General features: G+C 35.6%; 2 protein-coding genes and 1 pseudogene across 9 annotated transcripts; 1 reads left to right on the top strand and 2 right to left on the bottom strand.

Moving 5' to 3' along the window:
- Positions 1-23145: 23145 nt before the first annotated feature.
- On the bottom strand, positions 23146-113480 carry STK31 (serine/threonine kinase 31). 2 transcript variants are annotated; one of them, XM_063100826.1, is made up of 23 exons: positions 113438-113480; positions 113298-113350; positions 104218-104316; positions 97593-97667; positions 95957-96115; positions 91710-92068; positions 90495-90669; positions 77554-77669; positions 75993-76152; positions 73481-73603; positions 67330-67509; positions 66735-66851; positions 65390-65509; positions 64121-64252; positions 52479-52580; positions 51113-51193; positions 47195-47320; positions 46201-46326; positions 45942-46028; positions 44649-44798; positions 40372-40494; positions 30312-30380; positions 23146-23373 (listed from the first exon to the last, which is right to left on the bottom strand). In XM_063100826.1, the coding sequence occupies exons 1-23, from the start codon at positions 113463-113465 to the stop codon at positions 23146-23148; spliced, it is 2988 nt and encodes a 995-aa protein (XP_062956896.1). In that variant the 5' UTR covers positions 113466-113480. The 2 variants fall into 2 exon arrangements, with proteins under 2 accessions (XP_062956896.1, XP_062956897.1); XM_063100827.1 differs by lacking the exon at positions 30312-30380 and having other exon boundaries at positions 113438-113477.
- Positions 60558-61881, top strand: LOC134380076 (nocturnin-like; annotated as a pseudogene).
- Positions 113481-122729: 9249 nt separating the features above from the next.
- Positions 122730-143421, bottom strand: FAM221A (family with sequence similarity 221 member A). 7 transcript variants are annotated; one of them, XM_063100264.1, is made up of 7 exons: positions 143300-143421; positions 140729-140902; positions 138353-138543; positions 136219-136425; positions 131688-131795; positions 128196-128278; positions 122730-123044 (listed from the first exon to the last, which is right to left on the bottom strand). In XM_063100264.1, the coding sequence occupies exons 1-7, from the start codon at positions 143362-143364 to the stop codon at positions 122985-122987; spliced, it is 888 nt and encodes a 295-aa protein (XP_062956334.1). In that variant the 5' UTR covers positions 143365-143421; the 3' UTR covers positions 122730-122984. The 7 variants fall into 7 exon arrangements, with proteins under 7 accessions (XP_062956334.1, XP_062956338.1, XP_062956339.1 ...); XM_063100262.1 differs by lacking the exon at positions 122730-123044 and adding an exon at positions 123687-123810; XM_063100263.1 differs by lacking the exon at positions 122730-123044 and adding an exon at positions 123687-123810 and having other exon boundaries at positions 128196-128275.
- Between the last annotated feature and the right edge of the window lie 758 nt (positions 143422-144179).

The following is a 144179-nucleotide window of genomic DNA, read 5'->3' as shown; positions in this document are numbered from 1 at the left end:
AAAAAGTCTAAGAAATTTGGCCTCTGCCAAGGTCACAGAAACTTTTCTATATTTTCTACCAGAAGTTTTAGAGTTTCACTTTTACTTTTAAGTCTATCATCCTTTGTAAGTTAATTTTGGTGTATGGCCTGAGATAACGGTTAAGGTTTATTTTTTTCCCAAATGAGATCCCATTGTTCCAGCACCATTTTTTGAAAAGACTATTTTCTTAATAGAGTTACATGGATGCCTCTACAAAACACAGTTGATCAAAATTTGTGAATCTATTTTCAGACTCCTCATCCTGTTCTGCTGATCTGCATGTTTGTTCTAATGCTAATATCAACTCTCATGATTACTGTATGTTTATAGTTGTCTTCAAAAAAAGTAAGTCCTCCAACTTTCACCTCTTTCAAAATTATTTTGACTATTCTTAGTCCTTTGCCTTTGCATGTAAATTTTAGATTCAGCTTGTTAATTTCCTCAAAAATCCATCTTGCAATTCTGGATAGAATTTAAATCAATGTGGAGATAATGGACACCTTAACAATATTGAGTCTTTGAATCCACAACCATGCACATCTCTTCATTTATTAGATTTTTTTTTTAATCTCTAGTCAGTGTTGTGTAGTATTCAGTGTATAGGTTTTGCACATATTTTTGTTAAATTTATTCTAAGGATTGTAAGTTTTTGGATGCTATTGTAAGTGGTATTGTTTGCTTTTATTTGAATTTCCTGTTGTTGACAGTATATAGAAATTCCATTGATTTTTACATACTGACCTTGGATCTTGAAACTTTATAGACTCATTTATTAGTTCTCAGAGCTTTTTCGTAGATGCCATCAGATTTTCTAGACAGACAATTACATTGTCTCTAATGAAAGAGTATTTTATTCCTTCTTTTCCAATGTTTATGCCTCTATATCTTTTTCTCGTCTTCTTGCACTGGCTAGAAGTGATGAAAATAGACATCCTTGTCTTATTCTCAATCTCAGGGGCAAAGTTTTTCACAATTAGGAATGACGGTTTTCATAAATGTACATAATCTGATTGAAGAAGAATTTCCTTTCTATTTCTAGTATGCTGAGTTATCATGAATGTTGAATTTGGTCAAAAGTTCTTTTTTTTTTTTTTTTTTTTTTGCATCTACTGAAATGATCATATAATTTTCTATTTTTAGTCTGTTAATGTGGTAAATAAAATTGATAGGTTTTTCAAGTGGTAAGCCAACCTAGAGTTCCTGTGATAATCTCCACTTGGTCATGATATGCTATCCTTTCTATGGATTGTTAGATTTGATTTTCTAATATCTTGCTAAAGGTTTTTTAATCTTTGCTCATGAGGGTTATTGATCTGTGGTTTTCTTTTCTTGTGATGTCTTTTTCTGGTTTGAGCACTAAGGTAATTTTGGGCTCATTAAATGCGTTGGGAAGAGTTTCCTTTTCCTCTATTTTCTGAAAGATTTTTGTGTAGGCTTGATATTATTTCTACAAATATTTGATAGAATTCCTCTTTAAAGCCATCTGGGCTGTTTTCTGTGGAAATGTTTTAAATTATGAATGCAGTTTGTTTAACTATATAGAGCTATTTAGGTTTTCTATTCCTTCTTGAGTTTTGGTAATTTGTGATTATCAAGGAATTTGACCATTTCACCATTTCATTTAGATGGTTAGATTTAGATTTACTGGCATAAAGTTGTTCATAATATAACCCCCTTAAACCTTTAATGTGGGTAGGGTTTGTAGTGATGTTCCCATTTTTAATTTCTAATATTGGTGACTTATGACTTCTCCTTGATCAACCTAGCTAAAGATTTATGAGCATTGATCTTGTCAAAGAACCAGCTTTGGGCTTCACTGAAACTTTTATATTGTGTTTTCTTTTCTATTTCATTAATTTATACTCTTTATTAAATCCTTTCTACTTCCTTTGGGGTTAACTTGTTCTTCTTTTCCTAGTTTCTTAATGTGGAATCTTAGATCACTGAATTTTGACCTTCCTTCTTTTCTAAGATAATCATCTAAAGCTGTAAATTTCCCTGTGAGCACTGCTTTAGCAGCAATCTGAAAATTTTGATGTTATGTTTTCTAATTTTCATTCAGTTAAAAATTCTTTCTAATTTCCCTTCCTTCACTTGTGGGTTATTTGAAAGTGTTCTAATTTCTTCAATATTAGGGGGTTTTCCAGATAGCTGTCTATCCTTTATAATTTTTGATTCCTAATTCAATTTCATAATGGTCAGAAAACATATTTTGTATAATTGTGATGTCAATTCTTTTAAATTTATTGAGACTTGTTCTAGGATCTATCCTGGTGAATGTTCTTGTGTCCTTGAACAGTATATTCTGTATTGGGGGGTACAATATTCTATAAATGTCAATTAGGTTAAGTTAGTTGATAGCATCGTTCAAGTTTTCTTTATACTTACAGTTCTAACTTTTCTATATCTCAGACAGGGGTGTTGAAATATCTGACTATTGTGGTGAATATGTCTTTTTGTCTTTTTCTCTATTCAGTTTGATCTGGTTTTGCTTTGTGTTTTTTGAACCTCTGTTATTAAGTACATACACATTTACAGTTGTTATTTGTTCTTGGTGAATAAACTCCATCATGATTGTGCTATGTTCCTTTTTATCCCTGGTAATATTCCTCATTCTAAAATCTGCATTTTCATACATTAAAATAGTCAACCCAGCTTTCTTTTGACAAGGGTTTGTACAGTATGTCTTTTTTTCATCCTTTTACTTTTAACCTATGCCTTCATACAGTGCATTTCCTATAAACAGTATATAGTTGGGTCTCATGGGTCTAATAATTTCCACCTTTTAATGGGAATGTTTACACCACTTACATTTAATGTAAAAAAGGTATGCATAACAATATCAATATGGTATATTTGAATTAACCACCTTGCTATTTAACTCTATAATCTCTTTTTTTTTTTTTTTTTTTTTTTGGTCCTGCCTGTTCTTTGTGTCTTTCTTTTGTATTTTTCTGCCCTTCTTTGGATTTTTTTTTCTTTTATGATTTCATTTTATCCCTACTATTGGCTTATTATCCAGCCTACCACCTACTTTTGTAAATAAAGCTTAAAGGCAACACAGCCACCCCTATCATTTACATATTGCGTATGACCGCTTTCGTGCTCTCTTCCCCTCACTCCTGCTGTCCCTCTTTCCTCTCAATCTCGGCTGTTTATTCTTTTTCATTAAGACAACAAATCTTACCAAGATAAAGTTACTTCCTACCTCTCCCACAGCACTTTGGGATCTTTTTCTCTGCTTGAGTATTTCCATCAAAAGTGTTTTTAATGTAGCTCTTTAAGTGTTAAGGCTTCTAAAACCTTGTATGCTTGAGAATATTTTTATTGTCATAACCTAGAAATAATTACTTGCATAGAAGCAATATTCTAGTTCCAAAATACTTTTAAAATATTACTCCATTTTCTCCTTGCCTTCGGTGTGACTGTTAAGACATCTGGAGTCAATTTGATTTTTGTTAATTTGTAGATGATTTGGTTTCCTTTCTCTGAAAGCTTTTAAATTTTTCCTTAATCTTGAATTTCTTAAATGTTCTATAATATGACTCAATGTGGGGTTTTCCTTCTCCTGATTGATACTCCATGAACTTTTCTGACCTGAGGTAATTTTTTTTAATTCTGAAAAATGTATTTCCATTAATTCCTCAACTTTTTCCTCCTGTCCATTTTTATCTTTCTGAAACTCCTATTATGGATACCACCATTTTCATCTTTTATATCTCAAGTTTTCCATCCCTCAATCTAACCCTATAACTTACTAATTCATTTTTCACCTGTATCATTTTATTACTGATCCCTTCTCTTGTGCTATTAAAACGATTTCACATTTTTTACACCTTTTACTTCCAGATACTTCATTTAGGAAGATGCAGCATTTAGGAGAAGGCCATCTTCCTTAATTATAATGTTTCTTTAACTTTCACTCTAAAAAGTAACTTTTACTCTTAAAAGTACTTTTAAATACTTTTCAAAACTTGAAAGGATTTGCCTTTGCTTTACACCATTTAAAACTTCCATAAGAGTTTACATTTATTAGCACATTACCATGTACTTTTAACATTATTATCATAATCCTTCCAATAGTCCTGAAAAGTAGATACTATTTTAACTCAATTTTACAGGTAAGAAGGTGAAAATCCAACAAGAAAAAATAAGAGAGAGAGAAAGTGGAAATCCAGATAGAAAAAGTGGATTGCACAGTACTGGAGGAGTTTGGCCTCAAACCCAAGTCCTGTAACCCCCAAGTCCAGTGCTCATTCAGATACGTGCATCTGAAACACTTACTACCTACCTTCTATGAAATTATTGGATTAGAATCCATTACAATTGATATTCTTTAAATTATTTGAATACTTTCAGACTTATTTTAATTGATACTTTTAAAGCCATTTTTAAAAGATTTATGCAGGCTTTATAATAATATGGAAAAACAGCTATGGTATGTATCATTTTAACCAGAAAAAATTAATTATATGTGCAATATTACAATAGCAGTTTATTTTAAAAGGCTGTGCATGAAGAAAAAAATAGAAGGGAAAACAGTAAAATGTGAGAAAAGATTTTTTTAAGTGACTGAAATGTAGTTTCTCGTCTCCTCTTATTTCTACTCTTCTGGGTTTTCAAATGTGTGTGTATAATTTTACTAACAAAAAAAATAAGCATTATGAAAAAAATGTATCTTTAAGCAACAAACAAAAAAGTCTAATGTATAATTTAATCCCTCACATTTATTAACTTTTAAAAAGCAATACATAAATAATAAAATGTTCCTTTGTCGATTCAGTCAGAATCCTAACATTGTCAAAAGTTCTACCCAGAAGTTGATTCTTACCTTCCAGGCTGCCATGGTATTCAAAGGCCCCAGCTTGTCAATTACTAGAGGCCAGTTGCCTCTTTGTCTCAGCACCAATTGGTCTTCTTCACTCCTTGCTGTGTAGGATTATCTTAAATATGCCACAGCTCACTAGGGTACCACAAACACTTCACAGGTGAGTCACTATACAAAGTTTATTTTTGCTACCAGTAGGGATATAAGGATACATACTGTTACAATAACAGATGTTAGACTTATGGATTATGTGAGAGATTAGTTCAGAGAAAATACAACTTGCTATAAATTACCTGTAAGACACATGATGCAGCATCTGGCAAGGAACAAAAAAAGTTTGTGATTTGCTAGTTCATATGGTAAATGAACGCTTCTGAGTATGCAGGAGAATTTAGAGAAATTTGTCTCAAATAGTAATAGTGAAAAATATGATGACCGTGGTATGTATTTTCTACTTCCCAAGACTTTTTTTTTTTAAATTATATTCATCTTCTAAATTCTTCAAACGGCCTGCCAAAACTTCTATTCTTCAAAAGTATATAACAAACACAAAATGTTTGGGAACACTAAAGTGATTAACACTTCTTTTTAATCTCACCACATGTAGTAATACCTCTAACAATTACAATATGTCCCTTTCTCTGAAATTCTCATAAAAAAAGAGTAAAGCAAAAACTATGCAGCATATCTACTGTGTCTGTTTCCCCACATATTGATATTTCCCTCAAATAGGTGTAAGAGTTAACTAGCTCATTGTAATATCTTACTCAAGCCAGAACTAGCAATTTTGTATTCCATATTAAAGTTACGTATTAGCTCTGCATAGATGGTCCCTAGCAATGGCTTTGGCCTGAAAAATTAGCTTCAATTACAAACTGTTTCTATTAAAGGAACCATATCTCTTACCACAGAACATTTTGATAAAAAATTAAACATGCACAGAAATCAAAATGTATTTCTTTACATATAGATTGAATCTTTCGAGAAAATGATCTTTACATTTGAAAATAAAAGCTTCTAATTTACCAGAGTCAAATGATAAATGGATTGATAGCTAAGATAAGAACATTTTATTTCCTGTACAGAAGCTATCCTTCCATTGCCACTTCAGGAAAATAGCAGAAATAATCTACATTTTAACCCTCTCAAGAATGTAAGGGCAGTGAACAGACTCAATGCAAAAACACCAGAGTTACACTTCATTTTGCACTCCTCTGCTAAGATAGAGAGCCTTAGGTAGGTTTGATGACCCCAAGATCGATTCACTTTTGCTGGGAGATACCACTTTAGGATTAACGGCACTTTGAAAGCCATTCTTGCCTCATTTGTTTTCACAGACATACCTGGCTTCAGCAACCATACTGAAGACTTTCTAAGACAAAGACTCATACCTCTTAGTGTCTTCAGATTCTATCCTGGTGTCCCACACACAATTTCAATTATGAAAAATGTGATCCTTGCCAGGAACCTAGTATCTCATGCCTTACTTTACTTCCTCCCATGTAAAAGAGGAATAATACTTGCACTTCATTGGGTTGTTGTGAAGATTAAGTGAGATAATGTAGGTGAAATGCCTGGCACCCACCCCACCTCATGCACTGTGGTAATTGATTCTACATAGTCTTTAATTATGAAACTAAATAACGTTACCATATTTTATAAATTTTAAACACTAAAGGAGGTGAGAATTTAAAGCAATAGATTATTCTGATAGCCAAACTATATTTTAAAATCAACTACTGTAAAGGGTTTTTGATTACCTTAAAGTTATTATGGCCATTCTGGCTCAGATTTTGCACTCTGAGTATGCTACTTTCATGTTATAACAAAGCACATCTATTCCCAACATGCAAAAATACAACAAATCAATTATGTCAAGCTCATTAATTAGTAATCCACTTTAAAATAATCTCTAAGCGTGACTTTGAGCACACTATGAAACACACAATAAAGTGATCTTTTAGTGGGAAGTAAAGTTTATTGTTTACTTTAAAGAGTAAGGAAAATTTTTACAACAGCCCAAAAGAAATCATGCAGTTTTTCCTACTAAAACAAATTGTCATCACACATTTACCTGCTATGGCTGATGCTTATGTGGTGGTTGAAAAGAATGTAGTGGAAATAAAATTTTGTGAATCATAAATCAGATTGCAGAAGATGATGCAAGCCATGACTCAGACGGGTACAATAATCATGATCAAAATTATGCTGGCATTTTTCATATGCAGTTTGTCATAGCAATTGTAACTTGCAGTTACCAGTTGATTGCCATAAAGGAGCTGATATCAGATAAAAATGAATCATGATATTCAAGGAAAAGAAAATAAATATCAAAACATTAATCTGCATAATATTTGGGGAAGCTACGAAAACGTGATGGCAATAACTTGTCTGTACCTTACTATGAACTTTTTCAAGAAATAACTTATGTTCCTAGAGTATCTGTTGTAACCATCTATTTAATTCTTTCAGCAGTAACTAATCAATCACCTTTCTCTAAATTAACTAATAATGGCAAAAGGTGGCGGGGGAATAGGGAAGATAGAAAGAGAGAAAGAGGAGAGAGGAGAGAGAGGAGGAGAGAGAATGTATGCAAGACAGATATGCAGTAGACATTACTTACCTTTCAAGGAAATGAAGGACAGAAAAGCCCTTCAAACTACCTTTAAAGTCCTAGCCCTTCGGGCTAGATTATGGTTCTTCCTTTTTTTTTTTTTTAGTTTATTTTTATTTTACTTTTTTATCGTAACATAGTTGATTGTACATATCTGTGGGGTACAGAGTTGAATATGAATACCTGTGTAAAATATGTGATGTTCAAATCAGGATAATTAGTATACTCAACATTATGCAATGTAATCATTTTTTGTGGGCCTTTACCAATTCCTTCCTTACCCCCTCCATCCCCTTCCCCTTTCCTACCTGTAGTAACCTCAGTTCTGTTCTTCATGTGGCTGTGAATGACACTATTTCATTCTTTTTTTATGGCTGAGTAGTATTCCATTGTGTATATATACCACATTTTCCTTATCCAGTCATCCAACAATGGACTTTTAGGTTGGTTCCAACTCCTGGCTATTGTAAATAGAGCTGCAATAAACATGTGAGTGCAGGTATCCCTTCAACACAATGATTTCCATTCCTTTGGGTACATACCCAGCAGTGGCACTGCTGGATCATACGGCAGTTCTATCTGTAGTTGTCTGAGGAAGTTCCATACTGTTTTCCATAATGGCTGCATCACTTTACAGCCCCACCAACAGTGTAAGAGGGTTCCTCTTTCTCTGCATCCTCACCAGCATGTGTTATTCTCTGTCTTTTTGATAACAGACAGTCTAACCGGGGTAAAATATCTCAGCGTGGTTTTGATTTGCATTTCTCTGATGCTAAGTGATGGCGAGCATTTTTTTCATGTGTCTTTTGGCAATTTGTATATTTTCCTTTGAGAAATGCCTACTCAGCTCCTATGCCCATTTTTTAATCAGATTTATTTGGTTTTTTACTGTTAAGTTGTTTGAGTTCCTTGTATACTCTGGATATTAATCCTTTGCCAGATGCATAGTTTGCAAGTATTTTCTCCCATTCTGTAGGTTGTCTTTTCACTCTGTTAATTATTTCTTTTGCTGTGCAAAAGCTTTTTACTTTGATATAATCCCACTTCTTTTTCCTTTTGTTGCCTGTGCTTTAGCAGTCATATTCATAAAGTCATTGCCCAGTCCTACTTCCTGAAGTGTTTCCCCTATGTTTTCTTTTAGGAGTTTTATAGTTTCAGGTCTTACATTTAAGCCTTTAATTCATTTGTACTTGAGTTTGGTGTATGGTGAAAGGTAAAGCTGTTGTTTCATTCCCCTGTATGTATATGGATGTCCAGTTTTCCCAGCACCATTTATTGAAGAGGCAGTCTTTTCCCCAATATACATACATGATGCCTTTGTCAAAGATCAGTTGGCTGTGAGTTTCTGGGCTGATTTCTGTGTTCTCTGTTCTATTCCACTGTTTTTATGCCAGTACCATGCTGTTTTGGTTACTACAGCTTTGCAGAATAATTTTAAGTCAGGTAGTGTTATGCTTCCAGCTTTATTTTTTTTGCTCAGGATTGCTTTGGCTATTCGGGGTCTTTTGTTGTTCCATATGAATATTAGGATTACTTTTTTTCTATTCTGTATGTCATTGGTATTTTGATGGGGATTGCATTGAATCTGTAGATTGCTTTGGGTAGTATGGACATTTTCACATAGTTAATTCTTCCAATCCAAGAGCATGGAATCTTTCCCTCTTTTTGTGTCCTCTCTAATTTCTTTCAATGGTGATTTGTAGTTCTCATTGTACAGATCTTCCACCTCCATTAAGTTTATTCCTAGGTATTTTATTTTTTTGGTGACTATTGTAAATGGCCTTGCTTTCTTGATTTCTTTTTCTGCTGGTTTGTTTTAAAGTATAAAAACACTACTGATTTCTGCTTGTTAATTTTGTATCCTGCAACTTTACTGAAATCATTTATCAAATCTAAGTTTTTTTGTAGAGTCTTTATGCTTTTCTATATATATGATCATGTCATCTGTAAACAGGGACAATTTGACTTCATGTTTTCCAATCTGGATGCACTTTATTTTTATGTCTTTCCTGATTGCTCTGTCTAGTACTTCCAATACTGTGTTAAATAGGAGTGGTGAGAGTGGGCATCCTTATCTTGTTCCCATTCATTCAGGTTGGTATTGGCAGTGGGTATGTCATATATGAGTTTTATAGTGTTTCCTTCCATACCTAATTTTCTGAGAGTCTTTATCATGAAGGGATGTTGAATTTTGACAAATGTTTTTTCTGCATCTATTGAAATAATATGGTTTTTGTCCTTGATTTTGTTGATGTGGTGTATCACATTTATTGACTTGTGTATATTGAACCTTCCTGCATCCCTGGGATGAATCCCACTTGATTATGGTGTATAATTTTTTTGATGTGTTGCTGTATTCTATTTGCTAACAATTTATTGAGGATTTTTGTGTCTATGTTCATCATAGATATCGGCAAATAGTTTTTTTATTGTTGTAAATTTGTCTGGCTTTGGTATTGGGGTGATGCTGGCCTCATAGAATGAGTTTGGGAGAACGGCCTCTGTTTCAATTTTTTGGAATAGTTTAAAGAGAATTGTTATTAATTCCTCTTTAAAGGTTTGATAGAATTCAGCAGTTAAGCTATCTGGTGCTGGGCTTTTCCTTCTTGGGAGATTTCTGATTATTGCTTCAATCTCATTGCTTGCTATTGGTCTATTCAGGTTTTCTATTTCTTCTTGGCTCAGTCTTAGTAGTTTGTGTTTGTCCAGAAATTTATCCGTTTCCTTCAGGTTTTCAAATTTGTTGGTCTATAGTTGTTTATAATACTCTCTAATGATTCTTTGCATTTCTGTAGTATCAGTTGTAATGTCTTCCTTGTCATTTCTGATTTTTATTTGAGTCTTCTCTCTTCTTTTTTTACTTAGCCTAGCTAATGATCTGTCTATTTTGTTCATCTTCTCAAAAAGCCAACTTTTTGTTCACTGATATTTTGTATCATTTTGTTTTGGTTTGGTTTGGTTTTGGTTTCTATTTCACTTAGTTCTGCTCTGATCTTAATTATTTCTTCCCATCTACTGATTTTGGGATTGGATTGTTCTTGTTTTTCTAGTTCTTTGAGGTGTAACCTTAGGTTGTTTATTTGAAATCTTTCTATTCTTTTGATGTAAGCATTTATTGCAATGAATTTCCCTCTTCCTCAAAACTACTTTTGCAGCATGCCACAGGTTTCAGTATTATATGTCTTTTTCTTCATTAGCTTGATGAAATTTTTGTTATTTTCTGTTTGATTCCTTCTTTGACCCATATGTCATTCAAGAGCATGTTGTTTAATTTCCATGTGTTTGTATACTTTCTACAGTTTCTCTTGTTAGGCATTTCTAGTTTTAATCCATTGTGGCCTGAGGAGATACTTGAAATTATTTCAATTTTTTAACTTATTGAGTCTTGATTTGTGACCTAACATGTGGTCTATCCTGTAGAATGTTCCACGCAGTGATGAGAAGAATATATGTTCTGTGGTTGTTGGATGAAATGTTCTGTAGATATCTTCAAAGTCAAATTGATCTAAAGTGTGGTTTAAATCCTGTTTCTCTACTGATTTGTTGCCTGGATGATCTGTCCAATGTTGAGAGAGAGTATTATCATATTTGGATCTATCTCTTTCCTTAAGTATAATAGTGTTTACTTTATATATCTGGGTGCTCTGATGTTGGGTGCATATATATTTATGACTGTTATGTCTTCTTGCTGGACAGATCCCTTTATCATTATGTAACGGCCTTCTTTGTCTCTTTCTGTAGTTTTTAAAGTCTCTTTTATCTGTTATAAAAATAGCTATTCCTGCTTATTTTTTATTTCTGTTTGCATGGTGTATCTTTTTCCATCACTTCACTCTTAGTCTGTGTGTGACTTTACAGGTGAGGTGAGTCTCTTATAGACAGCATATAGTTTGGTATAGCTTTTTAATTCAATCTGCCAGTCTGTGTCTTTAGAGTTGGAAATATTATCCATTTATATTTAGGGTTGTTATTGAAAGGTATTGTCTTACTTCTGTCATTTTGCCAATTTTCATCTGGATGTTTTAAATATCTTTTTTTTTTTTTTTCTTTCTTTCCCCTTCATTGATTCTCTTCAGGCTTTGTTGGTTTGGGGAGGTGATAAAACACATTTTCTTTCCCTTTCTTGTTTGTACTTTTGTTCTACCAGTGGGGTTTTTTCCTTTCTTGTGTATTCATGGTAGTGATTATTGTTTTTTGGATTCCAGATGCAGGACTACCTTGAGGATTTCTTGTAGGGCTGTTCATGTGATGGTGAACTCTCATAATTATTGTTTGCCTAGTAAATACACTATTTGTTCTTCATTTCTGAAGAAGAGCCTTGCTGGGTATAGTGTTCTTCACTGGCAGGTTTTTTTTTTTTTTCTTTTAGTGTTTTGAATACACCATCCCATTCTCTTCAGACCTGTAGAGTTTCTGTTGAGAAACCTGCTTTTAGTCTGATGGGAACTCCCTTTAGGTGACTTGACACTTTTCTATTGCCTTCTTTAGGATTCTCTCTTTATCTTTGAGTTTTGCCAGTTTGACTTTAATGTGCCTTGGAGAGGACCTTCTTGGATTGAATGTTTGGGTATCTTTGCACCTCCTGCATCTGAAGGTCCATGTCTCTCCCTATACCTGGGAAGTTTACTGCTATTATTTCATTGAATATGTCCTCAATGCCTTTTCCTTTCTCCTCTCCTTCAGGAATACCCATGATTTGGATTTGTGCACTTAAGGTTGCCTACTATCTCTCTTAGATTTTCCTCAATTTTTTTTTGTCTGCCTATTTCAAAGAAACTGTCTTCAAGCTCAGAATTTTTTTCTTCTGCTTGCTCCAGCCTGCTGCTTAAGCTCACAGTTGTGTTTTTCATTTTTGTTGAATGACTCCTTCAGTTCCATGAATTTTGCTACATTCTTTTTAAAATTATTAATCTCTTTGTAAATTTCCTCCTTCATATCCTTTTGTGGGCAGCAGCATTACTAATGACTGCAATTGTCTCCCTCACCTCTGCAGTGTCCACAGCAGCAGCAAGGTTAGCTTGTGGGGGCATCAGTGGCACCAGTGGCTTCAACTGCCTCCCTCACATCTGCAGTGTCTGCAGTGATAGCAGGGATACCTTGTGGTGGTGGCAGGGGTACTCACAGCTGCAACAGCCTCCATTGTGTCTGCAGTGTGTGTGGCAGCAACAGGGCTACCTTGTGGGGGGGTGCAGGGGTGCCAGCAGCTGCACCTGACTCCCTCGCATCCGTGGTGTCCTTGGCTTAGCAGGGTTACCTCGTTGCAGCTGCAATTGCCTCCCTCACATCTGCCATGTCCTTGGCAGTGTCCTTGGAAGCAGCAGGGTTACCTTGTGGGGGATGAAGGGGTGACGGTGGCTGCACCTGCCTTCCTTGCTTCTGCAGTATCCTTGGTGGTGTCTTTGGTGGCAGTGGGGTTACCTCGTGGGGGCAGCAGCAGCACTAGTGTCCTTGATGGCTGTGGGGTTACCTCATGGGCGTGGCAGCTGCACTGGTGGTTGCAGCTGTCTCCCTTGCATCTACTGTGTCCTTGGCAACAGCAAGGTGCTCATGGTGACGGCAATGGCAGCAGTGGTTACAGCTGCCTCCATCATGTCTGCAGAATCCGCAGCTGCAATGATGGGCAACCCACAGGACTGCTGCTCTGTAGGGAGCTTCTCTGTGATGGGTGATAGTTCTGGGACCAGACAATGGTTCCAGCGACTGCTACAGCAGTGGCAGTGGGCCCATATCAATCTTCTGCAGGAGGAGTGTGCCTTGGGCACCTCTAGTTTGCCATCTTCACAGAGATTGGTTCTTCATTCTCAATAAGAAGTATCATTTGAAAGATTACATGTAAAAGCAGAATACAATGATAAAACAAAAATAGTATGTTGATTTAATTCTTGAGCTAAGTAATTTTGTGATCTTTTTTGTCTAGTATTCCCCTTTCTATAAAATTGCAGTCCTCCCGAAAACAACTCTATTTGTTACAATATTCTCTCTTGATGAATCTTTCCACCATCCTATCAGATATTCAAAAGCATAGCACTAAATTCTTTGAGACATCTCCTTAACTTACACTGAAATTCTAAAATCTTTTACTCTGAATAGCTTCATTTTATAAAACTGCTATGTTTCATATACGGCTTATCAAATATTTTATTTTTAAAAATTTTTAAATTAAAAAATTCTTCCTCTTGGTTATTCCAATATACAGTTTTATTTGGCCATACTATCTGATTTTTGCCTTCATGATTTTATTTTCTGGTTGGTAGAAACAAAGTGACAGTCGGTGACTTCCTAACATAGAGATTCAGGATTCCTTCAAGGGGAAGAAAAAGTATTTTTGGCTAAAATGGATTTCAATATAGTTAGGCTCTACTTTTCTTTAAAAAGTTATATTCTTTTTCACAGCTAAAAGCAGAAAAATATTTTTATTTAGAAACTATTTCAAAATTATGAGTTATTTGAGGTTGATCTTATTTTATTTATTTATTTGATCCTATTATTTAAAAAAAAATTAAAATGGAGCAAGCACATTCTTAAGGAGTATATTTACCAATTGTTACAAAACAGCCTTCAGTAAGTTTAAAATCATTCTTTCCATTTATTCTTTCAACAAATAACTACTGGATGCCTAGCACTGTGCTAGGTACAGTCCCAAACCTTAATAAGTTTATGTTTAAAGAGATACAGATGTTAATCAAATAATTACTCTAAAGAAAAATTATAGTTGTGATGAGCTTTCACTGCACAAAAAAAAAAAGTCTGACTACTTCCATTTCCATGACTAACTTAAATTCTTCCTAAAATTATCATTTTAAACACCTGCTAACATGAACATATTTGCTGCATAACCCAAAACGTTTTACCTGGAGTCTGTGGAGTAAGAAAGTCATTTTCCAGGTTAGAGAAACTATGGCAGAGACTTTTTAAACAATAAAGAAAATATATAACCTAAATCAAATCTTTCAAATCCTTCAAGGAAGAAGTTTTAGATTCCATATCAAGGTTTAATTATTTTAGATCTTAATAAAGCATAAATTTACTGTGCCCTCCCTCACCCAAATAAACAAATAAACATGATTTCATTTAAAAGTTGCCTTTACTAAAATCTTCCCTGCAAATGCTCATTGCAGAATGCTATGGGTCCAGAGCTACACCTGGTGGCCATACACAGACTTACAAGAAACCTGTCTGAACCTCTTAACAGAAGTTTAAAAGTTACCCCTCTGTTAATCAAAAATTTCTCAAGACAACAGCATGTTATTACTTTAATAGCTGTTGAAATTTTTAAACTTTTAATGAAAAACAAATATAAAAAGCTTAAGGTAGATAGTTATATGATAAAGTATAACATCATGTTAATAGTAGAATTTAAAAGATGGGTATATGGATATTTATTATAAAATTCTTTTAACTTTGCTGTATGTTGGGAAATGTTCTTCATAAAATGTTGAAAAATTAAGGATTTTTTTTAATTAAGGATTTTTCACCCATAATTTTTAACACAAATACCTTCTTAGGTATTATTTCCTTTATGTTTGAACATAATGTTTGCCTTCATAATTCATGTTTGTGTAACAGTCTATTACACTGATGTATAATATTTTATTAAACAATTCACTTGTTCCAGATTTATTCAACTTCCAAATGGGCACTTATATACATGTATTTTTGTTTCTGTTAAATCATGTTCTTAAGACAAATTTTTAACACTGATACCATTTGGATCAAAGGAGTAATTATTTTTATAGTTCATGAGAAATATGACCTAGCTACTTTCTACCAAATTCACACTATCACAAACAAAAACTTGCACCAATTTAATCAATATTATAAGACCAAGACATTTTAAAACTTCACAGCTTCACTAACTATGAAATACTATCTAAAGGCTAATTTGCACATCTTTGAATTTTGAAAAAAAATGTTTGCATATTTATTTCTGGATTTGCCAACTGTAAACAATAATTTTCTTGTAAATTTAAGTAATCACTTTACTGTTTTAACTATTAACCCTTTTTCTCCTAAACTCATGCAAGTGTTTCCAGTCAGCTGTCATCTTTTAGTTATTTTCATTGTGTTGATTTTTATATATTCTAATTTGTCAGTTTTATCCTTTGTGATATCTTCAGTCCATTCAGAGCTAGGAAATACACTATCTCTCCACAAATATGACAAAGATTCTAAAATATTTTTGTTTAAATCAATACACATTCAATGTCAGAGAGTAAAACTCATTTTAAGAAGGTAAGGTAAAAAGAAACAAAAATCTGGCTGGTAAAATAGAGAGCACATTCTCCCAGAACACTATTTCTAAATGTGGTCCACAAGATTATCTAACATCAGGGATACTAAGGAGTATTTTTTATAAATTAAATTCCCAAGTCTCATTCTCAGATGTATTGAAACAGAATCTCTGAGTATAAACACTAGGAAACTGCATTTTTAACAAGATAACTAGGTGGCTCTCATGGAGGTTTAGACTTGAAAAATCACAAACCAGAAAACTAGGTGAGTCAGACACAGTGGTATTAGCTGAAAATAAGGGAGTGTATTGGATTGAATTATGTCCCCCCAAAACTATTGAAGCTTGAATTGTCTCCCAAGATTTATGTATTAGAAACTTAGCCCCCACTGTGACTGTTAGGAGGGTGGGAAATCCTATTATGGTAATTGAAAGGTGGAGCCTCAAAGAGGTGATTGGATTGCAGGACCATGCTGTAGTGAATGGATTAAAAATGGTGGTCCGGGGCGTGGTTCTGAGGGTTTTATAAAGAAGGAGTGTGTCTTCTCCCTGCTCTCTGCTTCCATCACCTTGCAATGTGAGGCCCCTGGGTCACTGTCACCACCACCAGATGGACTTTGGACTTCTCAGCCTCAGAAACTGTAAGCAATAAGTTTTGTTTTTCTTTATAAATCACCCAGTTTCAGGTATTCTGTTATAGCAACACAAAACGGACCAATACAGGGAGCAATATAGATGCCTAACAATCAGGAGTCACTAAAATATTTACTGAAATAACACATACATGTAATTTTTTCTTACATAACAGCTTTTTGAGATATTACTCACAGACCATAAAATTCGCCCTTTTAAAGTTTCCTTAAGATTTTTACTCAGAATTCCGTTTCAGTCATTTCAAAGGTTTCCTGCTCCATGAGATCTGGTTCTTGAGAGTTATTGTATCCCTTTGGAATGCTCATATTTTCTTGTTTTTGTTTTTTTTTTTTTCATATTTCTAGTATCTTTACATTAATGTCAGGTCATCTGGTAGAGCAGTTGCTTCTTCTATACTGTCCTTCCCTGTACTCTGCTGGTGACCCTCCTTGTGTCAATGCAGTCAAATAGCTGGCAGTCCACCTGCATGGCAGCAGTGGCTGCTATGGCTGCTGCTGTGGTAGCAGGCTGCCTGTGTGGCAGTGGTGGCTCCAGTGGTGGTGGGTTGCTCACACAACAATGGTGGCTACATGTAGCAGTGACTGCAGTTGTGGCAGTTGCAGCAGCTGCCTGCTTGGCTGTGGTTTCCACAGCAGCAGCCCATGCAACTATGGTGTCTGCAGTGGTAGTGGGGTTACCTTGTGGCAGCGGCCGTGGCATCACTTCGTGCAGGCAGTAGTGGTGCTGATGGCTGCAACTGCCTCCCTCACATCTGCAGTGTCCGCAGCAGCACTGGGGTTACCTCATGAAGGTGGCAGCAGTGCCAGCAGCTGAACCTGCCTCCCTCGCATCTGCAGTGTCCTTGGTGGTGTCCCTGGCAGCAGGATTACCTCATGGGGGGAGCAGAGTCATCAGCGACTGCAACTGCCTCCCTCACATCTTTGTGTCTTCAATGTCTTTGGAGGCAGTGGGTTATTTTGTGGCAGTGGCAGCAGTCTCCCTCATGTCTGCAATGTCCTTGGTGGCAGTGGGGTTACCTCATGGGGGCAGCAGCTGTGCCAGCGGCTGCAACTGCCTCTCTCGCCTCTGCAATGTCATTGGCAGCAACAGGGTTAACTTGCAGGGGCAGCAATGGTGGCAGTGGTTGCAGCTGCCTCTCTCATGTCTGCAGAGTCCACAGCTGTAGCAATGGTCCACCCACAGAACTGATCTGCAGGAGCTGCTCTGCGATGGGTAACAGTTCTGGGACCAGACAATGACTCTGGCCTATACCAGATTTTCTTTATCCACTCATCTGTCAATGGACACATGTTGATTCCATGCCTTGGCTATTATGAATAGTGCTGCAATGAATATGAGGGTACAGCTATCTCTTTGGTATGCTAATTTCCTTTCTTTGGAAAAAAACACCCAACAGTGGGGTTGCTGGGTCATATGATAGTTCTATCTTTAGTTTTTTGAGGAATCTCCATAGTGTTCTCCATATGGCTCTCCTAATTGACATTTCTACCATCTATAAGGGTTCCCTCTTCTCCACATCCTCACCAGCATTTGTATTTTGTCTTTTTGATGACATCCATTCTAACTGGAGATGACATCTCATTTTGGTTTTGATTTAAATTTCCCTGATGATTAGTGATATTTTTTCATATATCTGTTGGACATTTGAATGTTTCAAGAAATGTCTCTTCAGGTCATTTGCCCATTTTTTACTGGTGAGTTGTTTAAGTTCCTTGTATATTCTGGATATTAATCCCTTGTTGGATGAACAGTTTGCAAATATTTTCTCTCATTTTGCCAGTTGCCTCTTCTCTCCGTTAACTGTTTCCTTTGCTGTGCAGAAGCATTGTAGTTTGATATAATCCCATTTGTGTAATTTTGCATTTGTTGCCTGTGCTTTAGAAGTCTTCATAAAACTTTTGCCAAAACCAGTGTCTTGGGGTGTTTCCCCTATGTTTTCTTCTAGTAGTTTTATACTTTCAGGTGTTACACTTAAGTCTTTAATCCATTTTGAATTAATTTTGGTATATGGAAAGAAATAGGGGTCTAGTTTCTTTCTTCTACATATGGATATCCAGTTTCCCCAGCACTGTTTGTTAAAGAGGTTGTCCTTTCCCCAATGTATGATCTTGGTGCCTTTGTCAAAAATCAGTTGGCTACAGATACATGAATGTACTTCTGGGTTCTCTATTCTGTTCAATTGGTCCATGTGTCTGTTTTTGTGCCAATACCATGCTGTTTTGATTAATAATAGCTTGGTAGTTTATTTTCAAGTCAGAAAGTATAATGCCTCCAGCTTTGTTCTTTTTGCTCAAGGTTTCTTTGGCTATTCAGGATCCTGTGTGGTTCAATATGAATTTTAGGATTTTTTTTTTTTCTCTACTTCTGTGGAAAACGTCATTGGCGTTTTCACAGGGACTGCATTGAATCTGTAGATTGCTTTGGACAGTATGGTCATTATCACAATATTTATTTCAATTCATGAACATGGAATACCATGCCACTTTTTGTGTGTCCTCTTTAATTCCTTTCATCAGTATTTTGTAGTTTTCATTGTAGAGATCTTTCACCTCCTTGGTTATATTCCATTTTTTTTTCAGTAGCTGTTGTAAATGGGATTATTTCTTGATTTCTTTTCAGCTAGTTCATTGTTGGTGTACAGAAACACTACTGATTTTTTTAATGTTAATTTTGTATTCTGTAACTTCACTGAATTTATCAGTTTTAAGAGATTTTTGGTGGAGCTTTTAGGTTTTTCTCTATATAATACCGTATCACCTGCAAACAGGAACAATTTGACTTCCTCTTTTCCTTTCTTTCTTTCTTTTTCTTGCCTAATTGCTCTGGCTAGGAATTCCAGAACTATGTTGAATAAGAGTGGACAGAGTGGGTATCCTTGCTGTATTCCAGTTAGAAGAGCTTTCAACTTTTCCTGATTTAGTATATTAGCTGTGGGTTTGTCATATATGGCCTCTATTGTGTTTAAGTACATTCCTTCTATATCTAATTTTTTGAGAGTTTTTATCATTAAGTGATGCTGAGTTTTATCAAATGCTTTTTCTGCATCAAGCTGATATGGTTTCTGTCCTTTTTGTTGATGTGATGTACCATGTTTATTGATTTGTGCATGTTGTAACATCCTTGCATCCCTGGGATAAATCCCACTTGATCATAGTGAATTATCTCTTTAATATGCTGCTGGATTCAGCTAACTAGTATTTTGCTGATTATTTTTGCAGCTACATTCATCAGGGATATTGGTCTATAGCTTTCTTTTTGATGAGGGGATAAAGAAAATGGGCATATACAATGAAATACTATCCAACCATAAAAAAAGAATCAAATCCTATCATTCATGGCAACATGGATGAGCTTGGAGGACCCTATGTTAAGTAAAGTAAGCCAGGAATAGAAACAAATACTGCATGTTCTCACTCATATATGGAATTTTAAAATGAACTCATAGTACCAGAGGCTGGAAAAAAAGGAAAAAGGAAAAGGGATAATGAGAGGTAGGTTAATGAATACAAAATTACAGCTAGGTAAGAGAAGTAAGATCTATCACACTGTAGGTTGACTATAATTAAAAACAATTTATTGTATACTTTCTATTTGCGGGAAGAGAGAATTTTGAATGTTCCCAACACAAAGAAATGATCAATTCTTGAGGTAACGGGGTAAAAAATCAGTAGTTCAAGGGTTTCAGCAGAGAAAGGAGGGAGAGAAGGTGAAAAAGTGGAGAATAGAGGATTTTAGAGCAAATCTTTCTGTGTGATACCGGAATGGCAATTACATGACATTATGCATTTGGCAAAACCCACAGAACTATATGACACAAAAAGGAAAGAAACCCTATTGTAAAACTGAGTAATATATATCAATATTGGTTCATAATTGTAACAAATGTACCACACTAATGTATGAAGTTAATAATAGGAGAACCTGTGGGGAGGAGAATATTGGGGTATGGGAAGTATCTGCAATTTCCGCTCAATTTCTCTGTAAACCTAAAACTGATATAAAAATAAAGTCTATTACTTAGGAAAAAAATACATGTGCTGAAATGACTTAGCACTGATACTATGAAATGGACTAAAGACTTCACATAAACTTCTTCAGAGTTTACATTCTTAATCCTTTAATCCTTTCCTTTTTAAACCCTGACCTAAAACAGGACATTTTCTCTGTCTCAATTACTTAAGTAAATTGCACCATCCTTGACTTTTTCATCACCTTCAACCTTTCCCTCCCCAAATCATCCTCTCTGGTTAGCTATTTATTTTAAAACACTCACCTGTTCATACTTTATAAGACGGTCCCATCCCTTATAGAGCAACTCAAGACCCTCTATGATCTGTCCCCACAGTACTTTTCTAAGCTTATTTCTCATCTCCCTCATAAGTATCTTACACTCCAGCTAATTTCTCACACCTTCCCAAATCCACCCATTGAGCTTTCTTAATTCCCTTGGCCTGGAATGCCCTCCTTCCAATTTCAAAGAGGCAGAATTCTACTGTGCTCCTACAAAAAGAGTCAAATGTCTATTCCCCAACCTCATCATCTCTAGCTTCCCTTCCTCTTCTTTTGGTAACATACATTGTTGCTCTTCCTATCGTTTATTACACGCTGCATAACTCACGTTTGCCTTTACATTGTTGCCTTTATGTAATATACACATATTTCCAGAGACATTTATGTCATTAAACAGATACTTAGAAATTGTCTCTTCTCATCATTAATATTGCCATTTTCAAACATAAAATAAATATAAATACCATCTAACTTAGTATTCCACAAAATCTGATCCTCCCACTAGTTTCACAAGGGAGGGGTTACTAGGTATTATGGGGGGGCAGGGAGGAAGGATCACTGTCTATTTTGGCAAACTCTGGGCTAAATAAAACTAAACAGGTTTCTTTACTACAGAAGTTTTTAGAACCTTTCTATCTAACATGCATAATTAATCTCCAATTTAGCATTCATTATTTCACAAACAACTAGCCACAATTCATTTTTATGGTGAGCATCCCAAGAGTCTAGTATTCAGTAGAACATATTTAGGGAACGCTGGTCTAATTATTTATTTAATATAGTGAGTGTGAATTAAGTGGTCTACCCTTTTTCCCTTTAATTATCCAAGTTTGCTTTAAACCTAACCGCTGTGCCTTTACTACTGAATCAATTAAAATTAAGTTCTACTATGAAACAGGAAAGCCAAAAGGTAGCGATGACTTGAATATGTAACAATGGTTTCCTTTAGTATTCATAAGAATGTCTTAAAGGATTTGTTAAAATACAAATTGCTAAGCTCCACCCCACAGATGTTCTGAATTAGTAAGTCTTTAGTGGAGCCAAGAATTTACATTTCTAAAGTTTCCAGGTGAGGGTGAAGTTGCTGATACAGGAATCACACTGTGATGCTGGAGTTTATCCTCTCAAATTACATGAAATCTTGAGGCTAGTACAGAGGCTCCAGAATGACTAGGGACACCATCCCCTTCTAACTTGCTGCTCCATCATCCTGGTTCATGGCTTGCATCTCCAAGGTCACCTCCTAATCCAAGAGGACTGCTCGAATTGTATCCATCGTTAGCTTCTAGGCAGTAGGGAAGGGGTAAAAGCAAAAGGGTACATCTCCCAGCTTTGTCAGTTCATTTTAAGGAGCCCTATTTGCAAGAACTTAGTCAAAAAGCCTCAACTAACAAAGAAAATGATCAGTATAGTCTTGCTGAGTACACTCCCACGTCAAAGAAAACTGGGGATCTGTTGCTAAGGAAGAAAGGAAGACTGGATATTGAAAAGGCATCTAGAGACTCTGCCATACTGCCTTAGTCCACATTTCAATTACCAAGTCGAACTGATTTTGCCTCAATTCATTTTGTATATGTGTCCCGTAAGTTTCATCTGTTTCTACTTCCCTAAATCTTGCTTTCATCATCTCTCACCTACTTTTTTAAAACTGCCTTCTAACTAGTCTCCCTACCTCCTATTCTGATGGTAGGTAGAAGATGAATTTCAGAAGAGCTAAAGCTGCTTATAATTCCTCAACGATTCCACATTTCCTCCAAAATAATTAGATATGGGCATTTTATTATTTCCTATAAAGCCCTCATTTATCTGATGATTCCCAGCCTTATATTTTAGACTACTAAACCAACAACTGTTTCTCCCTTCAGTGCTTTCATCATGCTTTCTCTGCTAATCAAGATACTCTTGACCCCTCTTCACCTTTAGTATTTACCCCTTAAGATTTAACTAATGCACCACCTCCAGAAAGCTTTCCTCCATAGGATGAGTACCCCTCCAGTATAATCCTATAAAACCAGAGCTGTCATTGGAAATTTTATATTGTACTATAAAAATATCCGTTTATATCTCTGAATTTCTCAACAAACTGTGGGCTTCATAAGTGTAAGGACTAAGTCTTGTTTATATTTCCAGAACTGGATACAATGCAGATGCCAACTACCATCTGTTGAATAAAAGTATCAGCCTCCATCACCAGCTAGCCAACATACTGAAAAATTGTAGCACTTGTCCAGCAATCTAGCAACTTTTCCTATTGCAAGTGTCACAGTCTAATTATTCAATTTCAAAAAGTATTTTAAAGACAAGAAACTCCTTCCTTAACAATTCCAAGTTAAACAAAATTTCAAAGCAAACCATTTTTTTGCATAAAGTATCTTTTATTTTTCACAACCTGAATAACAAAGACACAACTCAACTAGTTCCAGAGCATTTCCAGATTTTTTTTTAATTAAACAAACTAAACAACATTTTTAAAAGGAACATCTGTAACAACAGCAGGATACTAACTTATCATTCAAAGTTGGCTTCACCATTTCTTGTCTTTCCCTTATATTTATCCAAGTTCTCCATCTTTAATTCTTCTTCCTTTTTATATTGGGTATATTCAATATCTTTTTCTGGGTTTGGAATTGATTTTCCCTTCAGTAGCAAAAAACATTCAGCATTCAAAACTTGCTCAGCAGTTATTGAACTTCTACAATGTATCAAGCTACGGAGGAGGGATTTGACATTATCATCCTGCAAACAAAACAAAAACAAAATCAAAACAAATGAACAAAAGGACAATCTTGTAATGAAAAAGGAGGATCCAATTCAAAAACAGTTTTGGTCAGTGATACAGAGCTAAAATCAAAATTTTCTATTTAGATTTTTAAAGATTCCTATCAGGTTTTACTATTTTTTATTAGAAAGGGATACCTCCAGTAATAAAACAACAGAATTGAATTACAGGGAAAAATGTAAAAGGAAAAAAGATAACTACACCTAAAAGTCTCTCTCAAAAAAAAAAAAAAACACGTGAAATACCAATAAAGTAAATTTTATGACTGCCTCTTTTCCATCTTTTATAGGGCACGGGTCAGAGTTTGACACTATGAAAATTTCACACCGCGACTCCTCTGCCTGGAAGGGTAACCACCTTCACCTAGTCAACTGTTGCTGGTCTCAGTTTTGAAGTGAACACTTCTGGGAATCCTTCTACCACCACTACCATTATCATCATCATTATGGGAGCCAGAATTTATTATTAGCCACTATTTCAAAGAGCATTATTCGTATTATCACTTGTAAGCAACCTGATGATCTATGATGTTGCTGTTCCATTATTCCCATCTCCCAAGGCACCTTGGTACGCCTTGTATTTGCCCCCTATGATTGCTCCAATCAGAGCACACATCACACCGAATACAAGTTATCTGTTTCCTGGTAGTGTCCTCATTAGACTTTAAGATTCTTAAGGTCATAAATTTAGTTTATCACTTCATCCTCAGCAACTAGCAGTGTCTTGGATATAGCAGACATTCAATAAATACCTGATAAATGAAAGAATGCAACATCCATACTGCACTCTACAGAATATGTTTTTAAGCATATTTAAAGATAGTATGTTCACTAGGTATAAACTTAAGTAAAAAAATTACAAAATGTAAATGAAAAAAATAACACTTGCCCTTCAAAACCACAAAAGGAGATCTGGAACGAATAAAATTCTTATGTTCTTGGACAAAAAAAAAAGACTCTCAGCACAAATGTTTCAATTTTCTCTAATTTATAAAATTTACATGATTCCAATAAAAATACAATCAGTTTTTTCCTTGAAACTAGGCAAGTTAATTGTAAGACTCTTTTACAAGAATAACAAGCAAGAATAGCCACAAAAATTCTGATAAAAAACAGCAATGAGGAAAGAACTAGCCCTACCAAGTATTAAAGAATATTGCAAAGCCTGTTTTAATTGAGTGTAGCACTGAGATATGAATAAACAAACCAACAGAACAGAATACAAAAACTAAAAATATACCTCTACATAAGTGAAATTTTCTACCCAAACCCACTGATCAATTTTACTTTGACAACCAGACGCCAAATCATATGATACAATCAGATGTGCAAGGTATCACCTATAAAATATACTTGCTGTAACAACTGAATTTATTCAAGCCTCCATACCTGCCAGGTTTTTTATAACTGTAAAAAAGAGAAACATATGAAATAATACCATAAGGATGCAATCGACCAATTCCAAAATGTGGGAAATAAAAGTTTCTTCACCAAATACATGACATGGAGAAAAGAAAGGAGGTGTACGGGAACTTTACAATCAAGAGAGATTTAAGAGGTATATTAACCTGATACATGTGGTCTTGTTAAAATCTTGATTTTGAAAAACACAACTTTTAAAATATATTTGAGAAAATTAGGGAAATTTAAACATAACATTAAAAATTATTGTTAATTTTATACAGTGTGATAATGGCATAATAATTTATGTTTCAAACTAAACCTAAAGCCAGCAGAAGGAAGGAAATAATAAAGATTGGAGCAGAAAGTAAGAAAATAGAGAGCAAAAAAACAATAGAAAAAAAATCAATAAAATCAAAAGCTGGTTCTTTGAAAAATATCAACAGAATTGAGAAAATTTATCTAGATTGACCAAGACAAGACAGATGACTCAAATTACTAGAATATGAAATGAAAGAGGGGACATTACTACTACTGATCTTACGGAAATAAAAAGGGATTATGAAATATGAGGACTGACCAGTTAGCTCACTTGGTTAGAGTGTGATGCTAACACCAAGATCACAGGTTCAGATTCCTGTGCCAGCCAGCCACCATAAAAAAAAAGTAAAAGAAAAAGAAAATATGAGCAATTATATGCCAACAAATTAGATAATGTAGATGAAATGAACAAACTTCTAGAAAGATACAAGCTACCAAACTGCCTCAATAAGAAAGAGACAATCTGGATAGTGAATATCACATCTGAATTATGAATATGAATTGTGAATATCACAAATGAAAAGATTAAATTAATAACTACCCACAAAGAAAAGCCCAGGTCCACATGGCTTCACCAGTGAATTCTACCTAATATTTAAAACATTAAGGGCCAGCCCGTGGCTCACTTGGGAGAGCGAGGTGCTGACAACACCAAGTCAAGGGTTAAGATCCCCTTACTGGTCATCGTTTAAAATAAAATAAAATAAAATAAAACATTAATATCAATTCTTCACAAACTCTTCCAAAAAATAAGAGAGGAGGGAATAGTTCCCAACTCATTCTATGAGATCAGTATCACTCTGAAATGAAAATAAGATAAAGACATAAAAAAAGAAAACTACAGACTAGTATCTCTCATGTATATAAATTTTAAAATCCTCAACAACTTGAATCTAGTAACCAAATACTAGCAAACAATATCAAGCAATATTTTTAAAAGATTGTACACCATGACCATGTGGGATTTATCCCAGGAATGCAAGGTCAGTTTACCATTCTGAAGTTAACTAATGTACTACAATGCAACAGAATAAAAAACAAGTCACATAATCATTTTAATTGAGGTAGGAAAGAGCCCAATACCCTTTCATAATTTGGAGGAAAAAAAAACTCAACAGAATGAAATAGAGGGGAACTTTCTCAACCTGATGAATTGGCAATCTATGAAAAAACCCATAATTGACATCATATTTAATGATGAAAGACTGGATGCTTTTCCCCCTAAGATCAGGACAAGGCAAGGATGTCTGCTCTTACTATTTCAATTCAACACTGTACAAGAGGATCTAGCCATTTGGTCAAGAAAAAAAATAAAAGTATTTTATTTTTTAAAAAGACTTAAAATAAAAATATTTCTACATAGCATGGTCTTATATATAAAGACTAAGAAATTCACTAAAAAACTACTAGAACTAATAAATGAGGTCAGCAAACTTGCAGAATACAAGATCAATATACAAAAGTCAATTGTATTTCTATACACTTGCAATGAATGATCTAAAAATTAATTTAAGAAAAGAATTCCACTCACAATAGCATCAGAAAAATAAAATACTTAGAAATAAATTTAATAAAAGAAGCATAAAAGATATTCTAAGAAAACTACAAAATATTGTTGAAAGAAATTAAATATCTAAATCAACGTAAAAACATCCCATACTCATGAATCAGAAGACTTAACATAGTTATGGTGGCAATACTCCCCAAACTGATCTACAGATTGAATGCAGTCCTTATCAGAATCTCAACTTACTTCTTTGTAGAAACTGACAAGCCAATTCTAAATTCTAAAATTCATATGAAAATGCCAGGGACCTAGAATAGACAAGACAATCCTGAAAAAGAACAAAGTAGGAGGACTCACGTTCCCCAATTTCAAAACTTACTACAAATCAGCAAATAATCAATGTAGTACTGGCACAAGGACAGACAGATCAATTGAATAGAACTGAGAGTCTAGAAATAAATGTATCTATGGTCACCTAATTTTGACAAGGTGCAAAGACTATTCAACGGAGAAAGAACAGTCTTTTCAACAAACTGTGCTGGGACAACTGGAAACCACAGGCAAAAGAAAGAGGTGGGCGGATGAGGATATAGGTGGGTGATAGCTAAAGAGTATGAAGTTTCTTTCTGAGGTGATTAAAATGTTCTAAAATTGACCATGGTGGTGGCTGCACATGTCTATGAACATACTAAAAACCACTGAGTTATATGCTTTAAATGGATAAATTGTAAGGTGGATGAGTTATTTCTCAATAACTCAAAAATAACTTTAAAAATGACTATAAAACTTTATTAAAAGGTATGCCATATTTAATTGAATTTAAGACACATTAAAACAATAAGGAAATTAAAATACTGCCAATCATACTATGAACCATGATAAAAAGACTTTGATTGTAAGATACATCCCAATTTCAGAGATATTAAACTGTTAAAAGTAATAATAAAATCTGTCTTAGAATCAATGTGAAACAGTAAAAAGTAAAATAATAATAGAGTCCTAAATAAACAAAGTATCATTTTCCCAACCACAAAAATATGGTATCATTAAGCTAGCAATTCTCCTTCCAGTTAACCTATCAATTCAACATAACTCCAAAGTCTCAGCAATGTTTTTCAGAGAACTTAAGTTGGTGCCAAAATTCATTTGGAAGAATAAAGTACCAATAATGGCCAAGACAACATTGAAGAAAAAACTAAGGAAAAAAGCCAAAACTCTTTCTAAAGATACAGTATTTACAACAGTACAGTACTAGCACATGAATCAAAAAACAAATCAATAGAACAGAATAAAACCCAGAACAGACTCATATATGGAAACTTGGCATAGGACAGAGTAGGATCATTTATCAGAAGAAAATGACAGACTATTCAATAAATGGCACTGGATGAACCATCTGTCCACATGTAAAAACATAAAATTAGATCTTTATTTCATATACCATACACAAAGATGATTTCCAGAAGGATTAAAAACACAGGGGAAGGGATGGAGGAAAAAAATGGGTCCAAGACATGACAGATGAAGAACATTCACCAGACAAAATATAATGAAGCAAGATTCATTCAACAAATATTTTAATACTTAATTAAAATATTTTAATATTTAATTGAAATAAGTATTTTATATTAAGGTCCTACAATGTATTAGGAACTGCTATAGACACAAAGGACACAGTGACATGTAATACAAAGTCCCTGCCCTCACTGAGCTTACAGATCATATATAGTGACATAACATTCTTAAACTTAATAAAACAACAGTCTATTCTTGAAAGGATAGATACATACGTAGACTTTTCTGAAAAGATTCACAAAAAACTAGCAATAACTGTTGTTTCTGAGGAAAGGAACTGGGTATAAGTAACTTTTCACAGTATGTGCTTCTTTTTGTACCTTTCGAATTTTGCATCATACATATGTTAACTATTTGAAGAAATTAATCTTAAAATAAACAGAGTTGTACAACAGTGAAATGGGTTACCCTGAACTTAAGCAAAGGCTGAATGTCATCTGCTGAGGATATTATTGAAGAAATTCTTCTGCAGAATGGGAATGGTGAATTATCCTCTAATAACTCTTTTAACTGTGATTCCACAAATTTATATTTTTCTCCACTGTGGTATGGCATCTATAATGTACAGAGTACAGTGCCTTGACGTGTTTGATAACTATGTGTGATCTCAAAATGTAGGTAAAAGCGATCCTATTCCCAGCACTAATGGCTGCCTCAGATCATAGAAGCAAATACCACCCAAGCCAAGGATTCTTATAATTTGATATCCATGAGTAGCCACCCACATTAAACAGAGACTGTGTATGTATTCACCTTCATTATACATACACCTACCAGTGTGCCTAGCACGTAGGCAGCAGGTTTCACCATATGGTAGGCAGACTTGTAAGATTGCCCCCAATGGTCCCAGCCTCCTGGTATTCATGCCCTTATGTAATCCCTTCCCCTTGACTGTAGGCTGGACCTGGAGAACTGCTTCTAACAAAGATAACAACAAAAGTGATGGGATGTCATTTCTGTGATCTGGCTATGAAAAACTGTTTCTGTCTAGCTAACAGAGTCTATCTATTGCCTTCTCTGCTTATGCTCTTTTTGATAAAACAAGCTGACGTGCTGGAAACATGGGCAAGAGGTGAAAACAACTTCTGGCCAACAGCTAAAGAAGAACTGAGGCCCAAAGTCAACAAACTGAAAGAAACTAAATCATATGCGCTTGGAAGCATATTCTTTCCCAGTCAAGCTTTAAGATGACTACAGCCCAGCCAACACCTTGACTGCAGCCTGTGAAAGAAAACTAATACTCAAGAAGTGTGGCAAAGCTCCTAAGCATCATTCCTAAGGTGTGTTTTTTAAAAACAAATTCATGGGATATTAGTAAGTATTATAAGACAAACTATTTCTGTGGTCAAATAAGTTAGAGGACAATGGAATCAAACAAAATTATACATATTTCTTTGTTGTACCCCAAGCTATCAAAATGGTGTGAGAACTTTTAGAGTCTGATCATTATACTTTTATAGAATCTTTTACTATCACAGTTAATCTCTTAATATCTAGTCATACTGTTTTCTCTCTTTCTCTGCAGAATTAAAAATCAGCTTCCCCCAAAGTACTTTTTTAATACTCTATTTATAGATTTGGGTTATTTACTCGTTCACATTTCTAAATTGTTAATTTCATTTTCAGTGCTGCAATCCTTGTAACCCCAGCACCTGGTTCAATTCCTGCTACAGAATAGGTACTCAAAATATGTTGGCATGATGCATATATAAATGACAAAGCAATCTCAATGACACAGATGAATGAAAAAGAAAAGATACAGTTTGGTGCTTATAAAAAACTAAGTTATACAAAAACCTTAATTTTAATATAATATCTTGGAACATACAGTAAGCAATATTTTCCTTAATTATTACTTAGATTATTTATATAAATTGTGTGACAAACACACAACCCAGCAGTATTAAGTTAATTATCTGCAAGTGGTGTAAGTAGGGCACTTGAATTATCTTCAATACTTCTTTACTGTGGATACTATTTTGGATTCTTACAATAATTCGAGGAAATTTTCAGTCAAATACTTAAGTTTACATTACTGCTACACACCAATTCCACATGTGTCAAACCAGTAAATGAGCAAAAGGTCACATACCAAATGAAATTGGTCCACTTTCGGGATTCCATCTTCATTTGTCTTTATTTCCTGTTTTTGAACAGAAAGCTGTAAAAGAAATAACAAGTATGAATAAATTATCAATATATGAAAATATTGATCCTATAGAAAAGTCAAATCTGGAACTATGCAGATCCTGGTGAGTAGACAAGTGCTTGCTTAAAGAAAGCACATTAACTCTTGCAGGGTAAAAAACACTTTCATAATAATTACTTGTCCACAACCAAATGGTTCCTGGGGCTGTAAGAGTATCAATCAGAATTGAGGTACACATTATAAATACCTTAATACTTCTTCACCTTATAAGCAAATGTGTTAAAACTTAGTAGCCTATATCATGTCGGCTTTACCAATACTCAAAAACTAGGTACAAAGAATATAAATCAGGCAAGTTTCTTTCCACCTTAATACTTAACCTGTGTTCAATAAACAGAAGCTAAACTTTAAAAAACTATTAAATATGGAGAACTTCTTATACACAAACGTATTCTGAGTCCCACGTATTCATCACCATACTAACAACCATCAACCAACAGCCACTCTTGACCTATGCACAAACCCATATATATTATCTTTGAGGCAAATCCTATGCATCTCATAATTTCGTGTGTAAATATTTTAGTACATGGCTCTAAAAGATAAAATCTTTTACTTGGACACAATTACATCATTACCACAATAAAAAATTAGAACCTTTGAAACCAAAAACCGAATTTTCAAGTTTTTAATCACTCAAAAATATCAAATTATTTTACTTTTTTTACAGCTTATTTAAATCCAGATCCAAATAAGTTCTACACATTGCAATTAAAAAATGAGCAGTGGACTTTTGGTCTTTTCCTCCTCCTCCCCACTAACTACAACTATAAAACCTGGAAATAACATAAAATATAACCAAAGGAAAACTCTGAAAGCTCAAAAGAAGTCAAGCTGATTAGAGACCCCAGAACTGGAGGAACAACAGAGTTACAGGGAGTCTTATGACCCACCCCCATCCCACCCAAAAAAGAAAATAACCCAGGCCTGATATTTCCCAACCCCCAAGACAGCAACAGAAAAGAGCCTAGGTAGGTTGATTTCTCGCCTGAATTTAACAGGATTGCCACCAACACCACCAGGTAAGCCCAGGAGAAACACCAAGGTGTTTCAATTGGAAACCTCACTGTCAACAAGCAGCCAGGGAAAGCACTCACTATCCTCAGCAGCACTAGCTTTCCCCACCTGAGACACCATGAGTGCGGAATATACTATAAAGCATATGCACTTCACAGGGCCTGGTTTTCCAAAGCCTTGCAGTTTCAAATACTGACCTTGCAAGGACAGGAAATTTTCCCCAAGCTAGTGAGTCTTTGTTGCAAGATAAGAATTGTGGCACAGCAGTTTGCTGGCTCAAAGACAGACTAGTTACTGATTGTTATGTAAAGATACTGAGAAATTGCTGTAAGATCACTTAATTGTCTAATGGAATGTCATCTGACTTGTTTCACTGAAAGTTACCAGCCTATATTGTTAAACTATAACCCCACCTATGTTCTCTTCCTGTAACTTCCTGGTCTGGAAAATAAATGCAGGAAGAGAACACCAATTCGGGGTTAACTTCCCAAGGAAGGGTTGCCTCTCACTGGAGGGTCCCAGGGAAGTTAACCACTTTGGGGCTTCTCACTGCTCAGAAGAGATGGGGTTTGAGTAATCCTTTGCAGCTCCATCACCTAGGGGAAGTGGGGTGACAAATCTGTGGGGGGCAAAGCAACACATGAGGCCAAGGGCATCAACAAGAGGAAATCACACCACAAGTAGATAGTCTGTTAAGTGCACTCTGACCCCTATGAGCAAGGGGATCCTGCCATAACAAACAGCTGGCTCAGGAAGTATTCTCCATCTGCCATAGGAAGGGGGGGGATCCTGCCACAACAAGCACCCAGGTCACAGAGCTTCATCCCATGGATCAGTGATTCTACTCTCATACTTACAAGCACCAGACAGTTCAGACTTGGGAAGCTCTTTTCAGTCCCTCAAGCACCATCAGCAAGGACCACTTGTGGCCCAGCAGCATGCAATGACACATGCAGATCAAAATATGATCAAAAAGGCTCTGAAAATTAGACTGCCATTAAAACCACAGTTCACAAAGTAGTCCAGAACTCTGTGTTAAACCCAAAGTAGGGTGACTACCTGCTAAAATAAAAATTTCAATAGGACCCAGAATCTACTAAAATAGTAGCCCTAATGTCCAAGATACAATAAAAAAAATCACTCATCATACAAAGAAACAGTGAAATTACAACTTCAATGAGAAATTGCAATCAACACCAAGATGAATCACATGTTGCAATTATCTTACAAGAACATTAAAGCAACTATCATAAAAATGCTTCAAGCAAGCAATTACACATGAGCCAGGGGGGGTGGGGGGTGCCTGAGGGCCTCAGCCATGCCCCCTGCATGTCCACTTCCAGCCCAGCTATGACTACTGAGCCCAGCGATGAATACAGAGCTGCCACTGGAAGCACCCCAGGCTCCTGAGCCAGAACGAGGGGGTTGCCATGGGCCTTGACCATGCCCACCCTTCTTCTTCTTCCCACCCTGTCCCCTCTCCTCCTCACACCCAACTGCTCCACAACATCTTAGACTGTAAAAAATAATAATAATAAAAAATAATTTTTTTAAAAAAAGAATATTTGATGACATAGAAGAATGCTCAGAATATAAACTTAGATGAAAAGGGCACAAAATAGTAGATAAAGTATGATTAATTTTATGTTTTCACTTACATATTAATATTTGCAGTTTTTTTGGTTTTTTGGGGTTTTTTTTTTGGTCTTTTGGTGACCGGTAAGGGGATCGCAACCCTTGGCTTGGTGTTGCCTGCACCGCGCTCAGCCAGTGAGCGCACTGGCCATTCCTATATAGGATCCAAACCTGCGGCGGGAGCACCGCTGTGCTCCCAAGCGCCGCACTCTCCCGAGTGCGCCACGGGGCCAGCCCTATATGCAGTTTTTAATAGTAAGAGGGAGTGCTAGAAGAATACAACTTTCCTGGATGATGGAATTACAAGTGATCTTTAAATTCTTTATAATTCCATTCCATATATTCCAAATTTGCTACTATGATCATTTGCTATTTTATAATAAGTGCTATTAGTAAAAAGAAGTTCATGTTTTTAAGGAAAACTCAGAAAAAATAAAAGCAAGAATAAACTTCAATCAAAACTTTTTTTAAAACAATTATAATTTCTCTAAAGAAAATGAAAAAAATTAAAAATCTCAACAAAGAAAGAGAAGTTACAAAAAAGAACCACATGAAAAGTATAGAACTGAAAAGAATAATAACCAAAATTTTAAATGGGCTAAATGGGTTGAATAGAACAGAGATGACAGAAGACAGAATCAGTGAACTTCCGAAGAAAAGAACAGAATTTACTCAGTCTTATTAGAGAGAAAACAGACTGAAAAGAAACAAATAGAGACTCAGGAAACTGTGAAACAATAACAAAAATTCCAACTTTTGGAGTCCCAGAAGGAAAGGAGAAAACTAATTGGGCTAAAAGAGTATTCAAAGAAACAATAGCTGAAAAGTCCTCAAACTTTCCAGAAGATAAGAGAAGATGAGCAAACCACAAATAGAAAAAACTAAAAGAAAGAAAAAAATTATGAAACTTCTAAAAGCTACAAAGAAAAAATCTTGAAAGCAACCAGAGAGAAATGAAACATTACCTACAGAAGAATACCAATTTGAATGACAGATTTATCATGCGAAACTATGAAGGAGGAAGAAGCACATTTTTCAAATAATAAAAAAAAAAGACTTTCAATCACAAATTCTATACCTAGAGAAACTACCTATCAGGAATGAAACTATCTATCAGGAATGAAGATATTTATCAGGAATGAAGGTGGAATCAAAATGTTCTCAGATGAAGAAAAACTAAGACATAATCATAAACAATACCTAAAAGAAGTACTTTGAATAAAAAGGAAAAGGTTTTAAAGAGTTTTTGAGCATCAGGACAGAAGAAATAACAACGGAAAGAATAGATATATGAGTAAATACCAAACATTATCCTCATGAGTTTTCTAAATCGTATACAATGACTGAAACAAAAGTTATAACACCATCTGATACTCAAGAGAATGATATTTAAAAGTAGGGAGGGTAAAGGAACCTAAATGAAAGTAACATTTCTACACTTCATTTAAAGTGGTAAAATACTGATACCACTAGAATGTGATAAGACACATGTGTATATTGTAATAACCAGAACAACCACTAAGAAAACTATAGAAGGCAATACATTCAAAAACACTGTAAATAAATCAAGACAGACTCTTAAAATTTTTTCAGGTAACACACAGGAAGGCAAGAAAAAAGAAACAAATAAACAAGAAATAGAGGAAACAAACAAACAAAACACCAAATAATAAAATGGTAGATTTAAACCTTAACTATAATTACCCTAAATGTACATGGTACACAATTAAAAGGCAGAGATTGGCAGAGTAAATAAAAAAATATGATGCAACCATATATTACTTACAAGAAACTTACTTCAAATTCAACAACATCAGTACCTTTAGAGTAAAATGATGATGAAATATATACCATGTAAACATTAATTTTAAAAACACAGAAATGGCTGTATTAATATCAGATAAAGTAGAGTTCATAGCAAAGAAAATTGGTACAAAGAAGAACATTACATAATGATAAAAGGATCAGATCAATCTACCAGGAAGACATGACAATCCTAAATATGCACACACCTAACAATAAGGCCTTTTAAGATAGAGCTAAAAGGAGAAATAGACAAATCTACAATTATAGTTGAGGACTTCAACACCCTTCTCTCAGCAACTGATAGAACTACTAGACAGAAATTAAGCAAGGATATAGAAGATCTGAGAAACACAGTTAACTGACAGTAATTTACATATACAGAAAACTCCACCCCAAAATAGCAGAATTCACATTTTTCTCAAGAGCCCATGGAACATTCAACAACACAGACCATAACCTAGCATAAAACAAACCTCAATAAATGTAAAAAGATGGGATCATACAGAGTATGATCTCCTGTCATAATGGAATCAAACTAAAAATGAATACACACATACAACAAGAAACCCTCTAAATGTATGGAAAAATCACAGTTCTAAATAATCTATGCACCAAGGAGGAAGTCTCAAGGAAATTAAAACATACACAGAATAGAACAAAAATATAACATACCAAAATATGTGGGATGCAAGTAAAGCAATGTTTACAGGGAAATTTATAGCATTATAATGCTTACATTAGAAAAGAGTAAAGGTTTTAAAACAATAATCTAATTTCCTACCTGAAAAAACTAGAAAAAGAAGAGAAAAATAAACCCAAAGCAAACATATTAGAAAATGGTAAAGATTAATAGCAGAAATCAATAAAACTAAAACAGAAAAGCAACAAGGAAAATCAATGAATCAAAGTGCTAGTTCTTTGAAAAGATCAATAAAACCCACAAACCCTTTAGCAAGACTGGCAAAGAAAAATAAGAGAGAAAACAAATTACCAATATCAGGAATGAACCAGAGGATATAACTACAAGCCCTACAGATCAACAGACAATAAGTGAAGGCTACAAACAACTCTGCACATATAAAAAGTAGTTAACATAGACAAAATGGACCACTTCCCTGCAAAAACACAAACTACCACAACTTACCAAATCTGAAGTAATCTGAATAGCCCTATAATAAGGAAATTGGATTTGTAACTTTAAAACTCTCAAAAAAGAAATCTCAAGGCCCTGACAGTTTCATTAGTGAATTCTACCAAATATTTAAAACAGAATTAACACCAATTCTACAAAATTTCTTTCAGAAAATAGAAGAGGAAACATTTTATGGGAAGCAATACCCTAACACCAAAACCATAAAAAAAAAGAAACTAAAACTACAAACCAATATTCCTCATGAATATAGATGCAAAAATCCTTAACAAAATATTAGCAAACAATTCAGCAACATATAAAAATAAATACGTGCCATAAACAAACAGGGTTTATTCAAAGGATGCAAGGCTTGCTCAATATTTGAGTATTAATCAATGTGGTTTACCTAATTAACGGTCTAGAGAAAAACATTTTCATGGCTATATCAACCAAGTCGGACAAAGCATTTGACAAAATTTGACAGCCATTCATGAAAAAAACACTCAGCAAAACTTCCTCTACTTTACAAAGAGCACCTACCAAAAAAACTTACTGCTAATATTATACTTAAAAGTGAAAGACTGACTACTTTCCCCACCACTGAAATTCTGAGATGAGACACCACTCAGGTACTCCCTCCCTTTCTAAAGAGGCTAAACAGAAGAATAGGAGTAAAAGGGAGTACAGGATATAGTTTGAGTATTATAAGATGGGGTCCAAGGCTGAGTAAAGAAAGGGGAGAAGAGGGAGACAATAAACAAAACATACTGGAGATTTAAGATCAGCAGATATAGTAAAATGAGAGGATAGGAAACCCTATCCTGACAAAAATATATTGGATTGGTTTCTATTACTTTTGAAAAAGATAAATTACAGGGAACCACAAAATCTTGGTTTTGGCAGGTGACTGAAACTGCATGAAGGTATGGGTCTCAAGTTGTTAAGGAGATCCAGAAAATGCAAGGTTAGGTTGTTCAATGGGTGACCAATACGACCACAAATATTTCCTAGAAATACATTACGAGTTGGGATAAAAAGAAATCTTGAAGCAAGGTTCCAGAGAATAAAATGTATTAAAAGGCCATAAATGAGAGATCAGTAGATGAATTCACCAAGGAAACAAAACTATTAAAAAAAAAGAAAGAAAGAAAAAAAAAGCTTAAAACTTTTAGCACATAATTGTGATTAAAACTTAAATATGTTCATCCTTATATCACAAAGGAATGCATTCATTTAACTCATATTTGAGTGCCTACTCTGTGCCAGGCACAGTTCTAGGCATTGAGGATATAGTGGCAAACAAGACAAACAAGCTGCCCCCAAGGAGCTTACACTCTACTGTTAGAAGCAGACAATAATAAAGATAAATTTTAAAAATGTATAATATGTTAAGAGAAAAATAAAGCATGAAAGAAAAGTTACATTTTAGAAAGGCCATGCTGAAAAAATATCATTTGAATAAAGGAATGGAGTCATTCACTTCTCTTTATTTTAAAATTATTCTGCTTCCTCAAAGCAGCACCCCCCAACACACGCACACACACACACCTTTTTTTCAATATAACATCAGAACTGCTCTACTTTTTAAAAACTGGCTTCTAAAAAAAGCCTTTAAGATTTTTCATTATAACCTAAAAATATATCAAAAAACCTTAATACAAATGACTGCATCATAAAACTACATTTAAAATGTGCCAGTTAAAAGATAAGGTTTGTTTCTGAAGGTAGAAGAGTCACCAACACTTAAACAATTAAATTTTCTGTAGTTGAAGACAGTCTTTGGAATATTCCATCATTTGATCTTGTTCTCATAACAAAAATGATCCAAAACCAAAATATCTTATAATATCCCCAAAATATCTAGTCAATATTCTAGAACTTTACTATCAAACTGTTACTTTTATTTTTGCTATTTCTAAAATTTTTTAAAAGCTGTGAAGTCAAAGTCATCCCTTCACAGCCCTAGAAATAAGATCCTTTGATAATGGTTCCAGTTTGACTCTGAATATCACCTTTTTAAGCACAGCCCTTTGGTCTTGACTTTTTGCCCTTTTATATTTTTTATTCTACATGCTTTCATTGTAAATTGCCTAATTCTTTGAGGAGGAAGGTAAAAGTATACGCAACCTTTGGTACCAAACTAACTTTGCTATCAATAAAAACATTATTTAAGAAAAAAATAACTTGAACAACAAGACAACAAAACTTTTAAAAAACAGAATAAGCTCCAAAAAAATGAAATTCTTAGGTATAAACCTAAAAACACATGTATAGGATCTTTAAGTTCAAAATAACGAAATGTTGATGAAAGAAATCAAAGATGACTTAAATAAATGGAGTTCATGATTAAGACTCAACAATACAAGTTTGTTCTCAGATAGATGTTTTGCAAATATTTTTTCCCAGTCCACAGCTTGCCTTTCATTTTCATGACGCCCTTTGAAAAGCAGTTTTGAACTTTGATGAAACTCTAATTATTGATTTTTTTTTCTTTTAAAATTATTCTTTTTGTGTCTTAAGAAATCTTTGCCAAATTAAAAGCCAATAAGATCTTTTCCTATGTTTTCTTCTAGAAGTTTCAGAGACTTAGGTTTTACATTTAGGTCTAATATACATTTTGAGTTAATTTTTGTACATGGTGCAATGAATGAATCAAAGTTTATTCTTTGCATACGGATATCCAGTTGTTCCTGTACCATTTTTGTTGAAGACTCTCTTTTCACTCGAAGAACTGACTTGGCACCTTTGTCAAAAACCAGTTGACCATAGCGTGGAGGTCTATTTCTACTGTCTCTTCTGTTCCATTCATCTGTATGTCTAACTTCACACCATCACAGTCTTAATTTACTATAATTTTATTAAGTCTTGAAATTAGGAAGTGTAAGTCCTCCAGTTTTGCTCTTTTTCAAAATTGTTTGGCTATTCCAAATCCTCTTCATTTTTATATAAAATACAGAACCTGTCAATTTCTTAAAAGAAAAAAAAAAACCCTACTAGTATTTTTGTTGAAGTTGCATTGAATCTATATATTTATTTGTTGTTGGTTTATCAAAACACAATTACACAGAAATTAAAACTACCACCTTTTTTTTTTTTTTTTTTTTGTCTTTTTCGTGACCAGTAAGGGGATCACAACCCGCACCGCACTCGGCCAGTGAGCGCACCAGCCATCCCTATTCCGAACCCGCGGCAGGAGCGCCACTGCGCTTCCGGCGCCGCACTCTCCTGAGTGAGCCACGGGGTCGGCCCTAAAACTACCACCTTGTTAAAGATTTTCTACATAATTAATTATGTCATCTGCAAATAAAGACAGTATTATTTCTTCATTTTCAAACTGTATGATTTTTATATCTTTTTGTTGCCTTATCATACTGGCTACAACAGGATCAGCAAACTATGGCCTCTATAACAAATCAATCCCACTGCTTGTTGTTGTATAGCCAAGAACGGCTTTCACATTTATTTATTTTTTATTTTTTATTTTTTTTGTCTTTTTCGTGACCAGTACTCAGCCAGTGAGTGCACCGGCCATTCCTATACAGGATCCGAACCCACGGCGGGAGCGTCGCTGCACTGCCAGTGCCGCACTCTCCCGAGTGCGCCACGGGCTCGGCCTGGCTTTCACAACAAATGCTTAAAAGAAAAATGAAAGGAATACTATTTAATGACACATGAAAATTATATAAAATTCACATTTTGACATCCATAAATAAAATATTATTGGAACACAGCCATGTTAATTTGTTTACATACTATGACTACTTTTGTGCTATAGCAGCAGAATTGCATAACTGAGTACCTACAGCTGAGACCCTACGGCCCACTAAGTCTGAAATATTTACCACCTGACCCTTTACAGAAAACATGCTGACCCCTGGGTTAGAACCACAGTAAAATGTTGATCATAAGAAGTGAGGACAGACATCCTCCCTTGTTGATACTTAATCCCACATAATTCTTAAACCATGCATAAGAAATAACTATAGTGTTTGGTTTACACTAAAAGCAGGAACATTTACCAAAGGCTTATTTAACATTTATTTTCCATGTATGCATGAATTGTTTTCAGATTAATATAGGACAAAATCATCTTCACTGTTAATCTTGACTTTAACAAAACTAAGACAACAGCATGATACTTAAAATACACATAAAGCCAATTTATAGAAAGTATACAGTAGGTGATAGGAATTATATCAACAGTTTACAATAAAACTTAAAAAAAAAAACAATTTTCTACTAAAAGTTTACCACTCCTCTTTATCCAGAGTAATATGTTAAAGAGAATCGCTATAAAACCTTATGCACTGAAATATATGTGCAAATGACATGTTTCAATAAAAAATAACATACCCACAATAAAAGGCAGCCATAAGCATATAAGTCTGAACTTGGAGAAGCAGGTTTTCTCATTTTCAATTCAGGTGACATCAAACTCAAGTCACCAACCATCATGCTCACTGAGGCTCGCTGATTCTACAAAAACAATATTTTAAGTATTTTAGAGGCAACACAATAGAGGTGGCTTTCTGAGAAGTACTCTGCACTGAATCAACACACAAAAAAAATTCATTTAAAATATTTCATTCTCTCGTTTTCAAATATTTTTATCTAATTCAAATAGGTCTTTAAATCAGTCTCATAAAATCAACACTGAGACTTTTGTTACACTCAGATTTTAAACTCAGATATATCCAAAACTAACAATAGTTGATTATTTGATTAAATATTTGGTACACTTTTTTTCCTTTAAATAAATTTCACAAGGGTAAGTGGCACTGCTATCTTCTAATTCTGAAAACTGTAAATAATTTCTTTTAAAACTACAATTCTACAAAGTATTCTCCTTCCGTACTGACCATTTTCTAAATATACCATTTCTAACATGTCAAAGGAAGATCCGTGACAAGAGCGTGACTCCCAGATTCAGGCAGACCTTGGTTATATTCCCCCTTCCCACTTATTTGTTGTGTGACCTTAGGCTTTAACATTTTTGAGCCTAAATTAATTAATTTGTAAAATGAAATATCTACCTTACAGAGTTATTGTAAAGAAAAGGTATTTAGCACAATGCCCATCACTAAGTGTTAATTAACTTTTCTCCATCTACTACCTTTATCTTTGCTTCTCCAGGTGTAATCCAAAGGCCAGCAACTATGGCATCACCTGGGAGCTTGTTAGAAATGCATAATCTCCATCTCAGAAATGCTGAATAACAACTTGCATTTTAACAAGATCCCAGGTGAAAAATATGCACTATAAAATCTGAAAAGCAATGATTTTGACTACAGACTACTTTTCAAATTTCTCTTCTCAGTTAATACTTCAATCTGAAAGTAGTGTGAAAAATGCAGCAAAAGGTAAGTTTAATCAATATTTCAGAGTAAATAATTTTAACGAAAAATTAAAAGTGTTTTGGGGGAGTAACAACAGGTGACAAATGAGTATGATAGAGGAAGAAAATAATTCTTAAAGTAGTCATATCTACAGGTGGGGTTAAAAGGTAAAATATCCAGGATTCCTAAAAGTTAAGAATGTTTTAAAACTCATAATTTCATTATTTTTCTTAGGGCATTATCTTAATTTTCAGATACACTAATGTGATAAGATAAATATTTCAGCAAATCAATCTGCACAAGTCCTGCATAACCCAGCTTCTGATTAGTTTTACATTTTCATTTTCTCATCTTTTTGAGCTACCATAGGCAAATCATTGAGACTACATACACACAGGTGGCATTATCCTGACTTGCAGATGACCAAATGATAAAGCATTACAACACATCTAGTCAAAGAGAACTGCTCAGATAATAACAAATGCTGGCAAGAATATGGAGAAACTGGAATCCTTATACATTGTTGATGAGAATGTAAATGATGCAGCCACTCTGGAAAACAGTTTGATTCCTCAAAAAGTGAAACACAGAGTTCCTATATGACCCAGTAATTCCATTTCCAAAAGAGATGAAAACATGTCCACACAAAAACCTGTACATTAATGTTCATAGCAGCATTATTCATAACAACCAAAAAGGGTAAACAACTAAAAAGGGTAAACAGCCAAAATGTTCATCTACTAATGAATGCATAAACAAAATGTGGTAAATCCATACAATGAAAACTTGTCCATAAAAAGGAATGATGTTCTGATGTATGCTACAACATGATAAACTTCGAAAACATTATGCTAAGTGAAATAAGCTGATCACAAAAGGCTAAATATTCTATAATAGCATTTATAAGAAATGTCCAAAATAGACAAATTCACAGAGATAGAAAATGTTATTAGCAGTTTCCACAGCCTGAAGTAAGGGAGAAATGAGGAGTGACTGCTAATCAGTACAGGGTTTCTTTTGGGGAGTGATAAAAATGTTCTGGAATTAGATAGTTGTGATCAATGCACAACTTTGTGAATATACTAAAAACTGGGGATACTGTACTCCTTATGATATGTGACTTATATCTCAATAAATTATATCTCAATAAAGTTGTTACTTCTAAAAAGGGAAGTGCTGATTTAGCTAATCCACATTGTATACCTATTTCAAAACATCATGTTGTACACAATAAATATATACAATTTTTATTTGTCAATTAAAATAAATAGGGAATTGCTGCTGCCAGAAATACATACAAGGTCAACCATTAAAACCTGAGCTGCACAAAAAGCCTCCCCCCAGGGAATCAGCAGCAATGAAGCAATTTAGCTCAACCCCAGGGCTCAAGTGCTGGTCCCCACAGGAAGTACCTCCATTTTACAAGTAAGCAAAGAACAAATTAGTTCCAGCGCAGAGTTTAAGTGGTGGGAACAGTGAATAATCCAACACAGAACTGAGAGAAAAAACAAAATACCCACAGATCAGAGACAAAGTTTGATATTAACTAGTAAATCTCTAACACCACCAAAGAACACCTATAAATCTAGAAGAACTGGAAGTTCCCTGGGCTCCCAAGCCAGGGATGGGGGAGGGCTGAGGGCCTCTGCCACACACCCCCCACATCCACAACCAGCCCAGCAACAATCACTGAGCCACCACAGGAAGCTCCCCAGGCTCCCAAGCCAAGGTGGTGGGGGCATGCGGGCCTCTGATACACCTCCCGAACATCAACAACTGCCTAGCAACAACCACTGAGCACCACAGGATAGCCCTAGGCTTCCAAGCCAGGGCAGTGGGGAGCCAAAGGCCTCAGACACATTCCCCCAACAACCACAAGCAACCCAGCGACAATCACCAAGCCATTGCAGGAAGTGCCCCAGGATCCCAAGCCAGGGCAGTGGGGGGTCAAAGGCTTCAGTTACACTCCCCCGACATCTACACATCTGCATCCAGCCAAGCAATGACTGAGCCACTGGTGGAAGCCCCCAGGTCTCCCCAGCAGGAATGAGGGGGTGCCATGCGCCTTGATCACACTCCCCCTCCTACCTCCTCTTCTCACTCTATTTCCCTCTCCCTTTCTTTCTTCCCCTGCCCCCACAATGGCTCTGCAACAACATCTTAGACTGAAGCATGGAACCAGGGAAAGCCAAACCCAGCCACAACTAGGCAAGCTGCCACCACTGCCCCAGGGCCCCGCTGAGGTCCTGAGGCATGGATCCAGGGTAAGCTGAACCCAGCTGCAACTAGGCAAGCTGCTGCCACTGCCCTGGGTCCTGCCACAGTCCTGAAGCATGGAGCCAGCGGAAGCTGAACCCAGCCGCAACCAGATAAACAGCACACCAAAAACACCATTTCTACACGGGTAGCCCACCACAGCCACTGCAATTGCCATCACTGCCACAAAAGCAGCTATTCTCTATAGCAGTGGTCACAGCCACTGTGCAGATGTCACAGCAGACTCTCAACTGTATTGACACAAGGACAGGCACCAGAGGAGACCAAAAAAAAAGAAGAGTTCCTCTCTCTCTCCACAAAGCACACTCCAGAGTAACAGAAGATGCATTTGATTTATGATAATAGGAGAGGACTTGATCACACCCGTCTCAGTACTGGACAGATCATTTAGGCAGCAAGCCAACAGGAGAACAGTTAATCTATCAGATGGAAAGACTAAATCTATGGTTATTTGGGGGGAGGGAAATGGGGGGAGGAAGAAGGGAAGGGGAAGGGGGGGATTTGATAAGAGGCATAAAGAATAAGTATGATTTATAACAATGAATATGCTAATAACAAATAAAATAAATAAATACAGAGGGATTCTGCAAATAACTCAAACTTAAAAATAAATAACTACATAAAATATTGCTAAGCATGGATATTTAAATTTAATCTACTGGGGAGGACACCAGCAGAGGGAGCTTGGGAAATGGCCACCTAGTTTTCCTTGCATATTTTCTAGCAATTAAATTTTTCCTGATGATGACAAAATAATGAATGATTAATGTCGTCAATAACATCGAGTATAATATCAGGTTGCTCCTAAGACTTATGGTTAAAATATAAAATGCACAAACATAGAAACTCTTGTTCCAGTACCTAGTTAGTAACAAATAATTGCTTACACTACCTGAGGCATCTTAACTGAAGGCACAGATCTTATAATAAGTTATCATATAACATATAAGTGCTGAACTCCTGCCCAATAATATTAAATGAAGTATAAAATCTATTTATAAAACCATGATATTTTACCACAGATTTGGTGAAGTCAAAATCTCCAACAATTCCTTGTTCACGGTTTAAAGCAAATACATTGTTCTGATGAAGTGATCCATGAATTATGCCAGCCTTGTGCAATGTGTGCAGACCCTGGGCAACACCTTTCATGACCTTTAAAGCCTCCTATAGATAAGTACAGACAAAAGAAGTCAGAAAGTAGGCAGATCATTTTAATACCTGAATCTTTTCTCTAATTAAAAGTCTCTTCCAGAAGTGAGCAAAGCTTCCTCCAAATGAACCTTTAACAACACAGAGAAAGAATTAAAGTCTAGATAAAGCCTTTATTATGTAACTGGTGGCTATATATACAAGAATACTTCAAAAAGTTTATGGAAAGATTTGTATTATCTTTCTATTCTATTTTTCCACAAACTTTTTGAAGTACCCATATATATATAATATATATATGAAAAACCTCCATGTCCACAGGTTCTGCATCAAGGATTCAATGAACTAGGGACTGAAAATATTCAGAAAAAAATCGCATCTGTACTGAACATATACAGAATTTTCTTCTTGTCATCATTCCCTAAACAATACAGTATAACAACTATTTACATAGCATTTACATTTAATTAGGTATTATAACTAACCTAGAGATGATTTAAAGTATACAGGAGGATGTACATAGGTTTATATGCAAATGCTATGCCATTTTGTACCAGGGATTTGAGCATCCACAGATTCTGTTGTCCACAGAAGGTCCTAGAACCAATCCCCCACAGATATCAAGAGATGCCTGTATATATATATATATATATATATAGTCACGTATATATTCTACAGTTTCTAAGAAGACTTAGATTACAAATAACAACAATGTAAAGCATCTAAAAAAGAAGATACTGAAATAGTGTAATAGGTAGAAAGAATTAGGGCCTCCTTTATTGTTATTACTAATTCTAAGTTTACAATGATAAAAATTAAAGCTGCCCCTTAAGCATTTATAATACCAAGTGTTATACTAGGCAATTTACATACAACACAGCTTAATAGTTATGAGATTGAAATTTGGAACCAGAAAGACCTCATTTCAAGTCCCAACTCTACCTCTGAATGAAGAACTCTGTACAAGTCACTTAATCCCTCTAAGCCTGATTTTTCTCATCTGTATAATAAGATAACTCATATCACAGGGTTGATGTGACAAATACAATAACACAAGTCAAAATTTTACACAGTACATAGCGTGGAGTATGCCCTTAGTAAATATTAGATGTTATTTTCTCCTTTAATATATCCATGGAAACAGTGTTTTTTACTTACTTCTGAAGTTAAAGGCATATAGGCTTGAATAGCACTCAGACTTGCCCTAGGATAGTATGGGACCACCAGATAAGCGATAGGATCAGACTAAGAAGCAAAACAGAGAATGTGACTCAAAGAGAAAAACTATTCAACATATTTTTAGTATACATTGATTCTACAAGATAATTTTTGCTTTATGTTAAAGGAATGAATTACTACTCTAAAACTTGGGGCTAAAACTTACTTTAAATGAAATGTTTTTTGCAATAGCCTTTACCTTACACAAAAACAGGAATACCAATGGTAGTAACCCAGACTCTTCTTTAGCTTCTCTCCAAGCTCTGTGATAGGTGGCTGCTCTCTGAATCACCCTGGCTTCCGTGTCAATATCCACAGAATAGCCCTTGTACCAAAAAAAGAGACACTAGTAATTCCAGAATTAAAATTCCCCCTCTAAATATACACCATTCTAAGTTAAACATAATAAATGAATTTTATATGTTAAATTACATCTAATTTTTTTTTCCCTGACCGGTAAGGGGATTGCAACCCTCGGCACAGTGTGGTCACCGGCCAATCCCTATCCGAACCCGTGGCCTCGGCATTACCAGCACCACACTCTCCCCAGTGAGCCACAGGGCCGGCCCTAATTTTATTTTTTAAAAGTACCTTTTCTATCTGCTTTGAATGCTATAATTTGGAAAGGAAAGAACAATTCTACCTGTAGCTTTCTATACATTCTAGGATGCATAGCCACTAGGGCCAAATTAATTATCCTATTATCATAATTAAAGTTTCCCAGATCAATGAAGAGAAGAAATAAAGGAGTAAAATACCATTTTGGCAACCTGGGATTTCAAAGAGAAATGTAAGAAAAGTAAGATTTTTTTTTTTTTTTTTTTTTTTTGCGACCGGTAAGGGGATCACAACCCTCGGCACAGTGTCATCCGCACCACACTCAGCCAGTGAGTGCACTGGCCATCCCGAGTGAGCCAAGGGGCCGGCCCAAGAATAGTAAGATTTGGACAGAATATAAGTTCACCCAAAAACAGAAAGCAAGTATATCCTATTAAAGACATATATTATTTAGAGAAATGAGGCAAACTTTAAAGTCAAAATTAGTTCTGGCAACCAAACTGGAAACACAATCATCATGCCAGTCAACTAAATATTTTAGAAAACAGAAGGTTTTTTTCTTTCCTGAAAAGTAACATCACTACTCCCCCTTGACTCTTCTTAAACTCCCACAAATCAGAAGAACTTAGACTTACCTTTAAAAGAATTATCTGCCCATTAATCTCAGAACATACCAAAGGACGCTTGCTGCTAAGTCCCTTCATGGGCTCAGCATCAAAAAGATCCCGTTCCAAGCTCATGGTAAGAAGGCCACCAGAGTTCTAGGTACAAGTTTTTATTACAGGTGAAGAATCCAAACAATATTAGCACTTTTAGTTACCAACATAATTAGTTACATGCTATTAGATGGATTAGACATCATCAACCCTACTAAAAAAACCAATGAGATAAAGATGTTTAACATTTTATATTTTTTTCCATTTCCTGGCTCCTGAACTCCTCCTACCTAAAGTGCGATCATCATACATTTAGTTACTGCTACCATTCTATAGCAGATTCTGGAGATGACTAGGATTAACCATACATGCTTCCAAGGAATCCTAATGTTACCTGAAAGACCTCATGCATTTCCTAAAAATATTAAAATAATAATTAGTAAAAAAAAAAAAAAAAGTAGTTGTACAACAGGAATGAGAGAGGTCTAAAAAATATGACTACTATGAAGTAACTCTAACACCCCTGCCTCTGCTTGAAGTGGAGTCCTCCAAAGTGAAAATGGCTTTCAAATATTTTAATTCGACTAAATATTTCTGTTACTTTTTAAAAGGAATAATTTTTTGCACTAAAATATGCTGGTCAACATTTTAAATCAAGCTAAGTTTTATTGCAGTGTAGTTTTAGCAGGAGGGATTGTAGTGTGGTTTTTTAGGTTTTCTTTCTAAACAAGGATATGCACATTTATTTGTTCAAATAACTAGTACATAAACTGAATAACAGATGAATAACAAAATATTCTATAGAACATAGGGCTTCAAATTTTCACAAAAACTGGCAATATAAAACTTATTAAATTTACATATTTCATTCTATAATCTCTAAAATTATTTGAAATAGCTCTCTAAAGTCTTCCAAAGGCATGCAATATCAAATTAATTTCAACAGAGGAACATGAATAAACTTTTAAAAGGCAAATTAATTTCTTTTTTTTTTTTTTTAGTTTCTCATTTTTATTTATTTATTTATTTCAAATGTTCATGAGATACAAAGCTGATTGTCCCTCCTCCTGCTCATGATGTGGAGCCAGATTCATATTGGGGACATACCCATTACCAGAAATTGCTTTTGTACCCTTTGTCCCCTTCCAATTATCCCCCAACCTCCCTCCCCCCCCAAGGAAAATTAATTTCTAAGCAAATCAACAAGTCCACTTAATATAAAGAAATCAAGAACAGAAATTAAATATCTAGGTTTAGCAACATAAATTGCATAAAAAATCAATAGAACAGAAAACAAACACAAAGGACTTCAAAAAGTTCGTGAAAAAATAGAATTGAAATGGAAATCTTTCCATGAACTTTGTTGTTGTTGTTGAAATCTTTCCTTTAAATAAATAAATAACATAACATAATAGAAAATATGTTCTCTGACCACAATAACAGAAGGAAGTTTAGAAAATTCACAAATGTGTGAAAATTAAACAACATTCTCCTAAGTAAACAATAGCTAAAAAAGAAAAATCACAGGGAAATTGGAGAGTACGTTGAGATAAAAATCAAAACACAACATATCAAAACTTATAGGATGCAGGGCTCATGCAGTGCTTACAGGAAAATTTATACTTGTAAACACCTATATTAAAAATAAGAAAAACCTCAAATCAGTGATGTAAACTTCTACCTTAAGAAAATAGAAAAAGTAGAGCAAACTAAACCAAAAGCAAAGATAAGTAGGAAATAACAAAGATTATAACAGAAATATATGAAATAGGGAATTAAAAAACAATGGAGAAAATCAACAAAAACAAAAGTTGATTCTTTAAAAAGATCAACAAAATTTGCAAACCTTTGGCTAGACCAAGAAGAAAAGAGAGAAGAACAAAACTACTAAAATCAGAAATAAAGCAGAGGCTTTATACTATATTGTCATTATGTTTTTTTTCTGGTGGTGACATTTAGTTTCTTTCTCTTTCCATTTGCATTTTTGTTCTATCAGTGTGTTTTGGTCTTTCTTGCTTATTAGTGGTAGTGATTATCATTTTTTGGATTCCAGATGCAGGACTTCCTTGAGGATTTCTTGTAGGACTGGTTGTGTGGTGAACTCCTGCAGTTTTTGTTTATCTGGAAAATACACTATTTTTCCCTCATTTGTGAGGGATAGCCTTGCTGGATATAGTATTCTTGGCTGGCAGTTCTTTTCTTTTAGCGTTTTGAATATATCATTCCATCTTCTCCAGGCCTGTAGAGTTTTCTGTTGAGAAGCCTGCTGTTAGTCTGATAGGGGCTCCCTTATAGGTGACTTGACGCTTTTCTCTTGCTTCTTTTAAGATTCTCTCTTTGTTTCTGAGTTTTGCCAGTATGACTTGGTATTTGCTCTGGTATTTGAGAATTACTGTATTCTTTTGGTAGTGTCATATTTTCTTGGGTTTTCGTATTTCTAGTAGCTCTACACTGATGTCTGGTCATCTGGAAGACCAACTGCTTCTATTATTCTGGAGTAGGCTTTGGGGAGAGAGATGTCCTCTTCTTTTTCCAGTCTCCACTCATGATTCTCCTCATGTCAATGCAGTCGAGTGTCCAGTGGGCTACCTGCATGGTAGCTTTGGCTACTGTTATGGTATCAAGCAGCTTTTTAGGCAACTGTGGCTATGGTGGTGGCTGTGGTGGGCCACCCTTGTGGAAGTGGAGTTTTCGGCATGTTTTCTTGTCTGCTTTTAGGTAGAGGGTACTACGCTTGGCTCCTTGCCTAAGACCCCGGGCATTGTCTCTTGCTTGCTTCTGCATGGAGGGGGCTGCAGACCTCAGCTCCTTGCCAAGGACCCTGGGTGTTCTCTCTTTCCTGCTTCTGGATGGAGGGTGTTACAGCCCTCCTAGGTTTTTTTTTAAAGCATTTTCAGTATATTTAAGTAATCCATAACACATAATCAACCTACAAAGAATCCCTAAGCATACATTACAGTTCAATATCTTAAAGTCATTAAAGGCTTCCATAGGCCATGATTCAAATCTTTTATAATCTTCCACAATAAAGTAGATTAGCCTATTTTTAAAAATTAAGTTTCAGATCCTATATGGCACTACACATTCACATGCCTATACTACATAATACAGTCTCTAAGCCAGACTTTAATAGATGCAAGGAAAGTCGAGTCTGGAAAAGCTTTACAGTAATTGTTTAACTCAGAGAACTTTAATTTTACATATTTATGAGAATAAACTCACATGTCTACATGATCATCCCTTTTTGTACTATATTTAAGCTATTATCGTGGACTTAATGACAATTAAAGAATAAATATCTTATCTAGTCCCTCATCCCCTAGCAGGCAATATAAAACACAGAGCTAACAGCTTCTGCCCTGAGAGCCAGTTTACCAATCCTGTTCCATACCACCCCTCTGTCTAATATGCTGATTTCTGAGGCTTTGAATCCTATCTGCCTAGAAAATCATACCCACCTCAACATCTCTAATTAATACCCTAATCAGCTTCTCTAGAACTTTTTCCCACCCTGCTTTAACTTAAAAGACAATTCCTCATGGTTAGCACTATATCCTAACTCTTGAAAGAGTTATATCCTAACTCTTGAAACAGCAGTTAAAATGCTGTTTTATCACTCCAAAAAAAACACCCATAACTCAAATAAATGTTATGCAACAAATTCAGTGAGGATGAAGAAAAGAAAACAGAGGAAAACACGCAAAAGAACAGAAAAATAAAAAATATGCACTACGCAACTATTAAAGACAGTCTTAAGAAAAAGTCCTTGTAAAACTCAGAAACTTTTCTTCAGGAACATTTTTATAGAAAGGATACTACAACTGATACAGAATTTTAACATCATCACTTTTTAACACTCTCTATAGAGTAGTAATTATCAAAGAAAACAAAGCTTACCATGTACTCAAGTAATCCTATTTCAGGATAAAGCAGAGGCAGCTCAGGAAACCACTTCTGTGCCAAACTATTCAGCTTCTCCTAAAGTTAAAAAACATATATTTTATTACAGATCAATATATGTTCAATTGCAATATGAGGCTCTTCAGGAAAAAACATATCAGTATCTGTCTTATTACATATCTAATGATATATAATCACTGATTTTGCTTTCTACTTCAAGAAATATCAAATGAAAACTAAGAATCACTTTGGATCTAAATTACCATCCTACTAAGAGATAAAAAAACTCAATAATCAATTTTAAGCTTTGTATACATATTTAAACACAAAATCTTGCCTAAGGTCAAACACTCTTACAAACTAAAATGAAAAACTGTGAAAAAAAACACCAATTATTATTTCTCAAAATATTAAGAACACAATGACATTTAAAAATAATAGCTGTTTCATATAGGAGAGGAAAAAAATCATAAAAGCCTTGAGAGAAAAAATAAATATATAGCTCTACATGAGTCACTTTGAAGCAAATGTGAGAACAGTATCCTTACAAAACAAAAGCCATTTATCACATGTTTATTAAGCAAAACTTCTAAAGATTTGTCAAATCACTGTGGGATGGATATTTTAATCCAAGGTTCATAAGGTATTACAAATAGTCAGGTAAGTTTGCTAAATAAAGCATAACACTTAAAATGCCTCTTATTTTCACAGTATTTTTATTTTCAAAGCATTGTTTCTTAACTAATTTCTTCCCATGACATCCTTGGACATAAAATACAATATTCTCTCCATTTTAAAGAGAAAATACACTGACTGATTCTCCCAGGGTAACAAAAATTAGTGGTACAATGGAGACTTAAAGATGTAACTTACCCCCAAAACCAGGTTGTTTTACTTTGTTACATTCTTCAGCTAAATTACACTTCTCCATTAATGGTTTCATTGTGAAATTATGCTAAATGATGTTCATATAGATTTTACATGAAGAAGAAAATCTTTAGGCTTTATGTTAAACAAACAAAAAAAGCAGTATGCAAAACATTTGTGCTATAATCTCAATTCTAAAAACAAGCAGAAAAAAGACTAAAAGGAAGTCAAAAGTTAACAGTGATTACTACTATTACTACCGAGTGGAAAAATTATATGTGATTTTTTTCTTCTTTATAATTTTGTGTGATTTAAACATTGGTCAATGATCATGAGTTATTCTGTCATCAAAAATTAATTTCTAAATTCACATAAACATTACTATGTCAATATAACACCACTAGCCTTGTAATTATAGCCACTTCATAGAATGAATATATGAATTCAATTTCTGGAGGAAATCCTAATTTAAAATTTCAAAGAATCAAATACTTACATATTCCTCCCTCTCATGATAAATTTCCTGAAACACACTATTGCGCAACTGAGTTATTTCTTGTTTCATTTTCTCAATTTCAGATCCATCACAGTCATCAGACTTTAATCAGAAAGAAAAAAGTGGTTTTACAGGCTTATTAAAGTAGACTGAAACCAAGTCTTCCTATAAGAATTAATATAACTTCTATAGCAAATAGATCTGTATGATTTCTATGTATCCTTCAGTACCTAGCATATATAAACCTTCATAACACTTGTTGAATTAACTCAGATCAGACCTTTCCAAAACCTACAAAAAGGATCTGTAAAATATAAAGACATAAAATAAACTGTGTAGACTTGTCTATTAATTTGCTGTAGATTTTCTTCATAATAAAAATCACCAACTACCATCATAAAATAAATGTAAAAAACAGCAACCAGATGCTGGGAAAACTGGATATCCATATGCAGAAGACTGAAATCAGACCCTATCTCTCACTGTACACAAAAATCAATTCAAATTCAATTAAAGACCTAAATTTAAGACCCCAAACTATGAAACTACTAGAAGAAAACAGGAGAATGCTACACAAAATGGGAGTGGACAGTGCTTTTTGGAGCAAGACTACAAAGGCACAGACAACTAAAGCAAAAATACATAAAGAGGACTACATCAAACTAAAAAGCTTCTGCACAGCAAGGGACACTATTAACAAAGTGAAGAGACAACCTATAGAATGGGAGGAAATGTTTGCAAACTACATATCTGACAAAGGGCTAATATCCAGAATATATAAGCAACTCAAACAACTCAACAGCAAAAAAATAAATAAGGAACTCAAACAATTCAACAATTTAAAAATAGGCAAAGGACCTGAACAGACATTTCTCAAAAGAAGACATACAAATGGCAAACAAGCATGTGAAAAAATGCTCAAAATCGCTCATCATCAGGGAAATGTAAATTAAAACCACAATGAGCTATCATCTCACCCCAATTAGAATGGCTATTATAAACAAGACAGAAAATCACACATGAGAGTGAGGATGCACAGAAAAGAGAACATTCCTACACTGTTGGTGGGTGCTGTGGACTGAATTATTTCCCCCAAATTACACATATTAGAAACTTCACCCCACCGTGACAGTGTTAAGAGAGTAGGAAATCCTATTATGGTAATTGAAAGGAGGGGCCTTGAAGAGGTGATTAGATTGTGAGGACCACATTCAAGTAAATGGGTTAATAAGTTGATGGTTTAATGGTGGTCACAGACTTGGTTCTGAGGGTTTTAAAAGGAGAGTGCATGAAGAGCTCTTTCTCTCTTTGTGCTTCTGCCATCTGCCATGTGACACCCTCCTTTGCTGTGAAGAGTAACTACCCACAAATGAGGCCCTCACCAGATGTGTTCCTTAGACTTTGGACTTCCCAGCCTCCAAATTTATAAGCAATAAATATTGTTTTTTAATAAATTACCCAGTTTCAGGAATTTCTGTAATAAGCAACAGAAATAGACTAATACAGTGGAAATATAAATTGGTATAGCCACTGTGGAAAACAATATAGAAGTTTCTCAGAGAACTAAAAATATAGATCTACCTTATGACCCAGCAATCCCACTACTGTGCCTACAACCAAAGGAGATTAAATCCATATATCAAAAAGACAACTACACTCCCATGTTCATCACAATGCTATTCCCAATAGCAAAGAGAGGAAACCAACCTAAATGCCCATCAATGGATGAGTGGATTAAAAACTGTGATATATATACACACAATGGAACACTACTTAGCTATAAAAAGAAATTATATCCTATCATTAGCAGCAACATGAATGGAACTGGAAACCATCATGTTAAGTGAAGTCAGGCACAGAAAGATGAAAATCACATGATCTCACTCTTATGTTGAATCTAAAAAAAAAAAATTGCTTCTCATAGAAGTAGAGAGTAAAATAACGTTTACCAGAGGCAAGAAGGGGAGGACAGGGAGGAAGAGAAGTGGTGGGCTAACAGGTTCAAAGCAGTGCTATCTATCATAAGTGAATCATTGTACAGTATATGTATATATTGAAACAACACACTGTATACCTCACAAAAATATACAAGTAAATGTTTTTAAAAATTTTAAATAAAAAAATAAAGGAATAGTAACCATAATACAATTGAATTCCATAGAATTTTGTTCTACATGAGATTTGGTTAAAAACAATAACAAAAAGGGATGAGTAAATGTGTGAAGTATGTACTGGAGGGAAAAAGGACTCACAAAGACTCCATAAAACTCCAACAATAGTAAAGAAGCTACCTTAAAAGGTATTTATGCTTTAAAAGTTAGGCACATTTCTCCAAAAGCTGATAAATTAAACTAAAATAGACCACCTTCCCCACAGTTCAGAATAGGATAAAACTGGAAAACTCTTAAACTATGAAATTAGTTCTAAAATGATCCCCACCATACCCACAGTTAGGTGCTCAGGAGAGGAAGAGAGATAATTCCAGTTAGATTAAGACATAATATAGATCTCTTCTGTACATAAATCATATCCTCAAAGGAACACAAAGAATTACTAGCTTATGTACAAATTTTCAAGGCTAAGGAAGGAGGTTAGTTCAAATTCAAGCATCATAATCCCTCCAGCCCTATTATCGTATAAAAACATCTTTAAATATTTGCAAGAAATATTATGTCAAGCAATAAAAAGAGAGTTAACAAAAGACATCATGACCTTAAAGATACTTTATGACAAAATTTTACCTTTGGAGGAGTACCCTATCACCTGCATGTAATAGGTTTGTAGTATAATACATAACAGTTCAAACCAAGAGTTTTAAAAATTATCCTAAAATGTTCATGTTACTAAAAACCAAGGTAGGCATGTCTTTAAATGTCTTTAAAGAACATTTAACGACATGGGAAAATGTTTACAATATTACTGTAATCTCAATTTTATTACATACACAGAGAAAAAACAAAGTATATAAAACAAATTGTGTACCCTCCAGACCCAGAAAGCAAGCAGCCTATTCAGGTTTGCCTGAGGCCAGTGACCCCACCTATGTTGGTAGGATGCCTGCACAATATTTATAGCTGTGAAGAGGGGCAGGAGAACCCATCCACCTCTCAGGGGAGGCCCCTGCAGCCAGGCACTTGGTGCTGGGAACTCCTGGGGTCAGACACAACTGAATTGACCTGGGGAACAACACATGCAAAAACCATTCCCAACCCCAAAGACCCTAGGCTACTACGGCAATCGCAAATTTGAGATCAGCCCCAACACTCAGAACATTTCACTCTGGCCCCAGCAGCAGTTCCAGTCCCCTGAGGCGACATCACTGCACCAAGTTGCCTACACCCACATCCACATGGTGTCATGCACCCTAAGAATAGCTGGTCAACTCCAGTGAGGGTGCCACCCTCAGGAAGGAGGGGGTCATCATGCACACTGTACAGAGCTGAAAGCTGCCTAATCAGAGCCTCTACCCAATGCTGGCAATCCTACTTTCTTTGGTGAGGTGCTCTTGCAATTATTACAGCCATGAAGAAGTAGTAGAGGACTTATATGCCTCTCTTGGGTACAGACACACATCTGCAGCATCAGTGACCCCACACTGGGCTGCCCACCCCAGCAAGGGGGCTTCAGAGGGATCCAGCATCTGCCTTGGGAGCCACAGGCCCAGCGACCTTGTATGTGGTAGCACACCCCAGCTGAGGAGATCCAGGGTATCCCAATAACACTATTAGTGTTACAGGGGCCTGTCCACAACTGTGGTGGCCTTGCTCAGAGAGGCCACTTGACCTGAACAGCTACAAGGTGCCCCAGCATCCCTCTTGGGGGCAAAGAATCCTACCCCAAACTGCTAACACCTTGCCCAGAGTGCCCCACATCAACAGCAGTACTGCAGACCATGCCAGTGTCCCTCCTGAAAATACAGGGCCCCACACACAAATCCAATGACCCCACTCAGTGTCACCCACTTCAACAGCAAAGCTACAGAGTACCCCAACACTTACCCTGGGATACAGAGCTCTGTCCAAAGCCCCAGTGACACCAATGAGTCACCCAGTCTAGCTGAGGAGCTGCTGAGCACCCCATTACCCCCTCAAAGCCTAAGGTCCTAATCCCAAGCCCCAGAAATCATGCCAAGAATTGTCCATTTAAGCTAAGGACCTTCAGATCACTCCAATGCACCTCTGAGGGTCACAGGACATATTGCCAGTGAGTTGGCTCAAGGTCACCATCTCAGCCATGGAGAACAGGGCATCTAGGTGCTTCCACCAAGAGCTTGAGATCTTGCTCAAAACTTCAATAACACAACCCAGTGACACTCACTTCTGCAAGGAACTACTGAGTGCCCCAGTGCCTAGGCCATGCAGGCACACACAGACAATTCTGACATGGAATACAGTCAAATTAACCACACAGAATCTATATTACTGAGTCAGCCCAGAACCAAAACACCCTACCCAAAGGTCAACATAAAACACACACATCTATAAGAGGAAGTCTCCCTCCTAAACAGCCACTCCCGACTATGAGAAGTAACTGCTCAAGAGATGCCCAGACAACAACGTAAGGATACAAGAAATATGAAAAAAAAAATGACACCCCAAAGGAATACAATAATTCTCAAGTAGACCCCAAACCACAAGAAACCTATGAAATGACTGAAAAGGAATTCCAAGCAACAATCTTAAGGAAACTCAACAAGATAAATACAAGAAAATTCAGATACACGACACATGAAATGAGAAAAACAATTCAGGATCTGAAGGAGAACTTTATAAAGAGATAGAACACAGCAGAACTCGTGGAACTGAAGGACTCAATTTTCAACAACAAAAAAATACAACTGAGAAATGAAGCAACAGGCTACAGCAAGGAGAAGAAGGAATTTCTGACCTTGAAGACAGGCTTTTTGAAACAACCTATACAAACAAAAAAAATAAAAAAGAATTTTTAAAAATGAAGAAAACCTACAAGAGCTAATAGACAATCTTAAGTGTACAAATGTCTGAATTATGGGTATTCCAGTAAGGGAAGAAAAAAAAGGCACTGAAAAACCTATTCAACGAAATAAGAGCAGAAAACTTCCCAGTATTGGGAAAGCTATGGACATCCAGATGCAAGAGGCTCATAGATGCCCAAAGAGATTTGATCTAAAAAGGTACTCTCTGAAATACACTGAAGTCAAATTGTCAAAAGTCAAAGACAAAAAGAGAATTCTAAAAACAACAAGAAAAAGTATCAAGTCATCTACAAGGGAGTCTCCATCAGACTAACAGCAGATTTCTCAGCAGAAACCCTACAGGCCAGAAGAGAATAGGATAATGTATTCAAAGTACTAAAAGAAAAAAACTGCCAGCCAAGAATACTATACCCAGCAAAGCTATCCTTCAGAAATGAAGGAGAAATAGTATGTTTCCCAGACAAACAAAAAGTAGGGGAGTTCACCAACACACAACAATCTGTACAAGAAATCCTCAAAGGAGTGTCCTATATCTAGAATCCAAAAAAATGATGATCACCACCATGAATACACAAGAAAGAACAAAATCCACTGGTACAGCAGATATGCAAATGAGAAAGAGAAATAAACTGTATCTTACCACTTCAAAAAACCAACAAACACTGAAGTCAAACAATATAATGGAAAGAAAGAAAAAAAGATGTTTAATACAACCATACAAAAACTAATAAAATATCAGGAGTAAGATAATACCTTTCAGTAACAACCTTAAATGTAAATGGATTAAATTCCCCACTCAAAAGACATAGACTGGCTGAATAGATTTAAAAATAGACCCAACTATATACTGCCTACAAGAAACTCACCTCACTTATAAAGACTCACACAGACTAATATTGAAGGTATGTTAAAAGATATACCACACAAATGGAAACCAAAAACAAGCAGGAGTAGCTATTCTTATATTGGACAAAATAGACTTTAAAACAAAAACTATAAAAAGGGACAAAGAAGGTCATTATATAATGATAAAGAGATCCATCCAGCAAGACAATATAACAATCATGAATATGTATGCACCCAACATTGGAGCACCCAGATATATAGAGCAAATACTATTAGACCAAAAGAGAGAGATCAACCTCAATACAGTAATAGTTGGGTACCTCATACTCCTCTCTCAACACTGAACAGATCATCTAGGCAACAAATCAACAGAGAAATACAGGATTTAAACTACACTTTAGAGCAACTGGACTTAGCAGACATCTCCAGAACATTTCATTCAACAACTACAGAATATCCATTCTTCTCATCAACACATGGAACATTCTCCAGAATAGACCACATTAGGTCACAAATCAAGTCTCAACAAATTTTTAAAAACTGAAATCATTTCAAGCATCTTTTCAGACAGCAATGGATTAAAACTAAAAATCAGTAACAAGTGAAACTTTGGAAACTTTACGAATACACGAAAATTAAACAACATGCTCCTGTTAAACAGGAAATTAAACAGGAAATCAAAAATTGTCTTGAAACTAATGAAAATGAAGGCACATCATAAAACCTGTGAGATATTGCAACAGCAGTACTAAGAGGGAAGTTTACTGAAATAAATGCTTATATCAAAAGAACAGAAAGATTTCAAATAAACAACCTAACTTTATACAACCTAACTTTTCTTCTTAAAAGAACTAGAAAAACAAGAACAATCCAATCCCAAAATTAGTAGATGGAAAAAAATGATTAAGATCAGAGCATAACTAAATGAAATAGATATCAGAAAAAGATATAAAATATCAATGAAACAAAAAGTTGGTTTTTTAGAGAAGATAAACAAAATAGACAAACCATTAGCTGTGCTAACTAAAAAAAGAAGAGAGAAGACCCAAAAAACAAAAATCAGAAATGAAAAAGAATACCACAGAAATACAAAGAATCATTAGAGACTACTTCAAACAACTATGTGCCAACAAACTTGAAAACTTCAAGGAAATGGATAAAGTTCTGGACATGTACAAACTACCAAGACTGAATCAAGAAGAAACAGAAAACCTGAACAGGTCAATACAAGCAACAAGCAACAAGACTGAAGCAGTAATCAGCAGACTCCCAACAAAGAAAAGCCCAAGACTAGATGGCTTCACTGTTGAATTCTACCAAACTTTTAATGAAGAATTAATACTAATACTTTTCAAACTATTCCAAAAAATTGAAAAAGAGGCCATTCTCCCAAGCACATTCTATGAGGCCAGCCTGATACCAAAATCAGACAATAAAACAACAAAAAAAGAAAATTACAAGCCAATATCCTTGATGAACATAGACTCAAAAATCCTCAACAAAATATTAGCGAACAGAATGCAACATCATATCAAAAAGATTATGCACCATGATCAAGTGGGATTCATCCCAGAGATGCAAGGATGGTTCAACATATGCAAATCAACAAACACAATATATCACATCAACAAAATCAAGGACAAAAACCATAAGATTATCTCAATAGACAGAAAAAGCACTTGATAAAATTCAACATCCCTTCATTCATGATAAAGACTGTCAATAAAGAAGATATAGAATGAAAGTATCTCAACACAATAAAAGCCATATATGACAACCCCACTGCCAACATCCTGAATGTGTAAAAACTGAAAGAACTTCCTTTAAGAACAAGAACAAAACAAGGATGCCTACTCTCACCACTCCTATTTAACATGGTATTGAAAGTACTAGCCAGAAGAATCAAGCAAGAGAAAGAAAGAAAAGGCTTCCAAATTGAAAAAGATGAAGTCAAAGTGTCCTGTTTACAGATGACAAGATCCTACACAGAGAAAAACCTAAAGAGTCCACCCAAAAACTCTTAGAGCTGATAAATGAATTCAATAAAGTTGAAGGACACAAAATCAATATATAAAAATCAGATTGCCATACCAGCTGCAAAGCTCCTGGGTCTCCCCCTTGGACTCAGCTGCCCAGGACTTGGCTGGGTAAGAAAGGTCAAGAAGAATCCTGGGAGCATCCATCCTGACAGTCTCCTCAACTTGCTGGCCTCAGCATCAGCCAGGCTCCACTCCTTGGGCACAGGAGAAGCTGTAGGAGTTGTGGCAGCAGCACCTGGCATGTATCAGAGCCTGTGGCAGCTCTGCTTGGCCCTGCTACAGAGGGACATGCCTGGCCTGCTCCTTCTGCCTTCTCCTGGGCTTCACCACCAGTTGTTCCTGCCAGCAACTGCCCCACCACCACCTGCATCCCCCCCCCACCCGTCTCCTAGCAGCATCCTCAGCAGTCTCGGGCACCACAAGGTCATGCTCCTGAACAGCATGTTCCATGGGAAGCAGTGTGAGCAGACTCTGTAGTGCTCTCGCAAAGACAATGAACAGAGGCGCTGCCTCCCAGCACCCAGAATATTTGCTGTCACCTGATCCAGAATATCTGGAGCCCACTGATCCTAAAGAGCTTCTCGAGGAATTCAGGGCTGTCCTGCATACTTGACTTCCCTGGTTCCAGAGGGATTCTGTGGATCTGAAGACAGACTGCCCCAGTAGCCACCCACCTATTAGGGTTATGCAATGGAACATCCTCGCCTAAGCTCATGAAGAAGGCAAAAACAACTTTGTACAATACCCTGTTGAAGCACTCATGTGGAAAGAAAGGAAATGTCTCATCCTAGAAGAAATCTTAGCCTACCAGCCTGATATATTGTGCCTCCAAGAGGAGGACCACTATTTTGACACCTTCCAAACACTTGTCAGTAGACTGGGCTATCAAGACACATTCCTTCCCAAGTCCTGGTCATCTTGAATAGATGTAGAACATGACAATGGACAAGATGGCTGTTTTTTACAAAATGCCTTTTATTCTCCAAACCCAATTCAAGCTAGTCAACAGTGCTTACTCTCACCACTCCTATGCTGATGGCCATGACATTAAAAACCAATAAGATGGCCACTGTACAAACCATAGAGTGCAAGAAGTCAGGATGACAGTTCTGCATTGCTGTCATCCACTTAAAAAAAAAACACTAGTTGGGAGAGGTTTCGATCAGCTCAAGGTTGTGATGTTCTCCAGAACCTGCAGAACATTACCGAAGAGCCAAGATTTCCCTCTATTATTTGTGGAGACTTCAATGCAGAACCAGCAGAAGCGGTCTACAAACACTTTGCTTCCTCCAGCCTCAACCCAAACAGCGCCTACAAGCTGCTGGGTGCTGATGGGCAGTCAGAACCTCCATATACTACCCGGAAGATCCTGACATCAAGGGAGTGCTCGCATACCTTGGATTATATTTGGCATTCTAAACATGCTCTAAGTGTAAGGTCGGCCCTTCATTTGCTCACCAAAGAACATACTGGACTCAACTGGCCACCATCCTTCAATTATCCTTCAGACGACCTGTGTCTAGCATGTGACCTCAGCTTTAATGAGGAAGCTGACAGACTTTAACAAACGTTTGACTATGTCTTTTTAATCATAAAAGTCTTAACCAGGGATGGTTCAGGAAATTGAAATATATGATAAAAAGTTGCCTGAGGAAGGATTCCCAGTTTCTATCACTTCGCTTTTCATGTTTCCAGCATGTCCTTGGGAAAGAATCTCACTAGTCCACAAACCTTTTCCATTAAAACCTACAGTGAAGGTGGTTGCACTCCAAAAAAAAAAAAAAATCAATAGTGTTTTATATATTTACAATACACTAGCAGAAAAAGAAATCAGGAAAACAAGCCCATTTACAATACCTATCAAAAAAGTGAAATATGTAGGAATATATTTAACCAAGGAGGTGAAGGAACTCTACAATGAGAACTACAAAACACTGCTGAAAGAAATTAGAGAGGACACAAAAAGACGGAAAGACATTCTATGCTCTTGATTGGAAGAATTAACATTGCAAAAATGCCCATACTACCCAAAGCAATCTACAGATTCAATGCACTCCCCATCAAAATACCAATGACATTCTTCGCAGAAACAGAAAAAACAATCCTAACATCATATGGAAAAGGAAAATACCCCAAATAGCCAAAGCAATGCTGAGCAAATAAAATAAAGCAAGAGGCATTACACTACCTGACTTTAAGTTATACTATAAAGCTATAGTAACCAAGACACCATGGTACTAGCATAAAAACATACACATGGACCGATGGAACATAAAAGAAGACCTAGAAATCAATCCACATATTTACAGCCAACTGATCTTTGACAAAGGCACCAAAAACATACATTGGGGAAAGAATAACCTCTTCAATATGTGGTACTGGGAAAACTGGATATCCATGTGTACAAGAATGAAACTAGACCCATATCTCTTGCCATATACCAAAATCAACTCAAAATGGATTAAAGACATGACTATAAGACCTGAAGTTGTAAAACTCCTAGAAGAAAACATTGGGAAAACACTTCAGGTTTCAGGACTGGGCAAATACTTTATGAATAAGACCCCAAAAGCACAGGAAAAAAAAGAAAAAAAGAAGCAAATGGGATTATATCAAACTACAAAGCTTCTGTTCAGCAAAACAAACAATAAGCAGAATGAAAAGACAACCTACAGAATGGTAGAAAATATCTGCCAACTATACACCTGACAAGGGATTAATATCTAGAATATACAAGGAACTTAACAATAAACACCAAATAATCTGATTTAAAATGGGCAAAGGAGCTGAACAGACATTTCTCAAAAGAAGACATATAAATGTCCAACAGGTACATGAAAAAATGTTCAACATCACTAAACATCAAAGAAATACAAATCAAAACCACAAAGAAATATCTCACCACAATCAGACTGGCTATTATCAAAAAGACAAAGAACAAAAATGCTGGCAAGGATGTGGAGAAAGGGAAACCCTTATACTCTGTTGTGGGACTGTAAATTAGTACAGCCATTATGGAAAACAGTATGAAGGTTTCTCAAACAACTACAGAGAGAACTACTATAGGATCCAGCAATCCCACTACTGGGTATCTACCCAAAGGAACGGAAATTATCACGTCACAGGGATACTTTCATTCCCATGTCAACGCAGCTCTATTTACAATAGCCAAGATATGGAACCAACCTAAATGTCCACTGACAGATGACTGGATAAGGAAAATGTGGTATATATACACAATGGAATACTACTCAGCCATAAAAATAATGGAATTCTGCTATTAGCAGCAGCATGGATGAGCTTAGGGAAAATTATGTTAAGTGAAATAAGCCAGGCACAGAAAGAGAAATATCGCATGTCCTCACTCATCAGTGGGAGCTAAAAAATAAATAAAAAGGAGAGAAAAAGAGAAAAAGAAGACAGACAGACAAACAACAATCACAATAATACGTTGAAATTTCAGAAGAAGAGGACAGAACTGCAGTTACTAGATGTGGAAATGGGGAAAGGAAGGGGTGTTAGTGAGAAATTGGTTAAGGGACAGAAGAAGGACTACATTTTGCAATGATGAATATGTTAATAATCCTTATTTAGTCATCACACATACACAGGTATTGATATTCAACTCTGTACCCACAAATATGTAGATCAATTATGTTTCAATTTTTAAAAATACAAAACAAAAACAAAATGTGAACATAATGGCTCTCTTAAAGATTGTATTTATACATTACTTTTATGAAGCAGAGCTCAAGTAAAATGAGGTATACATAGAGTTCTGTAAGAAGCAACTGTGTCCTTACTTCTTCCAAATTATGCTTTTCAACCAATTTCCATCTCAGCTGAGCTTTTAAGACTTTCAGTGTCTTCTTAATGGACAGCAAGGGATCCACACTGAGGCTCTTATTTAAACATTCAGTAATCTGCTTTTTAAACTGAAAGAAAGAGTTACTGTATTTTCAAATACATCAGACAACAATATTTACTGGACAGTCACTTACTGACCATTTATTATTTCTCTAACAAGATCCAACTAGTATTTATTAAGTTCAGACTGAAATACTGAGAAATTCTATAATTTTCAACAACAATTCTCCCAATCGATATCCTAATTATCCACATTTCGAACTAGAAAAATATCCATTCCAGCACACAAAGTAGCAAAAACAAATGTAATATTTCAAGCTGAGACAGACAGTAATACACACATTGTTAGCATGGATAAAAACTGAAATTTCTAGAATGTAGAAATATAACTTGAAATCATCTTTCCCAAAAGTGGTTTGACAATATGTATCAAGCTTAATAATGTTCATTCCTTTTAACTTAGTAATTACACTTCCAGGAATCTATCTAATAAAATATACAAAAAAATGTACAAAGATTATGTACAGTGTCATTTGTGGTAGAAAAATTTGTAAGTAACCTTATGTCCAAAATAGATGAAAGGTTAGATTATCTTGTCATGTATCTATATACTGGATAATGATTGAGTCACTCAAAAATGACAGTACAGAAGTATCATTAATCATATGGGAAAATATTTATAATATACCAGTAAATGAAGAAAACATTTTCAAAATAGCTTACAAGAAAATGCAATGCACATTATATTTATTTATGTTTATACACACACACACACACACACACACACACACACACACACACACACACACACACACACACATGTATGTTTTACCATCCAAAAAAAAACCACACTGAAACTAGCAATGAGTACCTCTTAGGCCAAGAGGATTATAAAGCAATGTTTTTATTTCTTCTTCTTGTCTTTCTGTATATAGCAAATTTTCTACAGTAAACTTTATAAACAGAAAGCAAATGATGATAATGTTTTCAAGGATGTAAGAAACATAAATATTTAAGGCAATAAAAAGTTCAACATATTTATAAATAAAAATCACCATTTCCACTTCACAGCGAATTCAATTATATGCCAGCTAAAAATGCCTTACTGTTTTTCTAGCAATAATAAATAATTTATCTACATGTTGGGTATTAAACTACTTTAGAAAAATTTAAGTATCAAAAAATGTAAAGCATCAAAATCCAACCTCAGTACTGGCCTTGTACTTGGATTGTACCATGGCAATGAGTCCTTCCTCTGAACGGATCTTTTGAAGTACATGACTGTATGTATTTACTATGATCTCCTTGTCTGCATCACCTTGCTCCTAGATGAAATCATACACATAAACTTATACACAAAGTAGTATCTGAAATAGTTAAAACCTTCAAAAACAAAGGATAAACTTCCAAAAAATGCCTTCGACAAATTTCTATATCCATTTCAAAGTATTTCTTAAACATAACTATTTTTCTAGACGAAAGAGAAGCGATATCAGAGATGTTCATATGGGAAATTTTACCCCCATTACACTACTATTATTCCTGAAGCTATGTGGAGTAGAATGTTAAAGGAAATCAGTTGATATAAGATCTAAACAATTTATAGAACATAAACACTTTGTTATTTTTTATATCATCTATTAACAACCACTTCTAAAATCAAGTCTGACAAACTATCTAAATCAGGTCTTTTTGACACTAGGGAAATACAGAAATTTGCAATGTATTTTTATTGCCAATATGAATAATAAAACTGAAAAAAAGTAAAAAAGAAACAAGTAAAATGAAAAGCATAACCACTGAGACTTTGTAAAGCAGCATGAATAACTCATTGTCCACTTTCAGAGCTCTCCCAGATTTTATTTAAGTTTTCACTAACTCTATGGCGTCTTTTTTATAGTCATTGGGTATGATAAACTTAAGAACTTAAGAATCAAATGACATAGAAAGCTGAGTCACTCAGGGGTGCTATGGGTCAAACTGTGTCCCCCAAAGGTTCATATATTAGAAACTTAATCCCCACTGCGACAGTTAAGAGGGTGAGAAATCCTATTATCATAATTGAAAAGTGGGGCCTTTATGAGGTGATTAGATTGTGAGGATTGTATCTTTGCGAATGGATTGATCCACTCATGGAGTAATGGGCATGGTTCTCATTGTTTTTAAGGAAAGCAAGTCAGCAGGTTAACTCTCTCTCTTGCTCAGCCATTTCGCCATGTGTACAGAGTCATCACCAAGAACAAGAAGACCCTCGCCAGATGTGTTCCCTGGATATTGGACTTACCAGCCTCCGAAACTGTAAGGAATAAATTTTATTTCTTTATAAATTACCCAGTTTCAGATATTCTGTTATAAGTGACAGAAATGAACTAATACAAGGGGTTTTCCTAGAATTAAACATTAGATTTTTTTTTTAACATGAAATGTCCTATTAACATAAAAACACCACCCTATTGAAGAATAAGACCATATTACTGGTTAATACTTTCTAACTAGCAAGAGAAACCACACTGCTTCAAAAAGGCCATAATAGAGAATATCAATACGCACAATCATAGATATCTCCATCTCTTTGCAGACACTTGACTCAGTCTTCTCCAGAATTTCATCAATATTACCAATCGTGTCTTCAGAAGTCAGTGGTTCTTCCACACATAAATCAAAAACCTCATTTGCAAAAATAAAAACATGAAGTATCTCATTTAATTAATTAAATTAGCATTCATTGTGCCTTTATACCTGGAGCAAAGCATTTGGGTACACCTGGGCAATGCAGGGGAAATACGAATACAGAAAAAGATAAAGTTTTATACAGATAAAGATAAAGATACTCACCCTCATAAACATTATGCACCAGAAGCAAAAAGGTACATGTACGCAGCATACCTAAAGAATATTAGTGGTTAAGAGAGGTTAGAGGACAATCCAGAGGAAAAGTATGAGAAAAAAACAGGGATAAGACCAAGATGATGTTTTTTGAGAATGGTAAAAGGAACAGTCTAAAAGTTGATAAAGAGTCTCAACTGCTCAGGTGGCAAGTTTAAATCTGATAGGTAGGTAGACAATGTCAGATATGATTAAAATATACATATACATATAAACCTGGTTTGTGCTACAAACACCACTGTGCAAGAGCTCTTATTACCTTTAAGATGTTCTGGAACCATGCTACAAGACACCGCAGAGAAGCCTCCGTTTCACTTCTAACTTTGGTGAACTCCTCATTTTTACCACACTTCCACTCATAAAATTTTCTAAGTATTTCTTCAGAGTTTGTTCCTTCTTTGGGCTGTCCATACACAGTTTCTAAAGAGGTTGACAAATCCTGCAGAGAGATATACTTCTGTTCATAAAAGTTTATTAACTACATATTAGGATTCAAGCACTATTTTAAGATCCAAGAGACACCAAAGTAGTATCCCCATTCTTGAGGATTTTATAAATAAAACTCAGAATCATTAGAGATGAAAACACAAAACTACCTAGAAGGTGATTTATTTGAACTATAACAGTAAAAGTTTATTAAGTGCATTAGTTAATAGAAAGCTTTATATTCTCAGGTGCAGTGGACTGAACAGTCCCCCAAAGACACTGAAGCTTAATCCCCACCTTAACTGTTGAGGGTGGGAAATCCTATTACAATAATTGAAAGGTGGGGCCTTGAAGAGGTGATTAGATATGAAGACCATGTCACAATGACTGGATTAATGCATTTGATGGTTTAATGGTGGTCTCGGGCATGGTTCTGAGGGCTCTAAAAGGACAAGACACAAGGAGCTCTCTCTCTACTCCACCATTCTGCCATGTGAGACCCCTGCGTCACTGTCACCACCAACAAGGCTCTCACCAGATTTGTTTCCTGGGCTTTGGACTTTCCAGCCTCCGAAACTGTAAGAAATAAATATTGTTTCTTTATAAATTACCCCATTTCGGATATTTCGTCATAAGCAACAGAAACAGACTAATACATTAGATTTATTAAGTAGAAATTACTCTCTTTTCCTTGACTTTAAATAAAATGAAATCTGAAAAACCATCTAAATCAGGAAACGGAAGTTTCCAAGACCTCTTGCTAGATAAAAATAAACTACACACCAAAATATACAAATAATTCCAATTAAGTCAACATTAAACATATATATGTACTTTAAAACATTTTTTAAAAGACTGGAAGAAACAAGATGGGCAGCCAGTACAGCCCTTTGATTCTCTCCATGAATCAAACCCCAGAAATGCTACAGAGACAAGAGGAAAACTTAATAGATCCCAGAAATTTTTATCACAAAACTCTGAGAAACTCTTGGAAAGGCAGAAGATGGTTGGTGATTAGCAATGAATGAATACAGTCCCTGAAAGTGAGAGAAGGCCTGTACCACAACACAGAATATGTGGGAAAAGAAAACTATTTTCTATGCCCTTCTGTCTCCCTAACACTGGGCAGGAAAGCAGCAGCACCAGCAAGAGCCAATGGGTTTAGATGAGTACAGCACAAGGAAAGAGATGAGGCAAAAACTGATAACCAGTACAGAAGAGTTGGCCAGGCCCTGAGCATTCTCTTTCCTTCCCTTTTCCCCTAAATATCTGGTAACATTCACATCCAAGAGTGGTAGCCCCTGCGAAAGAGCAGTGGCTGAGGCAGGGGGACTGGGAGGTTCGCTGAAGAGTAAGATTATCTAGGAGAGAAGCAAACGAAGTAGTTGAGCCTCAACCGCAATATTAGAAGCTCTGTACCCTGAAAAACAACCCCATCCTATTATCTAAACCCATTAGAAGTCTTAGAAGTTGTGGTCCAGGCTTTCACCTCTCCCCAGGACCCTCCTCCACCATGCTACCCCAAACTTACACAACAACACACAATTAAAGTAGCTTATAGTTTCAAGGAAATATGAAACCTTGAGGATAGATAAAAGGGAGGATGAAATGTGTGAATAATACAAGCATTTCGAAATAAGTATAACAAACTAAAAGGGAAGCAAAATCAGTGAGTAGCCTAGGAAACAATAAGAACTCAAAATGAGCATAACAAATATTTTTAACAAAAATAAATACTGGAAACACAAAGCAAAACCAAGTACTTATAAATAATAAGCAATTGAAGATATTAGGTACAAAAGAAAAAACCTTTGAAATAAAGAACACAATGGACTGCCTAAATGGCAGAAGGGATATAGCTAGAACCAACTACTAAGCTAGATTAAGTCAAAGATACCTCCAAAAAGACACATAAAGATAGAAAAAGACAGACTAACAGTTAAAATACCGAGAGAAGTAAAAGTTTAAATATCCACCTAACAGAAGTCCCAGAATGAGAGAAAAATTAAATGGGGTGTGGGGAGACAGTATCTTAAGAAATAATTATAAAATATTTCCTAGAATTAAAGAAAGATAGAAACCCTCAGACTGCACTGGCTAGAATTAAATCTAAACTTAAACATGTTTTAGTGCAATTAAAGAAAAAGTCAAAAGAAAATTTTAAAGCTTCCAGAGGAAAAAAAGATCACAGAAGAATAAAACTAGACTGATATCAACAATTATGGAAATAAGAAGTCAATGAATTGTTATTGTGAAATGCCCAAAGAAAATCAGCCTTTGTACTTAATATTTTATAGCCAGCTAAAAAATTGTTTATATGAAATTGAAATAAGATATCCTGAAACATTTAATACCTCTCAGAGTCAACTACACAAAGACCTCTTTGAAAGCAGTCTTAGAGAAAATACATAGAGAAAGCCAAGAGATATCAAACAACTTATGAAACAAGAAAATAACTCTCAAGTTCATTTCATTTAGCTATCACACACAATATCTATAAGAATGTGTGACTAAAATCCTAGAAAAGAATTGTGTATGATTTCTTGCTTGCTTGCTTTGGAGAGGAAGGTAGAGACAGAGAGGGAAGACAGTAAGACAGGTAAGAATGGTCTAAAGTATTAGTGGCGGAAGGCAGAAAAGGAGGGGGAAAAAACATGATAAACAATAAGATCACAGAAATAAGTTCTTATAAAACAGTACTTATAAATATATAAATCAATTAAGTTACCAATCAAAAGACAGATATATAGGTTGGATTCTTTTAAAACTTGATCCATTAAGTGGATTATCTTATAGAGATTTTAAAAACTGGATACAAAATTGTCAAAATAAAGGAACGAAAAAAGAAAGGATATATAGAGCAAATATTAACCAAAAAGAAAGGTGGGATAGGAGTTGTAAAAGGAAACAAAATAAAATTTTATCCCAAAACACAGTAAGTGAAAAAAATAAGGTTACACCGTGGTTAAAAAGAAACCACATTTTAAAGTACATTATAATCATAAATACATTAATGCCCAACAATATAGCATTGAAATATTCTGAACAACTGAAGGAATCATAGGGAGAAACAGATATATCTCAGATATATATAACAAAAATATCTAAAAAAAAAAACTGATATACTAATCAGACCAAAAACTAAGCAAGAATTATGAAGATTAATGCTTGAGATTACATGCGTCTGGAATGGCACACCTAGAAAACCTAGAATACACTTTCTTTTGAACATGAAAAATCAACTATGTATCCTATGCCACAAAAGAAGTCTCAATAGATGCTGAGGAAATCAGAAATCATAAACTTTAATTTCTTTGATCCTCATTACAGAAATATGTTATATTCAAGTGATTAAAAAACATAAATAACAAACTATTCCTCAGCAAAATAAAGAGAAGTTTAAAGAATATTGTATTCTGGTTACCTACGGAAATACTAGAAATGGAAACAAGTCAGATTGGGGAAAAATTCTTTTAATATTAAACTTTAAAAAAAGCTTTATAGATGATCTTTGGTTACAGACTCTCAACCTATGTTTATTAACAGTGAGAAGAAATAAACCTTTACAGGGTGAAGTAGAAGTTGCATTGCAGAAAGATAAATTCTTACTATACAACTGCCCTTTTATATGAAAGGCTTACTTCACTATGCTGGACGAACGTATACTGTTTATGCAATTCCATTTAAGAAAATATTTTAAACCAGGGTTCTAATGGTTCCCAAGCCACATTCACTATCATCAAAACTACATCTTCAACCAGCGTGACAGGAAGAGTCAGTGCCCTGATATCCCTGTATATACTCTTCTCCAAATTTCTAGCAAGATGATTCCCTGCAGCCCAAAACAAGACAGATGCCATTATGTTCAATTTAGTACTAGAGATACTAACCAAATCAGTAGAAATTCAAATATACATAAAAGGTAGAAAGATTAAAAGGGAAGAGACAAAAGGGTTATTGTTTTCGAATGATATGACCACAAAGAAAGCTCAGAGTATTAAGAGACAAATGAGAACTAAAAGAGAGTTCAGCAGAGTTGGCAGAAGGACATCAATATGTAAAAACCACGACTATTCCTCTATTCCATTAAAATTAACTAAAAAATGGAAAGATCACATCCACAAAAGCAATCAAAAGTATAAATATCTACAAGTTAAGTTAAAAATGCATGAGGGCCTTCAGAGAAAAATTTTAACCAATATTAAAGGACAAAAAAAAGATCTGAATAAGTGGTGTGAAATATTATTTTACTAGGTAGAATTGTTGGAATGAGCAGGACTGAAGCCATGTTGGGACCTAAAACCACAGGGGCTGTAGGAAAATTTTTAAAAGACAGTTTTTTTTTTCTTAGCATGCATTTCTCTGAGTTCCCTCTTTTCCTATGATTACTTGATATTTGGAACCTTGGTTATGGGGCAAGATGACATTATTTACATAAATGTAAAGTAGTTTTCTAGTCAGCCTCGAGCTGCAAACTTGCCACAAGACATACACTATCCAAACCCTGAGAAAACCTGAGAAACCAAGTCATCAATAAAGCTATGCTGAATCCACCCTGAAGCAAAATCCTGCAGGACCCTACAATAACATCAAGGATGAGAACGGAAGCCAGATGGAGCCTTGGCAAGAATTTGCACCTGGACTCTTACATGTCCCCTGCCCTCCTGCTTTTCACTTCCCACAGTTCATTCCTTCAACCCCCTTAATCCCCTTTTTAAAATCCCTCAGTAAATCTGAGTCTTTGAGATGGTTTTAGTCTGGCCATTCTCCTTCAGGTTTACTGGAGAGATGTGTTAGCCTAATATTATCTCTCCTCAGGTCACCAGGATTCCTGAATAAAAGCTGACTTCCTATTCCACCAACATTTGACTTTTAGGTTGTTTGTTTTTGTTTGGGGCAGGCAGCTGGACTTGGGTTCAGTAACAAAGTTTGGCAAGCCAAGTCAGGAGCTGAATGCCCTGAGGTAACAGATTTTGATGAGCCAAGCCCGGGGTTTTTTCATTTGGGGCAGGCAGCCAGACTTGAGCTTGGTAACAAAATGACTTAACACTGTCATGCTCATTCACCCCAAATTAAATTAAGTTAAATATTAAGTTGCTGATCTGGCAGGATAAGGCGGAAGACAAGGTTCCACTACATCATATAGCTATTGTGTTCTAGCCCCTGATCACACCAGGGGAGAAATGCGAATGATCATGGAGCTCAAAAACCCTATACCTCAAGGATCATGGTCTCTCCTTCCTAACTCCGATATGTGGCCCTAGTAGATTTTCTGCTAGAATGCAATGAGTAACAGGGACCCACACGCCTTCTACTGCTCCTGTCTCCATGAATTTCTCCAATTGTTATGGTTTGAATGCTTGTCCCCTCCAAAACTCATGTTGAAGCTTAATTCCCAATGTAACAGTTTTAACAGAAGGGACATTCAAGAGGTGATTGGGTCATGAGGACTAATCCATTCATGGGCTAATGGATTAACGGGCTATCATGGGAGTGAGATAGCTATTATGGGAGTGAGATAGTTATCATGAGAGTAGGTCTGTTAAAAAGCCAGTTTGGCTCTCAGTGCACCCCTCTCACCCTGTGATACCTTCTGCTGAGGGCCAACCAGATGCAGCCCCTCAACCTTAGACTTCCCAGTTTCCAGAACTGTAATAATAAATTTCTTTTCTTTATAAATTATCCAGTCTCAGGTATTCTGTTACAGCAAGAGAAAACAGACTAAGACACCAATGAATGGTGCTCTATGAAGCCTGGAGTGTCAGGACATTTTACCTTATTTGCAGGACAGATATACAAACATACATAAAAACTAAATACATTAGTATAAGCTTTTAATTCCATTAAAAAGAAATTAGAATTCACCAAAGAAGAAAAACTTTTGCAGCCATCAGTAGTATCTGAAGTCTCAAGGTAAATGCTAATTTCACCTCTCAAATGATAAACATAATTTAAAGTAAATTTAGTATTTTTAAAATTCTAACCTGCAAAATTTTTAAGCGTTTATCAAGAGGTAACTCATCTACTTCCACAATAAAAACTTCTATTGCCATGTACAGCTTCTGTTGCATCTCATTCCTTTCGGCAATCAAAATATTCCCTTCACTCTGGAGGAAGGAAGAAAGAATGACCATCACTAATACATCAGTTGTTTTTTACACATTAACCTATATTTTAAAAAGTCATTTCTAAAATTTAACATTACATTCTCCAAACACAGTAGCACTTGAGATAAACACTTCTTTCCTTAGATCACCAAAATACCAAAGAACTTACTTACTTTCCCTTAATTAAAAATAAAAATTTAAGTTCAACAATCTTGCTCTTTTCCCCCCAATATTTCTGCAACAATGAAATTGTTGTTTTTCTTTGAGAAAAATAATGCAAGTTCCTATTATTATTTACACACTGACGCCCTTCTAGTCTCATCCCACCCTTAACTCCATTATTTACTCTACTTCAAGATTCAGTTAAACTCCATCAGGATAAAGCCTCCAATTCACCCAAGAGGCTATGTTTGAAATATGTATGTGAGGGGTATTCAATACATTGTCTCTATTACAGTACTTACTGTACTGTATTGAAGTTATCTATTAATATGTCCATCCCATACCCAAGAAAGATAGATAGGATCATGTCTTTTTAAAAAATTGTTATCTCCATTACCTACAACAGTATGTGACACATATACTTAAAAGCTTGAATTTTAGGATACTCTTTCTTGCATAAGCTCAACCAGACTATTTTATAAATATAAATAAATAGAAAAGAATCTCAAGCTAAGCTCATTTCTTTCATTTAAAAAAAAAACAGCGCACATGGCTATCAAGTTAAGGAACTATGCAAAATTCATAAATGAAAGTAACAATTCTAAGACCCAAATTAAGTACAATAAGAGAAATTAGATGGAAACTTCATTTGAGTGGTAATTATGACTGTGTATTTATCCAATAATCTACTCTTCATTCCATCAAATGAACTTAAAGTCCTGAAACATCCACAGTGGTAGAAACAAATATTTGCTTTTAAAAAAAAAGTCACATTTGTACTACTATAATACAAAGACCTAAAACTATATTAAGCCCTCTTGCTCTTTGTCCTGAATCACTTTCATACGCTCAAATCACAAAAACAAAACAAAACCAAAAAAAGCAACTCTTTTTCATCTTTTCATTTTATTACATGAAAATACATTAAGAAGTATTTTAATATTGACAGTGTGGTTTAAATGAAAAGAGAATATCCCTTCAGTTAAACATGCCTGGGTTCAAATTCCATACTAACAGGACTATGTAATCTTCAACAATTTCCTTAATCCTTATGAGTCTCTTTCCTCACTTATAAAATGAAAGCAAACATTAGTGTAAGAAAAATTTTTTAAAGTTCCTGTAACATTGCCTGTGTTTCATAGAGATTCAAAAATTATTAATTCTGCTGTCACTTTTTTTCTTCCATAATCAGAGTGACTAAGATCTAATACGTAAAATAACCCAAATCCAATCCCTTCTCCAAATTAAATGTTACTGGCATTTCCAAAAACCTAGTTATCCTGCTCATGCTCCTCATTCAGAGCCAGTTAGGTTGCCAACTGGTTAAATTAGGTAGGAATAAGAAGTAAGACTTTCAGGGTATTATCCACAGAGGCAGAAACCACCAATACTTAAGATGGGACAAATCCAAACACAACAAGTATGGAACTCACAGATGCTATGGAAAGCCAGGATGGTTGTGGAGAATATCTTTACAAGGAAAATAAGGAGGTCTATTCAGCTCAATATAATAAACTAAACTGCAACAGGAAATAAATATACTTGTACCTAAGATAATAAAGTATTCATATGAAGTATTTCATTCTTCATATTCCCCCTACATACACAAAACAACTACCTCTCAACAATAGGTGGCTTAGACATTGTTTAATAGTAAGGCAGAGTCTGACTCTGCAGCATAAAACATACCAGCCAGAAGATAAGATCCACATTAGCAGGTATGGAAGCTGCCATGTTTTACAAGCCTCATGCTCCTCAAAAGCCAATATCTCTTAAAACAATTTCATTCACATAGTTTCTAGGGTACCTCCAGGCGTATGCCCAGTTGCAAGAGTCCCTTCAAGTATTTGTAGTTTATAGATCCCCCAGTCCAGAAGCAACTTACCAGTCAGGAGTTATATTTACAATAAATGATGTTGCCCATTAACATGGTTGAAATATTTTATCAGATTACCAAGGGACTTGAGAAAGGGAGTTAACAAAGGTCAAATTCTCATGCAAACAGGGAAAATATTTTGTTAACCCTTTATCCACAATTACCAATTATCTATTCTACCTTTCTTACAAGGCAATAAAGGAATCAAATTATTATCTAAGAATTGTAAAAGTTAAAGATTTTATGTAAATAAGTAGCATTACAATCTCTGCAGTCCCCTCTGCTTTCTCTAAAGACATTTCCTTATGTTCAACAGATAAACGCTGTAATAGAGAAAAATTCTCCACTCACCACATTTTGACAAGTATGAATCTTCTCTTGAGTTAGACTATACTCTGCCCAAATTATCTCTAATTCATTCAAAGAAGCTGGGGTAGTAAAGCACCCTTCATCCAACACTTGTATAGCATCAGAAAGGTCATTTCCATAATGAACACTGACGCTGACATGCCTATTAAAAAACAGCAAAAAGGAAAAGATCAAGAAATGAGAAAGACGGTGTGAGAAAAAGTTACATTTAAACAGTAATGGTATAAAGGTTACTATTTACAGCACTAGCTATGAAGAGGCAGTTTTTAAACTAATTTATATAAAATCATATAACTGATACATACTTTAATTAGAAAACATATTTGTGGGAAAAAATAGTTTTTTTAACTTTATATAAAAAGAACTTCAAAAGCCTGCAGAATTTAAAATATCAAATGGACCTTCAGTTTCTGTTCTACAATTAGATTTGTAAATACTTCTTTAAAACATTGCCAATCTTGTTTATCAAGACTATAGTAGGCATGCAGTCCTTGTACCATAACGAACAGAATAGCATTTACTGAGTTTTAAAAAGCAATAAAAAAAAAAAGGCAATCAGACAGACAGAACAATAAGCAAAACTAACAAGGTCCATCCATATTATTTTTCTAGCTTCCAAGTAGTCTGCCATCACTTTAACAGCACATTATTCCCTCAAATATGAATTAAAAACATATTGGGTCATTTTGGTCCAAAGTCCAGCTCACAACTTTGCCAGTGCAGCACTTGATTTTTGGAAATGCATCAAAAGTTGATTAGGTTCTAGAGGGACCAAATTATTCAAACTCTTAAAAGACTTAGAAACCACATGCCCGTTATATTGGAGAATTTAAATTTCCACTGGAAAAAAGACAAACATGCAGTATTCATTCAGAACAACATCTTAGTGTTTCAAAGGACAGAAGAAAATGAATTACTGGTTTAAGTCCAGTGTGTAGTATGAAAAGGGAGCTAAGACTGTTTTGAGAACATTTTATCCATACTCCAGAAAAGGGTGACAATCCCTAACCAAGAATAAAGCAACCTTCCATCGAGATAAAATACCTACATAATTCTCGTATAGGCTTTCAGAAATACTGAATAAACTGCACAAGATGTGCTAACTAATTTCTTCTCTTTTTTTCTGATTCTATATAGATCACTTTGCAAGTTATTCATTCTTTCTTTAGACAATGTAATGAAATAATTTTGATTACTGAAATCTTTAGTTTCAGTATACTCCTGAAAATAATCCCAAGCAAAATAGTTGAACATAGTAGTTTCCCATCAAACTACCATTAAGAAGCTGTCTTGATTTTTTTTTTTAATTTGACTCTCACAGATGACCTAAGGCACTATAGCTCCAAGTAGTGACAACAGAAAATTGATGAAAACACTATAAAATTCATCTCAGGAATAATTATTTTTAGTTTCTCTCTTTAAAGTCATAAAAATACAAAGATTAAATCTCAAGGCAAAAAGAGTGAGCATACAATTTAAATGAAGCATCAACTAATTGGCAATTATTCTAAATTATTCTTCTCAAAAATATGTTTTTACCCACCTAATTTCTTTCAATATTTCCACCTTAGTTGCCAGATTTTTCATTCTGATGCCTATAGGAGTCTTCAGAGCACTTTCTAAATGTGTAGTCAAATCCATGGTAGCAGCTTTCTCTTGCTAAAGAACAAACACATCCTAGTAAGAGCCAAATAGAAAACTGTATTTCTGTTATTATTTTAACTACTTTTTTAAGTATAATTAAACAAAATTTTAAAGATGTCAGATCACGGGATAACAAACACTGATTTCCCTATGAGTTAAACTCTGAAAAAGAAAATCTGTTCCAGTTCTCTGCCTTCACACAGATTAGAGACTCTTACATTTCATCCTAATAAAAAGCCAAATAGAAACAAAATTTCACATATTGTAACTCTAAGAACTTAGATTTTTAAAAAATGAATGAAAGGTTCCCATAAAAAACAGACTCCAAATGATTATCAATGACAATTTGTTTTTTGATGAAGTCTTATGTTATTTTGCATTACAAAGAAGTCAAAAACATCATTTCCTTACCCTAGGTACATTAAACTTCGTGATTCTGAGTAGTATCTCAAATATATGTTCACATGATTATCCAAAATAATGTATGGAGCAATAATATAGAAAATGACCTGGCAATTTTATTCCAATTATACTACAACCATTACACAGTTAAACACAGAATTTTTACCTAATATTTAAACAACATGGTCTACAGTCCTCCTCGTATTCTCATCAATGCTTTAGTAAAATAGAGAACACCAGAGTATACTGACTGCTTATTAATAGCAGGCTACACTCAGGTATGCTCATGCCTTTCTGCTCCCATCTGCTGAGCAGGGTGATCATGAAGAATCAGTTATGTTTTTTCCTAAATCTGTTTATATCCACTCTACTGGTTATAACAATTACTCAAAAAATTTACATAAATCTAAGAAACAGAAGTAGGAAAATAAAAACTTTTTGAATCTTTGAAAACTGTGTTAAACTATTTTTATCACAAAATACCTGTAAGGGAGCCCCTATCAGACTAACAGCAGACTTCTCAAAAGAAATCCCTACAGGCCTGGAGAAGATGGAATGATATATTCAAAACACTAAAAGAAAAGAACTGCCAGCCAAGAATACTATGTCCAGCAAGGCTATCTCTCACAAATGAGGGAAAAATAGTGTATTTTCCAGATAAACAAAAACTTCAGGAGTTCACCACACAATCAGCCCTACAAGAAGTCCTGCATCTGGAATCCAAAAAATGATAATCACTACCACGAATATGCAAGAAAGACCAAAACCCACTGGTAGAACAAAAATGCAAATGGGAAAGAGAAAGAAACTAAACGTCACTACCAGAAAAAACCATAAGGACAATGTAGTAAGGCCTCTGCTTTATTTCTGACTTTAGTAATTTTAGTCTTCTTTTTTTCTTGGTCAGTCTAGATAAAAGTTTGCAAATTTTGTTGATCTTTTTAAAGAATCAACTTTTGTTTTTGTTGATTTTCTCCATTGTTTTTTAATTCCCTATTTCATATATTTCTATTATAATCTTTGTTATTTCCTACTTATCTTTGCTTTTGGTTTAGTTTGCTCTACTTTTTCTATTTTCTTAAGGTAGAAGTTTACATCACTGATTTGAGGTTTTTCTTATTTTTAACATAGGTGTTTAAAGTACAAATTTTCCTGTAAGCACTGCATGAGCCCTGCATCCTATAACGTTTGATACACTGCACTTTGACTTTTATCTCAAAATATTTTGATTTCCCTGTGATTTTTCTTTTTTACCTATTGTTTACTTAGGAGAATGTTGTTTAATTTCCACACATTTGTGAATTTTCTAAATTTCCTTCAGACAAAACCACATAATATTTGGGCATTTCAATACTCTTCTCTCAGTAACTGATGGAACAAGTAGGCAGAAAATAAGTCAGGATAAAAAAGTCTTGAACAATACTATCAACCAATTTGACCTAACATTCATAAAACACTGTATCCAACAACTGTAAAATACATATAACATTTAGGAATGTATTGAACAACATTTCAAAGACAGGCCATATGCTGGGTAATAAAACAAATCTCAATAAATTTAAAAGAACTGAAACCATATGGAGTATGCTCTCTGATACTAAGAAAGTTAAATTAAAAATCAGTAGCAATAATATATTGGGGGAAAATCTTCAAGTATGTGGAAATTACGCAACAAACCTCTCAATATCTCATGGTTCAAAAAAATAATCACATGGGAATTTTTTAAATATGTTTAATAATAACACAACATATCAAAACTTGTGGGCTGCAAATAAATCAATGCCCAGAGAGAAATATTTATCTCTAAATATTAGAATAAATAAAAGAACAAGAGATTAAAAACAATGATATGGGGGACTTTCAGTTCCCAGTTTCATATGTAAGAATCTTGGAAGTCAACACTCCATCCTAACAAGTAATAAAAAGCTGAACACGAACTAAAAAATCAAACAGTTCTTGGATCTGTAAGAGCAGGTCAGATCCATAAGGCCAGAGGGCAAACTGCTACCTCCGAAACTAAAGAGACAGATGAAAATATACAGAGAATCACAATATATCAGAGCAAAAACCTCTGCAGAAACCAGTGCCAAGGTACAAAAACTTGAACTATAACTGATGAACTGTTGGAGACTAGGTGTGGGCAAGTCTGAGAGCTGAAACTCCAGAACCAGTCATATGGAGTCCACATGCTTTTGACAGTTTTACCTCCAGGAGCTAGACCTGGTTCTCATAGTAAATATCAGAGAAAAATGCCCCCATGCTTTCAATAGGGGGAGGGGAAACAAACCATTCTGATATACCCCAGAGCACTCTGTACTTCTTTACAAGGTCTGCCCTCAGGAGAAACTAGTTAACCAAAGCCTAACCTGGTAAGGTTTTATCAGCGTCTAACTGACCTGGGAAGGGATCTAACCCCAGCCAGCTCTAGCCTTCCACATGGGAGAAGGTAAATATCCAGCTCCATCCCACTCTAGCTATCCTGTCCTACCTAAGGGAAGAGAAAAAAACTGAGAAACACTTGTGAATTCACAGGTCAGAGGCAGAGACTTACTAAACGACTGAGACCTTATCATAGGACTGTAGAACACATCCCTCCCCCCAACACCTTGCCACCACATTACTAAAAGCTTATTTACAGCAGCTTCTTTTCCCAATACATAATGTACAGCTATCATAAAAAAATTACAAGACACACATAAGGGCAAAAAATTCATTTTGAAGACAGAAAGTAAACATCAGAACCAGATGTAGAAGGAATATTGAAATAATTAGAAATAATTACAATTAATATGCTAAGAGCTCTACTGGATAAAGCAGACAGCATGAAAGAAAAAATGGACAATGTGAGCAGAAAGATGGAAATCCTAAGAAAGAATCAAAAAGAAAAGCTAGAGATCAAAAACACTGTAAAAGACATAAAGAATGCTTCTGATGCACTTAGTAGACCAGACATGGCTGAGGAAAGAATCTCTGAGCTTGGGGATATATCAAGAGAAACCTCAAAACTGAAAAGCAAAGAGAACACAGACTGAAAAATAAAAAGAACTGTGGAGTAACTGCAAAAGATGTGACATACGCATAATGAGAATGCCAAAAGGAATTTCTTTTCTTTCTGAGAAAAAAACGGAAGAAATATTTAAAACAGTAACGACTGAGAATTTCCCCAAATTGATGTCAGATACCAAACCACAGATTCAGAAAGCCCAAAGAACACCACACAGAATACATGCCCCCAAAAAATTACACCTAGCCATATCATTTTCAAACTGCAGAAAATCAAAGATAAAGAAAAAAATCCTGAAAGAAGCCAAGAGGAGAACAAAAGTCAAAGGAAAGGACCAAAGATAAGAATTACATTCTAATTTTCCTCAGAAACCATGCAAATAAGAGAATGGAATGAAATATTTGAAGTTTTGAGAGTAAAAACGACCAACCTAGAATTCTGTACCCTTATCTGCAAAATTCTGCAAAATTATCCTTCAAAAGTGAATATGAAATAAAAACTTTCTCAGACAAACAAAAATTGAGGGACTCTGGTGCCAGTACTTTCTTGAAAGAAATGTTTAAAGAAGTTCTTTAAAGAGAAGAAAAATAATATAGTTCAGAAACTCAGATCTACATAAAGTGAAAGTATCTAAGAAGTAATATGTGAAAGTAAAATAAATACTTTTATTTTTCTTATTGATCTAACAGATAGAAGTTTGTTCAAAATAATAATAGCAACAATGTATTTGATTATATATGCTTATATATATATACAAGTGTGTGTAATATATACACAAATGAAGATACTTCAAAAAGTTCATGGAACGATTCATATTATCTTTTAATTCTATTTTTTCACAAATTTTTAAAGTACACACGTGTGTGTGCATGTGCACTTGTATACAAGTGAAATGAATGACATCAATGTTACAAGGGACAGGAGAAAGGGATTAGGATTATTCTGGCTATAATTAGGTACTCATGCTACAATTTATGCAGCATAAGCAGTGCATAGAGGAAAATGTGTAGCACTGAATGCATATATTAGAAAAGAAAACCTGAAATCAATAAGAAACTTTAAAAAGAATAGCAAATTAAATCTAAAAAAAGCAGAAGAAAATAAGAATTGGAGAACAAATCAACAAATCTGAAAGCAGAAATCAATAGAGAAAAAAAATCACAATTACTTGAAGTTGATACGACAAGCAAACAGAGGGGACATTGGTGGCGGGGAGAGGGGGAGGGAAGAGGGAGGGAGGTTTTTGTGATGGGCAACAATAATCAGCCACAATGTATATCTACAAAATAAAATTTAAAAAAAAATAAAATCAACAAAAATGAAAGCTGGTTATTTGAAAAGAAAAATAAAATCTATAAGCCTCTAACCAGGCTAATTTAAAAAAAGAGAGAGAACACAAACTACCAATATCAGAAATGAAAAAGAGGACATCACTACAGATCCCATTAATATTAAAAGAATAAAGGAATACTATGCCCACAAATCTGGTAACTTACATAAAATGGACTAATTCTTTGAAAGGCTAAATTGCCAAAACTTATGCAAGAAGAAACAGACAATATGAATAAATTCCAAATTTCTAAAGAATTTGAATAATTAATAACCTTCCAAAACAGAAAGCACCAGGTCCAGATGGGTTCACTGGTGAGTTCTACCAAACATTTAAGGAAAATATTAAAGCAATTCTCTACAATCTCTGTCAGACTACAGAAGCAGAGGCAATACTTCCAAACTCATTCTATGAGGCCAGCATGACACTAATAACAAAAACACAAAAACAATACAAGAAAATAAAACCACAGACCAATATCTCTTATGAACGTAGATGCAAAAATCCTCAAAAATTTATTAGCAAATCAAACCCAACAATGTATAAAAAGAAATATACACCACAACCAAGTTGAATTTATCCCAAGTATGCAAAGCTGGTTCAACATTCAAAAATCAACTAATGTATTCCATCACATCTACAGGCTAAAGAAGAAAAATCATCTAGTCATATTAATAAATATAGAAAAAGCAACTGACAAAATCCAACAACCATTCATGATAAAAACTTACAGTAAACTAGCAATAGAGGATAATGTCTTCAACTTGATTAAGAATACCTACACAAAACCTACAGCTAACATCATACTTAACAGTGAGAAGCTTGAAGCTTTCACACTAAAGTCAGGAACAAGAAAAATATGTTCTCTCTCACCACTGCTCTTCAACTCCATACTGGAAGTTCTAGCTTATGTAATAAGGTAAGGAAATAAAAGAAATACATATTAGGAAGGAAGAAATAAAACTGCCTTTGCTCACAGATGACATGATTGTCTTTGCAGGAAATTGAAAAAAAATCTGCAAAAAAAAAAAAACCCTTATTAATAATAAGCAGGATTGGAGGATACAAGGTTAACACAAAAAATCAATTGTTTTTCTATATACCAGCAATGAACAAGTCAATTTTGAAATACATAAGTATAACTCTAACAAAATATGTATATGATCTGTATGAGAAAAACTACAAAACAGATGAAAGAAATTGAATAACTAAATAAATGGAGACTAAATAAATAAGTGGAACTTAATAAATGTTCATGGATGAGAAGACTCAATATTGTGAAGATATCAGTTCTTCCCAACTTGACCTATAAATTCAATGCAATCCCCATCAAAATCCCAGCAAGTTATTTTGTAGATACTGACAAAATAAGTCTCAAATTTATATGGACAGGCAAAAGACTCAGAAAAGCCAACACAATATAAAACAAAAGCAATGAAGTTGGAGGACTGACACTACCAAACTTCAAGACATACTACAAAGCTACAGTAATCAAGACAGTGTGGTACTGGTAAAAGAAGAGATGAACAGATCAATGAAACAGAATAGAAAGCCTAAAAACAGACCCACATAAATATAGTCAACTGATCTTTGACAAAGGAGCAAATACAATGGAGAGAAGACAGTCTTCTGAACAAATGGTGCTAGAAGTGGACATCCACATGCAAAAAAACAAATCTAGATAAACACCTTACACCGTTTACAAAAATTAACTCAAAATGAATCACCAACCTAAATGTGAAACACAAAACTATGAAACTCCCAGAAGGTAACATAGGAGAAAATCTACATAACCTTGGGTTTAGGGATGACTTTTTACATATAGCACCAAAGGTACAACCCATGAAAGAAAGTATAAATAAGACGGACTTCATTAAAAGTTTAAATTTCTGCTCTGTGAAAGACTGTCAAGAGAATGAAAAGACAAGCCATATGGTGCCCCACTCCTGCCCTGTGCAGTTTTTATTGATAAATAATTGTCCAGGAGGGGCGACACTGGCCTGGCCCCCCTGGTATTTATTGCTGTACATAGTGTATGTTTGTGACATATAAGGTTTTCTTTATTTTGTATATGATCAATAAACATCTTCTAAATAGAAAAAAAGAAAAGCCATAGACAGAGAGAATATTTGCAAAAGACATATCAGACAAAGGACTATTATCCAAAATATATAAAGAATTCCTAAAACTCATCAATAAGAACAGAAAAGACCTGATTTAAAAATGGGCCAAAGACCTTGACATCTCACCAAGGAAGATATACAGAGGCAAATATACATATGAAAAGACATTCCACATCATGTGTCACCTGGGAAACCCAAATTAAAACAGAAATATCACTACACACCTATTATAATGGCCAAAATCCTGAATACTGACAATACCAAATACTAGCAAGGATTATTGCTGGTGGGAATGCAAAATGGTACAGCCACTATGGAAGACAGTTTGGCAGTTTCTTACACGGCTAAATATACTCTTACCACAACACACGATCTAGAGATTCCACTCCTTGGTATAGTATACAGCCAGAGGAACTGAAAACTTATGCCATACAAAAATCTGCATGTGGGATGTTTACGGTAGCTTTATTCACAACTGCCAAAACCTGGACGTAACCAAGATGTACTTCAACAGGTGAAGGACAAATAAACTGTGATACATCCAAACAACAGAAGATTGTTTAGTACTAAAAAGAAATGAGCTATAAAGCTACAAAAAGACATGGTGGAAATTAACGTGCATATTACTAAGTGAAAGAGGCCAACTATAAAAGGCTACATACTGCATGATTCCAACTGTATGACATTCTAAAAAAAGGCAAAACTATGGAGACGATGAAACTATCAGTGGTTGCCAGGGGTTCGGGGGGAAGGAGGGATGAATAGATGGAGCACAGAGGATTCTTAGAGCACTGAAAATACTCTATATGACACTACCATGGCAGATAGATGTTATTATACATTTGTGCAGTGACAATGGTGTGTCAAAGTAAGTCTATCAGTTGTAACAAATGTACCATTCTGGTGGGAGAGGTTGATAATGGGGAAGGCTACGTATGTGCAGGGGCAGGCAGTCTACAGGATACCTCTGTACCTTCCTCTCAATTTTGCATGAACTGTTCCAAAAAAAGTCTTTTAAAAAATTTAAAGCATAAAAAAATTAAGCCTATGCTACACTTAAAAAAATTTTTAATGATATGATCATCTAAAGAATCTAGAAGAGATTCTACTTTTAAACTTAAAAACAGAAAGAAGAAAATCATAAAGAAATCAATAAAATAGAAAAGATACAAGCAATAAAGAAAAAAATCAAAGCCAAAAATTATTTCTCTGAAAACAATAATGAATTTGATAAACATTAGCAAAATTGATCAGGAAAAAAATAACAAAAAACACAGATGACCAACATTAGTAATAAAAAAAAAGGTACAAGTACATCATTACAGAGACTAGAGACATTAAAAGAATAGTAAGGAGATACTCTAAAAAATATCATGCCAATTAATCTGACAAACTACATAAACTGTACAAAGTCCTTAAAGACAAAAATTACCAAATTTAATTCAAGAAGAAATAACCTAAATAGCATATGTTAGAGAAATTAAATTTGTAGTTAAAAACCTTCCCTCAAAGAAAACTATACAGGCCCAAATAACTTCGTGATTCTAATAAACATTTACGAAAGGAATGATGCCAATCTTAAAATCTTTAAGAAGACAGAAAGAGAAGGAACACTTCATAACTCATTGTATAAGGCCAACATAACTCTAACATCCTAGGAATATATATGGCTGATTTAAAATCTGTAAATCAACATGAATTCATCAGATTTAATAAAATAAAAAAGAAAATCTCTTTTAATTGTTTCTTTTGCTGTGCAGAAGCTTTTTAGTTTGATATAATCCCATTTGTTTATTTTTCCTTTGGTTGCCCGTGCTTTTGGGGTCGTATTCATGAAGTCTGTGCCCAAACAATTAAAAGAGTTAAAAGACAACCAACAGAGTGGGAGAAAATATTTGCAAAATATATATCTGACAAAGGATTAATATCCAGAATATATAAGGAACTCAAACAACTTTACAAGAAGAAAACAAGCAACCCAATTAAAAAATGGGCAAAAGAGCTAAATAGGCATTTCTCTAAGGAAGATATCCAAATGGCCAACAGACATATGAAAAAATGCTCAACATCACTCAGCATCCGGGAAATGCAAATCAAAACCACATTGAGATACCATCTAACTCCAGTTAGGATGGCTAAAATCCAAAAGACTATGAACGATAAATGCTGGCGAGGCTGCGGAGAAAAAGGAACTCTCATACATTGTTGGTGGGACTGCAAAATGGTGCAGCCTCTATGGAAAATGGTATGGAGGTTCCTCAAACAATTGCAGATAGATCTACCATACGACCCAGCTATCCCACTGTTGGGAATATACCCAGAGGAATGGAAATCATCAAGTCGAAGGTATACCTGTTTCCCAATGTTTATCTCAGCACTCTTTACAATAGCCAAGAGTTGGAACCAGACCAAATGCCCATCATCAGATGAGTGGATACGGAAAATGTGGTACATCTACACAATGGAATACTACTCAGCTATAAAAACGAATGAAATACTGCCATTTGCAACAACATGGATGGACCTTGAGAGAATTATATTAAGTGAAACAAGTCAGGCACAGAAAGAGAAATACCACATGTTCTCACTGATTGGTGGGAGCTAAAAATTAATATATAAATTCACACACACACACAAAAAAAAAAACCGGGGGGGGGGAAGAAGATATAACAACCACAATTATTTGAAGTTGATACGACAAGCAAACAGAAAGGACATTGTTGGGGGGGAGGGGGGAGGGAGAAGGGAGGGAGGTTTTGGTGATGGGGAGCAATAATCAGCCACAATGTATATCGACAAAGTAAAATTAAAAATAAATAAATAAATAAATAAATAAATAAATAAATAAATAAAAAGAAATGATGTAACCCGAAGCAAAAAAAAAAAATCTCAACAGATGTACAAAAAGCATTTGCTAAAATTCAATACCTAATCACATTTTTGAAAACACTTTTATGCCACAAAACTACCCCCAAAAATGTTCAAAATCACTAATAATCAGAGAAATGCAAATTAAAACCACAAGAATATATCATCTCACTCCAGTTAGAATGGCTATCCATCAACAAGACAGAAAAATAACAAATGCTGGTGAAGATGTGGAGAAAAAGGAATTCTCCTCCACTGTTTGTGAGAACGTAAGTTGGTACAGTGGAAACATTATAGAGGTTCCTCAGAGAAATAAAAGAAAATCTACCTCACAACCCAGCTATCCCACTACTGGGTATATACCCAAAGGAAATGAAATCAATATATCAAAAAGACACCTGCACTCCCATGTTTATCACAACACTATTCACAATAGCCAAGAGATGGAATCAACCTAAATGCCCATCAACGGAGGAATGGATTAAAAACTGTGGTATATATACACAATGAAATACTATTGAACTATTTTTAAAAAATAAAATCTTGTCATTTGCAGCAACATGGATGGAATTGGAGACCCTTATGATAGGTGAAGTAAGCCAGGCAGAGAAAGACAAACAACACATAATCTCACTGTTACGTGGATTCTAAAAAAAAAAAAAATGGTTCTCACAGAAGTAAAGAGTAGAATAATGGTTACCAGAGAAAGGCTTATAGGCGAGGGACAATGGGGGGAGGGAAAGAGGTGGATTAACATATACAAGACTATGCTATCTGGGCTTCCGGTCAAGATGGAAGAATAGAAGGTCCCCAGTGTCACTCTCTCCCACAATCAACCAATTTACAACTATAAAAAAGCAACAACAGCCAAGCTGGGGCCGCTAGAGCTCAGGGGAAGAGGAGGAGAGACCTACAGAGTGCATGAAGGTGGGAGAAGCCCCGATGTGAGAAAGAAAAAAACTTCTCTGACTGTTTCATGCCATGGCTGCTTTAAGGCTGGAGCTGCTAAGTGCATGGAGCAGGAGCCGGCAAAAAGCCACAGCTGTGCCTTTCGGATGAAGTTGCTTGGAGGCGGCAGGGGAGAAGAGGGCCTTGGTGGCCCCCAGGCCAGCAGTACCACCACCAAGGTTCCCATAGACCCACAAAGGACCGAGGAACCACCACAACTAAAAAAAGGGAGCTACTCAGAGGCTGGTGAGTCATCACAAGGGACCAGCGCATGGCCCATCCCATGGGAAGTGTGTTTCCAGCACGGGCAGTGGGGGAGATGGGCCCACAGGGGAAATGCTGGGGCACAGCAAGGACAGCTGATCTGCCCCCAATCAGTGCAGGACCACTCACAGGAGACTGGTCAGGAATACAGAATTGCAAAGGGTGCAATTTGATGAAAAGATTCAGGCCCAGACCAGTGTTTCTATACAACCCAGGTACATCAGACTTCACCAGATCCAGAAGTACCTATAAAGCAAACTATTAAAACATGAGCTGCACAAAAAGCCTTCCCTAGGGAATCAGCAGTAAAGCAGCAATTTAGCCCAAACACAGCTCAAGTACTGGTCCCCACAGGAAGTTACCCCATCTTAGAAGCAAGCAAAGGACAACAAATTAGTTCCAGTGCAGAGTTTAAGTGGTGGGAACAGCAAATAATCCAACACAGAAATGAAAGAAAAAACAAAGTACCCACAACCAGAGACAGAGTTTGATAACTAGTAAAGGTCTCATTTCACCAAAGAACACCTATAACACCAAGAAGGACCAGAAGTCCCCTGGGCTACCAAGCCAGGAAGGGGAGAGGGTTGGGGGCCTCAGCCATGCCCCCCAACACCCGCAACCCAGTCCCGAGGATGGGGGCCTCAGCCACAGTCCCCTGACAAGTGCAACCACTCCAGTGACAACCACCGAGCCGCTAGAGGAGACAACCCGGGCTCTCCCAAGCTGGGGTGGCAGGGGGCCAAGGGTCTCAACCACGCCCCTCCTCATACTCAACCAGCCCTGTGACGACCGGCAAGCCTCAGCAAGAAGGGCCCCAGGTTCCTGAGCTGGAGTGGTGGGGGACAAGGGCTATTGCCATACCCCTTTGACATCTGCATCCAGCCCGGCAATAACCAAGCCACCACTGGAAGCCCCCCAGTCTCCCCTGTGGGAATGTGGGGGGTGCCACAGGCCTCAATCCCACCCCTCCTCCTTCCTCCTTCTTCCATCCCATTTCCTTCCCATTTCCCCTCTCCCTCTCCCTCCCAACTGCTCCACAACATCGTAAAATGTAAAAATATTAATAAAATTAAATAAATATATATAATTTTAAAATTAAATAAATAAATAAAAGACTATGCTATCTACTCCAAGTGAATATGCAGTATATGCATCTATTGAAACAACACACTGTACCCCATAAATATGTACAAGCAAACATTAAACTTTTTTAAATGCTTGTATGTATATTATAATCTTTGAGCAATCACTGAAAAATATAACAAAAAGAGTCAAAAATAATAGATAAATTAAAATTAAATATTAAAGTAATGTTCAAATAACTCAAAAGAAAGCAGAAAAGGAGAAAGAACAAAAAGCACAGAGAAAAACAGAAAACAAATAATAAAATGGTAGACCTAAATCTAAACATATGATTACATTAAATGTTAACTCATCTCGAAAACCAATTAGAAGGCAGAGATCATCACAATGTATTAAAAAAAACATGACCCAAGAGATCCAGATTTAAAAAAAGATTGGCCATGTGTTTAGTAATTGTTAAAACTGGATGATGAGCATATGAGCATTAATTATTCAATTCCCTCTCCTTTTGGAATGCTTGAAAATTTCCATAGCAAAAAGTTTTTAAGATAACATAAAAGGAAATGAAATGAGAAATTATTAATCTTTCAAACATACAATGAAATCTAAAGATTAGTTTGGAGTGCAAGAAAAAAATTCATCTGTAAATAAATATAAGGAGAGAATGAAAAGGGAAGAAAAGGGAAGGGCAAGGAAAATGACAGACAAATAGACAGATAGATGGATGTACAGAGATATAGATGAGTCAATGAATGCATGCAAGCAAGCAGATAAGTACACAGATTTCCCAGTTCTTTACCTTAAGCCATTAAACATACCTGCAGCTCCTGGACAGTCTGTTCTACTTTCAGTTCTAATGCCTTATAATTTTCAAGAAGAACTTCCTTCTCTGTTTTAAGCTTTTCATTTTCCTCAATCAGTTTCTGGTCCTGCTTAATTTTTGCCAGGCTGACATCAGATCCTAAATGGAAGTCACTAACAGCCAAATTTTCCCTATTAAAAACAAATTCATTCATTTTTAAAAACAAACTGTATAAGGCTGACAGAGATTACATATCTAAACTAAATTATCTTGGGCTTTTTATCTATAATATGCCTTAAAGTTAATTATGGAAACTAATCTAAAATCTTTACCTAGTCCAACATTAAAAAATAATTTAATGCAGACTCGATTTTATAACCGGTCATGCTTAAAAAACGCCTCCAATTCCCGAAGAAAATATATTTCAACTTCTTGAAAGCCCTATCAACTCCAGAAAACAAAGTAAAAAGGACTTCTATATCAGTTTTTTCCAATCTCTCCTCCCAGTGACCCTCTATCCTGTCTGACAGTTTAGTTCCTAAAGCTCTGATAAGATTCCAAGAAACAGCTACGTTACCCAAGGCATGGCATCATGACTTGGATCACAATATAGAAGAATGATTTGATACATATAAATATCAAACATGGCTTTCTGCTTTAAGTTAATAGTTCAAAATTATCTAAGAAGTGAACTCCTTTTGGAATAATCAAATTCTATCACAAGTTTTCACAGGAAGAACAGCCTCTCTCTTGTTAAAAAAGAAACTCACTAAAATATTCTTAAACCCACAGAGAAAATTTTAAATCTTATTTGAAATTCTGCCTTAGCCTGAATAATTCGGATTTAGAGGTAGATTTTTGACAAATGTATTCAAAAGAGGTATTAGCATGAAAAGTTGGTATGTGAACTTTAAACAATTCAAGAATGATTTTTCTTTCAAAATGGCTTCTAATGAAAATATTTATGATAAAGCAAAGAGGAATACATATTTGAGAAAAATAGAAATAATTAGTATCATCCCTCAAAATCACTGACATATAGTTAAGGATTCCAGAAACATAAGCCTTAACTTCTATGAGGGGTCTTCAAAAAGTTCATGGAAAGATTCATATTACCTTTTAATTCCATTTTTCTACAAATTTTTTGAAGTGCCCACGTATTCTAGTATGACAAGAGCCTCTACCTTGAATTAGAAATTAGTTAAAACTAAAAACCCCATCACAGCCTTACTTTGGAAATGTCATATGACTTCCTGCATCATTTTCATTCTTCAAAGCAAGTGTAGACATCCCACTAAAACGCCCTTTTGGCCTGCTGAAGGTTGCTTGGTTTGATCTATGCCCCCACAAGGGAATGGGGCTTTTGAGGTTCTTCAGAGCAAGCTGACCAGGATCCAATTTCTTTTCCTCAAAGATGTTAGTAATGGAAGTGGCTTTGCATTTTTCAGCAAATCCTTTCTTAGCCACCTCTTCCCCTATATCCACACTGCCATACTCAGCTTGAGCAATAACTGTTCCATCTTGATAGGTTGCTTTAATTCTCATTTTTATTTCCTTTTCAAAAATCAAGCTCCCCAAAAAGGTTCTGCCCTAAGAAAGATAGGAAAGATGAAGACATAAACCAGCTACAATAACACGTTTCTCTTCACTTACGTTGTTTCTACCCATTTTTTCCAAGCATCATATTTCTTCATTATATAACCTCTATATAAGTGGTCTTACCTTGTTGTTGGCTATATACAAATATGCTTCTGCATGTATATGAATGTATTCTAATTACACACTTGCTAAAATCTTCCTTTCCAAAATTAGAGATAATATCTACTATAGGCAGCCATATTTATAAATTTTAAGCTGTATACTAATTCAATATCCTAGAATGAATTTTTTAAATCCAACAGACTGTGCTGACTATTTTGGCCCCGACTAAATATAACAGTGTCCTGTGGAGCTATAGCACATAAAAATGAATTTCTGGTATCTAGAAAAGGTGCCAAATTTCAATAAAACTTAAAAATAGTTTTAAAGGCAGGGCCAGGAACTCCGGTTTTTTAAGTAAGACAAAAGCAAGAGCAAAAAAAAAAAAAAAACCCAGAAACTCAAAGCACAAAACATCAACAAATTTTTTGTAAAAATCAACTGAAATTATGAAATGTGAGATGTTATTCCTATATTCAAAACTCTCTTAAATATAATTTTGTTTAAGGGAGCTACAACTGGCACATGAGAAGCCAATGAGAAATTAGATGCCTGCTAACTTTTAATTATTGAATACCCATTCACAGCAGATTTAAAACATATTTGGGATTGGAAAACATCTTAGAGACTTAATTTAAATAAGAATTTGTCTACTCCTCCAGAAAACTGTACAAAGATGCTCCTTGACTTACAATAGGGGTTACATCCCAATAAACCCATCATAAGTCAAAAACACCATTTAATACTCCAATAAATCTACTGTAAAGTCAAAAATTCATTAAGCCAAATAATCTTACATCCAGACGCTCAACTTACAATGGGGTTACATCCTGATAAACCCATCATAAAGTTGAAAAATTGTAAGTTGGAGACTGACTGTAATTCCTAAAAATTACTTTGATATGATCTAATTACTCTTGTCTTCTCAAATTTCTCTAAGTTCCTTTCCTGATCTTCACTCTATACCATAAATAACAATTAGTAAAATGTTCAACCAGATTCTCTCTGGATCCTATATAGCCACAAAGACAGAATCCTGAAATTGAAATAAAATCTGAGTTCTCCTCATCTCTAACAAAAAGAATGACAAGGTAAATGATGTGTGGGTGTTTTAATACTATACGTTATTATAGACCTATATGCTATACATTCTTTTGTAAATGTCAAACATTTAATTTTTATCACGAGAAATTTGCTGTTATTTTCCATCAAATCTTGTGAGCTGGAGATAGGTATATACATGACTTTTAAAACATATTTAGGTATTTAAAAAGGTATAAATTTTACCTTTTAAATAAATCTGGTAATTGGTTTAGAACACAAAGAATACAGAATCATTAAAAAAAATTAATATCACTTTTCTAAGATATATTTCATTCTGTTTGCCAAACAAGAAAGTATCATTTGCTTTCCACTTTATTTTACCTAGTCTGTATACATTAGAAAATAGGCTAGGGCCGGCGGAGAGTGTGGTGCTGAGAAAATAGGCTAAAAGACCTTTAAATCATTAAACCCAAATTCTAATCTCTAGCTCTCATTCCCTGATTCTACATATAATTTTTAAAGTAACAAAGGCATATAGGAATAATTTAATCTTTGATCTTCAGCAATTTATAACCACCATTCTATCTGTTTCAACTGTGCTGTATCATGGCTGTAAAAGTGTTGGTTAAAAAATGTGGTCCCCCACCCCCAAGATGACCCGGGAGGGGGCCAGGGGGAGGCCACTTCTGCTGCTGGAGGCTGTTGCTGCAAACTATTGCTGCCAGGGCCCCAGGGACCCTCCAAGAGGCCACTGCCACCGCCAGACCTGTAAGCTGCTGGACCTGTAAGCTGTTGCTGCCATTGTTGAGGACTGAGCTCATGTCGTCTGCCAATGGCTCCCAGGATCTTTCCTAGTTACCTTAACACGGACCGGCATGTGAGGGGTCTGGTAAACCCAGCCTGGCATGTGAGGGGTCTGGTAACCCAGTCTGTACAGTGGGTTTGAAGGGTCTGAGCCCTGACAATAATGAAACATTTTGGCTTTAGTTATGATTTGCCTTACTCAACAACTGATACAGTTGTGTAACTTTACAAAAGGGCAACCTTGCTCTTTCCAAAAAGATTTGTGTTAAAAAAAAAAAAAAAAGTGCTGAGGTATTTCAGTGCCCAGGACACCTTCTGAAAGTGTGGGAGTTTTTTCATTTGCTTTTGTTTTTACCCAATCCCTTCTATTCATCCAGTTATTAAAATGCTAGATAAACCTGATACTCTTCTAACACCTCACAGGCAGAGATTAGGTATAGAAAAATGAATAAAATCTTCATCTCTACTGAACTCACTATCATGCGGAAAAGGAAAAAAATACAATTCTACATGCCTTATATCCTGAGTGACTAAAACAGCTGCAGGGGAATGGATGGTGGGTATAGCAAAAACTTCATATAGGAGGTTATATTTCAGCCTTGAGCTGAGAATTAACGACTAAACATGGGCTCTCTAAGCAGAGATATTCAAGAATAACTATTTCCACAAAACTTTCAGTTTGCCAATTGGCTGAATTCTAATCAATGATCTTTTTACTAAACTAAGCAGCAAACAAAAACATTCTCAACTGAAGTTTACTCCTTCAGGTCCAAAACTAACTTTAAAAAATTCTTTTTTTTCCCTTAACTCTTGTTTGTTTCAAAGAACATAAATCTGCGTACTTTCCTACCATGAAAATAGGAATGGACTTTAGTTCTAGCCCTAGCTCTGCCATAATCAGCTTTATGACTTTAAATAAGTCATTTAATTGTTTTAGACCACAATTTCCTTATTTTTAAGATAAGGGGGGAGCAGATAAATATCAGGGTATATAAATTTAAGATTATAGGGTTCTAGGCATGCAGGAAATTTAAAACAAGCCTACCTTAGTCAAAACATTTATATTAAAGAAGAATGTAATAAACTTTAGACTTTAAACCAAAAACTTAGAGTGTAATTTTACAATAATATCTACACACCTACAAGATTCTCAAACAAACAAAAAAGAGGCAAATACAAGATTTCCAAATTTTTCCTACTATTCCTTATAACACTGATTAAATCATTTTTCCCATAAGTCACTTGAGCTACTAAATAAAACAATTACAAACCTGATTACTTTGCATTGTAGTATCTCTCACCAGCATTACCATTTACCATAAGAATCATCATCACTGGACAGTATATTTAAAAGGAGGTAAGACTCCTGCAAGACTACCTCTGAAATTATCAGATGTCTTCCAGAATTAGGTTACTAACCCAAAATCCAATGGAAATGAATATAAACTAGAATCCAGATTAGCAGAACATCACTGCCATTATATATCAAATAGTATGAGCCTCTGCCAAAATGAGAAAATCTGATTAATTAAAATCCCAATTTCAAATTTGAAATATTTATGACCAGTTAGGTTTAAAATCACTTCGATTTAATAAATAGTTTCTCAAAAACAAATTATAACATAATAACTGTATTCATTATTTTCTCAATCATATTATCCTTTTAAAGCCTCACATCAGATGAAGCTATGTACATTTACTCAGTATACAAGCATATATCACTCAACTGTTCAAGAATGTTTACCTAGCGCAGATGAGCACAAATATATTTTGTAACTGCTTTTGAACTATTTTGTAATTTCCATTTTTAACCAGCTTATAAAGTCTTTTATATTAAACAAAGTTACTGAGATTTAACTACTGCACACACATTTTGCTTTAAGCACATAGTTTTACTTTCATTAAGAAAAATACTTAAAATCTGTGACTTGCCTGATCAAACTGGGTAACTTCCTGGCCAAAAGGAATTTGTAGTCCCCAAAGTCTATACTTCTTGGCAACACTAGAAAATTGCAGCTCCAAAGGAATTTCAACTATATCAGATCGATTTAGAATTTCGGTATTTCCATAGTCAATGTATCTCACCAGACACTGGAAAAAATAGACAAATACTAATTTCTCTAGACCTAAATTAATTATCTTCAAAGAAACCACCAATTTGCTGCTTTCTGTTAATTATCTGTAAATGAAGACAGCATTTTACCACAAATTGACAAAATGCATTCAGAAACAGAGCTCTAGTAATACCCTCAAAATAAAATCCACAGTCCATGAAATCACAGTGATTTCTACATGTGGTACTAGTTAAATTCCAATAGTACCATTTCTCATTTTGGCCTTTTTTAAAAAAAAAAAAACAATTGATATTTTAAATAAACATGAGTCTATGGAGCTTATGGCCTTCTCCTAGATCTCCTAATATATTAATATTAATTAATTAACACCATTAAATTCAAGTTAGAAACAAAATCTGAAAAGAAAGGCAAAGTTATCAAACTTCCGTTGATAAAATTAAAACTATTCAAGCTAGACCTCAGAAACTAATCAAATTTACCCTTACCTCCAGCTCTATATCTGTTTTAAAAGTTTTTTTGAAAAAAGTTTATTACAAGTTCAAATGTCATCTTGTCCCTCAATTTAGCTAAAGCCAACCAAAAAGCAAATGCAAAATATCATCTCCAGTTGTCAAATTATTGGGAAAAGGTCTATTAGAAAGGTCTATTTCACAGAGATAAACTATTACCTATGATAGTAATAAATATCGAGATTTTTAGAAAAACAAACAGCGTGTTCAGAGCATTAATCAAATTGTTTCATCTTATCAACTTATTATGCAAAGAAAAATATTCACAAAACATAAATATTATAAAATATTTTACATCCAGAAAGCAGATGTAGAAAAAAACACTAAAGGAAAGCCTAAGAGATGCTTTTACAATGCCTGCAATGTGCAATTGCCACTGAACAGCTATTCAGAATCCCATCTCCCCAAATCCCCTTAAAAACCTTATGCAAGTTCACAGTACAAAAAATAAAATAGCTAACACCAAGAAAATTCATCACATTAACCCAGGCATGATAAAGTGGCAAGCCAATGTTTATTATTAGCAATATTCACGTCAACTAAGTAAAAGACACCTAACTTCATGATCAATCAAATGTTCTTTTCCTACTCATCAATCTTAATAGAATGAACTTTTAAAAGTTGACCTTAGCAAGAACCAAACGTAATTACTAAGAACTGAGATACAAAGAACCAACTAGTAACCAAAAATTATCCACAGATTATATAATTTATTCTTGAACAATTTGGGATGATCATGTAACAATTTACATTCATAAAAGCATTCTTGAATTTTATCTGTTTTTAAGAAATTAATTTTGTGTGTATTCACCAGGAGAAAAATGTATGTTTTAATCAATTTAAAAGTTGATTTAATGATTTAATAGGATTTTCACCAGCTCCTATTAATCCTACGAATAAGCAATTAAGGGTAAATAAGCATCAAATTTTGAAACCAGAATAAGTACTCCTTAAGGGAAAAAAACTTTAACACTTATTTCTTGCCTTTTCATCGTTGATGATTTTCTGTATTTTGCATCTGTACCAACACTTATCTTCAGAAAATAATCCACCATAAATCTACAAAGAGAAAAAGAAGGCAAAATTATTTGGCATTTTAATGAAGTAAAGCTAAGTATATCAAAATAAAAGTTAGCATTTAATAAGCACTTATTACATGTCAATAAGCACTTTACATATAACTTACTTAATTCTCACAATAACCCATGAAGCAGGTATTTTGTTTTCACCACTATGTGCCCAAAGTCATAAGCTAGTCAGCAGCAAAGCCACGATTCAAACTTCTAACTTCACAGTGCATTATGTCATTCTACCTCCCTCCCAAAAAAAGGAAAGCAGGGGGCTAAAAAAATAAAAAACAGAAAACTAGGGGGGGGGAAGGGCACAGCATCAAAAACTTGAAATCAAACTGTTTCAATGTCTTTTGACATAAATGGTACAATTTGTTTTTAAACATAAACATTCCAAGTACATGCTACTTAACTACATTCTGAACTATCTTGGAATCCATACTTCTTACAAACCAACAAAGATTTCATACTTATTTTATATATAGGGACATTAGTGCTACTAAGATGATAAAATTAAATTAGATAATATCTTTAATACTAAGCTTTCATTTATTTTAAATTTATATTTCAGTTTAATTATGTTTAATAAAAGGGCAAAGAGAAAAATTTATATACTTTCAAATATTTTCTCAGCATCGGCACTCCTGACATTTGGGGACTGGATGATTCTTTGTCGGAGGGAGAGGGGTGGCCTCTGTCCTGTGCATTGCAGGATATTTACCAGCATACCCCCTGGCCTCTACCCATTAGATAGGCCAGTAACACCACGTCCAGCTGTGACAACCAAAAATGTCTCCAAACACTGCCAAATGTCTCCTGAGGGTGAGAGTGGATGGATACAAAATCATTTCAGGTTGATAACCACTTTAAATTGTACATTCTCAATTGGGACAATATCGTCCCCAAGAGGATGAAAAGTGGTTCTTGAGAGGCAGGGACAGGGGAATCTTAGATATTATAATGGTTTATAGCATTCCAAAGTTCAATCCTACCAGACAACATAAATGGATGTACAGTATATCTGTGATTATTAAAATATCTTGGGAGGAGAAAGCCCATTAAGGAAAATACAAGTCTAAACATGCTTCTTAGGAGGGAATAGTGCGGAAAAAAAAAAAGGCAGAAGAACACTGCTCTAAGTTATGAAATACAAAATTTAATTTAAAATGTGTCATTCTGAGCTCAGACAAATTTACAGATTTATTTTAAAGCAAAAGTAATACACAGAGTGAAACCTAAATCCTCCCAAACAACAAAGTACAAATCAATTCAGACACACAAATGGATATCTAACTAATCAAAGGCTACAAAAGACAGGTATGTTCAATTAGTACTTAACTCTGGTTCTCTTAGCTAATATTGAACAACTAGAGGGCAAGAGAGAGCATGGCATGGTACCCTCTCCTGACCATCTTACTTCATTTTTTAGTAAGCCAAACAGATTTAGTAGTAAAATAGCTGATAATCAACAGTCCTATTCCAATTTCAAACTCTGCAAAAAATCACATTATCTTTGATTAAAGCTTTGTAATAGTATACCAACATGATTAACTAACAATTTGGTATAAGGCAAATGACAGAAATGGTACATGATTGCAACCCAGTTACAGGGTTGGGGATATCTGTATCCAGAAAGAGAGCTAGGACCCAACCAAGCTGAGGAATCTGAAACTCTTAGCTCTGTTAGTATGAATAATCACAACCACCACCATAACACATAAGTTTATCCCAAATAGACTTATTTGTCTTTAGAAGATAGTCAGAACTATAAATTCACTCCTATTGTGCCTGGGCCCAACCTTCTCCCACAACTCCACCAATCATAGCATAAGACTTGCCTAAATGATGGGAAGTAGAAAACCACTCAGATCACTAAGGAAAATCTACAAAATATAACCCATTTATGGATAATCAGAGGAGGGTGAGTAATAATTTATAATAAATGCCTATTATTGAAACTAGTTTGAAGTTTTGGCAATGCAAGTAACTTATTTTGCATTCAAGAGAGGAAAGGGGAATATGTCTTAATTAATTTTAACAATATTAAACATAGAGACTACAAGGATGCCAAAAACAACCTAAAAACTTTATAAATTGCCTTATCTTATCCATCTGATGCTTATCTCCAAGGTACATTCTTTCCTTCCTCCTAAATTTCTTTTTCTTACGTATTTTTATATATGCCATTGGGATTTTATTTATTTTAAACCAAAATTAATAGAGGTACATTATTAAAAAGAAAATCAAAGCATATCAAAAACAGGTAAAGAGTAAGATTTCCTTCCCACCACTCTCCAACATGTGCCTCCATAAAGTAATTTTACATTTACACTAATTTCACGTATACACTATGATATATGTTTATGCCTTGTATTTTATTTACACATATGGGCTCATTTTATACACAATATTCTGCATCTTATTCCACATCAGAATATAGAGATCTACCTTGGTCTTATGTCTGTTTAGGCTGCTATAACAAAATACTTTAGACTGGGCATGTTATAAATAACAAATACTTATTTCTCATAGTTCTGGAGGTTGGAAAGTCCAAGATCAAGGCGCTGGCAGATTCAGTGTCTGATGAGAGCCCATTCCTTATCCATGGCACCTTCTAGCTGATTCATGTGTCCTCAACAAACAAACAAACTCCCTGGGGCCTCTTCTATTTTGTAAAGGCACTAATTCCATTCATGAGGGCTCTGCCTTTATGACCTAATCACCTCCCAAAGGCTCCGCCTCTTAATACCATAACCTTGGAGGTTAGGATTTCAACAAACAGTGGGGAGACACAAACCATAGCAACCTCCCTCATTTAAATAACCAGAGCCTGGAGTAAGTTAAGGCAAGCTAAGCATCCTGGGCACAAAATTTATGCAGGTACTCATTCTCAGATACCAACCCTGCACTTACACAAGTGTAAACATGAGTGCCTCCTTAAATTTTTTGCTTGCCTCACCCTAGTACCAACCCCCAAAAATGATAACTTAGTATTCCAATATAAAGATCTACAACAACTTGTTAATTACAATACAGGGTTACAGTTAAGGAGGTGGGCTCTATGGGTCTAAACACCTGATCCACCATTAACGAGCTAGCGACTTTCATAAAGTTATCTGGCTGTGCCTCAATTTCAAAAAAAACATAATAACACCTACCTCATAGGGTTGCTGTGAGGATTAAATGAATTAGTACATGCAGAGTGTTTAGAATACTGCCTCACAAAGGAAGTAAATACTATTTTTATTACTACTACTATTGCAACACATTGGAGGACATTTAGTTTTGCCTATTACAAATAATGCTGCATTGATCATTATGGAAAATAGTATGGAGGTTCCTCAAACAACTACAGATTGATCTGCCATATCATACAGCAATCCCACTGCTGGGTGTATACCAAAGGAATGGAAATCATCACATCAAAGGGATACCTGCACTCACATGTTTATCGTAGTTCTATTTATAATAGCTAAGAGTTGGAACCAACCTCAATGTCCATCAAAGGATGACTGGATAAGGAAACTGTGGTATATATGCACAACGGAATACTACTCTGCCCTAAAAAGGAATGAAATTCTGCCATTTGCAGCAATATGGATGAACTTAGAGAAAATTATGTTAAGTGAAATAAGCCAGGCACAAAAAGAGAAATACCACATGTCCTCATTCATAAGTGGGAGCTGAAAAAAATAAACAAAAAGAAAGAAAGAAAGAGAAACAATAATTCACTGAACTTTCAAAAGGAGAGAATGGGATTGAGGCCACCAAAGGTGGGAAAGGGAGTGGCAGAGGGGGCAGTGAAAAACTGGTAAAGGGCCACAGAGAATGACTGCATTGTGTAATAATGACATAGTAGTTGTCCTGATTCGGGTGGGGGGTGTCATATGTTGCACACAGGTGTTGAAGTTCAATGCTGTACCCCACAGGTATGTGCAACCAATTATGTTCCAATTAAAAATAAACTAATTTTTAAAACAAAGTTTCGTATGCCTATATTTATGTGAGTTGTGGTGACTATAATTAGGGATTTTTTTTTCCCCACTATAGGTAGATTCAACTGAAGAGTTCCCTGACATGGCAAGGAGAGTTGTTTAAACTACTGTTATTTACAACTTACCACTGCAAATCTGAATTGTCTCAATATGGTACTGTAATAAAAACAGACATAACTTTGATACTGAGTCTAATGTAACATAGGAGCTATAATCTATAACCTCCCAATCTGACATTTTTGTGTTTGAAGCAGCCTGTTTTCATTGACTTCACAGTAAATAAATGTTATACATTTGAACATATATTAAAAAAAATAATGCTGCACTGAATAGTTTTGTACAAATATCTTTATGTACTTATCGAAATATCTAAAAGGTAAATTCTTGGCAGAGAAACTGATGCACCTAAGATTATAGGCATCTATTATTTTGAAAAAGATGGTTAAAATTCATATAGTCACTTGATTTAAAATACAGATGCCAGTACAATCCAATAAATAAAAGATGGTCTTTTCAATAAATAGTGCTGACATAATTGGATATCCATATGAAAAAAAAACTAAATTTTACCTCTACTTCACAACACAACCAAAAATTTACTGGAGGTAACAAAAGCCCTACATGCAAAAGATAAAAGCTTCTAGAGGAAACACAGACACACACACACGTACACACAGATGCACACACAAGAGAATATACTCGTGACCTTGGGGTAAGAAAAGATGTCTTAAATAGGAAACAGAAAGCACATACTGAAAAAGAAAAAATTTAAAAATTAGACTTCAAGTGATATCAAGAAAGTGAGTAGATAAGCCATAGACTAGCAGAAGACATCAGCAATACATATATAAAACAAAGGACTCATACCAACAATATATATAGTGTTCTATACATTGATCAAGACAAATAACCAAATGTAAAAAATGGAGAAAAGATTTGAATAGGCATGTCACTAAACAGAATACCCAAATGGCTAATAAGAATACTAAAACATGCTTAACCTCAGTACCCATTGGGGAAATAAATGAAATAAATTAAAACCATGAGATAACATTACACACCCACCAGAATTTAGACTGACAACACAACAGGTTGGTGAGGATATGGAGGAACTGGAACTCTCATATATTGCTGGTAAGTATGTAAATTCGTTCAACGCTTTTGCAAAACTGTTTGGCAATATCTACTAAAATGAACCATACCTAGACTATAACCTAACAATTCTACTTCAAAGTATATGTGCAAAAGAAATGAATTAATACATCAAGATAAGACTCGTACAGTATAAGGATTTCATAGCAGTTTCATTCATAGTAGCCCCAAACTACAAACAATCCAAATACCCATCAAGAAGAACAGATAAACTGTGTTATAGTTATACAATGAAATACTGCATAGTTTGAAAAAGAACAAACTACCAATACACTAATATACACACAACAATATGTATGAATCTCATAAATTATGCTGAACAAAAGAAGCCAGACACATACAATTAAGTACACACTGTATGATATAACAGGCAAATGAAGCCATGGTTATAGAAGTCAGAATGATGGTTATCTCTTTCAATAACTAACAACTAAGGGGACTAATAACTAAGAATTGGGTAAGAGGCCCAAGGAATTTTCTAGGATGATGGAACCATATCTTGATCACTGGGTGGTAGTTACATGGATGCATACACATATGTAAAAGTTCATCAAGTTGTATACTTAATATCTTAAGAGATATATACTTTACCATATGCAAGTTATATCTCAATAAAAAAAGAAAAAAAGATAGCCAAATTGTTCTCCATAAAGGTGTCTCTTACAAATTTTTTGTGAGGCAGTGTCAAAGGCAAGGATTCTAACTATTTTGCTCATCAGTGCACAATCAATGCTTTCTACAGTGCCTGGTGCATAGCAGATAGTCCATAGGTTTTCTTTGTTTTTGTTTTTTGGCTAGAATACTGTAGCTCTTAATTCTATTATTTTCTAACTTTTTATTGTGATAAGATACACATAACATAAAACTTACTGTCTTAACCATTTTTAAGTGTACATTTCAGTGGCATTAAGTACATTCATATTGTTTTGCAACCATCACCACCATCTATCTCCACAACTCTTTCTTCGTGTAAAACTGAAACTCTATACCCATTAAACAACTCTCCACCTCCCTCTCTTCTCTTCCCCCTAGTCCCTGGTAACCACCATTCTACTTTCTATCTCTATGATTTTGATTACTCTAAGTACATCATATAAGTGGAGTCATTCACTGTTTGTCTTTTTTGACTGACTTATTTTACTTAGCATAATGTCCTCAAGACTCATCCATATTGTAGCTTATGTCAGAATTTCTTTCCTTTTTAAGTCTAAATAATATTCAGTCTATAAGTATTTCTGAGTAAATAATTTTACTATAACTACAGTATATACAAATTATAAAAATCTGCACCTTCTTTTCAAATATACCAAAAATTTCAAAAACCATAAAATCTAAGACACAAGGAAAGCTAACAAAAGGGATGAAATAATTATATCCAAGAATATGACTTACCTTCTTTGGATCAAGATTTCCAGAAACTGAATTAGCATGGGGACAAACTTCAGACAGTGAGGAAGCAATCTTCATAATATCCTCATTTCTACTGATATTCTAGAAAGAACAGATATAGTATAAGATTCAGTAAAATATTATTTGATAGTGTTATATAATTGAGGCTTCTACTAATCATGATACTTAAAAGATTTTGGAGCACTAAAAATTAAATCAAATTCTTATAAGCTTATTTTGCTTATATGGCAAAAATCCAAAGTTGCAGAAAACAAAGAGTATATGTGAGCACATCTTCATCCTGAGTTGCCTTCACATATCTCTATTTACTCTTCTCCATGCCTACATCTCACTCTAACCCCAACCAAATTTTACTACTTGCTTCTTGAAATAATCATTTGATCCATTTGAATACCATTAGTAGTTTTAATTTCTAATCTCTTCATCCATTTAAGGCAAATTTCCTAACTTTTTGAAATGTGTTTAAATTTCCACAGGGTCCTCAATTTCATGGTTTATATCATAGGTGGGCAAATTACAGCCACGTGTTTTGGTAAATAAAGTTTGTTGCATCACAGTTACACACAATACAATGGCATGGCTGGCAGAGTTGAACAGTTGCAAGAGAGACTGTAGGGCCCACAAACTGTAAAGTATTTACTATCTGATCCTTTACAGAAAAATTTTGCTGACTCCTGGCTTAGATTATACATGCAAATTCAATCAACAGTTTCACATATAAGATCAATCAAAAATCAAAGTCAAGAGCTGCCTATACCCACTTGAAATGTGGCTAGTCTGATTTGAGATGTGCTGTAAGTCTAAAATACACACTTGGGAGAGTGATATCACCACAAAGCAGAACTGATGATTCCAGTGTGGCTTCTCCCCACAACAGAACATTTTACAACTATTAAAACACAAAAACTGCCATTCTGTAATCACTGGAACTTGGAGAAGAGGCGGAGAGACCTGCTCAGTCTGTGAAGGTATGGAAAGCCATGACGAGCAGGAGGAGCCACCCAGATCAGACCCAGTCCCAGCTATTCTCCAGGCTAGTGCTGCACAACACATGGAGCAGCTACCTGGAGACGGCAGCACCCTTTGCATGAAGCTACTTGCCATGACCACTAGCAAAAAAAACACACAAAAAAAACACTTTGGGGTGCACCATCCCATTTTGTAGGTCAGCACGTTGTTCGTAAGCTTTCCCAGTGCCAACATAGGAAGGAGGGTCCACAGCTAATGAAAGAAAGGATTCACCCAGAGATTGGTAAGTCTTCACAGGGGACTTATGCAGGGACTGCTCCATTGGAAATGTTTGCAATGCTGGGGAAGGGGTGCTGATCCATCAGGGGTGCATCAGGGAGCAGTGTAGGCAGCTGATCTGCCTTCCAGTCAGCATGGGTGCCACACAGTGGAGACTAGTCAATGCAACAGAACTGCAGGGAATGCAGTTTGTGGGAAGGACTCAGTTCCAGGCCAGAATTTCTACACAGCCCAGTTGCATCTGCTGTGACCTCACAATGACCGAGAAGTAACTAAAATGCCAGCAATTAAAATCCAGTCCAAACAGAGGCCACTCTCCCAAGCCCATTCTATGAAGACAGCATCACCCTGATACCAAAACCAGACAAAGATACAACAAAAAAAGACAACTACAGGCTAATATCTCTGATGAACACAGATGCAAAGATCTGAAACAAAATATTAGCAATCAGAAAACGGCAGTACATCAAAAAAATTATACACCACGATCAAATGGGATTCATCCCAGGGATGCAAGGATGGTTCAACATAAGTCAATAAATGTGATACACAACAACAAAATCAAGGACATAAACCATATGATTATCTCAATAGATGCAGAAAAAGCATTCAACAAAATTCAACATCCCTTCACGATAAAGGCTCTCAGCAAATTAGATATAGATGGAAAGTATCTCAACACAATAAAAGCCAATACAACAAACCAATCACCAATATCATCCTAAATGGAGAAAAGCTGAAAGCTTTTCCCTTAAGAACAGGAACAAGATAAGGATGCCCATTCTCACCATTCCTATCTAACATAGTATTAGAAGTACTAGCAAGAGCATTAATACAAGAGAAAGAATAAAGGACATCCAGATTGGAAAGGATGAAGTCACACTGTCCTTGTTTGCAGATGACATGATCCTATATATAGAAAAACCTAAAGACTCTACCAAAAAATTACTAGAGCTGATAGACAATTTCAGTAATGTTGCAGGATACAAAATCAGCATGCAAAAGTCAGTAACATTTTTATATTCCAATAATAAACTGGCAAAAAAAGAAATCAAGAAAGCAAGCCCATTTACAATAGTCACCAAAAAAAATAAAAGACCTAGGAATCAATTTAACCAAGGAGGTAAAAGATCTCTACAACAAGAACTGCCAAATACTATTAAAAGAAATTATAGAGCACACCAAAGGTGGAAAGACATACCATACCATACTCTTGGATTGGAAGAATTAACATTATGAAAATGTCCATACTACCCAAAGCAATCTACAGATTCAATGCAATCTCCATCAAAATACCAATGACATTCTTCACAAAAATAGAAAAAACAATCCTAACATTCATTTGGAACAAAAAAAGACCACAAATAGCCAAAGCAATCCTGAGTAAAAAGAAATTAAGCCAGAGGCATAACACTTACCTGACTTCAAATTATACTTCAAAGCTATAGTAAACAAAACAGCATAGTACTGGCATAAAAACAGACACTCAGACCACGGGAACAGAACAGAGAACCCAGAAACCAACCCACATACTTACAGCCAACCGATCTTTGACAAAGGCAAAAAGAACACACATTGGAGAGAAGACCGCCTCTTCAACAAATGGTGCCAGGAAAATTGGAAATCCATATGCAGAGAATTAAACAAGACATGTACTTCTCACCATGTACCAAAATCAACTCAAAATGGATTAAAGACTTAAACATAAGACCTAAAACCATAAAACTACTAAAAGAAAACATAGGGGAAACACTCCAGGAAATAGGATTGGGCAAAGACTTTATGAATAAGACCCCAAAAGCACAAGCAAAAAAAGAAAAAATAAACAAATGGGATTTTATCAAATTAAAAAGCTTCTGCACAGCAAAGAAAAAAATCAACAGAGCAGAAAGACAACCTACAGAATGGGAGAAAATATTTGCAAACCATACATCCAACAAGGGACTAATATCCGGAACATACAAGAAACTCAAACAACTTCACAGTACAAAAAAATAAATAATCCAATTAAAAAATAGGGAAAGGAGCTGGACAAACATTGTTCAAAGGAAGACATACAAATGGCCAACAGGAACATGAGAAAATGCTCAATGTCACTAATCATCAGGGAAATGCAAATCAAAATTACACTGAGATATCATCTCACCCCAGTTAGACTGGCCATTATTAAAAAGACAATAACAAATGCTTTCAAGGATGTGGAGAAAGGGGAACTCTTCTACACTGTTGGTGGTACTGTAAATTAGTGCAGCCATTATGGAAAACAGTATAGAGGTTTCTCAAACAACTACATATAAAACAACCATATGGTCCAGCATTCTGACTTCTGGGTATATACCCCCAGGAATGGAAATCATCATGTCAAAGGGATACCTGCACTCCCATGTTCATCACGGTTCCATTTACAATAGCCAAGACAAAGAACTCACCTAAATGCCCATCAACAGATGACTGGATAAGGAAAAGGTGGTATATATACACTACTCAGCCATAAAAAAAGAATGAAATCCTGCCATTTGCAACAACATGGATGAGCTTGGAGAAAATTATGTTAAGCGAAACAAGCCAGGCATAGAAAGAGAAATACCACATGTCCTCACCCACAAGTGGGTACTAAGGAAGAAAGGGGGAAAGAAAGGCAAGACCGATCAATTGACCACAATACTACATTGAACTTTCAGGAGAGAACAAATCTATGGTTACTAGAGGTGGGAAAAAGGGAGGGAGGGAGGGGGTTAGGAAGAAATTGGGTAAGATGCACAAAGAATAATTACGATTTGTAATAATGAAGATGCCAATAATATTGACTTGATCTTCACATATCATACACAAATACGATAGTCAACATGGTACCCCAAAAATATGTCTAATCAATTATGCTTCAGTTAAAAAAATAAAATAAAAATTAAATTCAAAAAATAAATAAGTAAATAAAATAAAATTCAGTTCACACAAAGTTTTTCCCAGTCTGAGAAACAACAGTAAGGCAGCAATTTAGCTCAGGAACAGAGTTCAACTTCCAGTACCCTCAGGAACTCTCCCCCAATCCAGGAATTATTCACTGGACAGCAAATTAGCTCCAGGGCAGTGCTTTAGTGATTGTGGTTTCTATTAACACATCACAAAACAGGAAAAAGAACACAGACCAGAGACAAAGTTCTGATATTGGGCAGTAAGGGTCTAACACCACCAAAGAGTGCCTATTAAACCTGAAAGAGTTAGCCATCTTCTCAAATGTGCAGGCATCAACATAAAGACACAAAGATCAAGAAAAAACATAGAAATATGACACCAACAAAGGAAACCAACAAAGTGCTACCAATGAACCCAGTAGAACAGCAGATTTATATTAGAAGAACAGCAGATTTATAACAGCAAAAATATCAGACTGAGAATTCAGGATTATCCTCTTAAAGATGTTCAGGGAGTCACAAGAAAATACAGATAGAAAATTAAATATTTGGGAAAAAATCCAGGAGCAGAACAAGAAACTTGACAAAGAAATAAGAACCAATTAAAAAAACACAATTAGAAATTCAAGAAATAAAGAACATGTTATCTGAATTGAAAAGCTCAATACAAAGCTTCAGCAGCAGACTTGATCAAACAGAGTAAAGAATTAGTGAGCTCAAAGACAGAACACACAAAATTATCCAATCAGAAGAGCAAAAAGAATGAGAAAAAATGAAACAGAATTGCACCAATTGTGGGACTCCTTCAAGTGAAATAACCTCTGCATAACTGGTGATCCACAGGAGATGAAAAAGGAAGAGATTTAGAAAGCATATTTAAGGAAATAATGGTTGAAAATTTCCCAAATACGGAGAAAGATGACAGCATCCAGCTACAGGAAGCTCAGAGGTCATCAATCAAATTCAACCCAAAAAACACCCCAAGGCACATCATTAATACAAACTAAAGACAAAGAAAGAATACTGAAAGCAACAAGAGAAAAGAAACACACAACATTCAACAGAGCCCCCATACAGCTCTCAGTGGATTTCTCAGTAGAAACTCTACTGGCCAGGAGAGAGTGGGATGATACATTCAAAGTGCTGAAGAAAAAAGACTGTCAACCAAGAATTCTGTACTTGGCAAAACTAACCTTCAAATACAAAAGAAAAATAAAGTCTTTCCCAGACCAACAAAAGCTAACGGAATTCATCAACACTAGACCTGCCTAGTGTTGAAGGAAGAAATGGTAAAGAGAGCTCTTCAAGCTGAAAGAAGACAACACTAAAGTATAACAAAAAAAAATCTGAAGGTACCAAACTCACTAGTAAAGTAAATACACATTCTTAGAATACTCCACTGTTGTACAGGTGATGATTAAACCACTTACCTCCTTACTATTAAGACTAAAGGACAAACACAACAAGATAATAACAAATCCAGTAACCATGTGAGATAGGTAGGAAATATTAAAAGTAGTAACCAGAAACAACAAAATGTCAAAAAGCAAGGGGGAATGATGACAAGGCATAGAATTGGCTTTGCTTTTTTCCTTTTTCTCAGTGATCAAAGCTAAGCTGTTATTAGTTTAAAATAATCTCTTATAACTATAACATCTCTTTTTGTAAGCCTTGTGGTAACCATAAACAAAAACCTATAACAGACATACTAAAAATAATAGTGAGAAACCAAAATATACTAGAGAGAACGACTTAATCACAAGGGAAGACGGTAAGAGCAGAAAAAGGGATCTACAAAACAATCAGAAAAAAAGTAACAAAATGGCAAGTCCCTGTATATAGATAATTCTAAATGTAAATGGATTAAATTTCCCAATTAAAAATACAGAGTGCCCAAATGAATTATAAAATCAGAACCAACAATATGCTACCTACAAGAAACTCACTTCACCTATAAGGACACACAATGATTGAAAGTGAAGAGATGCAAATGGAAATCAAAAAAGACCAGAACAGTCACTGCATAACGATAAAGGAATCGATTCTATGAAAAGATATAACAATTCTAAACATACGCCCACCCAATTCTGGAGTACCCAGATATGTAAAGCAAATACTACTTGGCCTAATGGGAGAAATAGACTCCAACACAATAATAGTTGGGGACATTAATACCTTTCAGCAAAGGACAGATCATCAGACTGAAAATTTGAAAATTAACCAAGAAACATCAGAGTTAACCTCCACTCTAGACCAATTAGACCAAATGAACATTTATAGAACATTTCATCCAACAGCTTCAGAATATACATTTTTCTCAGCAGCTCATGGAACATTCTCTAAGACAGACCATATTTTAGGTCACAAAAGAAGTCTCAAAAAATGTTTAAAACCTGAAATCATACCAACTATGATTCTGTCCAAGCACACTGGAATGAAACCTGAAATCAGTAACAAAAGTTACACTAGAAACTGTATAAATACATGGAAATTAAACAACATGCTCCTAAACAATGAATAATTCAAAGAAGAAATCAAAAAGGAAATTTTTAAATTTCTTACAATGAAAATGAAAACACAACATACCAGAACCTATACAATACAGCAAAAGCGGCTCTATGAGGGAAGTTTATAGCAATAAATGCCTACAGAAAAAGGAAGAAAGACTTCACATAAACAACCCAACATTACACCTTAAGGAATTAGAAAAACAAGAACAAATCATACCAAAAACTAGTGGAAGTTAAGAAATAACAAAGATTAGAGCAGAAATAAATAAATTAGAGATTTAAAATATACAAAAGATCAATAAAACAAAGAGTTGATTTTTTTGAAAAGATAAAATTAATAAATCTTTAGCTAGGCTAATGAAGACTAAAAAGAAGACTCAAAATCAAAAACAAAAAAGGAAACATTACAACTGATAGCACAGAAATACAAAGGATCATAAGAGACTATTACAAAAAACTATACACTAACAAACTGGAATACCTCGAAGAAATGGATAAATTTCTAGACACATACAACTTATCAAGATTGAAGCACGAAGAATTAGAAAACAGACCAATATTGAGTAATGAGATTGAAGCAGTAGTAAAAAGTCTCATAACAAAGAACACCCCAGGACTAGAAGGCTTCATTGCCAACTAATAACAGTTTTTCTCAAACTCTTCTGAAAAACAGAAGACAAAGGAATACTTCCAAACTCACTCCATGAGACCAGCATAACCCTCATCCCAAACCAGAAAAAGACAAAAAAGAAAACTATAGACCAATATCCCTAATGAATATAGATGCAAAAATCCTCAACAAAATACTAGTGGATCAAATCCAACAACACATTAAAAAGATCATTCACCATGATCAAGTGTGATTCATCCCAGGGATGAAAAGACGGTTCGACATACACAATCCAATTAAACAATGGGCAAAGGACCTGAACAGACATTTCTGAAAGAAGACATACAAATGGCAAACAAGCACATGAAAAAATGCTCAAAATCACTAATCATCAGGGAAATGCAAATTATAACCACAATGAGATTATCACCTCACTCCAGTTAGAATAACTATTTTCAACAAATAACAAATGCTGACAAAGATGCAGAGAAAAAGGAACTCTCTGACATTATCAGTAAGAATGTAAATTGTTACAACCATTGTGAAAAACAGCATGGAGATTCCTCAGAGAACTAAAAATAGATCTACCTTTCCACCCAGCTATCACACTACTAGGTATATACCCAAAGGAAATGAAATCAAAAAGACACCTGTACTCCCATGTTCACTGCAACATTATTCACAATAGCCAAGAGATGGAATCCACCTAAATGCCCATCAACAAACGAATGGATTTAAAAACTGTGATATATACACAATGGAATATATTTCTACTGGACCGTGCTAGCCTAGAAAATCTTACTTAAGCTAATAAATGATGTTCTTATATAATGAGCTTAAACGTGTAATTTATCATCCAACCTGGGGGCACTAATGAGCGTGGCACGGGTGCTATTAAAACAGAGACAATGAGCACAGAATCAGAACATGTGGGTATCCTGTAGAAAATAAGTATATAAGCAAAGACACAAATTTTTCACAAGTTTTCTATGATTATCACCCTTCCACACGTTTTCTATATATTTAAGAACTCTTCATTAATCATATTCTTCTATAACTTTTCTTCTCTTAAATTCTATTTCCCACATTACCAACTGATACCACCCCCACAAAAAGGAGTTCCCATGCTATAGGAAGTATAGAGAAATGTAATTCTCTTCCCTCCCATATCATGTACAGTTCACAAAATCAAAAATAAGTAAGTAATTGTGTGCATTACAGGGATTCATATTCTTAAATTCTGGAACATAAGTACTTTGGTGCTTTGCTTTTTAAAACTGACTAAATTTACCTGACTGGCAGCCGGCCAGAAGAAAAGTAGAAATGTTTCATTAGTGCTTCCAATTTTATAATGAGAAAAATATCATATCTCAAATTCAAATTTAAGCCGTTAGAAAAAAATGACAGGTTTTAAATTTTATCTTCCAAGAAACAATCTTGTAAAAGACCCCTAGATGGGGCTATAACTTCACAAATACAGTACAATAGTCAGAATCTTCTGCAATTTATGCATCCTAGAATGTTGGTATTAAATTGAGTGTAATTCTGAAATCACAATCTTACTGGTTTCCTTTTTTATTTTTTTAACTTGGTGTATTATGAGCATACTATTCATAACTCAGGTAAAGTCCCAGCTGTAGTCATTTGTCTTCTGCTAAATAATTCAATAAAAATTAGGCACTGATAATGATAATGATAAATATATTTATTCCTGGGTTTTCGTTTTTGTTCGGGAGGACTGGAGTAAAGGGAAGAGAAGAAATCAACCAGGTGGCTATTTACCTGGGCCCAAAATGTTACCGCATCTTCTACGTGACTTCCAACCACATCTTCAACTGAAACCAAATCATAATGCAAGGAAAATTAGAAACAAATCAATATCACCTAGCTCTTACACCCCAAAATAATTTTAATGTCAGTACCTTCACAGTAATGTACATTTTCATCCATTTGGACAATTCCTGAAAAACTAAAACAATACTTTAAATTAGTTTACAATAATCCACCCGTTAATTAACAATGCATAAAACTAAAACACCTAATGTTCTAATTCTTAAAAGTATGTTTTGTCTGAAAAGTTAATTTAAAATTCAAACCCTATATTAAAAATGGCCTCAGATATTTTCTTCAATAATCTTTTTTTTTTTTGAGTATACCATAGTTTGCAATTTTATCATACATAATCTCTACCTTTAAAATTGTCTCTTTAGCCAAACTTTTACAAATTTGCACTGAAGTGGGTAATTCATGAAGTGGACATTTTGCTCGTTTACATAAATCAATATTTTGGAACAATGTGCATATTCTTTCCAAAAAAATTAATGCTCTGACAAAACAAGGGTAAGACTTCCATCAGGTAAACAAAGAGAAACACAACAAGTAATAGAACAAATGCTTCAGACTGGGAATCAATTTTATTTAAAAAGCACAGTGGATACTACTTTTGAAGATACCCTGTAATTAAAGACTGCAACATAAATCAAATTTTGCCCATTACTTCAAAAATAATTCTCATTACATAATACTATACCAACTACAACACAGTTCTATGTTGTACTACTACCTTATAATTTTATCCTTAATATATTAGAATATTGCACTTTCCATTCATAAATATTGAAGAGAAATATGTTTTTAAGAGTTTTAAAAGTTATCCAAGAATACCACTATACCAAAGTTTTAAATGCTCTCTCAACTTATGGAAAGGGAAAAGTTATTAACTTATTCATCAGAAAGAAAAAAAAGTTCATAAAATTTTAAAATTTTATTCTTCTGATTTTTCTTTACAGCTTAATTTTTTTTTTTTTTTCAAATACGCTAAGGGACATTAAAATGCCTTCAAAACAAGAATTCTTTAACATTGGTCAAAAAGTAGTTTTTAAATGGAATTCACCAAAAAGTTGTAAACTCAAGTTGGAATGTGTTTAGGCAGATTATGTATTTCCTTGGAAGACATTAAGTCTTAAACGTGGTAAAAATGAAATTGTTTACTTTGGAAATCCCACCACTTACTCTAAGCATCTTTCTAGAACAGTTTTAAAATCTTATTTTAAAATGATTTTCCCCCTATGATTATGAAGGAACTGATGCTGTACCCACTTCCTGCAAACGCAGATTACCAAATGGTGCGCCCAAATCTCCACTTCAAGACCATTATTTGGAACAAGTGGGTACAGGGAGCTCTTTGACACTTTATCAGGGATTTTGAAGTTCAAATGACACAGAACTTGCAGGAAGGGAAGGAGATAATTCCACCCCCGCACACTCCTGCGTATCCTGAGAAATCTAGGGCCCGAGTTATTTGCAAGCTGATTTCGCCTTGGGTGCCACACTCAAAAATTGGGGTGCCTGTCACCCCTTAGCAGTGGCGGGCTCATCTGTGGCGACGGATGGCCAAGAAATGGACCTCGTCAGGGGCCTGGAGACCTAAGACACAACAATCGACGAAAATGCGAGCTTGAAGCTGCCACCATGGCCCTTACCACAAGGACTACTACTGACCTCACACCTTTCTCCATGTATGCTGTAGGAACGTGATCCCGGCCCCACCTGCCGTGCCTCAGCCCTCCACCGGCCACCACCTCTAGACCGCGACCCCGCAAAGGCTTACCGCGCCTGCTTCCGTCGCTCAGGCTCCATACTGCGCTTGCGCACTGCGTGCTGCAACATCAGCATTTGGCGGGATCCGTAGCAGAGTCACGTGGCCGCCGAGGCTCGGGTCTAGGGCGAGGCTCACCGGAGGGGGCCTGCGCTGGCTTCTTCCTCCTGCAGGCTGAGAGCAGCGCACTGAGGTTGCACACTGGGGATTTCTTGGCACGGACTCCGCAGGAGCAGGCCAATGGCTGCTTCTTTTTACGAGGTTTCAGTCAATGACGTCAGACGGTCACGTGAGATTTTGTGGTCTTTACTACGTTGTGCACAGGAATTTAAATTTTAGAACACCTGGATTAGAAGAATCCCAACATTCTTCTTATGCAGCGTAAAAGAGAAAATGACTTTGGCATATAAAAATGTGCTTTTCAGATTAGTAGCTTCACAAGCATTTCTCAACCCAACCTTAGCATATGCCTCTAACACTGCAGCTTTTTCTCCCGACTTGAGGGTGGGGGGAGATTAATGTAGCTTGGCTATCCAGTTATATATAGGCAGATATTATACTTTGTGACAAACACAGTTGAAAAAATATCTCCAATTAATCGTTAACAGCTTGATTGAGATATAATTAACATACAGTGAACTGCAGATATCAAAAGTGTGCAATTTAAGAGCAAACACTCTTTGATTTGATTCCAAAATCACCCCCACAATCAAGAAAAACTTTTTCCTCACCCTGAAAAGTTTCCTCATGTCCATTTAAAATAACTGGCTCCAAGGATGCAGAGAAAAAGGAACCCTCATACACTGTTGGTGGGACTGCAAAATGGTGCAGCTTTTATGGAAAATGGTATGGAGGTTCCTCAAACAATTACATGTAGATCTATCATATGACCCAGCTATTCCACTGCTGGGACTATACCCAGAGGAATGGAAATCATCATGAGGAAGGGATACTTGTACTCCAATGTTTATTGCAGCACCATTTTTTTTTTTTTTTTTTTTTTTGTGACCGGTAAGGGGATTGCAACCCTTGGCTTGGTGTCATCCGCACCACACTCAGCCAGTGAGTGCACCGGCCATCCCTATGTAGGATCTGAACCCGTGGCCGGAGTGCCACTGTGCTCCCAGTGCTGCACTCTCCCTAGTGAGCCACGGGGTCGGCCCTGCAGCACTATTTACAACAACTAAGAGTTGGAACCAGCTCAAATGTCCATCATCAGATGAGTAGATAAGGAAACTGGTATGTCTACACAATGGAATTCTACTCAGCTATAAAAGAGAATGAAATACTGCCATTCACAACAACATGGATGGACTTAGAGAAAACTATATTAAGTGAAACAAGTCAGGCACAGAAAGAGAAATATCACATGTTCTTACTTATTTGTGGGAGCTAAAAATAAATAAATAAACACACAAAGGGGGGGGAAGAAGACACACCAATCACAATTCTTTGAATTTGTTAAGGCAAGTGAACAGATATGATGGGGGAGAGGGGAGAGAGGGAGGGAGGGAAGAAGAACGGGTAAAGGGTCATGAAAATCCACTACAATGTATATTGAGAAGTTAAAATACAAATAAATACCTGGCTCCCTCCACCTACCTTTCTGCTTTCTGTCACCTTACATTAGTTTGCATTTTCTAGAATTTGATACTAATAGAAGCATACAGTATGAATGGTTTATCTGGCTGCTTCCTATATATCAATAGTTTGTTGTTTTTTATTGCTGATACTATTCCATTTCATAAATATCACAGTTTATCTACATTTTGATAGACATTGGGACTGTTTCCAGTTTGGGTTTGTTTCAAACAAAGCTGCTATTGTGTACAAGTCTTTATGTGGACATACGCTTTCTTTTCTCCTGGGTTAATACCTAGGAATGTAATGGCTAGGTCATAGAGTTGTGTTTGTTAAAGAAAAGCCAGACTGTTTTACAAAGTAGTTGTACTACGTTATATTCCCACCAGCAGTGTTTAAAAGTTCCAGGTGTTCTGTAACCTCACCATCACTTGATATGGTCAGAGATTTTAAGTTTAAATATTTATGCATAGTTAGGTCTTCTTATGGTTTTAATTTGCATTTATTTCTCTATATACTAACAATGTTGAGTATATTTTTATCTATTCTCCATCCATATATGTTCTTAGATGAAATGTCTGTTCAGATATTTTTCTCATTTTTTAACTAGGCTGTTTTATTATTGAGTTTTGACTGTTTTTTACATACTATAGATACAACTTCTTCAGATTTGCAAATATTTTCTCCCAGTCTATGGCTGTCTTTTCATTCTCTGAAAAAAGGATATTTCAAAGAGCAGAAGTTCTTAATTTTGATGAAGTCCAATCTATGAGTTTCATCCTACAAATCATGCTTTTGTGTTGCATCTAAGAAATCTCTGGCTGACCCAGTTCACAAAACTTTTCTCCTAAATTTTCTCCTATAAGTTTTACAAGTTTGGGCTTTAACTTTAGATCCAGAATCCTATTCATAAGATGTGAAACATGAATCAAAGTTCATTTTTTTGCATATGGATATTCAATTTTTCCAGCACCATTTATTAAATATCAGTTGACCGTGTGTGCGGCTTTTTCTGGATTCTCTAAATTTGCTAAAGAAAACAAATAGTAATAGAACAGTCTTAATTGCTATAGTTTACAGTAAACCTTAAAGACTGGTACTATGAGCCTTTCAACATTGTTCTTTTTCAGTTGTTTTAGATTTGCAGTGTGTGAATTATAGAATTAACTTGTAGATGTCTACACACACACACACACACACACACACACACACAGCCTGCTGAGATTTTGATTGGATTGCATTTCTATACATCAATTTGAGGAGAACTGACAACTATATTGAGTCTTCTGATCCTTGAACATAGTCTATATTTCCATTTATTTACTTAGGTCTTCTTTTATATCTCTGAGCAATGTTTTGTACTTTTCAATATAAAGGTTTTGCACATCTCTTGTCTAATTCATCCCTAAGGGTTTCATTTTTTTATGCTGTTGTAAATGATATTTTCTTAATTTCAATTTCTGTGTTTTGTTGTTAGTATATAGAAATATAATTTTTGCACATTGATCATATTTACTACATCTTTGCAAATTCACTTATTATTTTTAGTGGTAGGTTTTTTTAGATTTAACAGAATTTTCTATGCAGATGATCATGTAATATTCAAATAAAAACTGTTTTACTTTCTCCTTTCCAATCTGGATTTCTTTTATTTCTCCTTATTTTGCCTTATTGCAATGATTAGAGCCTCCAGTACAATATTGAATAGAAGTGCTGAGAGCAGACACCCTTGCCATGTTCCTAATCTTAGGAGGAAAGCATTTTCCTTTCACTGTTAAGTATGATGTTAACTGTGTGTTTTTAGTAGATACCTTTTAAAAGACTGAAGAAGTTTCTTTCTATCCCTAGATTGTTGAGTTTTTATCATGACGTGCATTGAATTTTGTCAAATACTTCTACATATATTGAGATAATCATGTGGTTCCTTTTTAGTTTGTTAATACTAATTAATTTTTAAATGTTAAACCAACCATGCATTCCTGGGATAAAACCCACCTAGTCATGATGTATTATCCTTTTTATATGTTCTTTATTAGATTTGCTAAAATTGGTAAGAATTTTTGCATCTATCTTCAAGAGAAATATTGGTCTGAAATTTTCTTTTCTTGTAATGTCTGTCTGATTTTGATATCAGAGGAATGCTGAATAAGTTGTAAAGATTTCCCAACTTAAATTTTCTGGAAAAGTCTGTATGCAATTGATACTCTGTTCCTTAAATATTTGGTAAAATTCACAGTGCAGCCATCTGGGCCTGGAATTTTCTCTGTGGGAAGGTTTATAACTACAAATTCAATTTCTTTAACAGATATAGAGCTAATCAATTTATCTAATTATTTTTGAGTGAACTTGATAGTTTGCATCTGTATTATAAATTTTTTAAACTTTGCATTTTCCTGATGCCTCAATATCCCCACAAACAGGCCGTGAGCACCCCCACCCCCCACCTTGGCCAAGCAAGCAGGCTCACCAGTGTGATACGGCTGGTCCCTACCACAAGTTCCCCTTCTTGCCCTCCTCTGACTGTGACCGAGTGACATTCAAAAGCGCCAATGAAATCCCCTCACACCTTTCATTTGTGTCCTCCACTTTGACCCCTAGTAAAGGCACTTACCCGTGGGTTCTCACTCTTTCAGCTGCCCACCTGCTTGGCTGAGCACACTTCCTCAGCATTCGCTCCTCCCATGCAGCCCCGAGTGGCATGCCGTGCCTCCCTGCTCTAGGACCTGTATTATAAGCCCTTTAATTCCATATGCCTCTCTGAAATTTCCACAACCAAATGGAATGATTCTTAAAGATCCCACAGGGGGACTTACTTTTCCCATTTGCAATACAGTGATTCTCAAGGAATTTTTCCACTTCATCTGTCGAAATAATTGGCATAAAGTTGTTTATAATATTCCCTTGTACTCTACAATATCTGTAGAATAGCAATGTCACCACTCTCATTCCTAACATTGGTAATTTGTGTCTTCTCTCTCTCTCTCTCTCTCTCTCTCTCTCTCACTGATCAGTCAGGCTAGAGGTTTATCAATTTTATTAGTCTCAAAAAAAACCTTTCGTTTTACTGATTTTCTCTATTGCTTTTCTGTTTTCAGTTTATGCTCTGTTCTTTATTATTTCCTTTTTCCCTTTATTTTAATTCACATTTGCTCTTATTTTTCTAGTTCCTTAAGGTAAAGACTGAGGTCACTGATTTGAAATCTTTCTTCTTGACTGATACAGGCATTTGGTGATACAAATTTCCCTCTAAGTACTGCTTTCGCTGCATCCCACAAGTATCATGCTGTGTTTTCATCCTCATCCAATTAAAAGTACTTTTATTCCTTTTTTTCCTTTGACCATGTGTTATATAACTTTAAAATATTTGGAGGTTTTCCAGATATCTTGGTTACTGATTTCTAATTTAATTCCATTGTGGTCAGAGGACATACTTTATGATCTAAGTCATCTTAAAAGTATTGACACTTGTTCTATGACCTAGAATATGGTCAATTTTAGTAAATGCTCCATTTGCATTTTTTAAAAAATGCGTACTCTTGGGCCAAGCCCGTGGCGCACTCGGGAGAGTGCGGTGCTGGGAGCGCAGCAACGCTCCCGCCGCAGGTTCGGATCCTGTATAGGAATGGCTGGTGCACTCACTGACTGAGTACCGGTCACGAAAAAGACAAAAAAAAAAAAAAAAAAATGGGTACTCTGCTGTTGTTGGTTTGAATGTTCTACAAAGGTCAATTAGATCAAGTTGTTTAATAGTGTTGTTCAAGTCTTCTATATTGTTACTGATTTTATGTGTACATGACCCATTGGTCAAGGGACGCTCCTAGGTCATTAACTATCTTGCAGTCTGAGAAGCCCTGGGCAAAGAAGCAAGAGCTATCAGTGTAGGCCCAGGAGTTCTGTCAGCTTCAAGGTATAGCTATCCCAGTTATATATACTTAATTAAAGGACTGTAGAAATAAAGAATAGGACCAAACCCATTTTACTATGGGATGGGCTTTGGCCAGGACTCCACTTATCACTGGGCTTCCACAAAACCTTATTCTATCTAGTAAGACCAGTAGACCACAATGGTGTTTTGAGTCCTCTGGGGTCCACGTCAGCTCAGACCTTGTGTCCAGCAGTCCTTGGTTGAAAAATCTGAGTATTCCTCTTTCTCCACTGTATAGTTACCCCAGTAAATCATGGTGAATTACTTCCCCTTTGAGGAAGGATCAGAGGTATAGTTATCAAACGTATTTGAGAATCTCTTCAGAGACCTGGGCTCTCCCTTCCATCATGGTCTCTATATCTGAATTGCCTAATATCTGGAAAGTGAGTGAGGAATTGTGATTTTACATTACTGTGATTGACATCAGTGTTCTGCTTGCCAGGTCTCAATTTTTTTGAGGGGAGAGGGGCAGTTATACAAGTCAAATAACATCCTACCGCTGACCTTCTGTCTTGCCCCTTGGAACATCATGAACTTAACCTTACTCACAGATCCATGTCTTGGTGTTCCTTACGTATGTACACTGGTCTCTGACAGTTAAGTTCCACAACCTGACCTTCAACGTTTGTGCATCCCATCATTGATCTACATTGATACCCCAGAGCCCAGTATGATGGCATCATCTTCTATCATCAATTCTAGACTGTAGAGGTCAGGCACTGCCAATCTTCTCAAAGTTTCCAGTATACCCTTCATCATTACATTTCTTATTTATTTCTTAAGTGTCATCTGGGCCTTCCAAGGGAAAAGTCAAGAGGTAGCTTCTACAGTTTTAACCAAAAACTCCATTCTAAACTTCCCACTTCCCTGAGCTTTCTTTTTTTTTTTTTTTTTTTTTTTTTCTCGTGACCGGCGCTCAGACAGGGAGTGCACCGGTCATTCCTATATAGGATCCGAACCCGCGGCGGGAGCGTCGCCACGCTGCTAGCGCAGCACGCTACCGAGTGCGCCACGGGCTCAGCCCTTCCTGGAGCTTTCTGACTCCTTCCTCAATACTAGCCAAATGACTTCTGACATGTCCACCATACTTTCTATATGCCATCTTTGCAGTGTAAGGACCAACTCCAGACATCCTTGCCAAGGCCTTAAATCATGCATCATGAGCCAGTGCTCCTATGTCACTCCCTCCTATCAAGTCTTATATTCCACTCCACCCCACCCCTTGATCTAACATCCTCAAGATCTATTCCCAGACATGTTTCCTGGGTTATCACCAATACATTTAACCAGAATCTGCAGTTCATTCAGAGTGTAACCTATCCTTCTAGTGGAAGGAGTGTAATTCCCCACTTGCAGAATACTGAGACCTGATCTTAGCTATTAGTTTGGAGTCAATGAGAGGTAGCAGGGTTGGGTCCTGAGGAGTACAAGTGTCACTTTGTGATGCAACTGCCTCACATAAAGCTTTTGCAGTATCTCAAGGCAAAGGTGAGCTGTTTACTAGCAAACTGCTTCTGGCAGCTCAGAGATTCAAGAAAATCTGAGAGTTAAGATTCTCAGGCTCACCAACACAAATGTCTCCTCCCATGATTGAGGGTTCTATTCTTTTCTCATCAGCATGCTGACTTTGTTGGAGACGACAGACGCCCTGCATTCAGTCTCCTCTGCAGCCTTGCCACATTTACTATTAGATTTGGACCTGATCATCAGCAGTCTGCCCTGCATCTCCAAGAGATGAGATTTTTCTTACAGGGTGCTCTAGAGGGACTCTGGCTTTCACAGTAGGCCTTGAGTTAAGTGGCTAACATGAGCCTATGTCATTTTTTTCAAGGTTTCTAAAGCTGTTAACAATAGCTAATCAACACCTCAATCCTTGTAATTTCCATTCGTTCCATCCCACTGTAATGACATAGCTACTGCATAAGCTAACACTTCACCTCCCACCTGTACATCATTGAAATCTTCCACAGTAATTGATCCAGTCACAGAATCCCATCCTGAGTATTTGCTTTCTCAGGCCATTCCTGGGACCAACCATCTTAGCTTGAGCTTACCCCCCACCCCATCCAAAAGCAAAGCCTAAAACAAATGTTCTCATACAGGTAATTTATTTAGAAAGTGGTCTGAAGGATCCAGAGGGTGTGGAAAAGAAAAAAAGAGAAAGCTAACGTGAGGATGAATTATTGAGCAACCCACAGCTATGCGTAACTAATAATCAATCCCACAGGACTTTCTGAGGAAGCCTATGTTACCATCTCAGAATTGCCTTCCCAGCAGACAGAAAGGGGTGGCATTTATCTATTGGCTTCCATTTCCCATTAGTCAAGGGTGACTCCAAGGTCATTAGCTCCCCCACATCTTTGGGCTACACATGTATGACACAGAGGGGTTCCAGTGGGCATCCCAAGCCAGTGTCCAAGGATCCCTGCAGAAGAAAGCAAGAAAACCATTACCTGGGCCCAAGACAAGGTGCCATCAAATGGCTTCCACATGAAACTGTAAGAATAACCTCTGACAGGCTTGGAAGTGTTTCACAGCAGTACTGGAGTAAGAGGTGGGGCCAAGAGGATTTGAAATGGCATACAAGAGGTGTCCAATACAAATACATACAATGAGTAATTAACAATACCACTTAAAAATTAGTAGATATCACTAGAAAATGATTGTATAATTTTTAAATACTATTTTTTATTTAAAAACATAAATTAACATTATAAAGTTTGAAAAATAAAAAATTAATGATTTTAACTTTCTATTTTGAATGAAAAAGTGGCCCTTATATATTTGTTCAAAACCTCTGATAACATCTTTAATGTTTTAAATAGCCTAAAAAAGTTATTATAGACTAAAAAATATTTACTGTACTTTCAGGTTTTGACTCATATGAAAATAAGCTCATTTATTAGGAGAGGGGAAAATTACATACAAAATAGTAAACCTTGAATTTCGATAAAAATAATATAAGGTATTTTTACCACTTAAATAAATTATGGAACCATCCAAAAAAAACATAGTATACAGTAAAAAACGTAAATAATTGGAGAGAAAATAAACTGCATTATTACATTTAAATAAACATGAAAAAGATATATTTGGATGATGGTTTTATTTTCTGATAGTCTTCATGAAGGTTTTGTACTTGATAGCGATGGAGCTTTTCCTTTCTGCGTAGCAGCCTTTTCCATTTTTATCTGTAAATTTAAAATACTTATTGATATAAAAATTTGTAAACCATTCTAAAGGAAAAAAAAGGTTGCACATGCCTCATTTGAATTCATGTTTTATTTATCACAGTCATTCCACACAGTTGTTAAACTGCTAAATACTAAAGCTAAAATGTGATAGTTAAAGGGACATAATTGCATATTTTAAAATGGTTTGATTTTAACCTTGCAGAAGCATTTTAATAAAAATAACATATAAATGAATGTTGCTTTAGAGAAAAGAATGAATTTTGATTGCCACTAAAATTTTTTTTAAAAGCTTAAATGCCTAACCTTAGATCCAGCCTATGCACATTCCCTACAGGGTTACAGAATATACCTAATCCAGCTGTATTATTTCTGGAACATGGACTGCTTTAAGGATGTTTTCCTATAATTCTGGTTTCTACATTCTCACAGCTACCCTCCTGAAGGTCTTGTCCTCCTCCACTGCAGTTAAAGCAAAAAAGAAGCACACATACCCTAAGCAGTGGCCTTCTAACTTTCTAAACTTTTTAGTCCCCTTTTCCATGGGACTAAAGATCTCAAAGAACACAAAGTCCATCTGCCTCTTCCTGATTACCACTCACATTCACACCAGTTTCCAGAGGCACATCACTGCCTTATCGCTGCAAGGAAAGGGGAGAGAAAATAAGGGTATGCAAGATGGAGGCAGGAACTCCCTGCCTCTAAAGTAATGGGAACAATATCAAGAAACCAGGAAGGACTGGTAAAACCAGTCGGACCCATCAGATTGCAAGTAGTAAATGTCCAATAATAAAATCAGATTAATCTAATCTGTCTCATTATTTTCCTCTCTCTCCTCTGAGTTGGTTGGGAACCTCATTCAGAAACCATACATCACCCCACTCTTACACACTGTACCAGTCAACTAACTGGTCATCTGATGGACCCCTAAAGAACATCCTACCTTAAGGCAAAGATAATAGGTTTTAGACTATAGGTTTTGGAGTCAGAAGAGGATTTGAATTCTATCTCTACTATTTATTAGGCATTTGGAGCAGGTTATTTAACCAACAGTTTCTCATTTGTAAAAAAGGTCATAGTAATAGCTACTTCTCAGAGTTATCCTAAGGGTATAAATTAGAGGGCCGAGCCCATGGCTCACTTGGGAGAGCATGATGCTGACAACACCAAGTTAAAAGGTCGAGATCCCCTTACCGGTCATCTTTAAAAAAAAAAAAAAAAGTATAAATTAGATAATATATATAAAAATCTAGGTACTTAATAAGCATTTAACAAATGCTAGTCCCTGTTCCCCTCCCATTTAAAGCTCAGTGTTACATTTGTAGTAACAGCCAAAAAAAAGAAAGAACAAACAAAAGCCTAAGCAATGTTTGCACATTTGAAATAGTACTGGGCAAATATATCCATCTAGAGTCCTAAGAGCAAAGATAGCTCCTCTTTTTTTTTTTTTTTTTTTAGTTATTACTTTTTATTAGAGCCTAAGCAATGTTTGCACATTTAAAATAGTACTGGACAAATATATCCATCTAGAGACCTAAAAGCAAAAATACCTCCTCCTTTTCTTTTCCTTTTTTTTTCTTTTTTAAAATTTCCTGGCATGAACACAATGCCTTGCACTTAGTAGACCTTTGATACTTGTTTCTTTAATAAAATTCTCCTTTCTCAGGGAAAAGAGACCAAGGGTCATCCACAGTAGAAGAAAATAATTATATATAAAAAAGGAAGACCTAATATATAAAAACCAACTTTTCAGTAATATCAAAAAGTAGTTATCACAAAGGCTTCAATTATCGAAGCTGACTCACGCTAGTCATAGATTCTTCCCCATGCCAAATGTTACCAACAGTTAGCAAAGGATACAAGCAAAAACCAGATACACATATAGCATTGCTCCTGAGAGAGGCCCTGAACCATCAGACTTCCTAATCAGAGAATATAAATGTTTTATATCTGCACTGTCCAATAAGGCTAACCAGTTATCCCAGTTGGTTAGAGTACAGCCTTATAATTCCAAGGTCACAGGTTTAGATCCCTGTACCAGCCAGCTGCCAAAAAAAAAAAAAAAAAGACTTTCCTAAGTGTTCCTTTTCTCCCAATGGTTTTGAAATAAAAGACAAGTATTAACAATGGATATGGTACATGTCAGCTCAGAGGAACTCATTTAGGTGTGGCTGCCTTAGTTTTTATACTCCATTAATCACACAGGCTAGAGAGTTATACCATAAATTCCAGGTTTATTTTTAAAAAGCAATCTGGACAGGGCAGGTATATCCTTATAAACACTGACAAATAAGAACTCCCATTATCTTCCCAAAAGCAAATACCAGTGGCAGGTTTTCAAGGCAGTCACCGTTACCCAGTCTTCTGAAGGAGGAAGGGAAGGGGTTCTAGAACCCAGTCTCCCATAAGCCTATGAGGAAAAACTAAAATTCAGCAGTGAATGTGTGTGTCCCAAGAATGCAGACTGATTTGATTATAAATCCTACCCTTGATGATGCTACAAAAACAGACTTTTCTTTCATCACTCTAAACATTTCATTTTTCTCCTTGACATCTTACCACTACCTCTTTCCCTTTGCTATGGTCTGAATGTAAGATTCATATATTTAAATATAAAAATATTTAACTAAATATTAAATTAAATATTAAAAATATTTAATTCAATTCATATATTAAAACAATCACCAATGTGATGGTTTTAGGAGGTGGGGCCCTTGGGAGGTGATTAGGTCATGCAGGCAGAGCACTCATGAATGGGATTAGTGCCTTTATAAAAGAGACCCCAGAGACCTGTCATGCAGCATCTACCATGTGAGGACATAGGGATAAGACACCATCTATGGCCAGGAAGCAGTCCCCACCAGACACTGAATCTGCTGGCACCCTGATCTTGGACTTCCCAGCCTCCAGAACTATGAGAAATAAATTTCTGTTGTTTATAAGCCACCTGGTTTATGGTATTTTTGTTATAGCAGCCCAAACAGACTGAGACACCCTTAGACCAGAGCTTTCCAAAAGAACTTTCTGTGATGATGAAAATGTTTTATATATGCATTATCCAGTAAGGTAGCCAGTAGCCATGTGTGGCTAATGAACTCTTGAAATGTGGCTAGTATGACTGAGGAAGTAAATTTCAATTTATTTAAATTTAGACTTACAAGGCTACATATGGCAAACAACTACAGAACAGAAACAGAAAGTTTCTATCATTGCAAAAAGTTCTATTGTGTAGCTCTGCCTTAAACCATATCCAGGATTCTCCCCCTCTACTTCAAAATTTTTCATCAGAGAAACCAAGCTAATCTCTCTGTCTTCTACTCACTTCCTCTGCTACTGAATGGTAAATTTATTTAATGTTCTCTTTTTTCCACACCTTCAGTTGCTCAACAAGCTCTTCTCTAAGAGTTGTAAAGGATACAACAAAAAGAGACAGGAGTTTCTTTACTTTCCTGGAGTTTATTACCTAGTTGGACAGATAATAATACGGATAAAGCAACTATAAAATAGTCCTAAAGAAAGTGTTTTCAGCCATATGGCTGAAATACCATTCCCCATACCTCATTAAGCCAACATTCTTTCATCTAGCAAAAAGCAAAAACAAAACTCTCCAATACAAACACTACCATGAAACTTATGAAAAGTGTAAGTAGTTGACATATATAAAAGTGAAAATCAATTATATCTGATATATGTGTTAATATTTTTCAATTTTCCATGAATGTTGTTGAAAACTTATTTTGTATAAGACGGTGTCCTAAGTGCTAGGGAAAATATAAAGATGAATAAAATACTGTGTTATCTCCAAGGCACTTAAACTCTGGTGGAGAACTGATGAAAATGACTATTACTGAAAGCTGTGAACAACTATCAAGACTATAGTTGTTCAGCCCTGGAAATGGTTAAAATATGTTTGTTTAGTGTCCTGCTTCTTAAAGGCTATTGGTTAAGTTTACCTTGAGTCTGAATCTACCTAAAAGCTTCTAAGAAGAAGAAATACTACATATTAAGAACTCAAAGTATATTCAATCTCTTTATTTGACAACCAAATATTTTAAAATACAAAACGAAGCTACATGTATAAAAAAATTTAAGATACACATAATTTACAAATCTGCTGATGGCTGATGTTTATTATTGACAATTTTATTTGTGTATTTAGTCAGTGTTTATAACTCTTATAAATCAATCAGTGTATTATACATCATATTATTCATTAGTCCTGTTTCTGTCTGGATTATTCTATGTAAACCTCAAGGTCAAACACCAGCTATAAGTAAGGCCTCTACAGATTATTTTTAATAATGTTACACATTCTACATAATCATTCTACAGTGTTTTTGTTACAAATAAGTGCTTAAAGCAAGTGGATTTCCTCAAAAACCTACCCTTTCCTGGTATCGTCTTTCAAAGAAAGCTATATCATCCTCTTCGGGTCTCCTTAAGGAAGAAACTTGACTACTTGTACCTGCTAACAAGGGGGAAAAAATCTAAGTTACGTATTTATATCATTTTATATTCCCCTGAAATAAAAAACAAAAAGGAAAATTTCCTCCTGCCAGGTTATAATTGTTGCTTTGCCTCCCACAGATCTGTCACCCCTTTTCCCCTGGGTGATGGAGCTGCCAAAGATTACTCAAAGCCCATCTCTTTTGAGCAGTGAGAAGTCCCAAAAAGGGGTTAATATCCTAGGACCCTCAAGCGTGAGGCATCCTTCCATTTGGAAAATTAACCACAAATTGGGGTTCTCTTCTTGCATTTATTCTCCAGACCAAGAAGTTACAGAAAGAGACATAGGTGGGGTTTTGCTAAGTTCAATTTAACAAGCTTAACAATAGAAGCTGGTAACATTCAGTAAGTCAAGCAAGGTGACCTTCTGTAATGCAATTTGCAACAAAGGCTTGATTTAGCAAACATTCCTTTTCCCTCCAGCAGCTTTTTAGTAACTTTACATATCAATTAGTAACTTGTCTGTCTTTTAACCAGCAGCCTTGCTGTTTTACAATTCTTACCTTGCAACAGAGACTCAACAGCCTGGGGAAAATCTCCTGTCCTTTGCAAGGTCAATATTTGAAACTGCAAGACTTTGGAAAACCAGGCCCTGTGAGGTACATTTGCTTTATAGTATATTCCACAATAATGTTCTATTTTTTAAACCAGAAGTGGTCAAATGGATAATTGGTCCTACTACCTCATTCTTTTTTAGAAAGAATGGCATCATAGGGCAAAAATAATTTTCACTGGCAAACTTTCTCCAAATATTCAACTGGCTCACATTAAATATACCAGATAGATAGATAACATGAGCAAGAGAGAAAACAACAGGAAAGGCAGAAAGAGAGAAAGATTCTCAGATCAATAACAAAAAGAGAAAACAACCTCAAGGGGGAAAAATGGCATAAGATATGGATTGGCATTTCACAGGAGGAAACCCAATGGCCAAGAAACATTAGAAAATGTTCGACCCCATTAGTTTCCAGAGAAATACAGGAGAAAATTTTATTGCACATACACACTAGTTGGCAAAAGTTAAGATACTTGATCATACCAAGTTACCCTGCAAGGCTATGGAACAACATGGAACAGTTATAAATTACTACTTAGAGCATAAATCATGAACTTTGGCATTATCTAGGAAGGTAAGCTGCACACATCCATCCACAGACAATTTCAGACAGGGTCATATGTGCCAGTGAAACTCTTGTCTATGTGCACTGGGACATGTGTTCAAGAATGTTCACAGCAGCATTTTTCTATTAGCAAAAACCCTGGGAACAACCCAAATGTCCATTGACAGGAGAAAGGACAACTAACTTCAGGGCAGCAGCTACTTCTAGGCAGAAGGTGGGGATTAGGCCCAGGTAGAACATCTGGGGACTAATGATCTGCTCCTTAAGGGTGGTGGGCATGTGGGTTTTCATCTTATTTCTTTGCTTTACAACCACATGTATATACTGTGTACATATCAAATATCACAGTTTAAAAATCATTTGAAAATAAATAAATAACACCATATAGCTATTCCACATAAGAGTACACTTAGTTTTATCCAACAACTTCTTACATGTTACAACTAGAAATCCATGTTATACTTTATAAGATAACGCATAGAAAGTAATTGTTGAGGCTTTGTATAGGTAATCATAGTGATAATACTACCTGCTTCAAAATTTTTTGAAATTAAAATATTTTAGCCATTTTTCATGGTATTCATCACTTTGTAAAACTAATCAAGCACTAGTTTATGTGTTGAAAGGAATTTAAAATTGCTTCAGTAAACAAAATCTGGTTTTCTTCATAGGTACCCCAAGAACCTAGTTCTATGGAAAAGTTCAACTTCACAGTAGGTGAATATCTTCTTTGGGTCCTTTCATTTCCAAACCAGAATATCAACCTGAACACCACTTCTTCTAGTTTTTAAATTCACCCTCAACCAGCAACATAAAAACATTAATTCTAGACAATCACCACAGAGTACAACCATACTCTGTTGACTATCATTAACAACAGCCTTATTGAGAAAAACAAAATAGGAAAGATTACTTAAAATATGTATCCATTCCTCTGGAAACCTGAGTCTATTCCTGGATCATTCTTGGACATTTGAGCTAAGCCTCTGGCAGACTCACCTTCACTGAGTTGCATTTTTTTTTTTTTAATTTTATTTTGTCGATATACATTGTGGCTGATTATTGCTCCCCATCACCAAAACCTCCCTCCCTTCTCCCTCCCCCCTCCCCCCCAGACTGAGTTGCATTTTAATGGTATATTACCATTTATCTGGTGAAATGGTATATTACCATCCTTATCAAAAGTGACTATCAAAAACAAGCAACCATATTCTGTACTTGTATTTGCCAAAACAAAGCTTTTGAGCTTAGTCACTGCATCAGTGGGGGTAAATAATAGCAACTTCTTTAAAATCCAGCACTGATAACAATATGCATTAGCACTGAGGAACTCATGATTTCTCCTTTCTGATGAAAAAAAGCATTTAACTGACCACACCTTCCTCTGTTCCTTGGCTGCCACTATACTCAGTCAAAACTCAAGCTTAATGCAGCAATCATTTCAGCCTTGAAAGGACACACACAATTGTGTCCTTTTTCTTGGTTTTGACTTCTTATGTCTATCTATATCTTATTATTACTTCATTGTATGTTGCTTTTGTAAGCAGTCTTAAAATCCCTTGCAGAAAATGTCAGTGTATATGAAAATGCAAATAAATCAAAGAAAATTCTCATATAAAATTTTTTAAAATATCAAATATCTAATAAACCATACTAATTCTTTCTTCAATATTTTTATTCTTGTTCTCAATAAAGGAAATATAGACTACCAGTGCTTAAAAGTGAATTCTACTTGCTCTTAATTTATAAATGATAAAACCCTACTAACCTATCACTAGATTACATCCCTTTTGGGAGAACCGAAAGGATCAAGACAATTAGTCCACTAGAGGGCCCTCTTATTCAAACACCAGAGCAACAACATGTACCAGAATAAGGTTTAAAACTTCATTATAGTATCAGAATTATAGCAGTATTAATATCAATTAAAATATCACAATTATTAGTATTAATGCCAATTATATTAGTATCAAATTACAATATCAGAATCCTCATAATTCTCAGATTTAGCTATTTTTCCCAATACAAAATAAAGTTGCTTATTTCTCCTCAGTGTCTGGTCAATATAAAAGAAAGTAAAAGGAAAGACTCACTTGAAGTCAAATTGTGGTAATAATAAATATTCTCACACCATGATTAGAAGGAAGGAAATAAACTTTTAGTCCTAAATGTGTTTGCCTAGAAAACAAATTGAAGTTCTATATTCTTATTTACTACATCCAAAAATATTTCTCAATTTAATTTCATTACCATTTGTTAGTGTTTCTATAGAGGGACTAGATGGTCCTTGAAATGCTTTTAGAAATGGGTGGTCCATTGTGGTAACTGGAGAGTCTAAAAATTCAACTGAAGGTGCACCTGAGAACAAAATATATGGAGAATAAAAATTAAATCTCTATTTATAAGGATACAAATAAGTTATTATTTCTAATGTGAAATAAATAAGGACTTCAGCAGAATCATTAGAAAAAACCCTTTTTATAAAAAAGAAATTTTCACTTAGATTTTTCTTTGCCACGTAGAGCAAAGGCAAATGGGCAAAAGTATTTTTGCATTTCTCAGAGAACTTTTTCACAGAAAAAAAATATTATGAGGGCCGGCCCATGGCTCACTTGGGAGAGTGTGGTGCTGATAACACCAAGGCCACGGGTTTGGATCCCTATATAGGGATGGCCGGTTAGCTCGCTTCAGAGAGCGTGATATTGAAAACACCAAGTCAAGGGTTAAGATCCCCTTACCAGTCATCTTTTAAAAAAGAAGAAAAAAATATATTATGCACTAATGTAATTTTATGTTAGCACAAAAGTACGCAACTCTAATATAGTTACAAACACTATCAAAAGCAAGACATTAGAAATAAGGAACCTCTGGTTAAAGAAGTAGAATAAGGGTATTTTCACTCTTTACCTTACTAGGAAACAATCTAAAAACAAAGTATGAAAAATAAAGAAGAAAGCTCCTTCTTCAGCAAAAGGGGGAAACATCCACAACCCCAAACCACAAACTACAAAAACCAACTGCTAAATACATCAACTCTTGGACCAGAAGGAAGGAAGCTGCAGAGAAAATTTATAACTGCTCTGTCTTCTTCCCAAACCACCCCCTCCCCTTATCCCCTCCCCACACCATGGTTAGAGGGAAGGAAATGAACTTCTAGTCCTAAGTGGTTTAAAAGCTAGTCCTGCCTTATAATATAAAGTGTGCAACAATTGCTCAGTTTTTCTGATTCCTTCCCCCCCATCCTATCCCCAGCTACTCTCTTATGTGGTATATGGGCAGACAAGGGAAGGGGCTCAGGTCCATTCAGGTCCTTGTGTTGTCCTCTGGCTGCTGCATGTGCTACTGATCTCAAATACTCAATGCTGGAGTAATTTATAATTTGGTCTCAGCTTGATATGGGCTGGTAGACTCATACTTGCTCTCACTAGAAGTACAGACCCTCTCAATGCTAGCCAGTTCCTCACCTGAATCCCCCAGCTCAGGCGACCCACCATCAGCTCTACTCTGGAGCCACTGTGCCCCTTGCTATGACAGATGCCACGGCAGGCCCACTGCCTCACAGCTCACCTGCCTTCAAAGCACCCTCTGAGGGAATTATGGGCTCTTCCCATATCAAAAAGGAACCAAATTCCAGCAAGAGGTCACCTCCTCTAGACTTCTACATGGCTAGTAGAGCAGAGGTCCCTCTGCCCCTGGGATCTCCCACAGCTGAAATCAGGCCAAAAACATCACATTTCCTCTTCTCACATTCACCTTTCTTCATCCCACCTTCACTCGGCCAAAAGAAGAACGTTTTTCTTTATGCTGTGAAGATACTTAAGGGATACAATACTATAAGTCACAAAAAGGCAAGGCACCAGCTACCACCACTATTATTTAGCTTTGTTCTGGAAATACTAGCCATTTTGATTAATCAAGAGTAAGAAGAGTCGTAAATACTGGAAAGGAAGAAGCAAAAATAATACCTGCAAAATAAAATAAAAATTTACTAAAATTCTATGATTAAGTAATAAGACTGGTAACAAAAGCAGCAGAAAATATTTGCTTTTTTATAAACAAACAGTAAACAGAAAATACAATGGAACAAAAAAATCCCATGTATGATCCCTATTAAAAAAAAAAAGATTAAATACCTATAAATAAATTTAGTAAAAATTGTGCAGGACTTCTAGGAAGATAACTCAGAATTCTACTCAGCTGCACAGAAGACAACAAATAAATAGTATTTTAAAATATTGATATTTTAAAATATATAATTCTTTCTATATTAATTTACATATTCAATGTGATCTCAATTAAAATAACAATGTTTTTGTAACTTCACAAAATAATGCTAAAGTTCTGGAAGAAATAAAATGCAAGAATAGGTCAGGAAAATTCTGAAGTAATAAAATGAAGTCATAAATATTAATTATTATAAAGCTGCAGTAATGAAAACAGTATGGTAGCTGCATAGAAATGGACAATACTCAGGCAGAATATGGACCCAGAGCAATCTCTGGGTTGAACCCAATCCTACTACTTACTAACTGAACAACACAGAGCAAGCTATTTTACTTCTCTGAGCGAGTTTCCTCATCTGTAAAATGGAATAATAATCTAACTCACAGAACTGCTGTGAGGATAAAAGGAGGTAATAAATGTGAAGCAGTTGGAACAGTTTCTGGCAGTACAAAGCTATGATCAATATCATTATTTTTTGCCACTAGTAATTGGGTTTTCTAAAGCTGTCGCATGAGCCTCATATAATCATGTACCCATGAAAACTGCAAAAAAATGTATTTACGGAATTTAACAAGCTTGTTATAAAATTACCTTAAAAAGAAAAGGCACAAAAATATCAAGACAACCTTGAAAAATGAACACCAACAAGAGGAATTTACCATATCACACACCAAAACACACCATGAAGCTATAATAATTAAAAATATGCAACACTGGCACAAGATAGACAAATAGGCCAATGGGCCAAAATAGAAAGTATGATAAAATACGATAAAGTTTCACATTATCTGGGAAAAATGGTGTTTGGATAACTGGCCATCAACTTGAACAAAAACTGAAGTTAGACATACCTACCTCACATTCTCAGAAAAAAATAAACTACAGTTACATGAAAAAGCTAAACATAAAAAAATTAAGTAATAAAATGAAGGAGAATATATTTATAAAATTGAAGTAGATAACACCAAGGCCAATGGTTTGGATCCCCATACCAGCCAGCTGCCAGAAAAAAAAAAAATTGGAGTAGAGAAGGCCTGTCTCCAAAATTTAAAAACTGTAAAAAAAAATATTTTTAAAGGTTAAAAGATAAGTGACAGACTGGGAGAAAATATCTACAAAATAAATAACAAAGGATTGGTATACAGAATACATGTAAAGGCTTCCTATAAGTCAGTAAGAAAAGATAAAAACAGAAAAATGAGCAAAGAACATGAACAGGCAATTCACAGAAAGTAATATGGCCAATATATATGAACAGATCCTCATCTCACCCCACAGGGAAAGCAAACTGAAACAACAATAATAATTTCATACATTGGACTGGCAAAAAAATCAAGTTTAAAAATATCAATTATTAGCCTAAATGTGAGGAAATAGGTAAAACAAAACACTACCAGAGGAAGTAAAAACAAGAACAGCACTTTTGGAGGATAACTTGGCAGACAATATCAAAATTATCACATGTACGCACTTCGACCCAACAATTGTACTTCTCTATATCTACTTTAGAGTCAAATTCATAGAAGGATACAGGAGGCCAGTTTAAGGATTTTCTTGGCAAGATTGTTTGTAATGGCAAACAAAGGTGGAAACCTAAATGCCATGAATAAGGAAAGGGTCAGATAAACTGACATGTCTATAGTGTAGAATACTGTGCAGCATTTAAAAAGAATGAGGTAGATTTGTGTGTCCTGACATAACAGGCTTTAAAATTTCTCTCAGTTAAAAAACAAAAGTATACCATAAAAATGTATATTAAAAAGAAAAATTAACTGATGACAGCAAATTATCCTCTGGGAAAGAATCTGGGATAAAAAGAAGTGTGCAAGGGGGCTTTGCACTTCACTTCTGTTGTTTAAATCTTGTAAAAAAAAAAAAAACATTTATATTCATGTAATTTTTTAATAAAAAAATAAAATACATGCCTGTTGTTAAAAAAAAAAAATACCCACTACAGTTGTGTTTAAAGTAGACAGAGAACACATTTCGTTCCTTAATCTCATTTAACTCTCAGGATACAGCTACCTTCAGTAGTTTGGGAAATATGCTATTAGGCTTTTCCGTATATTATTTAAAACTTATATGTAGGCAAGAAGATATATTTGTGTGCACACATGTACAAACATACTTTAAAATAGCTGTGATTAAATGTATACACATGTATATGCATATACACTCACGAACATATGCCTCAATGTTTCCAACATGAGATGGTTACAATAACAAAAACTGCGTAAAAGAGCCTAACAGGTAAACTGTATCATATCAAATAAAAGAAATATTATTCTGCTATTACAAACAATGAAGATGTTGATTGGGATTTGGGTACTAGTACTGGGGTAGGAGTGATCTTTTTCCTTGTATTTTGTAAATTTTCTATAATGACAATATATTGTATAGTAGCAATAAAATCTTTTTTTAAAAATAAAAATAAAATAAGAGAATATTTTCTGAACAAACATGATGAATATAAAGTGCTAAACAAACATAAAGCTTCCTGTTGTTAGCACACATAAAAACAATACAACAAGCTCACATTTCATATAACACCACTTACCGATCCCACTGTCATCTAATCGCAGGTAGCCTTCTGCCAGTGAGCTGAAGCCAGTTAATCCTCCCATTGCTGCATAAGGAACATCCTGTCCCACTGGTTTTCCGTGAGCCAATCTTTCTTGCTTAGTTTCCACTACTGTGTCATGGGTATATGCAGGCTGACCACAAGCACAACTGAAGGGGCTATGGAATCCTGAACACTTGGAACCTGAATCAAGATGTAAAGGGAATTAATTTTGTTTTAATATACATACTAAGCTGTCTACTCTAAAGACACTTAACTTGGCCAATGCCAGCTGAATCTAGATCCTCTGGCCCCTGTAACTCTTGCCTCCAATCCCTGAACTCCCTCCCAGCCACTTCTCCTACTTCTGAAAGATGCTAAAGTGCTAAGAAGGAATGTAGCAGAAAACAAAACAAAACAAAACAAAACAAAACAAAAATAGAAAAACCAACCAGGACTAAACAAACTTGGGTTAAACCCTGGAGAGCTAAAAAACACAAGCCCTCTCCTCAAAAACTGAGTTAAAAGCAGGTGTGGTGGGGACAGCACAGTGGCCTGGACCAAGTAAAAAGATAAGATGAAAACCTCCCTACAGATCAACTCCCCATAAAAGCCATATTGGAAGGCCAACCCATAGACACAGAAAGGATGCAATGAATATTATTTGTCAATGAAAAACGGGAAAAGTACTGAAACAAGGGGTCTTCAAAAAGCTCATGAATGGAGGGTGGTCAGTTAGTTCAGTTGGCCAGAGCATGGTGCTGATAACACCAAGGTCCAGGGTTCCATCCCTGTTCTGTCCAGCCACAAAAAAAAACAAAAAAAAGCTCATGGAAAGATTCGTATGATCCTTTTACTTTTCCACAAACTTTCTGAAGTACCCTCATACATGCTACGACACGGATGAATCATAAAAACAATATGCTAAGTGAAAGAAGCCAGTCACAAAAGACCACATATTCCATGATTTTGTTTATATGAAATGTCCAGAATAGGCAAATCCACAGAGACAGAAAGTAGATTATTGGTTGCTTAGGGCTGGGGCAGGGAGGAATAAGAATTTACTCCTGAAGAATATGGAGCTTCTTTTTGGGGTGACAAAAATGTTCTAAAATTTATTGTCCTGATAGTTGCACAACACTCACTCTGACAAATATATTAAAACCATCAAATTATATACTTTCAATAGGTGAATTGTATGGTATGTGAATTATACCTTAATAAAGCTGTTATATAAAAAAACAAGCCATATTGGAATGGAGGACAGAATACCATGGATATGGGAACCAAGGCACATAAGTAAATAAGTTTTATCCAGCTACTTCTATACTTAGCCAATGAAACACGTTTATTCCTGCCACTGTCATTAAATATGTTTTACTATATATTTCATCATAAGATTTCAGTTCAGGTCTGACCAGTTAGCTCAGCTGGTTAGAGCATGGTGCTGATAACACCAAGGTCCGGGGTTCTATCCCTGTACTGGCCAGCTGCCAAAAAAAAAAAAAAAAAATACAAAAACAACTGGAATAACTCTCTCCTGAAGGAAACTACTGGACTAATACCCCACCTACTTTAAAGAGTTGTTGAAAGAATGATCAAATGAAAGGGCACATGGGGTGGAGGCTGCAATTTGGGTACAGGTATTGAGGTAAGGGTACTATTACATACAAGCATACTAATTATGTTAAAATTATGTTATATTAAAATTATGTTATATTTTGCTTCTCCCATCAGCCTACGTTTTAGGCAATAAAATCATAATCTATCAGCAATTTATAAAACTTTTTTGATTTAGAAAATCCTTTTTTAAAAATCTGTAAATAGAATTTAGTTGATTAAACTCCCACTCTTCAAAAATTTGAATCAGATCACACCTAGTGATTCTTTAAAATCTATTACTATTACTTAAATTATTTGAATTATATGAGATTAGGGTTTATGATTGCCAAGCATCCCAATAACTAGGAGTTTTTCCACAAAAATCGAATTTTAGTGTTATCTATCCATTGAACTTTTTAGTTGTTTAATACTGACTCTATAAATGAATAAAACTGGTACAAAGATACATTAAATATTCAATGAAGAAACAAACATTCTGTGTTTGTGCATTTATAATAACGTAACTCACATGCGTTGCACAAAAAGCCAGGAGCAGCACTGTGCTGATCAGCAAAGTGTTTGCACCTGCAGCGAATGGGTTGGGTACCATTCAAAGGCACATAATGGTAAGCCCTGCAGGGGCAGCCAGTCACTCGGCAAGGCAGATCAATGGGACGCTGCTGTGGAATCGTTTCAAAGTCAGTTTTATGTTGTTTATACCTAAAAAAGAAAAGAAAGGAAGAGAAATACGGTGCAAGTATTGCCAAAAATTACAATTTTTATTCTGTTAAATGCAAATAGGATTATTTTTTATTTTTGTTGCTTTGCTGTTCTAGTTAGTAAGGTGAAAATAAATCCCCCTACATGCAGTACACCTTTCAACTGTGTTGCTTTGGTCAGAAGAAATGTTCACTCTTTCAGATTTTTATGCTGGCTGGTACAGAGTTCCAAACCCATGACCTCGGTGTTATAAGCCTGCACTCTAACCAACTGAGCTTACTAGCCAGCCCGTAACTCTTTCAAATTTTTATTTTTAGTTACCTAAGAAGTTTCACAGCAATAGAAAGAAATATCATATACTTCTCTTAAAATACTTACCTCTCCAGATTCTTTAATATATAAGTGCAACCTAAGAGTATGAAAAAATTTCTTTATAAAAATTATTTTTATCAAAGTGCATTACTTATTTTCACAGGTTTGTTAGTTTAAACTGAAATAAGTTCAATAAACATGCATACACAAACACACACACACACAAGGGAATGAGTAAGTAAATTACTACACAGTGGTTTTCAAACACTTTAGCAGTGAAACCCTTTCTTCAAATAATATCTTTTACGGAACAATCATATATTAAATAGATTGAAACAGAATTGGTTAAAGCATGGAGAAGAGCTGGAATTGGAGTTTCCCCTTCCCCTACCTGCCCTTCCACCTGGTATGCCCCTGCAACTCCCTCAGCTCTGGGGAACACACAATAAACACCACTGAACTAGCTGGAATATCGAGCAGGTATTAAAAGTCTCATTTGTGATTACCACATAACCATGTAGAAACATATTTCTGTGATCCTGTCATGAAAAAATGACTCAAAATTTTATACACACACGTAATTAACAGCTAAATGAACTACGTAAAGAAAAATTATACAGATATAGTAAAAGGTATTAATGACAGCTAGCTTTGGGTGGTATGTCTTCTATTTTCTATATACTCCCCATTTTCACTTTTATAATGGGAAAAATATAGCTTAAACAGAGATCTCACTGAGTGACCAGCACTAAAGAATAACTTCTCTGCCGAAGTTGAGTTGGATTTTTGAGTATCAATTCCATGTTGCATAAATTATAGAGAAGAAACAGGCACTAAATTTGTACAAGAATAAATTATAAAACATCATATATTTACCAAACCCCTCTTCAATCCTGAAAGATATCAACAAACTGCTCTTCCTCCATTCCTCCACAGCGTTTTTAACGGGGGTTGCTAACTAAGTTTGAAGTCACTCTATACACAATATTACTCATCCTAGCAACTGCCCAACAACCCTCAGCAAACTGCAACTCTGTAAATAGCAACCATCCAAAGAACCTCTCATGAGAGAGCCCCAGAAACTGCTCTCAGAACGGTGTAGTTCCTTTTGAATGGTTCCCTTAGATCAGAAACTTTAAGTCGTTGTCTGAAAATACGTAATAGGTTCGGTGATTTCTCTGTGAAACAGCTTGGTCATTTTGACCTTTACAACTGTGAGACAGTGGTAACGTTTAAAGCAGAGCATGTACACGGCAAATTGCAAACCTCAAGTAGAGGCAACACACATCAGTGACTAGAGCCTCATGTATTTCCTCTCCTGTACCTGCTTTTCTTGGAACAAGACCATGTGTACTAAAAAGCAGTGTGCTTGCATTTTTGTTTGATTAAAGAAAGATAATTGACACAGCAGTTCCTTAAGGTATAAAAGGCAATTAGTAAATCTGAGGAGAAATGCTTCTGTTTGCAAATAGATAGCATGATCTGTGTGCGTCAAGTCAATCCACTGTTAGAGTACTTCTGCAGTCTGATTACCCATCCTTTACCTTGTCCGATGGGAGCAGATATAGACTCTGCTCCCCACCCAAACTGAAAGACCCCTTGCAAAGCCACAGGGGTACCAATATCTTTTAAACTGGTGGCAGAAAAGAGTTGCTTAAGGTGATAGATTCCATGTTGAGTTTTAATAGGACATGACAGGAATTTTTAATTACAGCTTAAAAAAAACCTTTGGACAGTTTCTACTGTACTATATAAAGGCCTGTTTTAAAACGTTTCTCAGTCATCACAGTGTTATGTACAGAAGAAAGAAAGATATGCTTTATTTTAGTTTCTTATTTTCTAACCATCAGAAAACAGCAATAAAATATCTTACCTATGTGTACAAAAGCACAGCGTCTCTGGGCCAACAAGTTTACAATCCATTCCAGTTGGTGACTGCCAGCTCACATATAATCTGTTCTGTAAACGCATAGGTAAAACTTTTCTTTTGTATTCTTCATATTCTTCAGGAGTAAAAAGTTTCCCTCCATCATCCTCACCAACAATTCTACAACGAAATATACTTCTCTTAAGACTTCAATATTTATTTTCCAGTTAAAAATACAAAACTCGAAAATTAAACTACAGTTGCATAGTCAAAGGAAAGGTTGCTTCAACTTTGATTTTTTACTTTAGGCAGATGTTAATAGCCAAATTACACACAACGGTAATAAAACTTTTGCTTGTGATGGAATTCAGGACATGCCACCCCAAAATACGGTACCTTGGCATTTGAGAAAAAAACAAAAGTAGTACGGCCTCTCTCACCTTCCCCTCACCCTTCTTACCTACTGCAGGTGCCCTCCCTATACCCAGAGGAAAGGAACATCCTTATCTCTGAAGATGCAAGGACACAGAGAAGAATCTTACAAACAGGATTCCCTGTTTCTTAAGGTCTTCATTTTCTGAAGGCTCCCATGACATGTAAAGCTTATATTAAATGAATTTATATGCTTTTTCTCTTACTAATCTGTCTTTTATTACAGGTACCCCAGTCATAAACCTACCACAGTCATAAAGGAAAGAAATCTTTTCTTCCCTACACTTCCCACTAAAAAAGGATTATAAATAAGAAAAACAATGAATTCATAACATCTGATTTTACTGATTGAAGTTTACCAATGGAGGATTACTACAGAGCCTAAACTAAAAATTCTAACATTTTCCTCCTTCAAAAATAATAGCAAAAAAAAAAAAAGGAAAAGTACAAAACATATCAATGCAGAAGCCAACATGATTAATTCCCATACCTGATCCAAAACCCTGCCCAGGAGTTTAAGCTAATATGGAGCCTAAAAACATGCCTGGATAATGTAAGCTTTATGTGTCATGGAAGCCTTCAGAAAATGAAGACCCTAACACGGAATCCTGTCTACTTTTATGCTTAGGTTTTATGAAGAGTGGAAGTTGTAGAGAAATATGACTGGAGATGAAAAGTGTATGAACTAATGTTAAAAACTGGGAGGAATTTAGCAAGCTCAAACCCATATCTGTGTATTGGGCAATCAGGTGTATCACTGTTTAATTTCAGAAAATCCCAAAATTTTATGGTAAAAATTAAGCCCCACTATTTCTATGAAAAGAACTGGTCTCCCTAGAGGAAAAGAAAGCAAAATTAAACGTTCAAAATTGAAGAAATTTCTCCTTGAAAATACCTCCTTTTAAAAGTCATGAAAAGTGTTGTTTGTAGAATGCTACATGATAATCTCTTTTATAGATTTAAAGGAGTGTTCCAGGTTATTTATGCTTGCAAAAATAATTTCCCAACCACAACATTTTCCCGACTAGGCAAGAGTCAACTGGAGGCCCACAATTCACATATCTAAGTACCTAAATGATCAGTCAATACAAGGGTTCATCAACTTGCTCCCAGGGAAAAGCCCTGGAAAACTGGAAGCTAAAGGAGCTTTGGGTGAGGGCTGGGTGGTAGCTGTTCCGGCGAGGCCGCCAGTGTTATTACCTGGACCCACTGGACCCACCTGAACTGGGCACGGGAATGACCCATCAAGCTCCTCATCCTCACTTTTTCTGCTCAGAATTTCCAGGCAGTTACAGGCGTAACCAAAACTACTACTCCAGCGGGACAGTTAGAGGAAGAGCAATCAGCTCTGGGTGATGTGGAGCGACCACCTTTAAGTAGAGCAATCTCTCTCGCTCAGGGTTCTCAGGCCGGGCTATGATTGTCTTACTTCTCATCTGTACACACACAGCCCCCCAGCCTCAACTTCGCATCCTCCTGCCGGTCCCTCTCCAGTAACTCCCATTCGTCCGTTTTCAAACTGTTAAACGTTTCTTAAAAGCCCGAAAACGAACTTGTCACTGCAGGTGCATCAGCCTTGTCAGAGCCGAGGGCAATAAATCACGTCCTCAAGCCAAAGGAGCGGGTGCGTTACCTGTTTCAGAAGAGGACTTTCTCCAGAACCATCGAAACTACCCCAGTCGGAGTCTTTCTCCTAAAGCCAGCACCTCGAGGTTGCAAGCCCATTTAGAAATTCACGACTCATTCTATTACTGAATTAACGTGCAAACTTGATGTCTGCTAACTTTTATAGGCCCCGCGATCTCGATGTGTAATTCTTCAAGGGCCATCTAGAAAAATCAATTGGACTTTTGCATAAATCTGGAGTTGATCCTTCTTGGAAAGGAACGGAGGACCTCTTAAATGGAAGAGACTTGTCACTGAACAGAACTGCATGTCACTACGATATCTAATCACAGAACGACAAAACTTGAAATTAACCCAGGCCTCCCCAACGGCCGGGAACGGATTCCAGGAGCCCCAGCGCTCATGCGCCGGGCCCCTGCCCGCGCCACCAGCCCTCGTCCGGTGAGGGGGACCGGGCCAGCCCCGGGATTCTTCGGCCCCATGAAGTGGCGCGACGCAGGCCCTGAGCCGCCACCTCACCTCCGATACTCCAGGTAATCGTCCACGGCCGCCGCGCCGCCGGGAGGCAACATCAGCCGCTCCATGGCCGGCAGGAAAGCAAGAGGTGGCAGCCCCGTGGCCCCGGAGGCAGCCTTGCTCGCGAGCCCACGGCGGAGGAGCCAGAACCAGCCCCGCCCCGGCGTCCCGCCCCCCCGCGTCCTCGCCCCGCCCCCTCCCGCGCGCCGGCCCCCCGATTGGCCGGCCCGAGAAGCCCGGCAGGCGCACGGGGCTACCTGTCCGCCCACGCGGGGGCAGAAGAACCCCTATCTGCGCAAGCTCAGCCCCGCCCACATGGATCCGTTTCCGGCTCTCCACAAACCTTTCCGCTGTCTCCTCTCAGGACCGGCAAGTCTCCTTGTAAAGTAACACGTGACCAGGGAGTGCAAAACCTTCCATATAATGGACGCACAGAACAGCTCTTTTCACTGAATCCATCTCTTGAAATATAAGTGGTTTTGAGAAGGTTCGAGTTCGAAGGCCACCACTCCGTAATCGCCAGACATGTTTAAAAACTGTGGTGTAAAATTCATAGTTCTGGGTGTCAGCGTTCAGATTGGGTGACACTAAAGCAACATGTTCTTGAAGGGAAGTGAATACCAGAGAAACAAGAAGAAACAATTGAGTTAATATTTATTTTAACCTTTGGAAAGCCTCCCCGCAAAATCTATTTAAAAGATGAACTACCATGCCATTGGTGATTTGGCCATAATTTGGTTTAGCAACCTGGAAAAGGGGTAGGAAATCCATCGATAATCAAGAGAAATTGTTAAACTGAAGCTCTCTGGGGATTGCTTTAGCACCCTCTATAAATCATTTGGGAGGGAGAATCAGGGAACAATACGAAAAATAATTCGTTGAA

The sequence above is a fragment of the Cynocephalus volans genome, chromosome 6, assembly GCF_027409185.1.
Source record: "Cynocephalus volans isolate mCynVol1 chromosome 6, mCynVol1.pri, whole genome shotgun sequence".
In the NCBI taxonomy this organism is placed as follows: domain Eukaryota; kingdom Metazoa; phylum Chordata; class Mammalia; order Dermoptera; family Cynocephalidae; genus Cynocephalus; species Cynocephalus volans.
The sequence above is the reverse complement of the archived record's forward strand: the minus strand, read 5'-3'. Positions and strand labels throughout refer to the sequence as shown.

Bases quoted from the DNA above. Each gene is read 5' to 3' on its own strand.
- STK31 (XM_063100826.1), bottom strand. From the start codon at position 113,465: ATGGATGAAAATGTACATTACTGTGAAG. The intron at 64,253-65,389 runs GTTGGATTTTGA...TCTTTCTTTCAG, and splicing joins AGTACAAGGCCAGTACTGAG to TTTAAAAAGCAGATTACTGA. The intron at 46,029-46,200 runs GTAAAGGCTATT...TTTGCTTCTTAG, and splicing joins TATTCCTGTTTTTGTGTAAG to TCTGATCCTATCGCTTATCT.
- FAM221A (XM_063100262.1), bottom strand. From the start codon at position 143,364: ATGGAGCGGCTGATGTTGCCTCCCGGCGGCGCGGCGGCCGTGGACGAT. The intron at 131,796-136,218 runs GTAAGTGGTGTT...TTTTGTTCTCAG, and splicing joins ATTAGATGACAGTGGGATCG to GTGCACCTTCAGTTGAATTT. The intron at 123,811-128,195 runs GTAGGTTTTTGA...TTAAATTTACAG, and splicing joins AAAGACGATACCAGGAAAGG to ATAAAAATGGAAAAGGCTGC.